The 144,179-nt window shown below is 45.5% G+C and overlaps 2 protein-coding genes and 1 long non-coding RNA gene across 8 annotated transcripts in view; 1 reads left to right on the forward strand and 2 right to left on the reverse strand.

Annotated features, from left to right (window-relative positions):
• Nucleotides 1-11,936: 11,936 nt before the first annotated feature.
• Kcnk9 (potassium two pore domain channel subfamily K member 9) lies at nucleotides 11,937-56,213 on the reverse strand. Of its 3 annotated transcripts, XR_004946741.1 has the most exons (4): nucleotides 54,299-56,213; nucleotides 21,241-22,155; nucleotides 14,502-16,054; nucleotides 11,937-14,195 (listed from the first exon to the last, which is right to left on the reverse strand). XR_004946741.1 is itself a non-coding variant. In XM_036207661.1 (3 exons), exons 1-2 carry the CDS (start codon nucleotides 55,443-55,445, stop codon nucleotides 21,281-21,283), a joined length of 2,022 nt encoding a protein of 673 aa, XP_036063554.1. In that variant the 5' UTR covers nucleotides 55,446-56,213; the 3' UTR covers nucleotides 16,074-21,113; nucleotides 21,241-21,280. The 3 variants fall into 3 exon arrangements, 2 of the variants coding, with proteins under 2 accessions (XP_036063554.1, XP_036063553.1); XM_036207661.1 differs by lacking the exons at nucleotides 11,937-14,195; nucleotides 14,502-16,054 and adding an exon at nucleotides 16,074-21,113; XM_036207660.1 differs by lacking the exons at nucleotides 11,937-14,195; nucleotides 14,502-16,054 and having other exon boundaries at nucleotides 16,074-22,155; nucleotides 54,299-56,212.
• Nucleotides 56,214-57,110: 897 nt separating this feature from the next.
• Nucleotides 57,111-59,242, forward strand: LOC118597346. The gene is made up of 2 exons (XR_004946807.1): nucleotides 57,111-57,537; nucleotides 58,453-59,242. It is a non-coding gene; the product is annotated as an uncharacterized LOC118597346 (long non-coding RNA).
• A 45,609-nt stretch (nucleotides 59,243-104,851) lies between these two features.
• Nucleotides 104,852-144,179, reverse strand: part of Trappc9 (trafficking protein particle complex 9) — a 468,984-nt gene continuing 429,656 nt past the window's right edge. For all 4 annotated transcript variants that reach the window (XM_036207929.1, XM_036207927.1, XM_036207928.1 and 1 more), the window contains 2 exons: nucleotides 105,859-106,082; nucleotides 104,852-105,397 (listed from right to left, as the gene is read on the reverse strand). In XM_036207929.1, coding sequence (XP_036063822.1) covers nucleotides 105,230-105,397; nucleotides 105,859-106,082 — 392 coding nt within the window. In that variant the 3' untranslated portion in view covers nucleotides 104,852-105,229. The remainder of the gene's footprint in view (nucleotides 105,398-105,858; nucleotides 106,083-144,179) is intronic.

Consider the following 144,179-nt stretch of genomic DNA (forward strand, 5'->3'; position numbering starts at 1 on the left):
ATGCCCTTAATATCTATGAAAGAAAATGAAGATACAAAATAAAATCTAAATGTCCAGCTGACTGCTGGATTCAGAAAATAATAGTTAATACTGCATTAATGTTTCACTTTTCTAATATGATGGGATATCCTATTTTACTGAATAATTCCAAGAGAGTAAGTAGCATTTACAATTACTGTATAATACTCCTTTATTATAATATATTAGAATGTCTGATTTAGTATATGATTGATGTGTATATGCATACAGACAGGAATGCTGTTCATCCTTAAAACCCTACCACTTGCAACAGTGCAGACAAGATCCTAGAGATCATCACACTGAGTGACGTAGAATCTTAGAAGCTTAAGCATGCATGTGGGTGTAAAGAAAACATTCTAACTCATCAAAACAAGGGAAAACTGGGAGATGAGGGGTCAGTTACACAAAGTAAGTTCTAGAGACCTGGGCTTTGGCATGAGGATTCTCATAAACATTGTGTTGTATCCTTGGAATCTGTTAAGAGATGGCCAAGTTTCAAGTATAATAAAGGAAGTGTTTGAGATGACAAATGTGTTAATTAGCTTCATTATGGCAATATATGTTTATAAAGCCATGTGGTGTGTGTGTGTGTGTGTGTGTGTGTGTGTGTGTGTATGTGTGTGTGTGTGTGTGTGTGTGCATGTGCACGCCTGTATGTCAAGTACACCTCAATAAAACTGGGCCCAAGTTAGCATGCAGCCATTGTTGTGTCTGTTTGGGAAGCCATGTTTTGGTACCACTTTTTGAAAACTTACCAAGGTTTTGTTACGGGCCCTTTAGGGTCTGTGATGCTTTCCAGATGTGTCTAGCAGAGCCAGCTAAACCATGGCTGGAGATCAGCAGGCTCTTTGAACCCAGGCATTTATCTGCTCAAAGAGGTAAGCACAAAGTGGCAGTATATGCTACCGAGTCCACTTATAATTTCCAACTCTGTAGTTGGCATTTGGGGTTCTGTCTTGGAGTTACTTCTTACTAGTGGCACCAATGCCTAGATGCCAACACTAGTGGCACCAATGCCTAGATGCCAACACTAGTGGTCACTGTAAACAGGTGGATGATTGGTGAAGGTCTCATCTGTTGGTTAACAGATAGTTTGGCTCTGTAGTCTTTCTGTGTGTCACTTTTGGATTTTGTGAGTAATTTTGTGCTAACCAGGATAGTGAGCAACCTCTGTGCTGTGTGGACCACTGGGTGTTTCCATTTGCCCTTGAATCATGGTTAGCATTGTAAACTGAAGCCTTTGCTTTCTTCCTATCAACAGCCATGCCTGCAATTCAGAAAATCCTTTAACTCTGATTATGTAAGTGGGCAATGTTCTATGTCCAGATGGGATTAATAAATTAGATTACAGTGCCTCTTGAAGTCTATGAGCTCTCCTCTAATTGGCTTATAGAGATAAAGAAGCACTCATATGAATAGACTATCCCTCAAGTTTTCCAAGAAAATCAGAAAATTTAAATGTAATACTTTTAATGTACTCAATACAAAATACAGAGGCCAACTGAAAGAAAATGAAGAGACAACTGGCAGCCTGGAGAGTCCTGTAAACCACAATGTCCAACAAGGGAACCCATGCCCCAAGTCAGTGAAGCCTCTGCAATGAAGAGGTAAGCCAGTTAAAACTAGGCCAAGGACTTAGAAAGTTCTTCCAGCTGTTGTCCACATTGTCCACATGGCCAATAAACACAACAAAAGATGATCCAAAAAGTCAGTCATCAAAGACATACAGAATCAGCATCACATGGAAGTAACAGGGTGTCCACCAGGACCTGATACAGATGATAAGGGGAAAATGTGAGATGATGTACAGCCATGTTGGAAGGGAGGTTAATGACTTCTCAAAATCTTAATCTGAGTAATTTATGACTCAGCAGGTTCTCCCGGTGCTGCCTGACAGAAAGGAAAATGCATTTATATGAACATTTTACACACTGATGTTTGTGGTGGTTTTGTTCATAATTAACTACAAAGGAGACATGACCTGGGTGTTTGCAGTGGAATGCTGTCAATCAGTCATGATACCAGCTCCAGTACACAGATGAACCCTAAAGGATTCTGAGGCCTAGATGGATGGATGGCTCAGTAATTAAGAGCAATGGCTGCTCTTCCAAAGGACCTGGGTTTGATTCCCAACACCCACGTGGTGGCTCGCACCCACCTGTGACTCCAGTTCCAGGGCATCAGACAGCCTCCTCTGGCTTCTGAAGGTACTATATAAACATGTGCATAGATATGCATGCAAGAAAAAAACCATACACATAAAATCTTTTTTTAAAAGACTTATTTATATATTATGTATACAGAAGAGGGTGCCAGATCTCATTACAGATGGTTGTGAGCCACCATGTGGTTGCTGGGAATTGAACTCAGGACCTCTGGAAGAGCAGTCAGTGCTCTTAACCTCTGAGCCATCTCTCCAGCCCCATAAAATCTTTAAAAAGGGGAGGGGAATTGGAATCAGATATATATATAAGGCACAAGTCTGTTATATGAAATGTCCAGAAGAAAAAGGTCAATAGAATCAGAAAGGAGATTAGGAGTTGCAGGTGGGTGTGGCATTTCCTTAAGGTGACAAAATGTTACAAAGTTAGATTGCAGCCATGTTATATTACTCTATGATTACACTAATTAGACACTTTACACCTAAAAGAGTCACTTTTTTAGTGTTATATTCCAAAAGTTTTAAAAGTTAATTCAAATAGATTCATGTTTATGTAAATACTTCCCATTCAAACTCAAAGTTTGTCTTAATAAGAATAAACTTTATATTCTGACTTATCAATATTAGGTAAAATTAAATTGTATATTTTTAATCTACTTGGAGTATGTTCTTCTCAAACCAATACAGGTCTGTTGATCAAAGGCTTGACATCCCTATGTCTATGGAAAACATAAATGTGTTTTGTGCTTGGTTGGATTATTAGTTAGACATGGTCTTACATAGTCCAAGTTATACCCAAACTCATTGTACAGCCAAGGATGACCCCAAATTCCTAATCCTTTTGTTTTTAATCCCCAAGTGTTGGGATTACAGGTGTGTTTCACCACACTTGCCTCAAATCTGTATTTGAACTCAAACCATTACAATGATAAAACAGCATTTTGACATGGCTTTGTAATTTGTCGGTTTGATGGTAAGTTCCGAGCTTTTTTGGTAACTGAAAACATTGGGCTAAAAAGTAAACTAGTAAAGTAATGGATGCTCATTAGGATGGCTGCACGATTCCTAGAGAAAACAGGAATCTTCAAATATAATGTTGTTTAGCATAACTTTTAACCTGGGCTTTTGCTTAAAACATTTAGAGATCCACTCTTTCTGTAGTATATAAAATCATTTTGGGAACCTTGAGGGTGTAAGAGACATTTCTGGTCCAAGTCTGGAGTGTGAGCATTGACCTGGCTGGGTAGAAAGGTTGGATGGTGGATAGTCCCAATGACCCAGCACACAGACATGGGCTGCAGACATGCATATTCTCAGGAAAGAGTGATTTTGTCCTGGAACAGCGGTGCTTGGATTATTTTGTTGTTGTTGTTGTTCCTTATAACTCTTTACAACCCTCAAGTTTTTCCATTTTCATGTGTCTATGTGTGGTTTGCACACATTTTGCATGTGTAGAGGCCAGGAGTTGATGTCAGGAGCCAACCTCAATCTCAATCCCTCTTCCTCCTTGTTTACTGAGGCAGGGTCTCTCAAAGCCAGAGCTAGCCAGCTTATCCAGGAGATGACTTGCCTGTTTTCCAAGGCTGGAATTACAGATGAACTGATACATCCACTCTGCCCCTGAACTCGCCAAGGATGACATGGATTCTAGGAATCCAAATTCAGGTCCTCAGGCTTGCAAGAAAGCCATCTCCACAGTATCTATATTTTTGAAAGTGATTTAAAATAAGTATTTATTGTTTTATGTGTGCATGTGTCTCAGTGTATGTATGTGCAGGTGCCCATTGAGCACTGAAAAAGGACATCAGATCCCCTGGACCTGGAGTTTTCAGGCAATTGTGAACCTCTTGGTGTCAGTGCTGGCAACTGACCCTGGGTCCTCTGCAAGATTAGTAAGTACTCATAACCCCTGAATTTTTTCTCCAGCCCCATTCTTCACATTCTTAATAACTCATTTATTAAAAGTTCAACCTGTTATTATTATTATTATTATTATTATTATTATTATTAATATTGTTATTATTATTATTATTATTATTATTATTTCATATATTACATCCCAACTGAAGTTTCTTCTCCCTTGCCTCCTCCCAATCTCTTGCCCCCCATCTCCCCTCTCCCTCAGATCCATGCCCCCTCTGTCTTCCCTCAGAAAAAAGCAGGTTTCCCAGGCACATTAACCAAACATGGCATAATATGTTACAATAAGACCAGGTACACACCATCACATCAAGGCTGGACAAAGCAACCCAGTAGGAGGAAAAGGAACTATAAGTAGACAAGAGTCAGCAACTACCCCTGCTCTTACAAGAACATTAAGCTACTCAGCCATAACATAGATGCAGGGGCCCTAAGTCAGACCATTACAGGCTCCCTGATCTTTGTGAGCCCTCATGAGTCCTGGTCAATTGATTCTGTGGACCACGTTCTCTTGGTGTCCCTGACCCCTCTAGTTCCTCTGACCGTTCCTCCCCCTCCTCTGTAGGACTCCCCAAGCTCCACCTAATGTTTGACTGTGGGACTCTGCATCTGCTCCAATCAGTTGCTGGACGCAGTCTCTCTGCTCTCTTTGATGAGGATTCTGCTAGGCTCTGGTCCCAGAACACACTGCTGGCAGGATAAACTGTAGGTCCAAGGCTTTATGGCTGGGTTGATGTCCCAATCCCTCCACTTGAAGCATTGCATGGCTACAGAAGATGGCTGGTTCAGGCTCTGTGTCCCCCGTTACTAAGAGTCTTGCTAGGGTTTCTCTCCTAGATCCCATGAAGTTTATTTTGCACTAGGTTTCCACCTCACCCTCCCAAAGCCCCCCAATTCTAGTCATTTCTTCAAGTATTTTCTCCCTCTCCCTACCCTAGTTGATCCCTCTTGTTTCCAACCCCAAACTTGTACAGCCACTTTGGAAATTAATATGGCAGTTTCTATTGGTAATCCATATACCTTAAGACCCAGCTATACCGCTCTTGGCCATATACCCAAAGGATGCTCCATCCCATCACAAGGATACTGCTCAACTATGTTCATAGCAGCTTTATTTGTAACAGCTAGAAACTGGAAACAACCCAGATGTCCCTCAACCAAAGAATGGATAAAGAAAGTGTGGTACTTTTACATAGTAGGGACTATTGTTCAATTGTAACAATGGCATCATGAAATTTGTGGGAAAATGGATGGAACTTGAAAAAAAATCATCCTAAGTGAGAGGTCCCAGACCCAGAAAGATAAATACGGTATGGACTCATTTATAAGTGGATACTAGGTATAAAGTAAAAGATAATCATGCTACGATCCACAGACCCAGAGAGGCTAAGTAACAAGAAGGGCTTAATGGGGGGGGGGGGAGGTTGGTGGTTCAAGGATCTCCCTGGGAAGGGGAAATAGAACGGATTTCCTTGTGATTCTTTAGGAAAATTTCTGACTTGTGGCTGACGAGGCAAATAAAATGTCTTTTTGTACCTGTGGATATTGCCAAGCCAACAGGACTGGCCTTTCTCTGGAATATGTGTAACATTGTATTGGACATAATTTATTAAAAGCAGAGTGTTGTTTGGAACATTCCCCCAAACATTTGAAACATTCCCCCAAAGCTGATATATTAGAGATACAATCCCCAGTGTTGCTGGAAGATAGTGGAAACTTTAGCAGGTGCATGTACTCAGAAGAGACAAGTCACTGGATGTGTGCCTTGGAGGGGTCTTTGATCTCTTCCTTTCTCTCTTATGCTTCTTGGCCACCATGAGAGGAGCAGATGCTCCAACCGCACATTCCTACCACACCATCCTACCTCACTACCATCCAGACACAGGGAAGCCAGTGAGTGGCCTTGGGCTGGACCCTCTGAACCCAGGGGTCAGAACGGACTTCCTCTCCTTTTGTCTGACTTTCTCGGGGACTCTGTCACAGCGATGGCAAGCTGGCAGTGGGAGGTGGTCAGAGAGACTGCTTCAGAGGAAAACTTGGGGCAAGAGTCTTGGGTGTTCCCTTGTGAACTGGATTCTGATTTCATGGAATGACTTAGAAAGTCTGTCAGCACTGATAGCAATGCTGGTGTGCAGAGGTGTAAGCCAACCCCCTGTCTGTCCTCAAATCCATTTGAAGTCCATCTGCACGTCCATCTTCTGTATAGGAGAAGACAAGTGTCACCTATGGATGCTGCCTGGATAAAGCTGGCTGCTCATTTGGGGGATGGGGAAGTCTAAGTGACTCCTACAAAAAAAAAAAAAAAAAAGCTACAAGTAAACCAAATATTTAAATGTAAACACATAAAATGAGTATAAAACATGGTATTCACATTCCTTTTTACTTTTAAAATTAGCCAAAAGGGTCAAATTTTAATGACTGGGGCATTTTGGTAGGGGCAGAAAATCCCTCATCTGGCAGTGAAGAAACTGACTTCCACCTTCTGCCGACATCCTGTTAAGTGTCTGACCCATTATATCTGTAGCCTAAGGATGTGTTTGTCCTATGGCCAATGCTTACTTTTACTTTACTTTTAACTGGATACTATTTGTTTCTGCTCAAGGTTTTGAGTGTTTCAGTCAGATTTGTCTCCTTTGTTGACTAGCGTGTGGATTTCCCCGTTGGTCGCATATGCACCAGATCCAAGTGTCAGCTCTGTGTGTTCAGAGAGAGGGCACTTTATGAACACATTACAGAATTATGTAGCAAAGCTCTGTGGGGATTCTTTTCTAATGGTAGAATTACAGGCAATTTTATTCACATGACTGCAGACAGGGCTGTGACCACAAACGACAGACAGGTGTAAGTGGAGTGTTCAAATTTGGGCTCACTTTGGGTCAAATGAATCCAGCAGGAAGTTACTGTGTTTTCATTCCTTAATGTGACGTCGATGCACACTCGGAGGTCATCTTTAATGTGTTAGCCAATGCAACTGAGGAACACACCTGCTCTTGGCAGCAAATTTATAGCATTCCCTTCTCACTCAAGCCCAGGCAGAGGGGTGCACATCAGTAGATCACTGAGTTCTATCGGTAGTGTAGAATCTGGCTTCCATATTCTTTTAGGTGCCCTGCAAATCATAGACCTTTAATAACATTTCCTCAAGTTGAATTTTTAAAACATGACATAGAATGAGCCTACCTTAGTAGATACTCAATAAATACATGATCCTCTGTAAAAAGGACAGGGCAAGACCTGAGCACACCCATAAAATCTAATATGTTTTGTATTAGTTAATATTCTGGACTGTCTGGGGTTCAGCATTGGGTCACACATTTGACTCTGCTCTGAATGGCCCCATATGGTATTTTTCAACTGATCTACACTGTAAACCAAGGGCTGCTGCATGTATCCAGACCTGTTGTGCCCTGCATGGATGAGCTAGACCAAGGTAGCGCCAAGAGTTTGAAATAGAATAGTCATTCACCAAGCTATGTTTCTATGGCCAAGGGTGTGTCTCTGAAAATAAAATGCCTTTGTCTTCCACAGGTACCATCTGCTCACCAGACCCCATGCTTAGCAAGCACAATCTATCTATCATGCCTACAAAGAAATTTCTTTATGTTATGGGCCAGCCTGGGCACAAGTCACATATTTACAAGCCCAAACTAAGTCTGGCCAGTCAGGTTCTCCCTAGGAATTTGCAAATGAGATCCAATGATTATTAATTACAGGAGTCTAAAGTGAAAGATCAGACAAATACGGGCATGGGGCCCCCATTTGTGGGCAGCCCTGGCTTAATGTAGGAAACTTGGGCTGTGAATCTGGTTTGTGTGAACTGGCCACCTGCAGGCTTGGTTCCTGGACTACTGAATCACTCAGTGATGATCAAGTTTAGATTACATAACACTTCCTGCTTCCTGTCCCCAAGATTCTGCCTAGCTGGAAGGGCATCTAGAATGAGTAGCTGTGTCCTTGGACTTCAGGGGGTGGAGATGCCATGATGTGAAAATGAGCAACTACAGGAAGTGAATCCTACATAATGTGAGCTGAGCTTTGGGGAACAACCAGTAACATGAGTATTGTCTTCTCCTAGTGATGGGGTGATCTCATGGCTTTGTAACTCAGAGACATGTTCCAGAATGTTCCTAGCTGAATTCTTGATAACTAGAAGAGCAAAGATCCCTTACAAAGAAAACTAGGATCTAGGAAGATGAGTCAGGGGGTAAAGTGCTTTCTACACAGCATGATAACCTTGACGTGATATGTGTTCCTGTTGTTGGGGGGGGGGGGTGTAGACTTGGAAGTAAGTGTCACTCACATTTTAAATGAAGAGGGGTATACTTGTCAAAGATTGTACTAAAAAAGAAGCCTAAAATAGGGTGGGCCATTCCAGGATGGTGCTGGACTATGCTAAATAACCAGATCTAGGAATTCATTATGTAGGGGACATCTCTGTGAAGATCCCTGCTTCATCCAGAGATATTGGAAAAATCAGATGTTGAACTGACCTCCCTGAGCAGCCCATGCCCTCAGGAACAAACATGGATTGCTTGTGACCCTCCAAAACCCCCAAAGGCAGAGTAGTGTGAAGGCATCATGTTCTTTTGCTGAGTGTCTCCTTTAGTAGCAAGGTCACCTTGCTTCAGGACCTAGGCTCAACAGCCTCCAGCTTAAAACCTTCTTGTCCATATAACAAAGGAAAGTTCTGGAAGGTTTTGTGCTGCTAGTTAATACTCCATCCAGGACATAACCAAGTCACTTCACTCAAGGCTCATTGGCCAGAATGAATCATGTGACTGTCCCCACTGAAGGGACCAGGAAGTACTGCTCCCTGCCCCTCGCTAGTAGATTTGGGGTTTGATCAATGCCAACTGATCTGGGGAGAATGGATCCATTGACTAATTGTGTCTGAAGTGTTGAGCTTAGAAGGCTCAGTTTCTTCTGGATAATGAACTCTTTGAGAAATCCTGCAGTGCAGCGGAAGGGGACCTAGGACATAGTGAATGATATGTGTGGCCTTTTGGTTACATGTGCATCTTTCACTGTGGTGGGGCTGAGATGTGCAGCTCCTAGGTAAGTCCATGGAAAGCACTATCAGAGAGTCACATTCTTGTGCAGAAAGCACCTGCCCACAACCTGGCACAAGGTCCTTGTCTATATGATCATTGAGGAGACCTACATGTGTCATTACTGACCCTGTCTCTCTGTCTGTCTCTTTCTGTCTCTCTTTGTCTCTGTCTCTCTTTGTCTCTGTCTCTGTCTCTCTCTCTCTCTCTCTCTCTCTCTCTCTCTCTCTCTCTCTCTCTCCCCCTTCTTTCTCTCTCTCTGAAATCAGGTCTTTTTCCCAGGACAGAGCTGGTAAGACAGTGTGCTCTGACATTGACGCTCATAGGGAGCTGAGTTCCCACTGTTCCCCAACTGAAGGAAACTGAAAGATGTCATGATATCCATGATGCCTATCACTCCTAACTGTCCAGAAACTGAAGGGAGCCGATGGGTCTAGGTCTTCCTTCAAGCCCCCCCCCCCCCAATCATGGCTGCCTATGGCCACGAGGTTAATTACTCAGCTCGAGCTCCTTACTGGGGTACTTTACCTCAGCTTCCTATCTACAAACCATTGTATCTCTGAGTATTTAGGTTTTTATTTGATGAAATTATCTTTGTGGTTGTATTTACGTCATCATCTTGCTAAAACCCTCCCCTCTTTTTTTTGATTATGGAATTTCTATTTGTACAGAGGTGACCAAAAGTGACCAAAAGCTAGGATGCCACATGGCCTTCATGCAGTGGCATGCTTCTGTGAATTCCAGAGCCACCTTGTCACCTTAATCTCTCACCCCACAGTCTATAAAAGTGCTCTCTCCTCTTCAGAAACCACCCCCCAAAGTGAGTGGTGGGTATATCTGGGAAGGTTGTCTACTGGGTGTGGTTCTCTGGCTGGCCTCAGACCATCACAAACATCCCTCGCAAGCAATCCTGGCGAAACCATAAACCTCCATAGCCTTGACCGTGCAGTCTCACATGCAGTTTCTAGGCCACCCTAGAAACAGTATGGTGGGGTGTCAGACGCTGAACACCGCTCCCCCCCCCCCCGCCCCCGTTCCTTGGGTAGTTGTTGCCTTGCTTGCTAACCTTGATCAGGTGTCCTCCCTATGCTGATTCCCTGCCTCCTAAAACAGCTTACCGAGATTCCTCGTTTGTGAATCCTGCATTTGGTGTAAATGGCTAGGATGCAAGAATGTAAAACATCTGTAGGGAACTTCTGCCCTCCGGGGTTCTCCCACTGTGCTGAAGGCCTGTATTTAAGGCCTCCTCCCTCCTTCAATAAAAGGCATTTGGCATTCAGCATTCTACTGAGATGAATGACCCACTGTCTTATTTCTGCTTTAATTCTCAGCCCCTCACTCAGACATGGTGAATGGGTGGTAGCGTGGGGCGCTACAGGGGGAGATGGGGTGCAAGGATTTCTGCTGCTTCTGTCACCATGGGAGACGGAGGTAGTTGGTGGTGGACAGGTACAGGGTTAGGGGGTGGAGATCTGATGAAAGAAGAACCAACAGAATATTCTGGGGGCTCAGATTTGGAATGGGAAAGGTAAGCCTTGAGTCCTCAAGTTCATCCACAGGAGATGACCGCTTGTGTAGGGGAAGAATTCATTTGTGTGCAAATGAGGCTTGAAGTGCAGATTGGAAACCAGGTGGGAATGTGACAAAGGCTGTGGATGGTGTCAGCTGGAGTCCTTAGGTATGAGTGAAAGAAATGAAAACAGAGGTGAGCTGGCTGGATTCACAGCCCCCACAATCCCTGAGTGCCTGTAAGGTCCAAGAGCTGGGTGCTTAGCAGCCCAGGTGGCTACTACCAATGAGTGGAGGAAACCTGGACCCCCAAATGTGAACATAGGAGTCTTTGCACAATGAGGGAAATGGGAGCATGAATGATGTACCATCAGGGTGCCCACCTGTAGTCCACTGTTTGAGGGAGGAAGACCAGAGAGAACACAGTGTAAACATGCCAGATACTTTAATTAAAAAAAAAAAAAATAGAAAAGTGCAATAGTTTACAAGTCTACAACAGCAGATGAATGATTTCCCTGCAAAGACATGTGAGATATATACAGCTTGCTTACTACATTTATTACAAGAGAAAAAAAGAAAAAAGGTACACATTTTACATGAGCTAGATGGCTACTAAGATGTGTAAACATTGGTAACACAGGTGTGTCTTCATTTTTCAGGTAAGCTACATAACAAATACATCTGATATTCACTTGGGGTAGGGTTCTAAGGCCTTTTGTGAAGGTGCTCTCTCTCTCCTGAAGGCTGAGCGGCCAGAGAAGGTGAACACGGGGCACACACAGGAGCGCAGATGACTCTGTAGTTGGGCAGGGATCGCTGGTCTTGCCTCTTCAGGTGCAGGGTTCCGCCAAAGGCCTGGTACCTGTGCTGGACCTGTCATGCAAATCCACCCACCAACCCTAGGACAGAAAGGGAGATTCCCACCTGGGCTCAGGATACACAGTGCCACCCTCCTGGAATGGGAGAAGGGCTAGAGAGTACTTCAACCTCATCTCCTGTGGAACTCTGAAGGTTCTCATTGCCCTTCCCATGGGGGCATTCTAGCCAGTCTTTGGCAGCTTCACCTTCAAGCCCTCACCTCACAAAAACAATAATGTGCCCCTCCCCCAAAAAACAAAACATTAGATATTCGTGTATTCTCTCTCTCTCTCTCTCTCTCTCTCTCTCTCTCTCTCTCTCTCTCTCTCTCTCACATACACACACACACACACACACACACACACACACACACACACACACAAGATTACATGAAGGCCCACATCCCCATGTCCCCACCTTCCCACTCCCCAATTCCCCCACCCCCATGAACCCTGTGAGTACATGCCATTTATTTTGACAGAGATGCATTTGACACTAATTCAAGCTTCATGTCTAGACCTGGGGTCACAAATGACAGGTGTTTTTGTTTTTTGCTTGTGGGCTGGTTTTGTTTTGCTGTCATGAGGTACACAGATATACACTGGGCTGAGGTCAAGACAGTACAGCTATGAGGGGAATGTTCTACTATTTCTTAACCTGCTAGGAATAGGCTAGAGCATCTTCTTCCCCTGTTTATCAGCTGTAGGGTAGAAACTCAGTTCATTGTCTTTGACATCCTCTGTTCCTTGTCTTCTGTGTGTAATTGTAAACCTTTCTATCAATGTATGGGAAAATAACAAAATATCCCAGATTTCTCCCAATGGGACTGACCTGACTTCTTATGCAAATTTTGCCCAGCAGGATTCAGGGGGTCTGTCCTCAGCACAGTGTCTGTTCGGTGGAGGTTTCTGATAAGGCAGAAGATTGGCTAAGATGACCTCAGAAGGGCCTTCCCAACCCAAAACCAGCTGTCAAGATGCTATTTGTGGCCTGAATAAACAAATGTGTAATTAGCCCTTTTCTGGAATATGGTCTTCTCGGAGGAGCCATCAAATTACAGAGAAATCTTGTTAATTGTGGGTTCTGCTTCCCTGGGTTCCCACTCATCACATTTTCCCCATTTCATTTGAGTTTTATTTTTTTCTACCCAACTTCTAAAGTGCCAGCTTGAAAAAAACAAAAAAAAACCAAAAAACAAAAACCAATTGTCAAGGCATGCTCTAGCTCCTCGCTCTGCTCCCTAAACCTGCAGCAAGAGAGCACACATCTTGGAGGCGTGTGGTCCACTGAACTCAGCCTCATGGGGCCAGGGAGGGCCTTGCCCATGGAGCTCTCCAGGGTGACTCTTAATGTAGCACAGTTGCTCCACCTCATCTGTGAATGACAGTGGGACCACTAAGTGAACATCAGCCACTACTGCACATCAATGTCCCCACCGCTGCAATTCACATCGGGAACTGTGCCATCCTCTCTAGGCGAAGAAAGGCAAGGAGCCTTTAGGAGTAGGAGGGCTTTGATTGCCTGATGAATGCCCCGCCCACAGCCATGCCTTTGTTCAAGGGAACTAAAGGAGAGCACTGCATGGGTGATGAGCTTGATGCAGGCCAGTTCTTCAGGGAAAAGTCCACAGTACAGCTCAACCTGGCAAAGGATAAGTCCCCAAGAGAGGGTAACTGGCCCATTCTTGGGAATCTTGTGCTAGCTTGTAAGGACTTGACCTAGTCTCTCCTCTGACCTCTTCTACCAAATGCCAGCAAAGAACTAGGGTGTACTGACATGAGTTTCATCTCCTGTGTACCAGTGTGTGTCCAAGAGATGTCCTGGCCATTCCATCTTCTTTGAGGAGGATAAGAAATTACTTGCCAAGGCCCTGTGACCCAACTCTATATAAGGAAGGGAAGTCAGGGCTGGCACTTAGGAAGATGCCCAGGGTCCCCTCTACCCACTGCTCAGCAAGCTGCAAAAGGCAAGCCAACACTGTTTCCAGAGCCAAAGCTATGCCTGAAGTTTACAAGATCCTCCCCCACCCCACCTCACACTCCAAATCGAGCATGCTCTCTGGATATCAAGTCTCCCCAGAACTGGATGGGAGCCTCCAAAGAGGTCAGGACCCAGGAGCGAATGGGAAACTATAAAGGCAAATGTACTGAGTAATTCAAGCTCCTTCCTCTTCTCCCACCTCCCTCCAGACCATAAGCTCTCTCCCAACCTAGCCCTCCATGTCAGTTGTCATCATAATGTAGGTACAGTGAGAAGAAGATCAAGCCCACCCCCCACTGTCCACCTTTCTGTCCCCACACAATTTCAGACAAGACCAAGGTACCCTTTGAGGCAGATTTCCAGCCCCATGTTCTTAGAAGATCAGTTATACCAGCATCTGCATGATGAGGCTCCACCTACCCCCCCACCCCCATCCTTCCAGAACCATCCTTGGCTGGGATGACTGGATTGACCGTTTCTATGCTCAAAGTCATTCTCAGGTCTACCTCTCAGGAAGAGTCACCTGACAGGGTCACACAGTGTTACTGGATAGGGTCCAGCAGGAGCCCTTTGTCCTTTGCAGGTGGCAGCCACTTTCTGCCATGTGCATGGGCCTGCTGGCCACCCTTCATGCCAGAGAACTCAATACCGTTGGTCCAGGGTATATCCTCTAGGGTCCATTGGTATGAAGATGATGCCTGAAGACAAATGTCTACAAGGTTAATAATGACAATTACAGGCTTAAACAGCACATGGTTCCCATCTTAGCATTCATTACTAATGTAGGAAAAGGAGGTACACCCCTGGCACCAGGTACATTCCTGGAAGTTTCTCCCCTCCATTGGGAATCCATGCAAAGCCTCCTCCCCAGGGTGAGCCTCACCCATGTGGTTTCCTCAGAGGTAACACCCCCTCCCTCCCTTTTCTAAGTTGTGCCCTCGTATGATTTTCTGTGTTCAAGGCCTCCACTCCTCCCCCCCCCCCCGACCCACACACTTCAGTACCAGCCCTCTGGGATCCGCAGACACCTTTTCTTGGAGATCCAGTCTTGCAGCTTTTCTGAGCCTTGTCAGTCACCTGCTGAACAGAAGAGCTCTGACTGCCCTCCTGCCCAACAACCACACCCCTGCCAGCAGCAGAGCATGGGCGAACAACAGGGCATGATGTTTTATGTGTACAGCGCTGCACCAGAATGGGTCTGGAGTTATACTTTGGATGACCCCACAACATCCAGTTGACCTGAAGGGAGGCGAGCTGGGCCAAGGGCACATACTTGCCCGAGAGCAAAGCAGGTGCTCAGGAAACATTCACAGGTAGTTCTCACAAGCACCCTGTGCAGTGGGAACTGCTTAGAACCTCCAATGTGAGAGTGTGAAAACTGAGGCAGGGAGGGATAAATCCACCACCCACCTGTGAATGACAGAGGTTGGTCCCGGGTGTGTAAAATGCCAGCCCCAAGCAGCTTTCACCACACCATGCTGCTCTGGGGATGGGAGAGGGAACAAGAAGTGGATTTTCTTGTCTCTCCCAGAGCCCCAGAGGTCCAGGGTCTTGTGTCAATGTGCATGATCTCCCAAACCACCCTACCTCCATCGAGAAATTGACACTGCCCCCACCAGATTCCCTTGTGATGTTCCCATCACCAGACCCACCTACCACAGGGAGAAACATCCCAGCATGCTTTTATAATCTGAAGATGTACCCAACCTCTGGTGCTGTGGGCCCATTTGTGAATGACGCACTCAACCCCCGAGGCACATGCAATTGAATAGCGAGCAATGCAATGCAAACCAGGATTTGGGTTGTTTCCAGGGGTTTGCATTGGAATACCCCACATCTACTTCAGCCAGATAACTCATGCTCCGACTTGCTTTATAGTCTTGGGCCTTCCTCCCTTCTGTGAGTGCTTTCTAACTCTTTGCTCCTAAGGCTGACCCATGGGAAATTTGCTTCTCAGTGTGTTCACCCATGAGGAGCAAACATAGAGGAACACAGAGAAGAGTTAAGTCTACAGGGGAGCAAAAAGGGCAGGAAGGACTTTGAAGGGAGGACCAATGTGTTCCATCTCTACCTCCATGCTGCAGAGCAACAGGGAGACCCTCCGGGAGGGTAAGCAAAGGTCACACAGCCATAGCAGGTACATCTCACAGGTCGGAAGGGCAAGGACTGTGCTCTAGAACATGCCAGAGCAAACATCTCCAAGACAGAGACAACAAATGTAGCCCTTCATGGCTAGGGCAGTGACATGACAATAAATCACACTTCTATGGTATCGAATGAGGAGAGAGTGTGGTGGTCATCGCCACTCATGAGGTTGCTGCTAGGAGCCAAGGAGGCCCAACAGATTTGCAGGCAAGGAACCCTACAAGGACCATGGCTCTGTGCCTTCTGTCTAGGTAGAGCTGGGCCATTCCCACAGGTCTTTAAGGGAAAGGGTGCTGACACTCGCCCCTCGTGGAAGAGGTCCCCGGGAGAGGTCAGAAATCCGAAGCCTGCTGGGCTTCACAGTGAAACCCAGCATCCGTGGACGCCTCTCTTGAAGATGCAGTTAGGTCGCCTAACAGAGGAAAACAATATTTAATATGACTTATTTATTCACAACAAAAGCAGCCGCCACAGAGGTCCCCAGAGAGACAAACATCCAATGCATAAATCAGGGCTAAACAACATCAACTACATCATTTTCTTGTCAACAGTTCTTCAACTCGAGGCAACGAGCAGACGACAGCAGATCATGGGCATTCTACAAGACTACGGGCCTGGGGTCCTCCAAACTATCAATTATCAAGAGACACAAACACAGTGAGGGAAGTGCCCTCAATTGGGGGGTTGGGGAACAACAAGACAAGCAGGTGTGGGGTGTGATCTTGGAAGGCGTCTTAGATTCACAAACAAGCTCAATACGACACTTTGGGGAACACTTGGGGAATTCTTTATACAGATTGTATTATTATATTAGATGTTCTTATACTAAGTTTCTTAGGTTTGACAATGGTACTACTATGTAAGAGAATGCACTTGTCATGGGAGATATACAATGTTGTCTTTGGCTGAACCACCTAAAAGCTGTAGACATCACAACACCTTATCTTCCAACCATCTCAGTGTTGAGGCGGGTGTTGAGGCTGGGGTTCTGGGTGAGAGGTATCAGGAAACCCATAGTGCTGGCCTATCAACTTTTCTGTCAGCCTTGGATTTTTTTCAAAGTTGGTGTCAAGGGAATCGTGATCATAGACTTCTGTGTTCCTGAAGCAGCAAACTCTACCAACGTGTGGTCAAGATGGGATGACAGAAAGTCAATACAAGCCCAGCACTGTGTAGGGAACCCATGATGCGTGACACCGTGGTCCACATAAGGACCAATGCTCTATGCCAGCACTTGGGTCTCTTCGCCTTCCCAGCTCTCCATCTCCTGTCACAATTTTGGCTGGGATTTTTTGTGGCCTAATCTTCAAAGGTGACCAGATCATCCAAGCCAAAGGTCCTTGTGGTCAAGCTCATCTTGTGCTAAGTGCCCCTAGATTTCCCACCATCACTTCACCATCATCTTAAGTAGAAAGCTACAGAGACTCGAGGAGCAGAATGACTTCCAAGAGCCCAGTGAGGCAAGACAGAAGAACCATTCCCTGCCCTACCACCTACCTACCCTACTGTTCCTCACCTAGGATGCCTCCTGGGTCCTGAAAAGACCTTGAAGCTGGAGAGAAATGCATCTTGGATGTGTGGGAAAGTCATAACCACTTTCAGAACTGAGCCACAATTAACAGATTCCAGCAAGCTTGGAGCTGGCAGAATGGACATATTCCAGCATCCACCTCAGATCTCAGATCTCTGTGGACACTCTCAATGATTCTCCGACTTAGGGTTCATTATTTTAGAAAGAATGTGTGGAAGTGAGACTGGCAGCCCCCATGATAGGTCCTCATTTTCTGATCTCTTTCTTTCTCTCAGAGAGCACAGACAAGGGAGATCTCTGAGGAACCCTGATCCCTCCAGATTCCAGCTGGAATAGATTGGCACTAGAACTCAAAAGTCCATACAGCTTTCATATCTGGATGAAAATGATAAAAATGACTTATCTCAGCTTATCTACTTACTCTCCAGATGTCTCCTCAATCAGGTGCACAGAGAACATACAGGTGCGCCCATTTACTATGGCCATGCTGAGTGCCACCACCCCTGTCAATCAATCACCCGCCATGACTCTCACAACTTTTCCAAGAGAGTGACCGATGGCATTTGGAGCATGCTTGGAGACTGCCGACTTGGCCTTCAGACTGAATGGGGCAACCAGAAAGCACAGAGCTGATTCCAGTTTGGGGCCTAACAGAGAATCTCAAAACCCAGAGAGGGAGGTTCCCTCTGATGTTCAAAGTCTAACAGGCTAAAGGGTGAGACAACACTTTCTTCCTGGGATGGGTACCTTTAAGGGTCAAAATGGAATGAACACTAGAAATCAGCAAGCCCAGAGCTCTGGGTTACTCCATAGCATTGTCTACTTCTTCCTGTCCTTGATGAAGTAAAGATGGAGATCACTTAGTGAAGAGTTCAAGTGAGTCAGATATCTTATTAAGTATATACAAGGCAAATTGACTTCCAGGAACTGGACAGCAAGCCAGCCTCCGGTTCCTGAAGCTGAGTCCCTTATGCAAATAACCTGGCACGAGGTCATCTCCCTTGCTGTTGAAGGGGTTTGGTTAACTGGAGGGAAGGGTACAACAATCACTTGGCTGAAAGAAGTTGCCAAGTGCATGAGAGAGGGAGAGAGGCCTTGGCCAGAGACACGATACAGTCTAGCAATGGGGGATCTTTGGAATGCTGTTCAAAACAGCCACAAAGCAGCTAGGACAACAGCAAAAGGAATCGTGAAGACCTGTATTCTGGACACATGACCTCAGATATGTTGACCCTCCTGAACCTCAGTCTCCTCTTCTGAAAATGGGGGAGTCAGTGGAGCTCCCTGCCTGGCCCCCCTGCTTGAAGGCCCTTGGCCTCTATTGGTGGGCTCTTCATGGAAGTGGCCCACTCCCATCTTGTAAAGAGGAAAGTCCTTCAGAGCTTGACTTCTCCATGCTCTCACCCCAAGGGAGGACATCACTGGATGTGCCCAGAGAATAGTCTCACCAGGTTCCATGCTAAGGAACAAATGGGTCATTCGAGAAGATCCACTCACAGGGAAATAGGCCAAGACTCATTCCCTCCCTCCATGCTCTTATGTTGAGCTTGGAAGAGACAACCTGGTGCCCTTTCTTCCAAAGCTAAACTGGCAATACAAAGCTGAAGACATGGGTGTAGGAGGGAGGTGTTACAAGAACGAGTTCACTCTACAACTCTTTACCTTGCAGAAAATAGGGGAGGGTCAGCCTTATGAGAATATAGAAGGTGTTGTCTATATTTCTCTAGGAAGAGGGGATCTCCCTGCCATTAAATCTTTTCCATACAATGGTCACTGTGTGACCACTTTGCACAGATACATGAATGGGAAGCCAGCTCTACAGATAGGCTGAGCCTATGTCCCTCTGACTTGACTCCTGGGCTTAGTGATTAGCCCTATGGAGACACAGAGCAGGGTCCCTCCTCCACTGGAGGGCTGAGTCAGGACACCTTGGTGTCAGGGAGTCCACCTTCTGGACCCTTCTGGGTAGGGACTGAGAGTAGATCCTTGGTTTTCTCAGTGCCTCAGCGCCATATACAGATCAGAGTCGATCACACATATCCCCCATTTGAGGGAAAATCTTACAACAGTTTTCAGGGGGTTCCTACATGTGTTCCAGGAAGCCTCCTCCGAGGCATAAAGTACTCTGCGTATAGGCATCAGGATTGTCACGTCTGTGACCCAAAAGAGCCAACAATCTCTACAGAGCAAAAACATTCAAGAAGATTGATTGCTTCTATTCTCTGGACAGACTTGAGAACCCTGTGCAGGGCATTCCATACAACAAAATCTCAAACAAGTGAACTGATAAAGACCTTGAAGTTTGTATATGTCAACTTTGGCCAAGAGAGTCTAAGGTTCACAAACTCCTTTTGAAGTTCCCGTGTCCTAGACGAAGGGGGATATTTCAACACGGGGTGTAGCATTAAGTGCATGCATTGACTTTCCAGAGGAGTCCTGGATGCTCCTGGTTTCAGCCCAATGGCACACATGCTTGGGACTGGTGGCATTTGGATGCTGTGTCCTTTAAGAAATCTTGAAGATCAGTAAGTGCGTTCCTTGTGCATGCGTAGTGTAGCCAAAGCCCATTTCCATCCAAAAGCCAGGAACTTCCAGTGTACGAAGAAGGAGTGGGAGGGTGAGTGGATGGGTGACTTTTAGAGATGACAGGGATGGCAATGAGAGAAATTAGAGTCCCTCAGTGAGTGTAGAGGCCGAGCTGCCCTCGGACTCCTGCGATTGAAAGGGCCTACATGTGCCATATGCTCTAGCCTGAACTATCCCCTAAGGGGCCATCCTTTATTGAGAGTGGGAAAGAATTTCTCCACTACCTAGACAAAAGCATCCCCTGAGATTGACAATTCCCCAGTAGGCCAAGATACAGCCTCTAAACACTTCCTGAGACCAACGTGTAAAGAGAACTTCTCCCTATTTACAGACCAAATGCATCTAGAGAATCTTTCCTGAAATATATATCTCTCTCTATATATATTTTAACAAGGAATGCCCTGTTACTTTCTCATTAGGAAGAGAAACCACATCATCATTCTGATACCCATTCTCATTCAAGCATTCCAAAAACTAGGACTCTTATCCATGCATGTAGAGGCTTCAGAGTCATCATCTTCATTAGGAAGAGGGAACTAATAAAATAGATACTCTTGGGTCCCAACAATCTTCCTATTTACCCTGACAACTCCAGCTGCAGGGAAAACTGTTGGAACTGGAAATGCTGAACTTAAAAATGCCTTGAGTAAGTTGACACTGGTGGCTTTTGACTATTCCTTTGTAACCTTAGCTTCCTTGCGTCGGGGATGCAGACCAGTTCCACAAAGTGCGTGCTTCTTAAGATTTCATTTTAAACTGGTAAGCTGTCCTGATCTGTGGTCTTTCCCACCTCCACCCTGAAGAGTAGTGAATAAGATTCAGAAGCTAGCCACTTGAAACTATGGCCATATGATACGTCTTGGGTCAAAAGTGCTTTTATGGGATGTGCTCAATTTGGCAAGGTGATCAACCTTGCAGGGTTTAGTTTGTTGGGAAGCAGCCTCCAGGAGACTGTTAATAAAATTGTATGAGTGAGAAGGGAAGTGAGTACCTGAAACTTTCCACCTTGTCGTACAACACACCTGCACACAGAAGCACACACACTCATTTTGCACATGCATACATACAGCCACCCAGTCCTTGGGGGGAGGGGGGGAAGAGAGGAGTTAAGGTCGGAGACATCACTACAGGTAGGCAGTCAAAGGCTTCGGGTTGGGCATCCTCTCAGCTCTGTCTTGGTGCTCTTGTTCTCATACCTGTCCTAGGAAAGCCACCCCAGAGAGAGGAGGCAGGGTAGGGAGAAATGTAAGGCATATCTCTGCTGGGGAGAAAGGAAGGAATCCATGCTTCGTGCTCAGGTGCCAGTTTCAGAGAGGATTGGGCCTCTATTTTCCCTTTGGACAGCTCTGCCTGGCTGGAAAGGTGGGAAAGAAATGAAACCAGGAAAAGAGGGAAGAAAGGAATGATGATGACCGTAATCAGAAAAAAGGAGAGTAATAATAAATAAGGGGGGAAAGAGGAGTTGGGCCAATGGAACTTACATCTGCATGACAAATGACTCCGTCTACTTCCCTCCCACACTTAGATGGACTTGCGACGGAGGACCAGCCTGTGGTGCTGATGCCTGCAGGTGTGGAACCCAGGAGGGATGATGGTGCCGAACGGGGTCCGGAAGAAGGTGTTCCTCAGGGTGTTTGGGGAGAGCTCTTGAACCCTGCAGGAGACGGAGTGGACAGTAGCCCGGACATTCCTGTGAACCACAGCACCAGAAGGAGCCACAGTAACAACCTCGGGAACATCATCATCATCATCATCTTGGGCGGCGGCGGCACCACGCGGGTAGCAGAGAAAGCACAGGGTCCTGCCGTGTTTCCTCAGGAAGGCCACAGGTTGGAGCCTAAAGCGGCCACGTGGCACATGCATCATCAAGTTGCTTGGGTTTCCAGCAAGTATCTGCGCAACTTCGCCCTCCAGCATCTCCTCATCGGTATTCATGGTCAGGAATCGCAGGACCACGAGATTGAGAAAGGCACCGATGACGGTCAGCCCCACCAGGATATACATGAAGCTGAAGGCCACGTAGAATGGCTTCTTCTGCAGGGCACCTTTGGACTGCAGGGCCACAAAGTCGCCGAATCCTATAGTAGTCAGCGTAATGAAACAGTAGTAGTAGGCGTGGAAGAAGCTCCAATCCTCACACTGGGAGAAGGCAGCTGCCCCAAGACACAGGGTGCCCATGCAGGAGAAGAAGCCGACGGTCACCATATTTTCCATAGAAACATCAGTGTTGCGCATGCCACAGCACTTCTTGAAACGCCTCAGCAGGCGGCGCACGACGGTGTTCATGCGCTCACCCAGGCTCTGGAACATGACCAGCGTCAGAGGGATGCCCAACACAGCGTAGAACATACAGAAGGCCTTGCCAGCATCAGTACCAGGTGCAGCGTGTCCATATCCTAAGGGAAGGAAAAGAAGAGTTCGGACAGTCGTTAGGAAAGGTTCTGTGAGGTTCGGGAGTAAAGATGGAAACGTCAGGCATTTGTAACAGCAAGGAGATTAGAGCATAGAAAGACAAAGAACCAGTTCAAAAGTCTCATGAGCACTAGCATCAGAGGGATGGTGAGGGGAGGGGGGATGTCAATTCAAAGGGATTCAATTACGTGTCTCTAATCTCAGAATGTAAAATCAAAAAATTGGACAAAACCCAAAACTTTTTGTTTTGTTTTGTGACAGACAGTGTCTCGCATAGTTCAGGCTAACCTCAAACTCATTACATAGATGAGGCTGTCCCTGAACTCCTGATCCCCCTACCTCCACCTTTCCAAGTGCTGAGATTGCAGATATGTGCCCTCAAGACTTTGGAGTAGCACCTTGATGCTACAAGTAGAAGATTCCATCCAATGAAACTTTGTGTTTGATTAAAAAAATCTCCCTAAGCTATGAGGTGCTTGTATTTGCACTAGAGTTGTTTCCCTAAAACAGTGCATTATGTAGATACAAATATCCCCAAATCCAAAAAGATCTCCCAAGCCCCAAGCACAAAAAGGGATAGGAGTATTTTGGATAAGGGATGCTTATTAGCCTTAACTATCTTACCACCTAGGAGGCAAAGAAGTTTGGAAAGTATCCCTTGTGAAGGTTTGATATCAGGGAGGCTGAGGCATGCCAATGTTCTTAGAGTAACACAGCATATTTACTACAAAGAAAATTACCTAAGTACAAAAACTCAAGAGAGAATATGGAACATCCCTACCACGGATCTACATAAAGAGTAACTACTATAAGACAGCCACCATGTGCCAGCAGGAGGCTGACTCCTCAGGTGCCTAACTGTATAATGACCCGAATCAAATGAGGGAATGACTTCAAGCCCACAAACAAGACAGCCAGGAAGTGACTTAGCAGGTTAAGTAACCCTGTGTTGAGAGAATGAGGCTAAAAGCAAGTGTTTAAATAAGTCATGACAGAGTTGGAAGACTTTGCTTTTCTTCCGTCTGCTCAGTAATATGCCCTCATGCCTAGGCAGTGCCTCCAGAGGTAGAAGGTTGGTCTGGTAATAGAATGTAACCTTGTATCAAAAGTAACCTTGATGGAGAAGGAACACACAGCCCTCAAAGGCCTCAGTGGCTGTTGGTTCTAGTTCAAGTTCTTAAATGAAGATTGCCCAGAAGGAGGGGGGGAAAGGTCCATCATGGACAGTGTTTGGACTGACAATTTGAAGGCTAGAAGTCATCTTCAAAGCCTGCCCCATCAAGGAAGGTGACAGATATGTTTCCTCAAGTCACATGCTCATGGTCACTTCACCACCTGTATGTTATACCCCAGAGAGTCTCTGTCAACTGATATGCAGGATGATGACATTTCTAGGTGGATTGTTGGGCAGATCTTCTGAGACCAGAAACATAATAGGAATCTACCAAATGTAAGTCTCCCTCCTGCTCTGTTCCACCTTCATTCATCTGCTATCCTTTTTGGTCTCTCCAGAAGACCTAGCCTCATTCTCTCTGGTACCCCAACCCTTCTACCCCAGCTATCACTGAACTATGTTGCCTCAGATACCCCTCATCCATTACAAAGGAGAATAAATGGCATGACACAAAGTTGGAACCAGGCCAGAGAGGTTAAGGGTGGGGAGACAAAAAGGCAGAGAAGGACTGCAATGTATATTTTGATAGAACTCAACCAGTGTGAAGAATGAAGAGAGAAAAAGATTGAAAGAAGCAAGATACAAAGCCTCAGGGACAAGAGGATATCAAAAAGACATTCTAAAAAAAATGAGGGAAATAATGGCCCAAATCAACCACATTCCACAAAAGACAAATTGACAAATTCAATCATCTCTGTAAACTCTTAAGTAGAATAAATGTAAAGAAAACCACACATCAGCTTGTTGTGGGATGTTCTGTATGTCAAATGTGTTGCTCTGATTGGTTAAAATAAATGAAGTGCTGATTGGCCAGTAGCCAGGCAGAAAGGATAGGGTAGGCAGGACAAAGAGTAGGAGAATTCTGGGAAGTGAAGGCTGGGGCAGGGAGACACCACCAGCCGCCACCATGACAAGAAAAATGTAAGGTACTGGTAAGCCACAAGCCACGTGGCAAAGTGTAGGTTAATAGAAATGGGCTAAATATAAGAGTAAGAGCTAGACAATAATAGTCCTGAGCTAATGGCCAAGCAGTTTAAATAATATAAATGTCTGTGTGTTTATTTTATAAGTGGGTTGTTGGACTAACAGAGCTTGGCAGGGGCTGGAGAGAAGGTCTCCAACTACATCAGCTAAGTGATAAGAAAGCTAAAGAGAGGCCTGCTGGAAGGCAGACAGAAAAAAAACCAACACAAGTACTACGGAGACAACACCTCTTAGACTGCTGACTTCCAATCATAAGCAATGGAGTCCAAGAAGCAATTGGAGCCAGGCCAGTACAGAGTCAAGGGGAAAACACTAATCCAGAATTCCACACCCAAGGGAGACAACCTTCACTTTCAGCTTTTCAAAGGTGGAGAATTCAACACCATCACATCTGCACAGCACACTTGTTGGAAGAGGAGGCTCTGCCCAAAAGAAGACACCAGATGGAAATGTGGGTCTTCAGGGGGAAAAAAATGAATCGTACAGTGGTAAATATCATACACCCAGGTGGGACTCTCACTTCTTCTCCATGGAGCTCACCTGCACAGCAGATAGCAAAGCCAGAAGGGGTGGAATAACAGGGGGGTGCTGGGAACACAGTAAGCACTTACCAGTTCTCCATGTGTTGTATTTAATAGAGGAAATGAACATAGCATCATATGGGTCAAAAGCTGTAGGCTAGGTCTTACTCCCCCTATCTGTCATTCATGTTCAAAGAGTGCTTCCAAAGCCTCCAACAGAAGCCATTTTTTTTTCTGATTTTTTTTTTTTTAATTTAGACAAGATCTCACTCTCTAGTGCAGCCTGCCCTGAAACTCACTACATAGCCTTGTGTTGAATTCACAGAAATCCCCCTATCACAGCCTCCCCAGTGTTTGGATGACAGGCATGAGCTACCACTCGGGGCTTTCAGAGGTCATCTTTGAATTCTCACTACGACGCAGTCTTGGCTAGGAGTCAAGACAGGCACTTGAAGCAGGCCCATTGGACTCAAGCCCAGATTGCCACCTCAGAGACAACAGTCACTGCCCTCCATCCCCCAGCCTCATCCTTCTGTTTATCATGTTTACTGTCACTCTGCCCAGGGCCTGGTGCCAGGTGAGGGTGCCATACTGCCTGCCTCCTCCAGCTGCCTAGCATGGAGAAGGTGGTGTTGGGGAATTTGTTACTGGAGAGGAATGAAATATTTATGAATGACGGACAGGGTTTTTAAATCACTGTAGGGATTAAAAGCACAGATCCCAATGAAGGATGACTCAGGGTGGCTTTGAAAAGAAACATGCTGGGGGAGGGAGCTAGCTAACCTCAGCCCCTTGTGCTTCTGGGATGGTTCCCACTTCCGCCCACAAAGCAGCTAGCCTCCCATTCATCCTCCCACGAGCTCCCGAAATTCTCTAGCCCTTACTTCCCTCTTCTGGAAAGACTGCATGAAGAGATGCAGTCTCTTTAAGTCACATGGCATTTTAGAGTTTGTCCTCTGGAAGAGGGAGGTACCAGCGTTTGTGGTTACCACATGCTAAGCCACTGCTTTTTCACAGGGCTCTCTGTGTTCTGCAGAAGGAAACCTGGCAGATTGTTTTATACAACGAAAAAGCGCACGCCCTTCCATGGGCTTCTCTGTTGCCCCAGAGGAACGTGGCTTCCTGTTCAGTTTCCTTTAACTTTGTATCTTAAAGGAGCAAATGAACCCCAAATACATTTTGTACCATCTAAGTGTACAAAGCATAGATTTCTTCTGGAAAGTAGGCAAAAGAAAGGACTGAGGTGGCTTCCATCCATGAAAGGGCCACAAAACCCTGTCTCATAGGGCAATGTGGTGCCACAGAGGCACCTGTTAATGCCTAGATTGTGATGTGAACTCCAAGTTAGACATGAAGCTGCCTGGGATGGGACACACTCCAGCCCCCTCCACCGCCCCCCGCAAGTATCTCAGGTTTAGATTCACAGTTTCTCCGTGCTTTTAAGAAAGGCTGGGGCTCCCTATCCTTCTCCACACAAGCTTGCTTTTAGAAGCAGCTCTGAAAATGCTGTCTACAAAGAGCCCACGGGGTGGCAGGATGGTGGAAGCCTTGGCCTGCACTCTCACTCAGCCTATCACCAGAGGTGCAAGGGTGCCCTCTGGTGGGAGATCTGTCAATGCAAAACTTGAATGCAAACACAGGTCCCACCTGCCTAGGTTCCCTCCTGGGATAGGTCCAAGAATCACAGGGGAAACTCGCTAAACTTTTTCACTGGCAAAACTTATGTTACATGGTGGATTTTTCTCTCAGAAAGTACCATCAATCAACAGCATTTTGGCATAGATAAACTATAATAATAATGACCAGTGTTTGCTGAGAGCTTAGCTAAAACCTTTTTATATTCAATAACTTACCTTCTGGGGAAAAGAGGGTGCAAATGAGCCCCAAATACATTTTTAATCTTTCCAGGTAATCAATATTCTCCCCAGTATGGATGAGGCGGTGCCCATGATCTTGGGCTCTTAGCATGGTGATTTTCTAAGTTCCCATGTCAGACTGATCTGGGCCTTGATCCTAAGCCCCTGCTGTCAGCCACAACACCCACAGTGCAAATGAGGTGTCCACCTCGTCCCCTTGGTCAGAAAATGGAAATCCGGGTCCTCCCATTGCATCTGTACAAAACCTTCTTCACTTCCTGCCATTCCTTCCTGTACTCTCCACCATCCAAAAATCTCTACACGAAAATGTGGAGAGATAAATCAAAGACTCCTAAGGAAAAAAGGATAGAAATCTGGCTGGTGTTTGAGAAGTCCGTGATAGAATAAGAAAAATCAGTGCTAGCTGGCAGCCCTTCAGCCTTAGGTTGGCATGGTCCAGCAGGAGGAAATTTCCCTCCCTAGGCTAATAGTGTCAGGCTCAAATGGCTTCGGGTCCATCATAGTGAAGCAAGACTTCTAGGTGATCAGAGTAAGAGAAGCCCTGACCTTAACACACTGAAAGTCTGATCCATTTGAGGGACAGCTTTCACCTTCCACATGATCTCTGACCTCTGACCTCTCTACAGCAGTCCATTCTAGAAGCTAGCCTGTATTATTCACACTGATTGCTGTTCTGTTGATGTGTCCCTCTCCCTGGAGCCACAGAGCACTGGATTTCCAAACCTCTGAATGGGGACTTAAGTTCACTGTCTTACTGTGCGTTGGCTTATGATGCAATGTCCCTTTGCAGGCTGTGGTGAGGCAGGGGGTTGGATGGATTCCAAAGGGCCAACAAGGGCCCCAAACACAAGCATCTACCTATTTAAGCTTCTTGGCTGAAGCTTCACAGTGAGAAAACCATGCTCAAATGGAGCACTGTCCTTGATAGCCTTCCTAAAAAAGCAAAGATGACAGTTGCTGGGATGGACACTTGCGCATCTGTCACAGCCAATTCTCATCAACCAGCATTGTGAGACATCACAAGCAAAGGGTAGAGGCAGGCATCGCCGGGGGGTGGGGACAGGATAGCCATAATTACTGCAAGATAACAATTAAAGATGGATGGCCCTGGTCCTAGGGGTCCTCCTCCATATCTCAGCTGTATGGCCTGGGCAAGTCACCTAACCATGCAAGGATGGAGATGCCAAAACCCAAACAAGAAAAGAATTGAAACTACCCCCACCCATCCAATCCTGGCTATGTCCTAGACTTCCAGCCAATTCTTTTTAGTTTCTTCTCTGATTTTTAGATTTCCTCCTTTGAAAGTTGCTGGCTATAGGAACAATGGTTTCTCAATGGAGAAATTCACATAATAGGAAGAAACAACAGAAAACAGAAGAGAGATGAAAATTCAGGAACATCTACTCTCCATCTTTCCACTCAGACCTGGGAACCTTTCTTTCTGTTTCCCAAATCCTATTCCTAAATGCATTTTCCACAGCTGAGAGAAAGCTGCACATAAGCAATTATAAGAAAATGCCAACACTAGTCTATTGCCAATAGCATTCTTCATAAGCATCATTTTTAATTCATCAACTCCAAGTAGAGGTGCCACAACTTCTTCACCTAAATAGACTAAATGGGGAATGTGTTGGACTCTAATTTGCTTCTGTTGCTAACAGCCATTTGTATTTTAGCCAAAAGCACACTGTTCCTGGCCTGGGAGGTTTTATACCAAAAGCAAAATGAAAAACCAAATCAGAGCCAGCAATTGGGCTAGACCAGATTCTAACAGCAGTGGGGTCTGCTCTCCAGTGGACATGACCACTTTACTTCCTAGAGGAAGAAGTACTTGGGGGGGGGGTGTCAAGTATTTGTCCAGTTCCAATAAATTATAAGCAGTGACAGTAAGAGGGCCACCCCGAGTTCTCTGATCCAAAAGCCACAGCTCTTCTCAGGATGGTATGTACGTGAGTGGATAAATGCAACCAGGACCAGAATCTGCAGGTGTGCAACATGTTTCCTGGGGAAAGAATGGAAAAAAGAACAGAGCCTCGGGGACACGCAGTGCTCTGCATTAAAAGACTTAGTGTTTGTTCCATAGGAGGTTTAGGAGAAGAGTGAAAATGGCAGAAACATATCTAAAGACATAATGACCAAAACCATTCAAACCTTGATGAAAATGTTAGTCCGAACATCTGAGAAGCTTAACAAATGCCAAAAAAAAGGATAAACTGCAAGAGATTCGTGCTCGGATACATCACGTTTAAACTACTGTAAGTGCAAGGTGATGGTGCAATGTTAAAAACAAGCAAGAAAAAAAGCAATTCATTGTTAGAGTGATTCCACAATAAGGTCCATGAGTGACTTCTCATCCCAAACTGGAGTCCAGAAGGCAATGGGATGACATGGTTAATGTACTGAAAGAAAGTGATGACCAAGAATATTACACCCACTTAAATTATCCTGTAATTCAGGGAAATTAAGATGTTTTCAGACAGTGAATTGACATGGTTAAAGGTATAAACTAAAGTGGGAGTCAATAAAAAATTCTATACCCAGCTAAACTATCCCCCTTTAAAAAAAAAAAACAACAAAGAAATTAAGATATTCCTGTGTAAATAGATAACAAAAGAAAAACTGAAAGTATTCATTGCTAACAGTTTGCACTGCCATGAATATTTTTAAAGTTCTTCTGATTGAAATGAAAGAACTATAGTCAGTAACCCAAATTCATAAAAAGAATTAAAGAGTGGCAATCAAGGTAACTACATATGTAAATATACAAGAGCATCAGATCCTTTTATTCATAATCTGTCTCCTTCTATATAAAAGGCAACTACTTAACTTATAAAGTAGTAATTACAGAGCAGTGTTGGAGGCAGCACTTAGTCATAAAGCAATGATAAAGAAGTGCCTCAATATTTCACTTGTACAACAATAATGAGAAAAGGAATGGATGTATGTTTTTAAAAAACTTTTGTAAACCACCGAAGTTGTAAGATAATATCAACTCCAACTAGATTTTTTAAAGATGCCCATTGTTATTTCCAGAGCTGTTACTAAGGAACTAATTCAAAGCATAAAAGAAACAACATAAAAATTGAAATGACACACTAGGAAATATCTACTTATCACAAAAGAAACCAGTAATGGAGAAATAAAGGAACAAAAGAACACAGAACACAAGTAGCACACTGGCAGATTTAACACCTTCCAGATTGGTAAGTACATTAAGTGTAAATTAACCACACACTCCAATCAGCAGTTGGAAGTTGGCAGATAGACAAAAACAAAACAAAAGCTATGAACCAAGACTGTGCTGCCATCTATAAAAGATACACGTTAGATTCAAAGACAGGAGCAAACTTAAATAAAAGGATGGACATAAGGTATGCCATGCAAACTGGCCAAAAAAGCTGGCATGCCTGCACTAACACCAGATGAAATTGGGTCCAAAAACTACATGTCACTAGAGAACCAAAAAAAAAAAAAAAAAAAGCTTTGAAGTAAAAGAATTGGTGTATCAAGAAGGTGCCACAAACATAAATGTGCATATGTCCCAAACAGAATGCCCTGGTGCAATGGCTACCTAGACCTTGTCCCAGTCTCAGCCAGCAACCACACCACTGAGACTACCCTTCCTACTCTCTTTTGAAGTGATCTGGGTGTCTATAAGTTTTAATTCCCTCTCCAGGGTCCTGCATAAGACATGGACCTAGCAGGTGCTTCTCGTGCTGGACAGGAGCCATAGAAGGCTCAACCCTGGATCTCTACCCATTTGTCATAACTAGAACAATTCCTAGTGACCAACGAACTTGATTTTTCTCCCCCTTATTCTCCAAGGCCCAGAATGAGGAGGTGTGCTATTTCCAGCCACAGGTGGGATGAGATCTGCATCACAGAGCAGTCACCCTCAAGTGGCCCCTGGATCTTCTCCCTTCTCTAGGGTGGCCATGGGACTCCTCTGGTCCAAGGTATAGCAGCAAGCCTGGTTCCATTGCTGTCTCCTTCAGGACCACGGTTGGCCAAACCCGTACATCCATTCTTCTATAGCATCATCTGCTATCTGGATACCTTCTCTGCACCTCAGCCTTGAAGCTCCTGTTGCACTTCTATCCTCTCTGGAGCAGGCTACAAGAGAAACTTGCCATTGCAGCAGAAAGGAAAAAAGTCAAACCCAGAATTGCCATGAAACCCAGCTACCCCACTCCTAGGAACATAACCCAAAGAGGCAGAGAGCAGGAATCTGGGTAATCAGTGTACATGCATGTACACAGTAGCATTCCTGCTGAGAGCTGGAAACTCCCAACCTCCTCATAACCAGAATCATACAAACAAAACATGGCATATTTCAATGGACTATCATCTTGATATAAAACAAAAAGAGGAGCTAATGCTCACTACATGTGTGAATCCCCAAAATACTCCATTAAATGAAGAGGCCAGACCCCAAAGGCCAACTATCATAGGATACCATTGGTAAGACCCAGCCCTACATAGACAGAAAGTGAATTCATGGTTGTGGGGGTAAGGAAAGAGACAATGGAATGGGGTGACCAGTAATGGGGGTGAGACATTGCTTTAGGTGATGAAATGCAGAGAACTAGACAGAAATAATGGCCGCTCAATGCTGAAACCTAAATACCACTGAACTGAATGCTTTCCAATGGTATGTATTTTTTGCTTTAATTCAAACAGGAACATGGAGTTGCTTGGCTTCATTTCTGAAATGCATTGTTCCCAGAGGTTTTCATTCTAGATCTCCCATCTCTAGGCCCATGTTGTCTCCTCAGCTTCTTATCACGTCACCAGGATTTTGTGTTCTGTAGAATGCAAGTGCCCTACACTAATGAAGAGGTTGTCTTCAAATAAACCTAAATGTGAGTCAAAGATATTGAAAGTCAAAAGTGCATTGAATATACCTGCTGAGCCCTAACACAGCAGCACAGCACACCAGTGTCCTTGGTCTCCTTTTATTGCCATATGTCTTGGGGGAAATGCAGCATCTCACACTGTCTAGACTACAGACAGAATACCACCCAACAGAGCACTAGCCCAGAGGTCATAATTTCCCATTATGCTCACATGGAAATAGGGAGCTGTAGAATCTTCCACTGTCTAGACTATAGACACAATACCACCCTGCAGAGCACTAGCCCAGGGATCAGAATTTCCCATTATGCTCACATGGAAATAGGGAGCTGCAGCATCTTCTCCTGTCTAGACTACAGACACAATACCACCCTGCAGAGCATTAGCCCAGGGATCAGAATTTCTCCTCGTGTTCACGTGGAAATAGGGAGCTGCAGCATCTTCCACTGTCTAGACGACAGACACAATACCACCCTGCAGAGCACTAGCCCAAGGATCATAATTCCCCCTTATGTTCACAAGGAAATAGGGGGCTGTAGAATCTTCCACTGTCTAGACTGTAGACACAATACCACCCTGCAGAGCGCTAGCCCAGGGATCAGAATTCCTCTTCATGCTCACATGAGAAGAGGGAGCTGCAGCATCTTCCACTGTCTAGATTACAGACACAATACCACCCTGCAGAGCACTAGCCCCAGAGAAAATAAAAACTCAGAATTTGAATTTTTGCCAATCATATATTGCCTTTTATCTATGATAGAATTGAGCCATAATAATCTAGGCCTGTCTGTATGGCTAAGGAAGAATAGGGGAATGCATATGTGTAAAGGGAGGCTCTCCCCTGTCTGTCCTTGGCCTGCTGATGCCTCATACTGAGACCCCATCCCAGCATCATGGAAGGAAATTCTACTAATGCTATCTGCCTTAATGTTCTTCCAGGATGGGAGCCTCATACTGAGGGCTGAGGGACAACTAAATGGTATCTATCTTCCAATTGGAGTTGTATGGTACTTACAGGTCTTTTGTGGGTTCCTAAGTATACAAAGCACTGGTATTGTCAAATGCTACTGACTACTAGGGGCCAGGAGCTCTAGCCTACATGTGGCAAGGTCTGAGCCCTGTGCAAACCTCAGTGCTCACCTGGGGCACTCTCATAGTCTGATGCTGCCAAGCTTTGGCAGAGCCTGGTCTGGGCTCCTACTCTAGATTCATGTTAGCATCAGAATTTAATGTGTCAGGATGGAGCTGCAGATGAAGCCAGATGCCCACATATGTGTGCACTGTGAGGATGGCTTACTGCTATAGCTCATGAAGTTTGTAGGTTCCCCATTTGTTAACTCTATAAAAGCATTCTTTAGCTACTCACAGGATATCCATGTGATGGGATGCAGAAGTAATGGCCCCAATGTCTATCATGAACCATACCCAACACACACCAGCTACTAACGGCTCTATCAGTGGAGTAAAACTACCAGCCCTGTGGTTTCCAAGGGTGAAGGGGTCACTCTCTTAAAATGTATTATATCTCAAGTGTACAACTGGGAATGGTAAATATCATGAACATATTTTGTGTCCATTTTCATTTATCATAACATAATGAAAAGAAAACAGGAGATGTTTTGTTTCCTTGTGCTCTACCCTGCTTTGAGTCTAAGGAAGACTGAAGGTTCCCTCCCTCATCTCAAAGCCTAGACTAGTCTTGACTTACTCACTATATATATTCTCTTGTTTAATCAACACTCAAAACTCAGATCCGAAGACTTATGAAGACATACTTTCAAAACCTATAAACCACTCTGCAAACACAAGGGAGCATTATCAGCTCAAGGAAAATCCATCTTCTACAGCACACAGAGGCCTATGCTCAGTTGATACCCCACTGTGCCAGCCAGATCCACCCTCCGATAACAGACTCCTGATTGTCTGGTACCTGTCTGCTCTGTGCTGTGCGAGAACTCCCTATTGCTCTGTGTTATGCAAGGACTTGCCTAATGCCCAGGTCCTAGACCCTCAGAGCAGAGAGGGAAAAACTGAGGCTTCAAGTATCAACCATGGTTAGTGGAGGCCCAGAGTTGGTAAGACAATGACATAGAGGCCACATGACAAGCTAGATAGAGGCCTAGATGTGCTTAACCCAGTATCCCCCAAACAATTAATTCCCTTGGAAAACAGAGTTCAAGTTTCCTACCCTATGGGAGGTGAATATGCTATCACTGAAGAAAATGAAACCACTAGAAGGTTAGGAGGAAGCTCAGAGTAGCTGAGACGGACTCAGATTTTTCTGCATATACAGCAGGGGAGGATGGGAATGTTTCTAATATTTACATGAACAGCATAAGTCACCAGAACCTTGATGCCCAGGGCCCATAGCACTGAGCTTCCCTCTCTGCAGTGGTCAAGGAACAGAACTTATAGAAAAGAAGCAGCCTCATAGTACATCCATATCCTGACTGGAGGCCGGGCCATCAACTGTGTCCGATAGACACATATGTCCAATAGACAGACAGGCAGACATTCTCCTATCCCTTGACCTGACACTGTCTAGTTGCTGCACATTCCTCATCCCCCTTTTCATCAACTGTCTTGTCCCATACCCCTCAATAAGCCTCAGATCCCTGGCTTTCTGGGCAGTCCCTCTAAGACCACAGAGCCCTTCCCCTCTCAGGCCTTACTCCAAAGCTCTTCCCTCAGCTAGAGTGACAGAAGGACAGAAAGACTTCTGGGTGGCTCTCAAACTGAAACTTGGTCTTCTCCAAGAGTCTTTTGTTGAGGTGTCTGTTTGATCCCCTGCCACCCCCATCTCTTGTCAGAGCACCATGCTCAAACCTTTCCAAGCATCTAGGGATCCTATAAGATTCATACAGTTGACTGTAAGTGCCAAATTCATTGTCAGTGGTGGTCTCTAGTAGAGAAAGCAGATTACCAGTGCAACTTATTTACCATCTATTGTGCGGCTCAGTACAACGGGAAACACAAATTACAGTATTGGGGGCAAAAGAGTAGATAGATGATGGATGAAATGATGGTTGCTTGGAAATGATGGGTGGGCCAGTGGATGGAGAAATGGGTGAACGGATGATGGGTACAAGGTGAATTGATGATTGATGGGTGATGCATGGAATATGGATGGAGATAAAAATGGGTAGGGGGATTGGTGAATAGTTGAAAGTTTGATGGAAGATGGAGAGTGGATAGACTAATAGATGAATGGATACATGGATGGATGAGCGATGGATGGACAGATAGCTGTATGGAATAGAAAGGCAAAAGCATGAGTGGGTGGACTGATGGGTAGTTGAGGGCTATACAGAGAATAGATGGATGAATAGTGGACAGAAAGATGGATGAGTAGATGATGGATGGATGGATGGATGGATGGATGAGTGATGAATGGAAAAATGAATGATGGGTGAGCAAATAATGGAAGGATGGGTGGTGTATAGTATGTGGATAGAAGATGCATAGGTGCACAGATGCATGGGATCATGATGGAAAATGGATAGATGGACAATGGACAGACAAATAGATAGGTAGTGGATAATGAAGAGATGAATGGATTTGTTCATGGAATGTGATGAAAGATAGATTGGTGGATAGATAATGAAAGGTTAAAAACAGACAGATGGGCGGATGGATATATAGAATATGGATGGGCAGATAGGTGGATAGATAAATAAATGGTTAGCTAACTAGTTCAAATAGGCAAGTGGATGGGTGGGAGAAAATAAGTAAACAAAGAGATGGGGTGGGACAAAGGCTTACTGAAAAAGGACAGGTCAATGGGCTACCTGTAGGTAGGAGAGCTGGGAATAGCCTAACATGTCAGAATCCAAGTTTCCTGCTCTCCATTCTCTCTCAGATACTGCTGCTGGGCAATCTGACAGTGGTAAGGGGTTGGGGTTAAACTCATATAGCCTCTGGCTCTCAGGCTGTATAACAGTTCATCTCCTTCCCTGCACAGTCCCTGGCTTGGCATTCACTAGGCGTCCAGGATAGGCGTGCAGGGCTCCACCACTGCTGGTAGTCACGAGGAGCGAAGAAAGCACAGCACCCCTTCCCTGACTCGCTCCCAAAATAGCCTCTCACCGCCCAGACACAAGGCTGGCTGGCTCTCCCCCATTCAAACCTGACTCGACAGATTTCCCAGGCCCTGAGCTGGGCTGGGGGACAGCTGAGGCATAAGATTCTGTGACTCCCCACAGGTCCAGGGAAGAGAATACTGGGAGAATGCCACTGCCTTTGGAGGGGCAGAAGGAGCTGAGAGGTGCCTAGCCCTGTGTTGGGGACTTTCTGATCATCGGTATTTGAGAAACCTTCCCTGTGACAAACACCCATATCTCTTGTAAGTAAGCTGAGTCTCAGAGAGGTATCTGAATTAGGTTGAACACACTTGAATTCAAGTAAATGCAACCATCCCCAACAGCATACTGTGCACCTGGAGAGCCATCCCAAAGCTCTCCCAATGAGAGTAGCCAGCCTCGGTCACCAAGGAGGGCTTCCCTGAAGAAAGGACAGCATAAAGTTGGAATCAGAGCTCTGCTTCACCTTCAGTCCCCCAGGATCCTCTGGGCCATACTTCTCATGAGCATAGCAAGGGAGGTCGGAGATGACCTCGACCTCGGAGGTGGGGAATTAGCTTCACCTAGAGCCTACGACTAAGCTGAGTAGATAAGTCAAATAGGAGATGGCCAGGGTCTACATTTGGAGCCTAGCAATAGCCACTTGCCAGCCCTCCCTGATGCCCCTGAACTAACCCCCTACTCTCAGCTGTCCAGCACCTCCATATCTGGCCTTTGTTATGTTACTCTCTCTCTGCTAAAGGGCCCTTCCCCCCTCTCTTCTGGGGCATCCACCACTCCCTTGCCATCTGTAGACAGGACCAGCCAGCAGCAGTCAGCTGAGTGAGCAGCTAGGAGTGCTGATTCTTGGCTGAGGACACCTCCTTCAGGAAGGCATCCCCTCATTTCATCACCCCCTGGTCATGGGGATTCTTCTGGACCACTAGCAGGTACATACTGGTCAGACTGGATGCTAACTGCCTGTCCTCCACATCAAGAAGTAGTATCTGTGGAGCAAAACCATTCCAAACTCTCTAGTTCATCATTGGACAAACAGTGAAACTAACAGGCAGCCCAGACAGAACTAAAAAATCACACTCTAACATGATCTCAAAATAGACTCCAGCTCACAATCCCCATGGCAACGCCCTGGGTCTGAGGACTGTCTCTATGGAAGAAAGACAGAAGGGTGTGGGACAGGGGTGGCCCAGACTCTGGACACTCCATGTAAAGTACCACTGTCCGCAGCTGGCACATGGACAGAGGGGCTTGTAGGGTCTCAAGCTCCACTAGATCTCCAGGAAAAGGGGCAAGAGTGGAGACAAAGCTTGGTGAGTCCAGCGATTGGGGAGTCTCCCACAATGTAAGGGGCATGACACTGGCAGGGGGTTGGGTTCTGTAGCATCTGGACCCTCCTTGTCCCATCCTCATCCTTCTCAGCTTTGGGGTATCTACATGATGTGATTAACCAATCCCAGGTGGAACCCACTCACTACTAGCTAAGTCTTGCCTGTTCAGACTAGGGTGGAGCCCAAGAGGTCACGGTCAGCAAGTCTTCCAAGCACTTGGCTTTGAAGACATAATTGTCCACAGGTTCAAAATATCACCTGACAGAGAGAGAACAGCCTTGTTCTTGCTTATATATAGTCTTGGGAGGTGAGATGTCAACTCTGACTTTGTATCTTGGAAGAAGACCTGCTCTTGGCCTTGGCCTTCCAGCCTCCAGAATTGTGGGACATAAACTGCTGTTATTTATAAGCTTGTAACTATAGCTTGAACTAAGTCCCTACCCCATGTTGCCTTGCCAAGTTGACCCCTGCTTGGAAGCATGTGTACCTCTCATGCCCATTTGCTGGCCTGTCTCATAACCACCCTATGATGTCACCACTGTATTGAAGAAGTGAGTGTCATCATTTGCTAACACCAGACACTCCCAGGCACAGACCCTACCTCACTGGTCTCTTCGTTTGAGCCACCTGGTCCCACAACTACAGGGACCTGGGAGCTGTGCTTGTGACTGGCAGGACCTGGCAGCTTCCCTTCTGGCTGGCAGTACCTCCACCTAAACCAGCCAAGAACGACTCAGGCTCAGCCTTGGCCAGCAGTGGTGGGAAGCAGGAGCCTGAAGTTGCAATGTCTAAGTCCTGAGGGTGACAGAGGAATGTAGCCTAGCTGTAGTCCAGAGCCTCTGCCAGACCCTGTCTCTACAGCACCCTGTCTGGTCTCCTGTCCCATTTTCCACTACCCTAACCTAGAAGATAGCAGCTCTCAGGGCCTGCAAATTCTGCACCACACCTTCCAGGGACCATAAGGGACAGTCCTGAGGCTGGAAGAGGGGCGGCATGAGAAAGCATCCATCTCCCCAAACACACGTATGGCATTCGTGTCTGTTTCTTGCCTCTCGGAGCAGCAGCATGTACCATGACAGGCAATGATGGGAACGACAATGAGCCATTCGCTGTCTGTCTACCTGACTGTGACCCAGAGACCAGCCAAGTGCCTCATCCACACTGGCTCATCAGATCTTCCCGGAGCCTCTGGGAAGCATCCATTTCTACCCACTTTACAGCTGAAAACACTGGGTGGGGACAGGAGGGGGCGGGAGGAAAGGAGGAGGTGTGACAGGTGGTCTGGACCTGGCATAAGTTTGGACCTGGCCCTGTAGATTTCCTGAAGGTTTGTTTGGGAGCTAAGCCAGGGCTGCGGGTGGAAGAAGTTCACCCCAAGCAGGGGCTGCAAGTGATATACAGCCACTGACTGCCTTCTGCCCTTTGAACCAGAACCCTAGAAGCTGGTGAGGGTCAGCCTCACTAAGGACTCTGAAGAGTTAACCCTCTATGGTGGTGAGGTCCCCAAAAACCTAGAGTGCTGCCTTACCCTTCTAGATTCCTTCTGCTTGGCAGCGATGTCCTGGAGCTCAAAGAGAAAAGAGTAAAGCCAGCAGACACCTTGGGTTCTACTGAGAGCCAGAGGGGCACAAGGTGAACCTGGGCCTCCTGGGAAACAGACAGCCTCCTGCTAGACCACCCACTACTTCTTGCAAACACCTGCTGTTCAGATTCGTGGGCTGCTGATTTTCAAGGATTTGCTTTTCTGAAAGACCCAGAGAATATTCTAGAACAGTTAAATATAGCTCTCGTGAAAGCTGTCCCATTTACATGCCTATGTTCATTCAACAAACATTCTCTGGGGGCCTGCTTAGTGCTAGACACTGGTGGGTGGACAACCCAGCCACTGGCAGGTAATAACATGGTCCCTGGCCAGAGGTGCTGGGGGCAGGGGACAAAGTCTGGCTTGGGAAAAGCTGATGTGACACAGGTTGACAGGTGCTTAGCTGGCAGGAGCCCTGGGGCTGCAGAGACACCCAAGAGAAGCATCTAACTGCAAAAGAAAGATGTACAGGGGAGGGGTGCTGAACGGTGAGGGTGTCCACTATAGCCTGTGACTCAGTCTGCATGGGACAGGGGTAGAGTGACAGTCAGGACTACATGTCAGCAAGAAGCTGAACTTCAAAGGTCAGGGTAAGCATCCATGTGGGTCATAAGGAGCCGTTGATGGCTCTCAAGCAGGGTAGTGACTTGATGTGTATCAATGCCAGCCTTGAGGCACCACAAATGCCTGCAATAAATGCAGGCCAGGTGTGGAACACTGTCAGAACACAGTGTTGCATAATCCCTGTGGCCCTCCTCCCCCACCAGCCCTTTAAACAAATGCTTAGATCATCCCCAAAGGAAGCCAAAAACCAGACAGGGGCCTTGCATATGCCCAGAATGGATCTAGGCAGAGCTGGAGAGCAAAAACCCAGAGATGAAAAAAGAAATCATTCCCAATGACTGAGTCTCCTGGGTGCAAGAGAAGGGAGGGCTTCAGCCAGGAACAGCAGAGGCCAAAGGAGAGCCCAGCAGCTTCCTTCTGATGTATGGAGAGGGCAGGGTTCTAGCATTGATGGCAAATGCCACCTGTAGGAAGGAGAAAGCATTGGGGAAATGGGGTGCTTAGAATCCTGCTTTATAAGGAAATACTGCTGGGCTCAGGGCAGATGCTTAAGAGGATAGGAACAGTAATATCCTGTTGGCTTTTGAGTCCTCTCCTGAGAGATGGGGTCCAGAGCAGATGCCCACAGAACAGAAGAAAAAGAAATCAGCCAGAGAGAGGCTCACCCACCTTCTCTACTCTCAGGTACTCCCTGCCATCAAATTCCTCCAGCTCACCCTCCTCCCCTCTGCTCTAAGAAGTCCTCCCCAATGCCAGCTTCCTCTTGCTCACACCCCCTCCCCTCTACCCTAAGGGGTTCTCCCCTGCCAGCACCTGTTTGGGCTCCATCATCTATTCTCACTTTTATGGGGTCCCTGGGGATATCCTGAGATAACCGAACAGCAGCTGGTAGCTTCTGTCTTTGGGAGCAGGCCCTAGGGCTCCATCATCAGGCTTAAGAGCCAATTCTGTGTCCAGACTTGCTTCACACTCATAAGCCTAAAGCCTAAAAAGAGAAAGCAGATGCAGCCATGTGACCACTTCTAACCTATGAGATAGAGAAAAAGAATGTTGGGTGGGGCTTCTGGGGAAGTGTTAGGGTAATCTTGGCTAGAATAACCCTTCTGACTAAATAGTAGTAGTAGTAGTAGTAGTAATAATAATAATAATAATAATAATAATAATAATAATGCCATCCTTCCTGCCTAGAACACAGGAACAAGAAAGAAAAATCAAAGGAGCTTAAGCCCAAAATAATCCTGAGCAGTGGGCCCTGGAGACCAAGTATCATCATCACTCACCTGGGTACTCCAAGGCCTCGGCAGCCTCTGCATAGCCAGGGCTCAGTGTTGTCCTCCTCTCCTCCGTGTTCTGAATATGAATGCAATGTCATTCAGTAAAGCCCCAAGACTACATACCTGTGCAGCTCAGTGACATTTGTTCTCAGTTATGGCACCTAGAGTATTTGTTCCCCTTTTGTCCCTTCTATCCAAGAAAATATGGACTTCTATCCCATCCCTACAGAGGCGAGTGTACATAGATCCCCAGAGTTTCACACTGGCTTTTCACCTATATTTGTATCTTTGGTTACAAGCCATGTCAAAAATCTTCCTAGAAGAAAAAAGTGTAAAAATAAGCTAAAAACATTAACATTTATATAACAAATGCTAATGAAAGAAAGCTGGCTCCAAATCATAAGGATGGAAAGACAAAATGCATCATACAATAAAGAAGCTTGTTATATCTTCCAAGAAAAAAAAAATAGCAAACATGAACCTGTATGAACCATATAGCTTCAAAGTACATAAAGCGAAGGAGACGATGATAAATCTCAGAAGCAAGGCACCAAATAAGACTCCAGTGGATCATCCTCAGGAGCCAAGCAGACTCTTAACAGCAATAATCAGTACAAAGCAAGGAACACACACTGAAGAATCCAGGGAGCCAAGTGGCTGGGGTATGTGAGTGATGAGACCTACATGTGGTGGTGCTGGGACGGTGGTAAGCTGGACAGAGCACTTGTGCCAGTTAGGCACACAAGTCAACAACATAATGACAGCCTGAGACACTGTGTGCTAAGCTCACTGTGTACAAGGCTCCACAAAACCAGTAATCATTATTTCCCAACCCTTGAGAAAGAAAACATACATGAGCTTGAGTTACTAGAATTGTATAGAACTTTACATACAACAGAGAAATAAATGTTCTTTTCATAGCTGTAGGACTCAGTAAAAGGTAAATCCTTTAGCAACAAAAACTCAAAAAAATAAATAAAATAGAGAAACTGAATGTTTTGAAATGTGCTTATAGACTGTAACACCCAGTACATGTTAGCTGTCTTAAGTGTTTAGAATGCAATGAAAAAAAAATCTAACTGTCCTAAAAACCTTGTCAGCCATTTTTGTAATTATTATTCTCCACATTTTATAGATGGTAAAGTGCAAAGCACAAAGAGGTAAAATCACATGCCCAAGGTTGCTTAACAAAAGATAGTCAATGATAATCAGCTCCAAAGCTCATGATTCTAATCTCTCTACTAACAAGCTTTTATGTGCATATACATTGTATGACTTTAGAACTCACACACTTAACTCTTGAATTAAAAAAATAAACTCATAAATTATTTATAGATAATAATGACAATAAAAAGCTCACTTAAAAATCATTTGCAGATCATTGATTGTAAGGAAAATAAACTCACTTGCAAATTATTTACAAATAATTGGCCATAGGATGCAGCCAAAGTGGCAAACAGAGGACAACACATAGCCTTTAGTATTTTAAGGGAAAGGAAAAAGCATACTGACTGTCAGCACATGAAGTTGGGGGGGAGTTAAAGTAAAACAAGTGTTTATAAATAGAAAAGAAAATATCAAGGTATCCTACACTAATAAATCAATAAATGTTCTTAACCAATGTTCCATGTTTTCAAACAATGTAAGAGCCAAATAAAACACATATGTCAGTCAGAGTGTGTGAGTGGGGGTAAGCTATGAGCTAAGATAGCTAAGCTGAAAGATATGAGCTAAAGCTTTGCAGGCATCTGTCTATCCAGGCTTCCTAATTTAGAATGATAGCCACTGCTCCCTTAATTCACTGTTTCTTGGGTTCTATGCTATAAGCAGCTATGTACAATTGTTGGATAATGCTAGCAGCACACATGAATAATACCAAGAAGGTGAATGTGAAGAGGTGAGATTGCTTTGTATATTCTGTAAGCCTTCTCTACCATCACTTACACTTCTCCTTCCCAATGATAAGAGTCATTTTGTAAAACAATACACACTAGCTTCCACTTCTTTTGTGTTTAGGTTCCCTGGCCTGAACATCATCCCCAACCAACACCACACTAACCTTCTCAGCTGCTAGAATTAATCATCACCCAGATGACATTAAAAAAAAAAAAAAAAAAAGCTTACCTCCAGGACCTCCCAGTATGGATACCTCTTTAAATCAGCCTCCCAAGCCCCATTGCCTCTTTACAGCTTGGGACTCCTGGCTCTGCTTAGCCTTCCCTGTCCTGCATCAGCAGCCATCCTACCCCACTCAGAATCAACTCAGTTTGGGAGGAAGATTTCCTGGGTGCATCATGGACAGACTGGATGCAGAAATGAATGAGAAGAGCATGGTGGACAGAGTGATTGAATGGTGATGAGCAAATGAACACATGGAGGGCTAAATGATACAGTAGTGACTGTCAGGTGAGTGACAGGTGTCTGAAAGCATGATACAATGGCAAATGAAGGAAGGAATGCCATGGGAGAACTTGGTGATTTAGGGGCAGATGAGGAAATGGATGATGGGTGTAGAGCAGACCTTGAATACAAGGGAGAATTGGGGAACACATAGCAGGTGCTTGAGTAACAGAATGACACAAAGGCAGGCAGGGGAATGAGTGAAAGCTGCAAAGAGGCCTTGTGATGCAATGGTGGGTGCAAGTGAGGAATGAGTAACATAATAGTACATGGGGGATAAAGATGAGCTAGTAAAAAGGGAGCGTGACACAAAGGTGGGCAGGAGAATAAATGGCAGGATTGTGGAGGAATAAGAAAAACACCAGATAGGAGGATTGGTGATACATTTATGGAGGAAGGAGGGGTAAAGTGAAAGGTAGGAGAATAAATGTGTTTACAGTCACAATGGCAGATGTGGAAATGAAGGCAATGGAGATAGTGACAGACACAATGTCAGATGTTGGAAATAATGGCAGGTGACAAGTATGCTGATCAATGCACTAGTAGAATGAAGAATGAATGACAGGTGCACTGACAGCCCAGTGATATATTGGCAGAGGAGAAATGAATGTCAAGTGCACAGAAAACTGAGTGATATGGTGTAAAGGATGAATGAATGGCAGGAAGACATAGTAGTGCCCTGATAGGTGGGGAGTGATTGTGTTATGCAATGCCAGAGAACAGAATGAGCCACAGATTTAGGGACTGAGCAAAACAAGGCATCAGGGTGAGAAAATGAAGGGCGTATAAAGAATTGAGTGACGCTGGGCCCAGTGAGGAAATGAATAACACGTGCATGGAGAAATGAGTGTGACAAGGTCAGAGAAGAGAATAAATGACAAGTATGTGCATGGCGTAAGGATACTGTGACTGGAATTGTGAATGGTGGTGCATAGCAGACTGATCTAAGGGCAGAGGAAGGACCAAATTACGGGTGCAGAGAGGACCAGGTGAGGCAATGGCAGATGGAGGAGTGAGAAAATGGCAGAAGGTTGGAGACACAAGGAGCAATGGGAAAACTGTGATGATTGCATGGAAGATTTAGTGACACCTTCACCAAATGGAGAAAAGAGTGGTGGGTAAGTGGATGGCTGAAAGATGCAATAGCTGATGGGTGATGAATTATGGTTTCATGGAGAACCATGTAACAAGAAAGTACATGAGAAGATGAAAGGCAGGTGCATGGAGAACTGAGTGACATAATGGTGCATAGGTGAATGGATGACTGGAGTGTGCAGGATGGAGTGTCATGATGGTGCATAAGTGAATGAACGACAGGAGCATGGAGGATGGAGTGAAATCACTGGTTCTTAGAATGAATGGCAGGTGCACGGAGTGAAATCACTGGTTCTTAGAATGAATTACAGGAGCATGGAGTGAAATCATTGGTTCTTAGAATGAATTACAGGAGCATGGAGTGAAATCATTGGTTCTTAGAATGAATGACAGGAGCATGGCGTGAAATCATTGGTTCTTAGAATGAATGACAGGAGGATGGAGTGAAATCACTGGTTCTTAGGATGAATGGCAGGTGCACGGAGAACTGAGAGACATGATGGTGCACAGGGAAATGAACGACAGGTGTATGGTGGAAGGAGTGGCAGGGGCTTGGGGAACTGATGTAATACTGTATAGGATAAGAGCTGGCAGGTGCAGGAGTGATGAAGTAGTATCATGGTACATGGAGAATGAATGACAGTGGCCTGGGGGGGTGACTGATGTCATGGTGTAGAGGATAATTAATGTATATGGAGGACTCAGTGATGTTGTGGTGTATGGGGGATTTAATTATGGGTACATTTAGGAATGAGTGATATCCTTGTATAGGGGAATGGATGACAGACACAGTGAGGATTGAGTGATGTAATAGTTTTGGTGAAATGAGCAACAGGGATTTGGAGCACTGGGTGATAGCATGGTACACAGGGGAATGGATGACAGATGTGTGTAGGGCTAAGTGATGTCATGGCTCTTAGAGGAATGAGTGACAGGGACATGGAGCACTGGGTAATGAAGGACTGCATGATGTAATGGTACACAGAAGAATGAATGACAGCTGCAAGGTGATCTGAGTGATTAATGGTGTAGAAGGGAATGAATGGCATATGCATTGAGGAATGAGTGATGTACTTCTGGGAACTGATGATGGGTACATGTAGGATTAAAAGATGTAATGGGGCATAGAGGAATGAATGGCAAGTGCATAGAAGAATGAATGGCGGGTGCATGAGGAGTGAATGATGCAATAACAGATAGTAGAAGAATGATAGGATGTAGGTGGATGACCTAAAAGAAGCTATGATGGGTGCAGAAATAAATGGCAGGCAGCTGGACAACTGAATAACACTGTGGTGGATAGAGGAAATACTGGAAGGTTTGAGGAACAAAATGGCAGGAGGGGAATGAATAACAGATGCATGAAAGCTCAGCGGCATGGTGGTGGAAATGGGACAAGTGACAGTTATAGGAAGAACCGGATGGTAGCATTGTGTATGGAGAGAGAAAGACAGGTGTGGGGATGAACGACCTGAACACGGGCAGATAGAAAATGAATGACCAGTCCTTGAAGAAAGGAGCAACACCATGGCAGGAGGGAAAAAAATGACTGACAGGCAGGGCAGGAACTGAACAATTCATGTCAGATGAGGAATGAGTGGTGGGTTGAGAGACAGAGAGAGTGGTCCAGTGGAAGGCAGTGGAGTGAAGGGGGAGAGCATGGAGGTTGGAGGGATTTAGTGTCCCATGGAAAATGAAGGACCAGTGCATGGAAGACTGTGTGATCCAGAGGTGGGCTGGAAAAAGTGAACGAGAGGGTGTTGGAGAACTGAGAGTTACAGTGGCAGGTAGGGGTTGAGTGACAGGTGCCTGGAAGATCAAGTGATACAATCAAAGACAGGTGCGGAGGGGGGATGGATGAGCAGTGTATGTGTGGCTGAGAGAAGGGAAGCAAGGAAATGGGCAAAAGGTATGAAGAACTGAGTTCCAGTGGGAGATGGGAGAATGGAAGGTGCCTGGACATGTGAGTGATGATGTGTCTCAGGGAAACTATATGAGATCACAGGGAAATTAAGGCAATGGTAGAGACGGGGAGTGGCAGGCATGTGGAGGACTTTATTATACAGATACAGGCTGGGGAGTGAATGACAGGTGAGTGGAGAGCCAACAATGAGATGGCAGCTAGATGTTTAAGTGACAGTTGTGGGGGGAGACCATGTGAAACAACTATGTGAGGAGAAAATAGTTGAAGAGAGAACAGGAGGGAGGGAGGTGAGTGAAAAGTGGGTAGAGATAAAGAAGTGGATGGTAAGGGCATGGAGCACTAAATGAAGTAATAGTGAATGGTGTGGGAATGGAGGACCAAATGATACTTGGATGGGAAAGCAAGATCTACGGAGGACCATGTGACACAATGGCAATCTAGAAAAATGGATAATAGGCATCCAATAACTTTGTGATAGACACAGTGTCAGGGGCAAGGATGAATGACAGAGGAATGGAGTCCCAAGTGATGCAGTGGTAGCTAGGTGAAAGAATTCTATGTGTGTAGACAACCCAGATGGCACGATGGTTGATGAGTGAACCGGCAAGTATGCAGCGGGCTGAGCAATGCCGGGATGGCAATTGATGACAGGTTATGCAGAGCCAAGTGATACCCCATGTCAGAGAGAGGAATTTCATGGAAGAATGGGTGGTATGAGAATAGGTGTGACAGGAAGAGGTGCTTGTGGAGCAGTGAATGAAGCAGTGGCTGATGGGAAGTGAAGGGCAGGTGTGTGTAGAAACTAGTGATGGTATGTTAGGTGGGGGAAATGAATGACAGGTTCACAGAGGATGAGTGACACAGTGTCAGACACTGAACAAAAAGTTCAGCAACTGCAGTGTGCATCAATAGAAGTTGACAGGCAGGTGTTTGCAGGGCTGAGTGGTGCAATGTTGGGTGATGGAATAAATTGTCCAAGTGCATAAAGGACTGGAGGATGACTGGCTAATGGTGAATGAATGGGTGGATTATGGTGTTGGGTGAGGCCATGAATGGCTAGCCCACCCAAGATGTAGTGTTAAAATGGTGGGTGGCAGATTGGTTGAGTGGCTGTGTGGTTACAGAGTGGACAAACTCACAAGCTTATAGGCATGGGTGGATAGAGATGAACTCTCTTGCTCCCAAGGCTACCCATCCTCTGGCATGGGTGGATAGAGGTGAACCCTCTTGCTTCCAAGGCTACCCATCCTCTGGCATGGGTGGATAGAGGTGAACCCTCTTGCTTCCAAGGCTACCTACCCATCCTCTGGCATGGGTGGATAGAGATGAACCCTCTTGCTCCCAAGGCTACCTACGAATTCTCTGGCATGGGTGGAGAGAGGTAAACCCTCTTGCTGCCAAGGCTACCCATCCTCTGGCATGGGTGGAGAGAGGTAAACCCTCTTGCTCCCAAGGCTACCCATCCTCTGGCATGGGTGGAGAGAGGTGAACCCTCTTGCTCCCAAGGCTACTTACCCATCCGCTGGCATGGGTGGATAGAGATGAACCTTCTTGCTCCCAAGGCTACCTACCCATCCTCTGGCATGGGTGGATAGAGGTGAACCCTCTTGCTTCCAAGGCTACCTACCCATCCTCTGGCATGGGTGGATAGAGATGAACCCTCTTGCTCCCAAGGCTACCTACCCATCCTCTGGCATGGGTGGATAGAGGTGAACCCTCTTGCTTCCAAGGCTACCTACCCATCCTCTGGCATGGGTGGACAGAGGTGAACCCTTTTGCTCCCGAGGCTACCCATCCTCTGGCATGGGTGGACAAAAGTAAACCCTCTTGCTCCCAAGGCACTCCATTCTCTGGCATGGGTGGATAGAGGTGAACCCTCTTGCTTCCAAGGCTACCCATCTTCTGGCATGGGTGGATAGAAGTGAACCCTCTTGCTCCCAAGGCTACCTACACATCCTCTGGCATGGGTGGAGAGAGGTGAACCCTCTTGCTTCCAAGGCTACCCATCTTCTGGCATGGGTGGATAGAAGTGAACCCTCTTGCTCCCAAGGCTACCTACACATCCTCTGGCATGGGTGGAGAGAGGTGAACCCTCTTGCTCCCAAGGCTACCCATCCTCTGGCATGGGTGGAGAGAGGTAAACCCTCTTGCTCCCAAGGCTACCTACCCATCCTCTGGCATGGGTGGATAGAGGTGAACCCTCTTGCTCCCAAGGCTACCTACCCATCCTCTGGCATGGGTGGATAGAGGTGAACCCTCTTGCTCCCAAGGCTACCTACCCATCCTCTGGCATGGGTGGATAGAGGTGAACCCTCTTGCTCCCAAGGCTACCCATCGTCTGCCATGGGTGGAGAGAGGTGAACCCTCTTGCTCCCAAGGCTACCTACCCATCCTCTGGCATGGGTGGATAGAGATCAACCCTCTTGCTCCCAAGGCTACCTACCCATCCTCTGGCATGGGTGGAGAGAGGTGAACCCTCTTGCTCCCAAGGCTACCTACCCATCCTCTGGCATGGGTGGATAGAAGTGAACTCTCTTGCTCCCAAGGCTACCTACCCATCCTCTGGCATGGGTGGATAGAAGTCAACCCTCTTGCTCCCAAGGCTACCTACCCATCCTCTGGCATGGGTGGACAGAGGTGAACCCTTTTGCTCCCAAGGCTACCCATCCTCTGGCATGGGTGGACAAAAGTAAACCCTCTTGCTCCCAAGGCACTCTATTCTCTGGCATGGGTGGATAGAGGTGAACCCTCTTGCTTCCAAGGCTACCTACCCATCCTCTGGCATGGGTGGAGAGAGGTGAACCCTCTTGCTCCCAAGGCTACCTACCCATCCTCTGGCATGGGTGGATAAAAGTGAACCCTCTTGCTCCCAAGGCTACCTACCCATCCTCTGGCATGGGTGGACAGAGGTGAACCCTTTTGCTCCCAAGGCTACCTACCCATCCTCTGGCATGGGTGGAGACAGGTGAACCCTCTTGCTCCCAAGGCTACCCATTCTCTGGCATGGGTGGAGAGAGGTAAACCCTCTTGTTCCCAAGCCTACCCATCCTCTGGCATGGGTGGACAAAAGTAAACCCTCTTGCTCCCAAGGCTACCTACCCATCCTCTGGCATGGGTGGACAGAGGTGAACCCTTTTGCTCCCAAGGCTACCCATCCTCTGGCATGGGTGGACAAAAGTAAACCCTCTTGCTCCCAAGGCACTCCATTCTCTGGCATGGGTGGAGAGAGGTGAACCCTCTTGCTTCCAAGGCTACCCATCCTCTGGCATGGGTGGATAGAAGTGAACCCTCTTGCTCCCAAGGCTACCTACCCATCCTCTGGCATGGGTGGATAGAGGTGAACCTTCTTGCTCCCAAGGCTACCCATCCACTGGCATTGGTGGTAGAGGTGAACCCTCTTGCTCCCAAGGCTACCCATCCTCTGGCATAGGTGGAGAGAGGTGAACCCTCTCGCTCCCAAGGATACCTACCCATCCTCTGGCATGAGTGGAGAGAGGTGAACCCTCTTGCTCCCAAGGCTACCTACCCATCCTCTGGCATGGGTGGACAAAAGTAAACCCTCTTGCTCCCAAGGCACTCCATTCTCTGGCATGGGTGGAGAGATGTGAACCCTCTTGCTCCCAAGGCTACCTATCCTCTGGCATGGGTGGATAGAGGTGAACCCTCTTGCTCCCAAGGCTACCCATCCACTGGCATTGGTGGATAGAGGTGAACCCTATTGCTCCCAAGGCTACCCATCCTCTAGTCCTGGCTGAGCAGGATCCCCAAATGTGAGTGAATGTGAGGCAGGCACACAGACCTACTGTGACCCCTGTGGTGACTTCCAGCTAGAGCCTGCAGTAGGAGACCCTGTTTCCATATGCTCTTTGATGCACTCTACCTTGGTATGCATTGCTTTCTCTGCCTCAGTTTCCTCATCGGTCAAGCAGGACAGGTTCCCACAAGTTCATGGGTGAAAAGAGAGAGAAGGGAGAGAAAGAGAGGGAGAAGGAGAGGGGGGAGGGAGGGAGAGAGAGAGTGTTTGTCTGTGTGTGTGTGTGTGTGTGTGTGTGTGTGTGTGTGTGTGTGTGTGTTTAAGCTCCGTGATTCCTCAGGCATCAGCCTTTCTGACCCATTGGTCCTGTTTCAGCTTTGCAGTCCTTTGTGAGATGCCTGCTCTATGGCATGTACTGTGCTGGACACTGTAGGTTCAGGGAACAAAGACATTTCAGACCTGAGGCAGAATGATCAGAATCCACAAAGCTGAGATTGACTGGAGGGGAGGAGGGTAAGGGTGTGGCTTGGAGGACTCTGGGAGGCAGGTGGTTTGTATACTGGGTAAGGATGCTCTGTGTGTGGGGGGAGGGGAGGTAAGAGTGTAAGTTTGTGTGTGTGTGTGTGTGTGTGTGTGTGTGTGTGTGTGTGTGTGTGTGTTTAGCCTGGTGGATGGCACAGGACAGATAAAGATTCTCACTGGGTTTAGCTGTACCTGTGCTCCACATTGGACTACAGCCAACTACTTGGGTTACCAGCACCTCTGCCAAGGCCAGACCTTATCTTGGCATCTAGACTGTCCCTAGAGTATGAAAGCAGGCAGCACAAGCAAGGCAGGGCAGGTGCTTGACAAGAATGTGAATCACGTCCCACCACCTAAACCTGTGATGAATTCTGTCTATTTTGTGAAGTCTGATTCTACCTTGGAAAGGAAAGAGTTTGATATCTGTCTGGAACAGTCTGGCAGCAACCTCAGCTTCAGATGGGCCCAAAGAACCAGGAAGTGTGTACTTCTCCCCTGTCCCCCAAAACTGTAGCTAGAGAAGAAAACCCACAAGCCAACCCTTCTTCCCGCATGGCAAACCAGCCTTTAAATTGTCATCCATAGTTCTGCAGGTGGCTTCTGGTGGCTTCCTTTTTCATGATCCCGAAGGTAGGCAACCTAGATCACAGATGTTAGACTGAAAAACCCAAGCGTGGTGGAAATCCCATCTCTGGTACATTGTACAAAGAGGTTGACTGTGGGGTAGTTTTAGCTTGAACCTATCACTGTGGGAGGTAATAAGTTTATACCAGCCATATATTATGCAAGCTCCAAGACCTCAACCCCAAGCAGAGATGATTCTCACAGACCTCCTATGCCTATGCAGACCCTGCCCCCTCAGCACCATCTACTTCTCCCACTTGCATCAATGGGTCTGGGAGGGGATGCTTCAGCTGCACAGCCAATCAGGTCAAGTGGGCTAAGAGCAAGGGTGTCTCACCCAAGTTGAAAACCACACAGTAAAGACTCCTTAAGGACAGCGACAAGTGGCAGCAACCTGGAAGCCCCTGGAAAAAATGGGCACCAGGACTAGACCTGATTAAGAAGGCAATTGTTATGCTCAGGACTCCCCAGAGAGCTAGGGCCAGAGTCCATGTCATAGCCTCCGAAGTCTTGCGCGAAGGCCTAGCCACAGCTTCGAAATGAAGTAGTAATTACGTACATTTTGAAAATCCATTTCCCAGAGGAAGCTGATAACTCCGTCTAAGAAGCAACGTTCACTAGCCAGCTTCAGGGCTCCTGCCACAACCAGTGTCAAGTTGGCACACATGCACACCAGAAATCACCCGAACTTAGGTGAAAAAGAAAAGCTATGACAATGAGTCTCATTTTTGCCAACGTCATTGCCCAATAGAAGATGAAGATGATTCCTTTGAGGGCGTGGCTCGGGGCCTGGCTTTTATTCTGGGCCTAACAGCACTTTCATTTGCATTTGAATTTAAAAAGAAAAGAAAACACACAAAAGTAACCATAAAGGTGTTTTGTCTCCTACAGATGTGAGGGCTTCTGTGGACGACTTCTCAGACCAGGCAGCAAGAGGCTCAGTCAGTCAAAAGCAAGAGCATAGATTCAGCACCTACTAAGCGCTGCAGTGTGCAGGGCTGGGGTAGGGATCCTGCATGCCCACAGCTGACGAAGAAAGGCCACTTGCCAATGGTTATCATATAATAGCCCTCCTCCAGGTGGAGAAACTGAGGCTGGAGGTCAGAAAATGGCACCACTGTAGTCTTCCTGTATGGCAGGCTCCGGATTTCACTCTTTCGACTTAAGCACAGCTGCCTTAGGACATGTGTATGTGTGTGCATGTATGCAGGTGTGTATAAATGCATGCAAGTAAGTGTGTATATGCATGTGGATGTGTGTGCATATGAGTGTGTATGTCTGGATGTGTATCTGTCTGCATGCATGTGACTGCATGTGTGTGTATGTACATGCAAGTATGTGTATGTGTACATGCAAGTATGGGTACATGTGTATGTATGTGTACATGGGCATATGCATGTGTGCATGTGAGTGAATGTGTATGTATGTGCATGCCTATGTGTACATGTATGTGAGAGTATTGTGTTTGTGTGTGTGTGTCAGTACATGTATGTAAGTGTATTGTGCACGCATATGAATATGCATGAGAGTGTGGATGTATGTATGCGCATTTATGTGTGTTTGCATGCATGCATTTGAGTATGCATGAGTGTGGATGTTTGTGTACATGTGCATGTGTATGCACATGAGAGCATGTGTGTGTATGTGTGTGTGTGTGTGTGTGTGTGTGTGTGTGTGTGTGTTTCCAATGTTTTCTTCAAATGAGTAGAAAACCCAATAAAGGAAACGAGAAAAACCAATGTATTTCCTCTTTCTCAAGTGGCCCTGTCTTGATGAGAGCCCCCTTGCCTGGGGGGCTAAGACAGCAGTTACTTTTAGCTCCTCTTCCCTTGGAGTTTCAAATATTAGAAGCTTCTGTCCTGAACTGCCAATCATATCAATAAAGGAGGCATACCCCAATGAGAGCTTCCTCAACCTCAATTACTTTTTAAAGGAATGCTGCAACATGACTGTGCTTGCTTTTAACCCCAGCCTTCTCCCTGTGTCACCCACATCAACAGTTTTCTGCGCTGGTCTTACTACAGGGAACCAGCCTGAAAAACAAATCCCCCTGTTTCAGAGCTGGATCACAAAAGGCACTTTCAGGGGACCATGGCATTTCTCCCCTCCGTCTATGTCACAGGTATATTCTTGCCTTCCAGCAAAGATACCTGCCACCAGAACCAATGACTTGCACATCTGTATATCACCACCACAGTTCAAAGACAGAAATGACGCAGTGACCTGCTGGTCTCTTCTCCAACCTGGGGGGGAGGGGCGGGCTTTGAAGCCAGCAGGGGCAAAACTGGTTATGTGGACCACAGAAGGGTGACTTCTTTCCCCCAAACATAAAAACCTGCACCAATTTAGCACATATTTTTAAAATGCAACTCTTAAAAAGTCCTTTCAAGCAAGAAGGAAAGAGTCTGTCCCAGGTTGGTGTTTCCTGTTGCATATGGCACCTTGAAATCCTGAGTCTCCCCCCCCCTTCCAGCAATGCAGAGCTTTTCAGGAAAAAAAAAAAAAAAAAAAAAAAAAAGGTATCATAGGAAAATTAGAGGAAGGTCCAGAAAAGGAAGATGGATTCTCATAAGGGGCAAAAGAGACCACCTTTGAGTCAACATTCTGGTCCCCATAGGTCTAAGGAGATGGCCCTAGGCAATCTGCCATGACATGGCAAATAGCCAGCCAGAGACACCATTTTGCCTCCTACCCAGAAGGGCATCTACCCCACCTCCTGGGATGAAGTGCAGCACTCAGATTTCCACAGGTCTTCATGTGCTAATTTAGAGGTGTCTCCCAACCCCAGCCTCAGTGAGGTACAGCCATAGGGAGTCACTAGAGACTGCTCTGTGGACAGTGACCTGAGTGTGGGAACCTATAAGCAACCCCATCTGTACCAGACTCTTTCCTAGAGTGAAACTCGCCCAGTTTTCAAACAACACCCAGACTCTTTCGATCCACACCTATTGCTGCCCTATCCAACCCACCAGGACTGCATTGCAGGTCACCTGCTGCCAACCCCAACCCAACCAAGGAAGAGCAAACTCTTCTTCTGGGACCTAACACACTCCACAACTCAAAGGAAAGATAATGGGTGCTGAAATCCTGGCTCCCCAAAGGCCCCCAGATGAGGAAGGATCAGTAACCCATACCACCTATAGCCCCCTTAAGCAGCCCTTGTCACCAAGCCATCTTTGTCCCAAATTCCCCAAGAGGTAGTAAGTGTAAGGCTTGGAACCCACTTAGGGAAGTGCAGCCTGCACAGGGGTGTTGTGGTGGGTGGGTGTCGGTTGTGGGATTATTCTTAGCGCACCACTCTTGGCAAAAGTGGCACCTCCACCCTCAAGACAACAGCATTCTGTCTCTGGGGGTTTATAAGCCTGGCCCAGACACCAGAGCGGTGTGGGGCACCAGATAGGATCCCCTGGAGGAGTGAGATCTTCCCCTGAGGGGTGAGATCCAGAAACACGGGGCTGTCTTGAACCCGGGAGCCCCTCCCCACCCACCCAGCCTTGCACATCGTGTACTACTTCCTGGGGACTCCTCCCGTGTCTCCCACGAGCCCAGTGGCGGCGCACCCACCATTTACCTATGGTTGTGATGACGGTGATGGCAAAGTAGAAGGAACCCGCGAATTTCCACTGGACACCAGAGCGGTGGGGCTCAGACTGCAGGATGACCAGCTCCAGCTGATGGTAGTCGTCGGAGCTGATGTTGTACTTGCCTCTGATGCGGACTTCTTCGGCCTTAAGTTTCTCCTCCTCGCGCATCTCGTGGTCGGACTCGAGGGCGTCGAACACCGCGGCACCCACCAGCAGGTAGGTGAAGGTACAGGCGATCAGGGACATGGTACGCACGTTCTGCCGCTTCATGGCTGCGAGGAAGGAGCTGCTGAGGATGAAAGAAACCAAAGGACCGCTCTTATCCCAATGCAGCGCCGCGCGGACGAAGTCTGCTCTGCGATCCAGTCGAAGTTGTAAGCGGTGGTAACAGCAGAGCCCGCAGCTGATGGTGGAAATGTTGGCCTCATCTTCGGGGTCTTCACTGTCCCGAACTTCAACACCTTCAAGCGGAGGAGCGTTCTCGGGTTCCGCGGGCTCCCCGGTCTCAATGACCACACAGGACTCACCGGACTCTGCAGGTTTCGCGGGCTTAGCGGACGCCCCGGGCTCGGCAGGCTCGGCGGACTCTGCGGGCGCAGCGGGTTCCGCGGGCTCCGCGGGCTCAGCGGGCGCAGTGGGTTCCGCGGGCTCAGCGGGCTCAGCGGGCGCAGCGGGCTCAGCGGGCGCAGCGGGCTCAGCGGGTTCCGCGGGCGCAGCGGGTTCCGCGGGCTCTGAGGGTTCCGCAGGTGCAGCGGGTTCCGCGGGCTCAGCGGGTTCCGCGGGCTCAGAGGGTTCCGCGGGCGCAGAGGGTTCCGCGGGCGCAGCGGGTTCCGCGGGCGCAGCGGGTTCCGCGGGCGCAGCGGGTTCCGCGGGCACAACGGGCTCTGCGGGCTCTACGGGCGCACCCAGGGCAGTCGATTCCGCGAACTCAACGGGGTCCGCGGGCGTGGTGATCACTACCGGGATAGGCATGAGGGTAGGCAGGTTTATGGCATCACTAGAGCGTGGAGGCCAGCGATCCTGGACCCGGTACACCCTACGCCAGGCCTGGGTCAGGCGGCTTGCCCCAGTGCGGATAGTCGTGCGTATGAATGACCCACGCTCGTTCCGCGCGGGCTGCGTGGTCCTCGGCATCTGGCCCCTCGAGCCCGTGGGCCGGGCTGGGGCAGGATCAGGATCAGGAGCCGGGACAGAGGGCGACCCGGGGAGAGGTTCCCCATCCCTCTGGATGCGTTCCCCGGCTAGCGGGGCCCAGCTAATCGCCTCCAGGGTGGCGGTTGCCCCGCGGGGACCAACTTCTTCCTCTAGCTTTCCTCACCCCCTTGGGTTGGGGGAACAGAAAAGTTTGCTAAGTGAAGGTGTCTCTAGAATCCCCTGCAAGCAGGGAGAGAGTCTATCTAGCAGGTGCAACGGGCAAGGCAGCCCGATGCCCCAAGGTCCGAAAGCCCTGTGCCCACCTGGGCGCGCGGGGCACGCGGGGTGCCCGCCGCGCGACAGCCGATCTGCGAAGTTTGTTTCACTCAGCTTCCGAAGCTCAGGAACAGGGCGAAGTCCAAGACAGGAGCTGCGACGGAGCTACCTCGGGGGCGACGAGGGAACTGCGCGGCCGGCCAGCCAGCTCCTCCCGGGGCGGCCAGCGAGGTGGCGGCGGCCGGGCGGGAGTGGTCCCGCGGGCCTGGAGGAACTGAAGGGTAGGGATAGGGACGGGCAAAGGCGCCTCAGCCGCGGGAAGATCCCGAGACTCTGGCGTCCAGGAGTCCAGAGAGGCAGCCGCCGCTCTGGTCTGCCTGAGGCGCTGTGCGTGCGCGCCGGAGGGAGCCCGAGTGTATGTATTCGCGGGTGTGCGTGCGCGCGTGTTTGCGTTTGACGGCCCCGCTCCGGCGGGAGGGACGGGGGCGGACGTGGGGGGGGGAAGGGGGGGAGCAGGCTACTCCAAGGACCGGCTTCCCTCCCTCCTCTCCTCCTCTCTTCTCATCTCTTCTCTGCCTTCCTCTCTCCCTCCCCCCCTCCCTCCCTCCTGCAGCCTCCGGGTCGCGCCACCTCCCGCCTGGTCCCCAGCCAGCTGGAGAGGCGGCGGTGGCATCTTCTGCAGCAGACTTAGTGCTGCGCACGCACAGAGCTTGCTTTGGAGCCCTGGAGAGGTGGCTAGAGGGGGAGGGAGAGGGGTAAAACTGGGTGCCGCCTGGGTGCGGGTGCAGGAGCCCAGCCGGTAGTGGGTTTTTGGCTAGGATGGGTGGATACACATGAATGCTTGGGTCCCTTCTAGCACTGCTCCCCTAAGAGCGCACCACAGCCTTGGCAAAGTGGAGAGTTTTGAGAAACCCCCGCAGCTGAAGATGAGAAACGAATTCGGCCAGTGGAGGCGAATTAGAGTCAGAACGGAGAAAAGGGGAGCGTGGGGAATAGAAGGGGAAGGGGCTATGAGCACTTGGGAGTACAGCAGCAGTTGCCTCGCGCTCCCCCTTAACATACTCGCGCGCACGCGCGCGCACGAGCACACACACACACACACACACACACACACACACACACACACACTTCCAGCTGCAGCAGCCACCTGGCACAGCGGCACCCTACTGGCTGGGGCACTGCCTCCTAGAGTGTTGGCGTTTTGATAGCCTCCTCAATCCCGATGGTGGGATGGTGGATGCGTCTCCGGTGGTCCTGCACCTGCTGACCCCAACTACTTTTCTCTAGAGTTCTGGTGAATAGTGCAGACCGCCTCTCTCTCTCTCTCTCTCTCTCTCTCTCTCTCTCTCTCTCTCTCTCTCTCTCTCTCTCACACACACACACACACACACACACACACACACACACACACCCCTCAAGAAGGGAAGGACGGGAATTCGCATTCACCCTCTCCCTCAGTACCCTACCCGCCTCTTCTCTAATCTTTTCTTGTTTTGGTGGCAGAGGATAGGAGTGCAGAGAGCGTCCCTCCAGCGAACCGCCACGAAGTTCACCCACTAAGTTCAGGCTTGGGGATGGGACAGGAGCATCTTGCCAAGGAGCAGCTGGTCTTAGCATACAGGGAAGAAGGCCAGATTTCTCTCTTTAGGCCTTCGGATCCCCCACCCATCCATCTCTCTTTAGGTCGCCCAGAGAGAGGTTTCCTCGCTCCCCAAACACCCCTAGAGCAGTGTTGCTGCGAACCAGGACTTATAAACCAAAGTCTTGAGACCCCGGGACTTGCTTTCCTTCGCTAGATTATCTTCTCTGTCTCTAGGTAAGGAAGAGATGAATATGGAGGGATCTGGTGATTCCCCCCCGTCTGACCCCCTCCCCCGTGCACAATAGCAAAGAGGAGCTAGAAGCTGACCACGGAGATAGGAGCAGCCTGTAAATCAGACCCAGCTTTTGAGTTAGAAAATACAAAGTCCTATGTTCTTCAGTCTCCCGGACTATACCCCGGCCTCTGTCTACCCAGACTCAGCCCTGTGGGTTTGGGGCTTCATGTAGGCTCCCAGGCAAAAAGCTTTTTTTTTTTTCAAAGGCTTGTGGGTGCACTACAGGGCAGGGGCATCCGCTGTGCGCTATGTCTGGACAGTCGTGTCTCGGTGGGGTCTTCGGGTACCCGAATGGGAAGCCCCACCAGAGCAAGTGCGCTCCCCAAAATTCATTTTAGACTCCAAGAACCAAGACCCCCCACCCCCAACCCCTCCCCGTGCTTGGCAAGTGAGCCTGGCTGTGGGGTGAGTCACCACAAGCGAGCGACAAGGATTCCCAGCAACTGGTAATTAATTGAGCCGTGGCTCAGCCCACACGGAACCCCAATCAGGCCTCCCGCAGCTCTGGCAGTGGTGGCACCCTGAGTCACGGCCGTCGGGCCTCCAAGGGGTCCTAAAGGGCTTGTGTACCTTTCGGGTACACCAGGGGGCGCTGGACTCCGACCCACAGCTCTGCCCACTTTTGAGCCAACCAGACTGCAGCAAAGTCCAAGCTGTCCCCAAAGGCCAGTGTAGGAGCGGGGAGGGGGGGAGGAGGCGGGTATAGGCTGAGCTCAGAGGACAGGATCCCAGGCTTTGCGCCGAGACACTTGTATTCGGTTTCCAGTTACACGCGGTCCTTCGGGGGCGGCGGGGGGCGGGGAGAAAGGAAAGGAACTCCAGGTTGAAATTATCCCAAACCCCTTGTTTTATAGGTGAAGAAAGGGGCCTCCTGTCCAAGACACAGAATTACTCCCATCTAGAACCAACTGTCTCCAGACTTCTTTCCAGCTTCCCACCAGGCCCCCAGATGGTTTTGCAGTCCTAAATTCCCGGTCCACACCCCACTACTCAGTCCTCGAAGGTCCTTTGACTGCCGGTGGAACTGGAGCTCCTTGGAGGACAGCCTGGGTCCTGACTATCCTGCCCGAATCCCTAGGACCCATTCTCAAGAAAGATGCTCAGCTACCACTGCAGGTTGATGCCCAGACAGCACTAGAATGGTGGCAGCACCTCTCTCTCTCTCTGCCCCAGGGGTGGTTCTGAGAGTCCCAACTCCCATGGTTGGGCGCTGAGCCCAGGGATATTTTTTTTTCAATGCTAGAAAAAAAAAAAATCTTTAATGGTAAAATGTCATTATCATTTGGATAATTGCCAAGGAAGCTCAGAAATTCTCCCTGTCATTGTCTGGCATGGGTTCACCTGTCCACCTTTGAGTCAGTGACAGCTCTCCTCCCTGGGTAGGGCTGCAGGTTGATAAGTGTAACCCTGAGGCATCTTGACTAGACTTGGCCATGACTAAGAGGCTCAGGGAAGAGCAGAGACGGAGGGAGGAGAAGGCGTTGAGGATGTCAATACAGGGCACAGCTGTGGCCGATGAGTGGGCACACAGCTTCTCTGTGCCCCTTCAGAAGTCAGTCCTTAGACCTCCTTGCACCTTGGGTCTTTCTTTAATAAAAGCAGATGCATCTTATTAGCTAATAAAACACAGCGTGGTTTTTATAACTCTGCCGCCTACTTGTTTGTTCTGTTCTGTACACACAGTGGGCGTGTCTGCAGCCCTTTCCCAGAGACAGGCCAGTGGGACAGCATCTCCTGGACCCACCATGAAGAAGGAAGGGGGAATGCAACCCCCAGGCCAGGACTTTGTCTGTGTGTCTGGCTACAGGGGCTGCAGCTGGAGAAAGGGAGGGAGGTACAGTACTCTGTTCCAAGTATCCCAGGCTGATGCCACTGTTAGCCCAGGGCAGTTTCTTTTTGCTGGAAGGAAAACAGAGCTGTCAATGGCTCCCCGAACATTCTGAGTCAAAGTCCTTGGGGAGTGCCAAACGCTTCACCACAATCGAGTCTCCATCTTTGAATGCAGGCAGATGGTATAGAACCATCACCACTTTCCACGGGCCAGGGTGAGTTCTCTCACAGCCCCCACTTGAAGGAAGAGCAGCGTGAAGTCTTCCCACCATGGAACCCTTTGATGGTTAATATTGACTGTCTGCTTCATAGACTCTAGACTGGACTAACCTTTGGGCACACCTGTGAGGGGTTACCTAGGTTACATTAATTGATGTAGGAAGACTCGCCTTCACTGTGAGCAGCAGCACTCTTTGGGCAGAATTCCTGGGCTGACTAGAAGGGAAAGAATGAACTGAGCATTAACATTCATCCCTGCTTCCTGACTGTGGATGTAATATGACCAGCTACCTCAAGCTCCTACCACTATGCTGTCCTTGTGATGATAGCTTTCTACCCCAGGACTGTGAGCCAAAATAAGCCTTTCCCTCCTCAAGTTGCCTTTTTTTTTTTTCCTTCCTCAGAGTAGTTTATGCTACCAACAGGAAAAGGAACTAATATAAGCCCGCAGAAGAGGACTCCCCTTCCAGCCTTTGGCAGGCTCCAAAGCCATGTAATTTGTACAGCTGGCAGTCTGTCTTTACTTCAGCCTTCCAGCAGCGTCAGGTTCCAGAGAAAAGCACATCTAGTGTGGGGCAAGAAACTTACCCAGTATTTCCAAGACTCTTCTTGGTATATGAGCAAGTATGTTCTGTAGCCACACTGCTTCACCAACACTGGGTTAAACGGCAGCGCACGCGTCTTCTTAAAGGCTTTGGTCTACTAACAAGGATCACCACCCCCACAGAGTAGTACTATGATTAGAGTTTTCCAAATTCACTCAGTGATATGACTGCCTATGGGTGAAAGAACACCAGGTCTTTCTTAGAAACCCATTTTGGAAGCCACTGCCCCAAGCTAAAGAGCTGGGTGCAGGGAAGTTGGCAGCTTGGGTTCTGGGGACCTCGTGTTAGACTTAGCATCTTTGTTGATTTCAACCAGGATCTGTGGCACAGTCTGGAGCACCTATCGAGCACCAGGGGTCTGGCAGCTTCCCTCTGCCTGGGTTCCCACCTGCAGCTCAGCTGAACACATCTGTCTTTTTGTCAGGAGGTCAGCGCTCTTTTTTGACCAGACTGACCTTGCACGTCCATGCTGAAAATCCGTCAGTAGGGCAGATGCCCTATTTTCAACATTCCTACCCTCAAACCCAGGCTCCTGCAGCTCCTTTTATTGGAATTGCTGTTGTTTGCCTGCTAAAAATCCTCTCTGGTGCTACAACTGGTGCCTCTAAGGATTTTCTCTGTTCCCCAGGTTGGAGTGTCATGTCTAAGGGGGACCCACTCATTGTTATAGTTGGAGAAGTCTGAATGAAGACCCTGGAAAGTCACTCTTCTTGTTCCTGGATAGTAAGGAGCCAAGGTATCTGAAATTAACACAATGGTAGGGACTGCAGGCTATGGCAGGTTGGGCTATATACCCCTTCCCCTTTTTTTAAAGCAGGCACGAGCCACAAGATGATATGATGGCATAAAGATTGATAAGGAAGATGGGAACTTCCAGACCCTGGTACCCAACAGGTGCCCCAACTGTTTTGTGGTTCCTGGGTTAAATCCAAAAGATGCTGAAATGAGTCCTCGGAGTCTGGTGCCAACAATGTGAACACCAGAAGTAACAAAGAAAGGAAGATGGTTTAGAACTTCTGAGACACAAGCTGGTGATGGAAGGACACAGAGACCGGGTCTTACAGAGGCTCAGGAAACATAATCTTTGACTTGTCAGGCTCCTGGCTTTCAAGGAGTGACAGGGGGAATTGGACCCTAAACAGGTTGCCAAGTCCTGGTGGTCTCACTGGGGATTTCCAAGCTTCAAACTTGTCAGTACATTGTCTTGATATCACAGAATGGCAGAGGATATCCATATATCCATTGCAGAAATAAAATTCTTTGGGGGTGGATGTGGTCTGCTCCTAGGTTAGAAGATTTTTAATGGTAGAAATATCATTCATGATAAATGGGATCTTCTTGGAGTCAAAGTCACCTGGCAAATGAGAGAAATAACCAAAGGCAAAGCCAGCTCAGGGCTCTCCTCCACAAAACTCTCTGCCATGAACCCAGCATGCCTTGATGCATCATGCAGCCCCATATCCTTCCCCACTAGAGAAAACCAAGTCAATAGAATTCAAATTTCCTAGGGTGGCCTGATCCTCTGCTCGTCTCCCACCTGGCCCACAATAAAGCTGTGTTGCATTCCCCCATAGAGCCCAGGTCCCTTGTAGGATCAGTCAGAGGCTGGCTGACAGCTCCCAGGGGACTGGTGCAGACAATAAACCAGTGACCATCATCAAGGTCTCATTAACAGACTGGAGAGGCAAGATCAGTACCCCTGGAAGCTGTTCTAAAGCCTGGCCAATAGAATGAAGGGCAATAGGTGTCCAAGCTGACACTGACAGGTCTGTGCCTATTGAGCAGCTGAGAATATCCCTGACCCCAGCCTCCATTTCTGAATGCCCAACGTTGGGACAGGACAAAGGTTAAGGGGCACTTTCTGACCCCATTCATTAAATGGACACGGGAACAGTGGGGACATTGGTAGACAAAAAAATGGCACTGATGACTTCCCTCCATCACCTCCCCACTATCCAGGGTTGGTAGTAGTTAGACAGTCACTGTCAAGAGGTATTATTGGCCCATTCTTCTGCCTTGTTAATAAATAAAACTTAATAGGGCAAGTGAGGTGATTCAGTATATAAAGGTGCTTGGTTCCAAGCCTTTGATCTGAGTTCAATTCCCCAGAACCCACATGGTAGAAGAAGAGACCTGACTCTCACAAGTTATCCTTTGACATCTACATGAATGCACACAATGACATGTGCACACGCACACACGTAAAATAAAATGCATCTTTAATTTAAAAAATCTTCTGTTCTTAAAAATAAGCAAACAAATCAGGGAGCTAGTTAGCTCAATTGGTTGAGTGCTTGTCTAAAATGCACAAAGCTCTGGGTTTGGTCCTCAGCACCGCATAAATTGGGCATGGTGGTACACACCTGTAATCCCCGAACTCCGGAGAAAGATGCTGAAGAGTCAGAAGCTTAAGGTCATCTTTGTGTTAAAAGGTCATAGTGCGCTAAAAGCCAATATGATGAAACATGAGATCCTGTCTAAACAAACAAACACATCAATCTCACCAGCCATGATCCCTGCAAGCTACTCTAATGGCTGGCCTGATATTCACAGTGGTATCCTCAACTGGTCAACATGCAGAGAATAAGAAACTGTGGCATGTTCAACCCTCAATGAGCCATCTAGACCACACCTCTCCTCACACGGATCTTTTCAGAAGAGGGAGTAGAAAGACTGTAAGAACCAGAGGTGGTGGATGACGTCAAAGAAATAGTGTTTTCCAGATCCAACAAGGCAGATGCACATCACTCACAGAATCTCTGTGACAGCATGCACAAGACCTATGCATGCTCAAGCCAGACAAAATCCCAGCATGAGAAGCTATTAGCATTTGAGAGCTGCTGGAAGAGGAAAAGTCTGTTTTCTTTCATTGTGTGATCCCCTGGGAGGTCAACCACACTCTAGGACAGGCCCCACTACAAAAAGTAGTTGGCCAACAAAAAATGGACTTAATGGGTTTAAAAATAGTACTAAAAACAAGGAAGAAAAGAAATCAGAGTTGGAGAAATGGGGAGATGGAGGTGGGTCTGGGAGGAGTTGGGAGGAGTGAGTACAATAAAAACACACTATATGATCTTCTCGAGGGAAGTGGGTAGGCTAATTTCACCTCTCCCTCTGCTCCTCCAAACCCAATCTTGCAGGCTCATCCCCAGCTCTGTAGCAGACCATCTGCTGCAGCCTCCCTGCCCCCATCTGCAGTGGATCACACAGATCTTCCTCTACAAACTTCCCTCCTCTCCTTAATGCTTTATCCCAGCCCCCAACTCCAACAGGCACTCCTGCAAAGCTAATCCCCTCCCCTGTATCACCCCCATCTCCGTAACAGACCACCTGCTGCAGCCTCCCCCTCCTCTCTGCCTCCATCTCCAGGGGATCTCACAGACCTCCTCCAACCTTCCTCCCCAACCTTCCTGTTATCCCAGTCTCCAAGTCCAGCAGGATTTCTTCAGAAACTCTCCAGAGAAATATGACAGAGAATCATGTAGCCAGGGAAGCAAGTTTCACTCCTTCCTCTTCTCCTCCACATCCACCCCCACCCCCCAGGCTCATCCCCAGCTCTGGAGCAGAATACCTGTTGTGGCTTCTCCTCACTCTCTACCACCATTCCCAGAAAACTAAGAAGATCATGGTGGAACACTGTGCTCTCCTCCCTCCTGTGGATCCCCTTAACAAACTCTCCATTCCCATTCCTAAGTGTCAGCTTCCAATACCTAGATCACATTTGACCCAGGAGCCCCAGTGACTACATCTATCCGAATCGCGGAAAAATTCCCTACCAGGAAACACACAGCCACCATACTCTCCTAAAAATCCGAGAGGGCAACAGAAACCAAGGAACGAAACATCCACCCAACAAAGACAAGACCAAATATCAGCACTTAGAATTACAATCTTCCTAAAACCAGATGCCTAGATGACGGCATAAAAACACAATAACAACCAGGACACTATGTCTCTACCAGAGCCCAGCAACCCTACCACAGCAGGACCTGAGTCTATCATCACAAGACAGTGACCTTAAAATAGCCTTTGTGGATGTGGTAGAGGTCCTAAAGAGGAAGTGAATAAATCCCTTAAATCTATCAAGATAAACAGTGGAAGGGAATGAAGAAAATGGTTCAAGACCTGAAAAATGGAAATGGAATCAATAAAGAAAACCCAAACTGAGAGAAATCTGGAAATGTAAAATTTAGGAAACTCAGAGGCAAACTTCAAGAGCAGAATACAAGAGATGAAAGAAAGAATCTCAGGCATGGAAGACACCATAAAGGAAATGGCTACCTTGGTCAAAGAAAATGTTAAATCTAAAGAACTACCAGCATAAAACATCCAGGAAATCTGAGAGACTACAAAAAGACCAAATCTAAGGATAATAGGAATAGAGGAAGGAGAAGAGACCCAGGTCAAAGGCATAGGAAATATTTTCAACAAAGTCATAGAAAGAAATTTTCCTAACCTAAAGAAGGAGATATTTATCAAGGTATAAGGAGCTTAACACCAAATAGACTGGACCAGAAAAGAAAGTTCTCCCAGAAGATAATAATAAAAAATTAACATATAGAACAAAAAGATTAAAAGCTGCAAGGGGAAAAGACCAAGTAACATATGAAGACTGACCCATTAGAATTACACCCAACTTCTCAATGAAGACTCTAGAAGCCAGAAGACCCTAGAACAGATGTGCTACAGACTCTAAGGGACCACAAATGCCAGCCCAGACTACTATACCCAGCAAAATTTCAGTCACCATAAGTGGAGAAAACAAGATATTATGTGATAAAACCAAATTTAAGAAATAACTATGTACAAATCCAGCCCTACAGAAGGTACTAGAAGGAAAACTCCAACTAAAAGAGATTAACTATGCCCAAGAAAACACAAGGAATAAATGATCCCAGACCAGCAAATCAGAAGAAGGGAAACATACACACACCACCACCACCACCACCACCACCATCACAACAACAACAACAAAATAACAGGCATCAACAAACACTGCTCATTGACATTTCTTAACATCAAAGATAGTTATCACCTCGTGGTAAAAAGATGAAAAGGATAATCCAAGCAAATGGACTTAAGAAAGCACATATAGCCTTTTTTAATACATGACAAAATAGACTTCAAGTCAAAACTAATCATAAGAGATAGGGAAGAATACTACATACTCAAAGGAAAAATCCACCAAGAGGACATTGCAATTTTTAACATCTCTGCACCGAACACAAGGGCACCCAAGTTCATAAAAGAAATGCTACTATAGTTTAAATCACATACTGATAGTGGGAGTCTTCAATACACTATTCTCACCAATGGACAGGTTATCCAGACAAAAGCTAAACAGAGAGATTCTGGAGCTAACTGATTTTATAAGTGCAATGGATCCAACAGATATTTACAGAACATTCCACTCAAACACACACACACACACACACACACACACACACACACACACACACACACACACAAATGCCTTCTTCTCTACACTCCATTAAACTTTCTCTAAAACTGACCACATCATTGGACATAAGTCAAGTTTCAAGAGATACAAGAAAATAGAAATCACACCCTGTGTCCTGACTACCACAGATTAAAAATGGGTATCAATAAAAATAGAAACAACATAGAGCTTGCAAACTCACAGAAAATGAACAACTCTCTACTGATTGAAATGTGTCAAGACAAAAAATTAAGAAAGAAATCAAAGACTTTCCAGAATTAAATGAAAATGAATACACAATATATCCAAACTTACGAGATACAATGAAGTTCTAAGAAGCAAATTCATAGCACTAAGTATTTACATTAAAAAATTGGAGAGATCTCATATTAGTAACTTAACAGCACACCTGAAAGCTCTAGAACAAAAATAAAATCACACCCAAAGGAGTAAATGGCAAGAAATAATCAAACTCAGTGCTAAAATCAATAAAACAAAAACAAACAATACAAAGAATCAATGAAACAAAGTGTTGGTTCCTTGAGAAAAATCAATAAGATTGACAAACTCTTATCCAAATTAACTAATGTATGGAGAAAGTATATCAAAATTATCAAAATTAGAAACTAAAGGGGGGACATAACAGTAGAGACTGAGGAAATCCAGAGAAAAATAAGGACTTACTTTAAAATCCTGTATTCCACCAAATTGGGAAATCAGAAAGAAATGGATAATTTTCTTGATATATTCCACTTACCAAAGTTAAATTAAGATCAGATAGCAACTTAAACTATGAGGCCTAGTGAAACAGAACCCAACCAAAAAAGCCCAGACCCAGACGGTTTTAGCACAGAATTCTACAAGCCTTTCAAAGAAGAGTTAATGCCAATAATCCTCAAATCATCCTACAAAATAAAAACAGAAGAAACATTGCCCAGTTCATTTTACAAGACCATAGTTACCCTGACACTCAAACCACATAAAGACTTAACAAAGAAGAGAATTACTAATTTCCCTTATGAACATATATGCAAAAATCTCAATAAAAATAGTTGCAGATTGAATCCAAGAACATATCAAAAAAGGAAAGAGAGAAAGAAAGAAAGAAAGAAAGAAAGAAAGACAGAAAGAAAGAAAGAAAGAGAAAGAAAGAAAGAAAGAAGGAAAGAAAAAAACAAGGAAGGAAGGAAGAAAAATCATCTTCCATGATCAAGTAGGTTTCACCCTAGAGATGCAAGAAATCAGAGAAACAAGACCTTTCACAATAACCTCAAATAATACAAAATACCATTGGGCATTTTTAACCAAGAAAACGAAAGACTTGTATGATAAACAACTTCAAGTCACTGAAGAAAGAAATCGAAGAAGGTATCAGAAGATGGAAAGATGTGCCATGCTCATGGATCAATAGGATTAATATAGTAAAAATGGCCATCCTACCTAAAGCAATCTATAGATTCAAACCAATCCTTGTCAAAATTCCAACACACTTCTTCACAGATCTTGAAAGGACAATGTTTGGCTTCATTAGGAACTCAAAAACACCCAGGATAACTAAAGCAATCCTGAAAAATAAAAGAACTGCTAGAGATGCCACAATCCCCAATTTCAAAGCTATTGTGATTAAAAAAACAACAACATAGTATTGGCACAAAAACAGACATGTCAATCAACAGAATGAAATTGAAGACTCAGACATAAATCCACACACCTATGGACACATGATTTTGTATTTTTTTTAAAGCCATAAATACACATTGGGGAAAAAAGACAGCATCTTCACCAAATGGTGCTAGTCAAGCTGGATGTCAGCATCTAGAAAAATGCAAATAGATCCATACTAATCACTCTGCACAACACTCAAAAGACCTCAACATAAGGTGTTGTGGAATATTAATTGAAGATTAATATTTTTACACTTGTTCATGCTGTGTAACATTTGTTTAATGATGCAAAGATGTGTTACATTCTTTAATGTTGCGTTTGTCTAACTCTGTGAAGCTGCGTTACTTTGCCTGTCTAAAACACCTGATTGGTCTAACAAAGAGCTGAATGGCCAATAGCAAGGCAGGGGACAGGATAGGCAGAGCTGGCAGGCAGACAGAATAAATAGGAGGAGAAATCTGGGAAGAGAAGATGCCAGGGGCCAGCCACCCGGCTATGCATGGAAGAAGAAGGAAAGAAAAGATATACAGAAACAGAGAGGTAAAAGCCCAGAGACAAAAGTTAGATCGGATAATTTAGGAAAATCTGGCTAGAAATAAGCTAAGTTAAGGCTGGACTTTCATAAGTAAGAATAAATCTCCAAGTATTTATTTGGGAGCTGGGTGGCCGGCCCCCAAAGAGTTAGGAGTAAAACAACCAACTACATTTTGGGTTTTTGTGAGATTTTCTTGTTTTGGTTTTTTTGTTGTTGTTGTTGCTGTTGCTGTTATTGGTTCTTTCTTTCCTTTTTTAGGTGAAATTTTGCCCCCTCAGAGAGGCTGAATAGCAAATAGCTAACCTTCTGTCCTTGCTTGCATCTCCCAAAAAAAGGGGCATCCTTTTGCTCAGCCCCTACTTAAGAACCCTAGCTACATCATTATTTGTAATAGCCAGAAACTGGAAGCAACCTAGATACCCCTCAACCAAAGAATGGATAAAGAAAATGTGGTGCTGGGTGGTGGCCTTTAATCCCAGCACTCGGGAGGCAGAGGCAGGTGGATCTCTGTGAGTTTGAGGCCAGCCTGGGTTATAGAGTGAGTTTCAGGAAAGGCACCAAAGCTACACAGAGAAACCCTGTCATGGAAAAAACAAACAAACAAAAAACAAAGATCATGATGGGTAAATCTACAGAGACAACTGAACCAAGCTCATAGGAAGTCATGAACTTCAGACCGACAGCTGTGGAACCTGCATGGGTCCAGACCAGGCTCTCTGTATACAGGAGACAGTTGTGTAGCTGCGTCTGTTTGAGGGGCTCCTGGCCATGTGATCAGTATCTATCCCTGGTGCGTGAGCTGGCTTTCTGGATCCCATTACCTATGGTTGGACATCTTGCTCACTTTTGAGGCAGCAGGGAGGGGCTGGGTTCTGCCTCAACTGAATACATACCAAGTTTTGCTGTCCCCCCCATGGGAGGATTTACCTGTGGTGGTATTGTGTTCCCTGAAATATTGTGCACCCTAATAAACATACCTGGCGTCAGAGACAGAACAGCCACAATATTAAACATAGAGGATAGGCAGTGGTAGCACACGCCTTTAATCCTAGCATTCCAGAGGCAGAAATCCATCTGTTCAAGGATACAGCCAAACATGGTGACTCACGCCTTTAATCCCAGAAAGTGAGCCTTTAATCCCAGGGAGTAATGGTAGAAAACAGAAAGGTGTATAAGGCATGAGGACCAGACACTAGAAGCATTTGGCTGGTTAAGCATTCAGGCTTTTGAGCAGCACAGTTCAGCTGAGATTCATTCTGGATGAGGACTAAGTGGCTTCCAGTCTGAGGAAACAGGATCAGCAGAGGAACTGGCGAGGTGAGGTAGCTGTGACTTGTTCTGCTTCTCTGATCTTCCAACAGTCACCCCAATAACTGGCCTCAGGTTTGATTTTATTAATAAGACTCTTTAAGATTCATGCTACATTTACCCTTTTGTAGGAGGGGATGAGGGGTGGGCTGGGGGTGGAGATAGGGGGTTAGGTAGGGGGAGCGGGAGGAGGGATGAGAGGGGGATCTGTGGTTGGTATGTAAAATGAATTTAAAATTTTTTTAATTATAAAAGAAAGTAAGTAAATAAATAAATGAATGTGGAAATGATTTCTTTAAAAAAAGAACCCTAGCTACATGTAGTTCCCCCCTACCACTTCCTGTCAGCTAGTTGTTGACTCAGCTTCCTGACCCCAGGTTAGTTTTATTTAATCAAACAAATGTAACACATCTTTACATTGTTAACAAAAGCAGCAGAAAAAATGTAACACACCTTTACACAGTTAAAATAATATTCCACAACATTGGAGCTCCCAAAGACCAAAGAGTTAAAAAAATACAGGAAGTTTCGCTGAATGATATGAAAGTAGAAATGTAAACACTAGCCCAGCCATAAACCCTGTGATCTACAATGGTGTCCTGCCTGCAAGATATGCTAATACCATGGGGGCACAAAGTTTGTGGGAGTGACCAACCAGCATCTGATTTGAATGGAGGCCCACTACAAGAGATTGAGTCCATACCTGACACTGCTTGGGTAAGCAAGGTTGTCCAGAGACCTAGTGTAAATACTACTATTCCTATAAAGAAAAGAAAAAAACAACAACCTAGCAATAAAATGACTCTAGTGACATTCTCCTATACTCATAGATCAGTGCCTTGCTCAGCCATCATCAGAGAAGTTTCCTCTTGAAGCAGATGAGAACAAATAAAGAGAAACCTACAGCTAGATGTTGAGTACAGAGTGAGAGACCTTGAAACACTTAGCTCTAAAGAGGATGTCTCCATCAAACCCTCCCCTCGGGGCTCAGGGAATCCCTCAGAAAGTCAGCAGAAAGAGTGAAAGAGCCAAAACAACTCACATAGGAACTCAGAGGGTGAGGCAACGTGCACAAGGCCCACCCAGGTCTGCACCAGAGGGGGTCCTAGAGCTGAGAGAAACAGACACAAGCCCCCATCCCTAACCCACAAGCTCACTCCCATTGATAATCATTTGCAAATGAAAATTTAGTTTCCTCCAAGGGAGTCTCCTTGGGAAACAAACTAACTTAAGGGTAGACTGCATGCCCAACAGTAGATGGCCAACAGAAAATGAACTCAATGGCATCTTTGAAGGTTCTTTATCTCATAATGTCATGTCAGAGCTTTCCTTAACTAAAACAAAAAACAACAACAACAACAAAAACTTTTTTTAATTCTCATTTTACCCTACGGGTCCTTTGCATATATATTATGGCTCCAGTTAAGCATTTTTATGAGATTTCTAAGTGTGCAAATAAGTGGGTCTCTGTTTCTTGTGCCTTTTCTTGGGCTCTTTTCCTTCTGTTTATATTGTCCAATTTCAATGTGTTAGTTTTTTTAAAAAAACTTACTATATTTTATTTTATTTTTATCCCATAGAAGACATTTTGTTTTCTAATGAGAGAGAGAAAGGGGGTAGATCTAGATGGAAGGGGGAGGTGGGGAGGAGCTGGGAGGAGTAGAGGGAGAAGAAACTGTAACTGGGATATATTATGTGAGAAAAAAATCTATTATCATTTTTAAAAAATAAATTCTCAAAGAAACTAAAAATTATTTATTGAGAAGTTACTGAGACCCAAAGAAGACAACTCAATCAAATTTCCTGGTCTTTAAAACTTGGAGATGAAATAGGATCCCCTCAGTGAGCTAAGGCCACAAGCGGATACCATCTGGGAAGGGCCAGCAAGAGTTAGTGACAGACTTAGGAATTTTTCCCTGGCCAGAAGATCCTAGCCTGTCCCCCAAAGCACCTCCCAAGATGATTGGCTTCCCACCATTAGAATCATTGTGTTCCCCAGATGGAGCTTCAGAGCCCACTGAGACTGTGGAACAACCATGGCTTTTATGTCAGGCCTCGGCCACTGTCCCCAAGCTGTCACCAACTCCTCATATGACTTGGTAAGAGAGGGTCCTCCTTTCTCACTTTCTCTATGGCAAATCAACAGGGATGGGCTAGTCCTTTCGGGAAGGAAGGGGAAGTAAATTTGGAGGCTTCCTGGGGGAGGCTCTAGTCCCGGCAGCACTTGGTCAAGGTAGAAATCCCATCCTGTCTTTTGTTTACTTGGTTTTTCTTTTGTCAAGTTGACACAGAGCCATCAGAGAAGAGAGAAATTCAGCTGAGAATGATGGCAAGCCTGTGAGGCATTGTCTTGATTGGTTATTTATGTGGGAGGGCCCAGCTCATTGTGGGTGATACCACCCCCAGGCAGGTGAGCCTGAGCTGAATAAGAAAACAAAGGGAGAAATCTAGTAAAAAGCATTCCTCTATGGCCTCTGTATGGGTTCCTGCCTCCAGATTCCTGCCTTGAGTTCCTGCCGTGGCTTCCTGTGATGATGGACTGAAACCTGTAAGCCAAATGAACCCTTTCCTCCACAAATAGTGTTTTTAAATATTTTCCTTTTCAGAGGTCAGGTTCTCTCCTCTGCCATTTTCACTTTTGAGTGGCAAAAGGTATTTTTGCCAATGCAGCTGAGATGGCAGCAACTTTCAGCATGACCCAGCATCCCTGAACTCACTCCTGTATGGACATTGTCAACTCCTAAGCAAAACAAAGAGGAGCAAAGGCTCCAGAGGGCTCCAAAGGCCCCTCTACCTCTGATTCTTGGTCACTTCTTCCAGGAAGCCTCCCTGGGCCCCCAAGCTGGTTCTGAGACACTCCAAGTGTCCCAGTTTCAAACAGCTTCTGCCTTCAGTATGGCAGTCACATCCCTCTGCATTTCCAAAGGACAGGGAGGACGTGTATACCATCCACCTATGTCCCCATCCCCGGTACAATGTCCAGGCTAGATCAATTAGAATTGCACCCCAGTGGCCTCTAGGAGTCCAGGCACCATGTCTGCTCTACTTTCTCCATCTTTGAGCTGCTCTCTGCCCCAGATGTTACCCATGGGTCATACAAGGTGAAAAGTCATACAATCACAGAGTCAGGAGTTGGAGGCACAAAGAATCACACAGGGGCAGCCAGACTGCAGCTTAGGCTGTTGCAGAGAGCTCCTCAGCATCGACAATGTTAGCCTGTGGTACCCCCGGATGCAGGGTGGGTGAATGCCCAGCTCCCAGGGTTGCTGTAAGCAAAGCCTGATGAGGTGTCTGTTAATGGCAAGAACTTGCCCGAGCTTTGCCTCTCTTCTCATCTGGCCAGAGGCAAATGGCCAGTGGGTCTTCCCTTTTTGACAAACAAGAGCAATATGGCACACAGAAGCCCAGATCTGCCCAAGGTCAAATGCAACTGTCCCAAGGTGTCCTGAAGTCCCTTGGGGTAACCAAGTAGTTAAGCAACCCATTTTCCCCAGTACCTATAGGAGGGGACTTACAACCCAGCAGTAAAGTCAGCAAAATCTCTGCCTTTATGGGAAAGGTGTTCTTGTGGCACAATGGACAGTAATTGAGCTTTCCAACTGGGTAATTCCTAAGAAGGTGGAGGAAGATGGAGTTTGTGTGTGGCATGTATTTGTGACCAGGGGGCTAGTGGAAGGATTCCCCTGAGAAGGTACTTGAATTGAAATCTGAGTAACATCTGTAGACCAAGAGGAACAGCATCTACCAGAAGGGGATAAGCCATTGCAAATACTCTGAGCAGGCACCCAGCATGCTTACAAGAGAAGCAAGAAGCAGGGTCAGGATGTGGGCCTCCTGGGAAAGTGGTAAAAGAAAAGGTCAGAGTGGCCTGTTTTGCTCTCTGAGGGGACAAGAGGCAAGACTAGATAACACAGTTCCCAGTTAGCATAGAAAGGAGCCTGGATTTATCTACACACATCAGTATCCACAAATGCTGTACATGGTGGAGGAGGCACTAAGGTATGGGCTCTTCTCTGGTGACTATGGCATCTCTGCACCCACATTCCCTAGTCTTGGCAACACGGGGCTGCTGTGGATATCGCTCTGTGTAAATAAAGTTCTGATTGGCCAGTGGCCAGGCAGGAAGTATAGGCGGGACAAGAGAGAAGAGAATTCTGGGAAGTAGAAGGCTGGGGAGAGACACCGCCAGCCGCCGCCATGAGAAGCAACATGTAAAGACACTGGTAAGCCACGAGCCATGTGGCAAAGTATAGATTAACAGAAATGGGTTAATTTAAGATAGAAAAAGTAGATAACAAACAGCCTGCCACGGCCATACAGTTTATAAGCAATATAAGTTTCTGTGTGCTTTCTTGGTTAGGTCTGAGCAACCATGGGACTGGCGGGTAAGAGAGATTTGGCCTGACTGGGCCAGGCAGGAAAACTCTAACTACAAATGGCGTCCAACGTGTTAGCAAGAGTTTCCACCTAGAACCTGAGAAAAAAGATTCTAAATGGAGCTAAAAACAGCTTCCTAGTTGTCTTTCTCAAGTTAGTGGCAGCCTGCCGGTTTGAGCTACTATGGCGGGTTCCTGGCAGGTTCCTGGTATGTGTGTCTGACCTGCAGTGTGGCGGGAATGAAGAATCTACAAGGGGCACTTTACTCTGCTGTGTGGTAGATTTAGCCTTTGCTAGTTAAAAACAACAACAACAAAAGGTTTCTGGGCTATGAACTGCTTTGATAGAACTGCTTCTGATAGTTGATGGTATACATGGCTCCAGACCCAGAGCTGGCAGTAAACTGTACCACCGCCATGTTGGGAAGCTAAGGTGGGCGGAGCCAGCAGCCACAGCGGCATTTCAATCTTACAAAGATGGATATTACACAGAGAATCTGGTTTGTCTTGTCTTTGGGATTTTTAACCACAAAAAAAGATCTGATCATAAAAACTGTTGAGTTAAACAAATATGTAAATTTTAAAGGTAACTTGACTTCAAAATTTGGATATAAGAATATGTTGCTTTGGAAAAGAGTCTCTGCTTTTGTTTCCACAGAAAGCCAGTGGCTATGGATTTGTTCCAGATTAAGATATATCAGGTTTGATCAGCCAAGACCACCTGAAAGGTTTCCGATGACACAGTGGCCCAGATGATCCGACATCCAGAATGGTTTCAAGGCAACTGGCTCAGAGGTTCACCCTAATGGACTACTCTATAATCCTAAAATTTTCTTTGTATCCCCATAAGATACAGCGCCCCCCTCCAGCAGGAAGTAGTAAGAGAAACTACACCCACATTCCCAAAATTATCAAGCTGGCTTTGGAGATGGAATTGGCTCACTCCTTCTCTAAACCCAGACATATTGCTAAAAGAAAAGGTTAAGAGATTCTTGTGTCCCAAATCAAAAGAGCCCTCTGGTGTGGGACAGAGAAAAACCAATATTTTTCTTTAAATCAGTTTGATTATAAATGAGATCTCTTTCTAAAGAAGAAAAGGGGATATGATATAGATATAATAGGATGAAAGGGTAGATTAGGGAACTTACTTCTAAAGAGCAACAACTTGTTTAAAATGTTTTACATTGGTTTAGATTTTAGTCTATTGATACAAACTTAGTTAATTTTGTTATATTGTGTGTATATTTCTACTCTTGTTTAAGGTATTATGTTTATATAGCTCATTTAAAATTGTAATGGATAATTAAAAATAGATTGATAATTAGTCATCTATGATAATCATACTCGTAGCCATGTTAGTTAAGTCTTCTAGATGTACATAGAGATATTTCAGACAGATAGGTAATCTTCAAATACTTCAAAGACCTACAGAATATGGCATTTAAAATACTTTTAAAATTTAGACTTTCTGGACAGTGAGACATGTCTGCTCCTGGCAGCACTGATTTACTTCAGAGAGGAGGATGGGCATTGAAGACACTTCATATGGAGTTTATCTTCACCTTGGCAAAAATAGCCATTTGGACAAGAAACTATTCTTGCCTGGACTGCTCGATCAACTGGACATGCAGGACCCATAAAAAGGTGACCACTGGACTTTGCTTTCAAAATGGTCCTTCAGGTTCCTGCTTTGCAGAGGAAACTGCCAGACATTCTACAGGACACTGAGAGAAGTGACCGAGAGACTCTAGCCCTGTGGGCTGAAGACAAATGCCCCAACTTTACAAAGGAACATTAGGTGACTGTCCAGGCTGCAAGCTGTCTCTGTCTACTCTTGCAAGACTCCCGAAAAATGCTTGCATCCTTCTCCCGGTTCTCAGGTAATATTATATCCTTCTGAGGTCTTTGATGTGGTTGAAGACTAGATATAATTTCCTCAGTTATGATAAAAGGTACGTTAGATATAAAACCTTAGACTCATAAATATAAGATAGATAGGATATCTTCTTTAATATTGTAACTGTAATTCTTGCTTGATAATTGTTTTGTTATATGTAATTGTACTATGTAAAAGTTAAAACCTTCCTTAAAAAAAAAAAGAAAAGGGGAAGTGCTGTGGATATCGCTCTGTGTAAATAAAGTTCTGATTGGCCAGTGGCCAGGCAGGAAGTATAGGCAGGACAAGAGAGAAGAGAATTCTGGGAAGTAGAAGGCTGGGGAGAGACACCGCCAGCCGCCGCCATGAGAAGCAACATGTAAAGACACTGGTAAGCCACGAGCCATGTGGCAAAATATAGATTAACAGAAATGGGTTAATTTAAGATAGAAAAAGTAGATAACAAACAGCCTGCCACGGCCATACAGTTTATAAGCAATATAAGTTTCTGTGTGCTTTCTTGGTTGGGTCTGAGCAACCATGGGACTGGCGGGTAAGAGAGATTTGGCCTGACTGGGCCAGGCAGGAAAACTCTAACTACACGGGGCAGGCCAAGAGAGCTCTCTGGTGGTATTTCTGACTGAGGAGGACAAAAAGTCCTAGAAATTGGTGCCAGTTAAAGCAGCAATGGTTCTTCTAACTCTGAGGGCTCTAAACATCCTGGAGACAATGTGTCATACCTGGGGATCCCTGCCACCCTGACCTCCATGGTGCCAGTCACAGGGACCAGAGCCACTGGAGTTGCTGAAATCATAGCAGCTGCTTATGATGATGATGAACTTCCAGTACCTAGGTCAGGCCTGGTGGACACAAGATGACTCTCATAGGCACAGAGAGAGTCTAGGTCCCTCCTTCTCAACCACTTGGATCTTGAAATCTCTGGCCCCTTTAAAACATTTTTCAAATCACTAACCAGTCATGATCATCCTTGGAAGGCTGAGACAGGAGGATCAACAGTTTGAGACCAGCCTGGACTAAACAGGGAGGTTCTCATTCAAAAAATAATTCAATTACAAAATTAATGATTTTTTTTTTTTGTTTTTTAAGACAGGGTTTCTCTGTGTAGCATTTTGGAGACTGTCCTGGATCTCACTCTGTAGACCAGGCTGGCCTCAAACTCACAGAGATCCACCTGCCTCTGCCTCCCAAGTGCTGGGATTAATAGCATATGCCACCACTGCCCAGCCACAATTAATGATTTTTGCATAAAACCCCAAAAGGGAGATGATTATAAGGAGTTCTCCTGGGAAATCTGATGGCACCATCTCAGAAGTGGGGTCTCAACTATGGGAAACACCGAAGTTCACTCCCTGAAGTCAGCTGATGCCAAGGTCCCTTCAGTAGGAGTCTAGTTCAGAATCAATAGATGTGCAAAGGGTTCACTTGGGACAGGAGGAAGGAGGCACCTAGACTGACCTGCCAGCAACCCAACATGGGTCTCTCTCAGCTATGACTTCTTTCTCTCCAATAGCACCCTGGAAAGCTGGCCGGAAAAAGATTCACAACAAGGCTCAGGACCCAGAGCTGTGTAAGCTTCCATTTCCTCCCATCTTCTACTGAGGACAATATGGGCACCATGGTATAGTACCCGCATTACTGACCTCTTCCAACAACCTCTTTGTTTTCTCTCCCATGCATCCACCCTAGTACTTATTCATTTTCTTCTCAGCATCCTACCCCAAGGACATCTAGCAATCCAATCTGAGTTCTTGGATCCTGCAAAGAATGCGTACATTGTTGGATGGGCCCAGAGCCAGACAAGAAAGCAGAGATTTGCAAAAAAGAGAAGCCTGCATCCTTTCTGGTTCTCTGTCAACTAACAGGGTTAGATGATGCAACAGTAGCAAAAATTGCTTAGAAGTTCAAAATAAGTGGCTTAAAGGGGCAAAGACGCATTTCTTGTCTGTGTGTCAGAAGGTGGCTGTGCTCATGGAGACACCCCTAGCTCCATGCTAGGCTCTCCCTGGCCTTTGTGATCCCCAACAGGGAAAAGGCAAGTGACAGATCTGGCATTGTTTCTAGAAGTTTCCATCCCCAAACACCCAGAGGCTGCTCTGAATACATTCCATGGCTACAACATGTCACATGGCCAAGTCTGGGCTATACAGTGTGACCTTGGTGAAAGCATCCTGTCTTCTGGTCTCACATACCCCAGGAAGCCAAAAGGGACTACTGAGGATTCACATCATTGCATGTGACCTATATCCACACATGAGGCAAAGGCTCCAGAGAAGACCCAGGGACATGTGAAACAGATATAAAGACCAAGGAATGAAGAAGAATGAAGTGAGAAGCAGACCTTGGCACATGGAAGAATGCAACCAAGATGAATAAAAGTAGACTTGTCTCTAACTAGCAAAAGTGCCAAGGAAGGACTCTAGAAATAGAAGGGAGATTCTAATGATAGTCCTACAAATGTCAAAGCTCAGCAACCTTTGGGATGTGTGTGGGGACTGATGAATACAAAGCTTTCACCTGAGCAGAGAGAAGCAGAAGAAAATAGAATAGTTCTAGATCTGTCATCTTTGGGGACCAAGGAGAAATGATAAGGGAGAAATAGAACACCTTGCCTTATGAATAGCTGGAATTTTGCTCTTAAATAATAGTGAGAAGCTTGTGAGTTATATAAATGAAGAAGACTTGTGGTCCTTAATGTAATGGAAAGATCTAGAAGGGGCTTCCAAGTGAAAAGGGGTGGGGTGAAGGGGAGTGAAGACAAATAGATCAAGTTATAGAAAACAAGGAAAGAGAAAGAATGAGATGACATAATGTAAATGATCAGTGAGAGGGGAATATAGAAAGCCCTTTAAATAAAGTCATTAAGGAAGTCTAGCATGATGAACCACACTTGTAATCTCAGTACTTGGGGGAGCTGAGAAAGAAGGATGGTGAGCCCCAGTCTAGTCAGGGATCCAAGCAAAAATGTCTAAAAATGAGCCAATCAATAGGTTAGTGTAATAGTGGAAAGAACTGAGATCTTCCACTAAACAATAGACAGTGGACCTAGAGCAATGGTACAGTCAATGGAGTGCTTGCCTTGTAAACACAAGGACCCGAGTTCAACCTCCAGAATTCACATCTTAAAAAGCCAGGCATAGTGGAGAATGCTTATAATCCAAGAGCTGGGGAGGCAGAGGAAGGCAGATACTCAAGGCTCACTGACCAGCCAGCCTAGCGCTTTTGGTGAGCTCCAGGCCAGGGAGAGACCCTGTCTCAAAAACACTAGGTGGATGACTCCTAAGGAACAATGAAACTGACCTCTGTCCTTCACATATATGTGCACAACAGGCATGTGTACATGTATGTATACACAAAGAAAATAAATAAAAGACAGTGACTTTTATACTGATTATATGCAAAATGAACAAAAGAGTAAATGCATTTTATAGAAACAGTCAATGATTTCTTTAAAATATTTCCAATAAATGGACTGGGAATATTTTCAAGAATAGGGCAAATGCTGGGTGTGGTGGCACATGCTTTTAATTCTAACACTTAGGAGGCAGAGGCAGGTAAATCTCTTATGTATTGGAGGCCAGCTTGGTCTTCAGAGTGAGACAATGTCTTAAAAAAATTAATAAAGCAAGTGAAAGTAAGTAGGACTGGCAAATACTTACTTCCAAAAAATGTCAAGCACATTTAAATGTATGAATTAATTAGAATTTCTGCAATGAAGCGATACAGAGCCTATTCTTAAAAATAGAAGAACTAAATATTTTTTAAAAAGCTTAGGAAAGAAAAGACCACTTGATAAAAAATAAAATCAGATCCAGATAACTTCATATTTCCTTTGTCTGTGGGCACAAATAATTCGGCCTGATGACAGGGACAACAGGAGGACCAGAAGTTCAAGGTCATTGTAGACTACATACATAGTGAGGTTAAGGCTAACCTGGGCTGTACATAACCCTGCTACAACAAAACAAAAATAAAGGAATTATCAAATGAAAACAGTGTTCAACCACTAACAAATATCCAGAGTATATTGCTGGTTATTCATTGTATACTAGCTTGAACAAAAAAATGCCTTTAATAGTCATTTTTGAGTTGATTATGGGGGTTTGAATATAGACATTGTTTTAGAAGACTATAGATGTTGGTGTAATTTTCTCATGTACAATGCTATGGCAGTGATATGGGAAAGGACCTTCCTTTATTGGGGGGGGGGAGGACTTGAGCATTTAGATGTGAGTTGTCTTGAATCCTGCACCTCAGGAAGGCAAACGTGACTGAGTGTGCACAGTCCCTGGATGACCCTGGGGTGTGCATGGTATTCGTTATACTCATTTCCCTACTTTTCTGTACATTTAAAAACTTCAAGGCAAACAACAAAAGCCAAATGAATGACCTCAGAATCAGAAAATGTAAACAGTGAATATAAGGCTATGGGATACATAGTGGAGAATGTCACACTTCCAAAGTCCGCTGATGGGAACCAATATGCAATAAGACAAACAACTTTGCAAAACTCAGAAACACAAAAAAATCAAGGTTCTCAGAGGCTACATATTCTGACTGCACCCTGCACAAATAACAACAAATAACAAAAGGGAGACAAAACCTCAAATATTTACTTCAAATTTTTAACATCCCTACACTACCTTGCATCAAAGAGAAGGTCAAGAGAGAAAATACACACTTTTGAGGAAGCAAAGAGAAGAACTTATGTATTAAAATATAAGAAACAAAATTAACACTACTTAGATATAGCCTCAAATGCCTTCACTGAAAGAGGCTGAACATGACCTCCTTGTTACTGCTTGTCTCAAGAAATTAGGAGACGCAACAAGAGATAAGAAGGAGAGAATTCAGAAGGATAAGGACTGAATTTGATGGATGAAAGGAAATCAAGTTGGGCATGCAGTTAATTCCAGCACTCAGGAATCAGAAAGCTGGCTGATCTCTGTGAGTTCAAGGCCATCCTGGTCTACATAGAGAGTTCCATCACAACCATGGCTACATATGAGATCTTGTCTCATAAAAAGTTTAATAATAAAAAAGTAGAAAGAAGTAAGCACAAGAGCTGGTTCTTTGGAGTAGTTAATAAAATAGGAATAAAAAGCCCTTATGAGTCTAATTACAGAGAATGAAGAAAGAAGGAGAGTGAAATTAGACAGAATTGGAGTGAGAAACAGACCTGATCAACTTTACTTCAGAGACAAGGGAAATAAAAACAGTTATGAGAGAAGAAATTAGCAAGTGTATGATAGCACATTGGAAATCTCAAGGAAAGGGGCAATTTCTAAGTGAAAGTATATTGCCAAAATCAATCCAAAAATAAAAGGAAAATGTAATATACCAACTATCATGGACCATATCAGACTGTCATTGGAGACCAACCAGCAAAGGAACCAAAGTCAGGTAGATTCATACTTCAGTCTTACCTAATTCCTAAAGACCTGGTCACTTTCATGGTGTTTAGACTATTTTAACTTCTGTAATTCCCTATTCATTCTATATATCTAGAATAACTTTCATACAAATAAAGTAAAATAATGTGAATTGCAGACCAGGGTACTTATGAATGTAGGTGAAGAATCTGACATAAAATACCAGCATAAGGAATCCAGTGGCATAAAAAAGAATCGATTACCCTGTGTAAATTTATTCTGGGAATTCTGTGTGCAGTCAATGATTCTTGACCCTTGAGATATTTTGGACTTTTTATTTTTGAAAGAGAATCTCACTGTGAAGTACTATGGCCTGAAACTCATTATGTAGACCATGCTGGCTTCAAACTCACAGAAATCTGTCTGCCTCTGCCTCGTGAGTGCTGGGATTAAAGGTGTATGCCATCACACACAGTAGTTCCCCTTGAGATTTTTTTTTCTGGCTTTTATTAGCACATAGGACCTGTTAGACAGTGGTTACTGGATCATTGAAGATCTGAAATAAGTAGGACTGAACAGAGCTAAGACATCCTCTGAGGTTTAGTAGTCACAAGAGACCAAGGTTTTATATGGTAGTTTTACTGGGTTTATTTCCAAAGGACAGAATATAAAATAATGTTTTAGCATCTCTCAAGTTCAAACATCCTGTAAAACCAGTTGCTTTCTGAGTTGAAATCCATCAAAGGACAAAAGGCTTTGGAGAATTTTCCATTTTTTAGTCGCACACATTGCTGCCTTCTACTTTGGGTCACTGAATTCTCCCGGCAACAGAAAGGCAGCAGTTCACATTGAGTTATCCCAGGTGCCCACTGTGATGGCGAGAGCAGAGACTAGACTTGAGCCTGGCAAAGGTGGCTGCAAAGCCTACTCTTCCACGGATTCACAGGGAAGTCACGTGTGCCTCCTGGGGGACCACTCCTTCTCCAGTTCCTGTGCATTTAAACAAAGCCAAGGAAGATAAGGATGAGCAATAATAGATCAGAGCTCAGGAGATCTGGATTCTATTTCACAGTCGTCCACCAGTTTGGTGGGAGATGGGGAAGGGAATCGGGCTATGTCTTGACTTGCATGTTTCTACCACTTCTAGCAGTGGTTTCTCAATCTGTCAGTCGTGATCCCTTAGGGGTCGAACAACCCTTTCACAGGGGTCACCAAAGACCATCGGAATACAGATATTTACATTATGATTCATAACAGTAGCAAAATTACAGCTGTCAGGTAGCAACAAAAATAATTTTATGTGTGTGTGGGGGGGTGTCACCACAACAGGAGGAACTATTATCAAAAGGCATTAGGAAGGTTGAGAACCAGTATAGGGGTTCTTTGCACAAGGAGCAGCCGCAGATCTCTGTCCTTGGTACTGAAAGCGGACCCGCAGGTTACTGTCCATGGTGCTGACCGCGATGTCGCGGATCGCTGTCCGTGGTGCTGATGTCTCGCCAGCTTCACCCATTTTGGGGAGACATTTGCCTGGGTGGCTTCCAGAAGCAAGATGTAACTAATCAGTGGGTTTGAAATGGCAAAGTAAATTCTAAAGGTGAAAGGAGGAAGGGAGCATTCTTTAAGGGTTTCCTGAGTCTGTGCCAAAGGACTTCCTTCTCCTCAGAGTCACATCTGTAACAATGCTTGTCATCTGAATTGAGTAACTCAGTTTTCAGGCAAAGACATAGAATTAAGTTTCCACCCTGTGAGGGAAGTAATGAAACATCACCCAAGTCCCAAAACCACTGTTTCCTCCTCACAAACCCCATGTTTCCCTTGGTGTGCTAAATTTTGTGTTCATTATTCATTTATCTTTTCTTTCTCTTTTTTAGTTGTTTTCCCCTACATATCTCTTGTAAATGCATCAATTCACTTTTGGAATCCCAAGTGCTTGCAATTAAGCTGACTACACCTCCCTGTCCTCTTCTTTATGCCGTCAGCACCATGGTTTTGTCATGGAGCCAACTGGTGCATATCCACCACCGTATAATATTCTACCACATGGGCATGCTACCATGTATAGAACCACCTTACTCTCAGTATGGTGTAGTATGATGTCTTTTTGTGAGTAATTCTGCCGTGAACATTCTGTAACTTGTTTCACATGTGTTCTTCTCAAGTGTCTTTGTTTTTATGTCTTTAATTCTCCTCTTGTTCTATGATTTAAACAAACAAAAACCTTAACAAAAGCAACCCAAAGTAGAAAAGGTTTATTTTGCACCACAGTTCAAGGAACGGTTGAGTCCATCATAATGCAGAAGGCAGGCAGGACAACATGAACATGCCCAGTGATGCTGGATTTATTATCATGAAGCAGAGAGCAGTGGGAGAATGTAGGCTAGTGCTCAGTTCATCTTCTCTGCTTTATACCATTCAGGATCCCCTGACCAGATAATGGCCCTGCCTACAATTAAGATGGGTCTTCCCACAGCAATTAACATAATAAAGATAATCCTCACAGGCATGCTCAGAGGTCAAGTTAACACTAACTCGACCAAGTTTCATTAAGGTAGAGTCTCTGTTAATGCCCTCTGTCAGCTGTACTGGCAGTAGAATTCTTCTGCTGCCACTTCCTTTTCTTCCCTCCTCCCTACAGCAGACACCCCCAGTGATCCAAGTAGACCCCATCAGTAGCTGTACTCATGTGTTGTAAACATAATGACTGGTACCATTCCTAGGTTGAATAATCTTATAACTATACACCATGCCTTCAGTGTAGTTTGAGAGCATCCCCCATGGACCATGTGTTGGAATTATGTTACCAGTATGTCAGTGCTGAGGGTGTGGCACCTCCTGAAGGTGTTCAAGTCACAGCAGCATTTCTCTCAGAAGGAATTAATGCTGGCATTGCAAAGCTGGCTAATTCTCATAAGAGGAGTATCGTGGACAGAGTGAGCCTGGCTTTTCCCTGGTCTCTGGCTTACTGTCTCACGATGCCCTCTCCCTCTCATATGATGGCATCTGCCAGCTTGTGATGCCTTCATCAACACTGATCAGATATTGGTACCATGCTTCTTGACCTCCAAAATTGTGAGCTAAATAAACTTGTCTTTATAACATACCTAAGCTCAGGTATTTTGTTACAGAAAAAAAATCTGTCAGATCCTCCTCATATTACTCCAAAAGTATAACACTCCCTTTTGTGCTGCAGCAATGAAGAACAGTTGAGTATTTTTTATACAGTTGAGTCACTTTCATCTCTGCTTTTGTGCCATATTTAGCATATCTATTCTCTAGGCTAAGACTATAAAAATACCTACAAACATCTTCCAAATGTTTTACACTTTGCTTTTCACATTTAGGACTTCCCTAAAATAGAAGTTTCTAGTGTGGACAGCAGGTCAAAATTTAGGACTTCCCTAAAATAGAAGTTTCTAGTGTAGACGGTAGGTCCCAACAGTTCTCTTTCCCTACAGCCACTTGCTTGCTTGAGCAGTATTGTTCTGTATGGTCCAGAGAACGATCTGCAAAAGATGTTCTTTCAGTTTGAGTGTGTGAGTTCATTAAATACACAGCAAGTAAATATAACAGAATAAATAACAAGTAACAGCAAGAAGCAGCAGAAAGATGGTAAAACATCATCATACTGGGCACTTAACAACATCCAGCAGGGATGGCCAGACTGGTTCCATTGAGAGAGCAAAAGAAAGGTAACGCCATCCACCCAGGGCTCACAAACAGCCAGCAGACACCAACTAGGGAGGGCCAGTGGAGGCAGCAGTTGGAGTTCCCTGTTCAAAGAGTCACAGACAGAGCAGCTGAGGCTTCCACATAAAAGAAAAACATAGTAACAGGTAGGGATGATGTCATCAAATCAGGCACTCACATATTACAATCTACCAATATCATGTTCATTCCAATTATGTAAAGGAGAAGTCATCCTTTCCCCCCATCAGTATGGGCAGGCAGTGTTCTCAGTAACCAGGTGCACATATGGGCACAGGTCCACTGTGAGCTTGCAACACTACACTAATTGGTTTATTATAACAATACATTATATATATATATATATATATATATATATATATATATATATATATATATATATATATATATATATATATGCAGCAGTGTGTACATGTGTGTTCACATGCTTGCTTTATATGGAGACAAGAGGTCCATTCCATTGTCTTCCTCAATCACTCTCTACTTTATATTTTGAGCTAGTATCTCTCACTGAACCTAGACTTGTCTAGACTGGCCAGAAAGCCCCAAGGATCTCCCTGTTACCACTTCCCCAGTTCTAAGGGATCGAACCCAGGTCCTTAGGCTTGCCTGATGAACACTTTACTAATAGAACCTTCTCCTTAGCCCTATTCCAATGCATTTTTTAAAGAACTTTATCTTCTAGAATGTGTTGGCCATCACTAGGCCTCTCTGCATTTCTGTAGAAATTTTAGAAACAGCTTGTCAAGTTCCACCTGAAAATCATTAAGGTTTCTATTGACATAGCACTCAATCTATAGATCAGCTTAGCAAGAATTTGCATCTTTACGAGAAAGAGTCTCTCAGCCCATTTACTTAATGTACTTCAATAAAATGTTATAGCTTTCCCCCTAAAGCCTTACATATAAAAGAAAAGATTTATTCTGTGGTTCTGAATCAGTTTCCTGTTGGTGCTGCAACCAATGACCGCAGACTTGGCTTAGTTCAACACAAATTCATTATCTAATTGTTGTGGGGATCTGAAGATAGAATATCACTGAGCAAACACTGAGGTGCTGGCAGGAGTACATTCACTGCAGAGAATTCTATGGGAGAGATGTATCTATTTTCTGGCCTAGCTCAGCTTCTAGGATTTGAGGATCTTCTTGGCTCACAACCAATTCCTCCATCTTCAAGGCCAAGGCTATGGGTTAAATTGTCTTCATGTCACCCTCTCTGGTTCTTTGGCCTCTTTTTCCCTTTTAAGGCCCCTTCTAATTCCCTTGATCCTGTCTGGATAATTTATCTTAAGGTCCAGTGATTGTCAACTATAATTTTATGTACACTTATAAATTCTCCTTCCCCGTGTAATCTAATATATTCATGGGTTCTGGGAAATAGAGCTTAGCCATCTTTGGGAAGGCATTATTCTGTCAAATACAAGCTCATTTTTTAAAAAATGTAGGTCTATAGGTGTTCAGTCTTATAATTTTATTTTTGTGAAGTTCGTGTTGAGGTTTAAAAAAAACTCTGGATTTTGTAAATTGATTTTGTATTCTAATAAATATGAATGCTCTTATGGACTTTTGTGTGTTAATAATCTTAACACACAACTTTTGGAGCAGTTTCATTGCCTCTTTTGGACTTCAGACTTTTGTTATTTTCCATTCCTTAATAGAATGGATTGTGAATACAACAAGAAATAGGAGCAAAGGTGCTTTGGTCCTGATCTTAAAGACAGCACTTAGGGACTGCTGGAGGAAAAGGCTCAATGGTTAAGAGCACAAACTGCTCTTGCAGACAACCCAAGTTTGCTTCCTATCACCCATGTCAGGCAGCTCACAACTGCCTGTAACTCCAGCTTCAGAGGAATCTGATTCCATCTTCTGAACTCTGTGGGCATCTACACTTATGTGGCGCGCGCACACACACACACACACCCAAAAATAAATGCATGTTTTAAAGGAGAGAGAATGCTAAGACAGATATGCATTAGGCATTCTTGTTTATTTTAGTTTTATGTCTGTGATATAAGGGATTGAACATAGCAGGCCTCATGCATGCTGGGTAGGTACTTTACCACTGAGCTACACCCCATCCTTCTTTTTGCCTTTGTTTTGAGACAGGGTCTCACTAAGTTGTTCAAGGAAGACTTGAAGGCAACTCTGCAGCCTAGGCAGGCCTTAAGATTGCAACCCTCCCACCTCAGCCTCCCAAACAGATGGGCTGACAGGCCTGTACTGCCAGACCTGGCTCTGTGCACATATTTTTCATAGCTACTTTTGTACCAATTCAGAAATTATATTCCAGCCTCAGCTTAGAGGAACTCTTCTGAGCCTTGGGGCTTCTTCAGTCATGAGAGGATGTGAACTTGAACCAAAGGCTTTTCCTACCCCCATAACAGGAATTGTACAACATTGTTTCTCTACTTTGTTAACGTGGTAGATTAGTTAGCTAATTTTCTACCATTCAATCAATCTTGTATCCTCTGAATAAAGACACCTGGTCATGACAGGCTGTCTCTATTTGTCATCAAGGAACATTTGCTGACATCAAGCCCTAAAGTTTTGGTGTATAGCGATCCTGAACTTTCGTTTCACATGCTATCTTTGTTGGTTGGTTATTAACATATGTCCTTTATCTACATTGAGAAATATTTTATGTAACCATTATAATGACTGGCTCCTTTAACGTTTATTAGAATCCATGGTTAAAAACCACCCAGCACAGTAAGAAAGGCAGAGGGCTGCAGAACCCATGTAAACCCAGACATAGCATGAGCTTATGTAACCCCAGTGATCCTAAGGCAAGATGGGAAGTGGAGATTGGAGTGTACACATGCACACTCCATCCAGGGCTATAGTTGCTTTTTGAAAAGATTTTTTAAAATCTTGATTTGATTTCTGTAATAGCTTTATAGTTATTTACTCTTTCCATTTGTTACCATAAATTTTTTTCTTTTTTTTTTTTTTTTTGAGCTGAGGATCAAACCCAGGGCCTTGTGCTTGCTAGGCAAGCGCTCTACCACTGAGCTAAATCCCCAGCCCTGTTAGCATGATTTTTATTCTTATATTTTTCTAGAAAATTTTGTTTTCATTTCAGTTTCAAATGATCCTGAACAGTGTTTCCCAGCCTGCAGGTCTCAACCCCCTTGGAGGTTAAATGACCCTTTCACAGGGGTCGCCATTGGAAAACACAGCTATTTAATTACAGTTCATAACAGCAGCAAAGTTGCAGTTATGAAGCAGCAATGCAATTAATTTTATGGCTGGGGGGGTCACACAACAAGAGGGACTGTATTAAAGGGTCGCAGCATTAGGAAGGTTGGTTGAGAACCACTGATCTAGAATCAGGTTCTTTGTAATTTCCTCCCGTGTACAGAATTTCCTTAGATGGCTGTCTGTAAGGCCAGACATTCCCTCTTTATCTGGGAATCGTTTATTTGTGCCTTTTCTTTTTTATTAATCTAGTCAGAGGTGTCTTTATTTTATCAGCTTTCTCCAAGAACCAACCTTTGACTTTCTGCTGTTGTGGGTTTCTTTCCTATTTTATTAATTTGTGGGCTTATCTTTAATTACATCCTTCTATTTCCTTTAATCTCCCCTACCAGTGTTCTCTGCTCTTGCAGATGGTGATCAGCTCATTAACTTCCACACTTTCCTCTTTGGATTAAATGGAGTTAAGTCTATAAACGTCCCCATAAGATCTGAATTATCTGTATCATTTTCAACATTTCTTGTTTTCCATGGTTATTTGTTCTTTTTACTATAAGTTACCTAAAAGTGATTCTTAATGTCCAAAAATGAGATAGACTTATATATTTTTTTGATGATTGGCTTCTCATTTCAACATTGTTTTAAGAGGCTGTCCTGGCTGTTTTGTTTTGTTTTGTTTTGTTTTGTTTTCAATGTATCATGAGCTAGAGTAATCCGGGAAGAGGAACTTCAGGTGAAAAAAAAAATCCAGTTGTCTGTAGGTAAGTCTGTAGCTTGTTTTCTTGATTAATGATTGAGGTGGGAGGGCTCAGTTGGCTGTGGGTGGTGGCATCCCTGGGCAGGTGGTCCTGGATGGTATAAGAGTGAAGGGCGAGCAAGCCAGGAGAAGCAAGTCGGTCATCAGGATTCCTCCACAGTCTCTGCTTCTGTTCCTGCCCCGACTTCCCTTCATGATCGACAACTGTAAGTTGAAATAAACCCTTTCCTCTCCAAGTTGCTGTTGGCCAGGGTCTTTATCACAGCAATAGAGAGAAAACTAAGATATAACATGGTATCTACAGGATAAGTTTCCTTCAGCTACACAATGGGCCACACACCTAGTCATATGTGGGCTGGATACAAAGGTCTCTACAAACACAGAGTGAAATACTTTTCTAAGTGTTCACTAAGGCAAACACATCTATTGAAACTTTCAAATCATGTATATGTGATCTCTGTCTCTCTTACACACACACACACACACACACACACACACACACACACACACACACACACACTTTAAGACCATGTATTACTGTGTAATATAGGTTGGGCTTCAACTCACTGGCTAACCCCAGGTTGGCCTCAGCTGTACAGGACTATCCTCTAAGCTAAACAACCATCATGGTGGGGCAGTCAGCTGTGCCTACTTGCAAAAGATCATACCAGTTGGTCTTGTGAACTATTTATATCTCCTCATAGATGGGTGGGGAGGGTCACTGGACCCTCACCTGAGTATCGAACCACTTCCTACCACCTGTTGTTTACAATGCTGTCCTAACTACTTATGACCTCAGGGATTAACGTATATAGACAAGAGAAGACTGGGCTGGAGGCTGATGTCATGCTGCTGTAGGAAAGCCCTCTCATCCCTGCTGGGTAAAGGCTTTCTGGTGTGGTCTGTTGAGAAGGAGCATGCACATCCCTGTAAGTAATCCCTCACCTATACTCAGTAAGGAAGCCCATTAAACTCACTGGTTCCCTAAAGTGAAATTGTGCCTCAGATTGTTGTTGGGACCTTGAGAGAAGGGGAGACATTGTTAATGCCTTTCTGAGGAAGGAATTTTAGCAACATCCCCAAATTCACAGTCCTCCTGCTTCAATCTTCCAAGTACTGGGATTATCATCAGGTGGCAGCATACCTGACCAGGTCTTCTGTCTTCTTCATTGTGTTTGTGTTATTCATTCAATCACCGTCAAAGATGTGTGTAAACAATCTCACAGTAGCTGTGCATTTGCTCCTCCTTGGAGTTCTGACAGGTTATGCTTTAGTTTTTGAGGCAGGTTATTATTCTTATTATAGTTATTATGTATGCTTGTGTTCATATGTGTGCATGTAAAAGGCAGAGGGCAATGTCAAGTGTGGTCTTCAACCATCTCCCCCTTGTTTTTGAGACAAGGTCTTGGTCTTTCACTGAATCTAGAACTCATTGATTTGGCTAGACTTGTTGACCCCTGCCTCACCAGTCCTGAGACTGGATGTGCATACAGCTGAGCCTAGATCTTATGTGGGTGCTGGGTGTTACATTTAGGTTCTTTTGATTGTGCAGCAAGCGTTTTATTGACTGAACTACCTCCAAAGTCCTTAAAAGTATTTTATCTCTTTAAAATTTATTACATTTATCATGCATAGGTATAGATGTATGTACATGTGTGTCTGTGTGGCTCAGCCCACATGTGGAAGTTGGAGGACAGCTTACAGGAGTTGGTTCTCTCTCTCCACCATATGAATTCAAGGGATCTGATTTAGGTCATCTAGCTTGACAGCACGTGCCTTTACCTGCTCAGCAATCTTCCTAGCCATTTAATTTTTTTTTTTTTTTGCCGGAGCTGAGGATCGAACCCAGGGCCTTGTGCTTGCTAGGCAAGCACTCTACCACTGAGCTAAATCCCCAACCCCGTCATTTAAATTTTTAAAAAGAAAAAAATTTTAAATATTATTGGTTGTATGCAGATTCGGAGTGATTATAGTTTTTGGTGAGTTATCCCTTTTATCATCATGATGCTATTGTCTATTTCTAGATAAATTTATTTTGTCTTGGATTTTTACATTTTAATCGTGTTTCTTTCTCCCCCAACTCCTCCCAGACCCTTCCCATCTTCCTACCCACCCAACTTCATGTTTGTTTTTTCTCCTTCTATCTCTCTTTAAAAAAAATCAAAATCAAGAAACAAAAAATGGAAAAAAAAACCCAATAAGACAAAAAGATGTAAAAACAAAACAAAAGGAAACAAAAAGCCCACACCACAATCGAAACAAACCACACATGTCCAGGAGTAGCTGGTCAACATAAAATGGAGTCTGCCCTGGAATGTGTTTGAAATACCCAGTGACACTCCATTGAAGAAAACTGATTTTCCCTTTGAGAGCAGATCAATTGCAAATGGCTTCTCGTTTAGGGGTAGGACCTCAAGCCCACATTTCTTCTTCACAATCTCTTCATCCCCACTCCCATGTAGATAGATCCCCGAGCCTTGGGGGAAGAGGTTTGATGAAGACATCCAGTTTACAGCAAGGTGTTCCAAAGTCTCTCACTCTCTGCATATCACTCACTTGTGAGTCATTGTGCCAGTTCCCACCTATTGCAAGAAGCTTTTCTGCTGTGGTCTGAGTGAGAAACTGACCTGTGGGTCTAGCAATATTCCATCACGCCTCAGTTTATTGCTATGCTCCATTAGCAGAGTAACAGTAGTAGGTTTTCCCCTAGGCCCATGAGCTAGCTAGTCTCAAGTTATTGGCCATTTTAGCAGTATTGGGTATGGGTTCCAGTTCACGGAGAGGACCTTAAACCTATCCACAAAGTGGTTGGTTATTCTCTTAATTGCATCATTGTTGCACCAGCCTATTTTGTGGACAGGCCACTGGTACCTAGTAAGGACCTGGGTGAATGAAGGGGGACGATCTCCTGAGGAAGGAGAAATAGAAGCTAGCGTTACAAAGAAATAAAGGGGACACAAGATTAGGATTAAATGAGGGGTGTGGAGAGGGCAGGGTAATAGAGGATGTGGGGAGCAATAATACTAAAGGCTTTTTGAAAAGCCATATGGAAACCTACTACTGTAGAAACTTCCTAAAATATATACACATATCAAAGGACCTTAAATGGAGCCACCATATCATAGTGGGGACAATGCCCCCAATTAGACAGCCTATGCCACCAAGTAAACCCTCCAGTGCCAGGAATGGGTTACATTTTGTTGAGTCATTGGACAAAGAGGTCCCATAGGCACACCCAAACATCACAGGCTATTGCCAAGGCTATTGGTCATTCTCTATAACATAATGGTAAGGCCCTCATGCTGAAGACACGGCTTTCTTACGCCACTGAACATGGAGAAACAGAGCTGATGCCCAGTTGGAAGCTTTGCCTCACTGACTAGCATTCACAGTTATACTGGAAGGTGCTCTGCATGCTGCTGGGAGAGAAAAGTGAGCATCAGTGTTCTGAAATTCTTTTATTAGGTTTCTGGCACATCTTATCCTGCTCCCATCTTCTGTAGTCTTATCTGTTGATGTCTATTGTAAACATCACACTCCAGATCTTGCAGAATTAGCCTATTCTCTCATCTGGAATAATTAATATTTATTTCTTATAAGTACTGACTTAATTTGTTTCTACAATTGATTTTATAGCCGCTTTCTAGCAATGTGGCTGAAGGTGCCTCATTCTTTTGTCAACTAAAATATGGGAATAAGAAATAATCCACATTAAGAATACTCCTATAGTTGGGAAAAAAGCAGACAAAAAGCATCATATTTTAGCCATATACATATACAAGAATTGTTGTGTAGATTTTATGTGTCACATGGAACATACTGGTTATATAAGATCTTGGAATAACGCCTGACATATCATGGTACATTTATGTAAGTATTAGGATTTTATGCCTTTATAGTTGTGGTCTGTATTCTACAATTTCTAATTCTTTGTTTCTTATTTCTTTTTCATCATGTGATACTGAGGTTAGAGTCCAGGATTTTGTACACAGTAGTGATCACTCTCCCACTAAGTCCCTAAGCCCTTCTTTTTGAAATAATACATTTTTTATTAATGCTTTGAGAATTTCATGTGATATTTTTTGATCCTATTCACCCCCACTCCTCCCCTCAATTCATTTTTTTTGAGATTATAATATAATTGCAAGATTTCTCCCTTCCCTTTCTTCCCTCTGAACCTTCCCATAAACCCTTCCTCGCTCTCTTTCAAATTCATGGCCTCAAGGGTCTAGGGAAAAACCAAATGATGTTCTGCTGAAGAAACACAGCAATAAAATGACTCTTCATGACATTCTGCTGTACTTAAAGATCAGTGTCTTAAAGTTCATCCATCATCAGAAAAGCTTCCTTCAGCAGTCAATGGGAACAAACCCAGAACCCCTGAACTGGACAATGTGCAGAGTGAGTGACCTTGGGATAATCCATCCCAAATGGTATGTCTTCATCAAGGTCCTCCCCATTGGGGCTCGGGATCTATGCAGAAGAGGAGGCTGAAGGAGTCTAAGAGCCGGAAATGACTGGGGAGTCTAAGGAAGCAGTGTCTTCCAAACACTACAGGACCAGCACCCATATGAACCCACAGAGACTGTCGGCAGCATACACATGGCCTGTACAGGTTCAAGCCAGATGAGTTCTCAGTACTGAGAGGAGGAAGTGTACACAATCGTTCATCCTTACCCAAGAATCTATTTCTAATTGACAACTGCGTATAAAGGAAAAAATAATTTTCTCTAATGGAGTTTCATGGGGTATATAAACCACACTTAAAAGTGGTCCCCATGCTCAATAGTAGATGGCCAACACAAAATGAATTCAATAGTGCTTTTATAGTTTTTTTGTTTGTTTTTTTGGTTATTTTGTTTTGTTTTGGTTTTTTGTCTCATAATGCCTTGTTTGGGCTTTTTTTTTTTTTTTTTTTTTTTTTTTTGTCTCACTGGTCCTTTGCTTGTGTGTTACATTGACGCTGGGCTCCACAACTCTGTATTTTGATCAGCTGTGGTTTTCTGTAGTGGACTCCATTTGTTGTAAAGAGACTCCATTTGTTTCTTTGCAGATGAGGGGTGAAGACTGGGTATAAGGTTAAACATTTAGAATGTAGTTATGGATTATGCTGGTTTAGTAAAGCAATGGTTGTAGTTTCTTCTCCTAGATTCATGATTTGACTAGCATTGAATAATTAGCTGGGTTGCCAATAAAAGGCATTTCCATGTTGTTGAGTAGCAGATTCCACCTTCCTTCTGTATTTACCTCCTTTCTCCTCCCTAAAGAGCCCCCTTTTCCCTGATCAGATTGCATGTACCTTACTATTGCCCCTCTCTATTGTTCCCTGAACTCCTGATCCTGACAACAGTCTCACTTTCCTTTCCCGGTTTTTGCAGTTACCCCAGGCTCAGTATTCAGGCTCACACCTGAAGTTTTGGAGATAAAGGCTTCCTGTGAGAGACAATGTACCATTTGTCCTTCTGCGTCTGGGTTGCCTTCCTCAATATCATAGTTCCATCCATTTACCTACAGAGTTCATGATTTCATTTTTCTTTACAGCATTCCATAATGCACATGCACTACACTTCACTATCCATCTGTCAGCAGATGAAGGGTGTTTGGGTTATTTCCATTACCTAACACTTGGGACCAGAACAGCAATGAACATTGAGCAAGAATCTTTGGAGTAGGATGTCAAGTCCTTTGGCCATATGCCGAAGAGTGGTATCATATAGTAGACTTATTTTTAGCTTCTTGAGAAGTCTTAACACTGATTTCCAGGGTGGTTCCACCAGTTTACAATCCCATCAACAGTGAGTCACAGGGGTTCCCTTCTCTCTGAACCCCCTCCAGCATTGTTGTCCTATCATTTTTTGGTCTTTGCTATTGTGACTGAAGTAAGGCACCATCTCAAAAGTCATTTTTTATTTACATTTCTCTAATTGCAAGGGACAATGAACCTTTTTTTTTTTTTTTGAGATATTTATTATCCATTTTTTTCTTTTGAAAACTCCCTGTTCCTGTCCCAGGCCTATTTTTCAAATGGGTCATTTTTTCCTCTTTGTTTTTGAATTCTTTGTATATTCTGGATAATAATCCTCTGTCAGATATATGGCTGGCAAAGATTCCCTACCATTTGGTGGGCTTCTCTTCATGGTTAATTGTTTCTTTTTCTTTACAGAAGTTTTTTGGTTTTATGAAGTCCTACCTGTTAATTGTTGGGCAATTATTAAAAAGTCCTATTAAAAAGTCCTTTCTGCCAGGCGGTGGTGGTGCATGCCTTTAATCCCAGCACTTGGGAGGCAGAGGCAGGTGGATCTCTGTGAGATTGAGGCCAGCATGGTCTACAAAGCGAATTCCAGGAAAGGTGCAAAACTACACAGAGAAACTCTGTCTTGCAAAAACAAAAAACAAAAACAAAAACAAAAAGTCCTTTCCTATACCTATATCATGTGGTTACTGCCTATGTTTTCTTCTGGCAATTCCATTGTTTTAGTTTTCATGTTTAAGTCTTCAGTCCATTTGGAGTTAGTTTTTGTGCAAGGTGATAAACATTGATCTGACCCCATTCTTCTGCATGTGGACATCCAGTTTGCTCAGCACCATTTGTTAAAAGTGCTTTCCTTTCTTTAGTGTGTGTTTTTGGAATCTTTGTCAAGTACTAAGTGGCTGAAGTTACAAGTACTCATGTTTCAGTCTTCTGTTTTGTTCTACATGTCTTTTCTTGTGACTCTATCATATTGTTTTCTATTGCTATGGCTCTGCAATATATCTTAAGATCCACCATAGTAATCCTTCTGGCCTTGTTTTTGCTCAGGATTGTGGCTTTCTGGGATCTTTTGTGATGCCGTATTAATTTAAGAATAGTTTTTTTTTGTCTATTTCTGTGAAGAATGAGACATTGTGATTGCATTCAATCTGTAAATAGGTTTTGGTTAAATGGTCATTTTCACAATATTAATCCTACCAATCCATGAGCACTGGATCTCGTTCCATTAGTTAGTATTTTTCTCTCTCTCCACAGAAGTTTAGAGTTTTCATTGTAAAAGTCCTGCACTTCCTTGGTTATATTTATTCTTAGATAGTTTATTTTCTTTGAGGCTATTGTGAATGGGAGTGTGGTTAATGATCTCATTCTCTGTATGCTTGTAGTCAACACCCAGAAAAGCTATTGATTTATGCAAGTTGTTTCTTTATCCTACCATAGTGTTGAATTTGTTTATCATTTCTAGGTACTCTTATGGTAGACTTTTTGGGATTTCTAATGTATAATATCACATCATCTGCAAACAGGGAGAGTTCGACTTCTTTCTCTATTTGTGTCCTTTCATTTCTTTCTCTTGCCCTGTTGCTCCAGCTAGTACTTTCAACACAGTATTGGAAAGGAGAGTGGATAGTAGACAACCCTGTCTCATTCCTGACTTCAGTGAGATCGCTTCAAGCTTTTCTCTGTTTAGGATGATGTTGGCTGTGGTTTTCTTGTATACAGCTTTTATTGTGTTGAGCTCTGTTCTCACTAGCCCCACATTCTCTATGACTTCTATCATGAAGGTGTGTTGGATTTTTGTCAAAGGATTTCTCTGTATCTACTGAGATGTGATTTTTGCTTTAAATCCATGTAAATGGTTTATTACAGTTAATATCTTGCATGTCTTGCACCATCTCTGAATTTGAGAAATAAAGTCAACTTGGTCATGCTGTTTAATCTTTTTAATATATAGTAGCATTTGAGTCTATTTGGCCTATTTGAGTACATTGGCCTATAGTTTCCTTTCCTTGTTTCATCTTTACCTGGTTTAGGCATTAGAGTGATAATACTGGCTTTGTGGAAGACATTTGAGAGTGCTTCTGTTTCTATCCTTTGAATAGTTTAAGTGGGATAACTGCAGTTCTTCTTTGAGTGTCTGGTCAAATTCTCCTGTGAATCATCTGGTCTTTGAGTTTTTTTTGTCTGGAAGGCTTTTTATTACTATTTAGATCTCCTCATTTGTTGTGGGTCTGTTTAGGTTGTTGGTCTCTGCTTGGTTTAATTTTTGGCTGAATCTAGAAATTTATCACTTTCCTTTAAGTTTACAGCTTTATGGAATCAGGGTTTTAAAACATTCCCTTATAATTTTCTAAATTTCTTTAGTGCCCATTGTAATTTTCCCTGCTCATTTCTGATTTGTTAATTTGGATCCTGTCTTTCTTTCTGCTAGTTGGGCTAAAGGTCTGTCTTCAATCTTGTTTATCTTCTCAAAGAACTAGTTCTTATATTAGTTTGTTGTTTATTTTGTTCCTAGTCCATTGATTTCTATGCTGATTTTTACTCTTTCTGCTGTCTGGGTTTCAGTTTGGTTGTTCGCTCCTGCTTTTTGTTTTTGTTTTGTTTTCAACTTTTTGGTTGCATCATTAAGCCAAGTGTTTGTGCTTTTTCTGATTTGTTTGTTTGTTTTGTTTTGTTTTTTGAGACAGGGTTTCTGTGTGTAGCCCTGGCTGTCCTGGAACTCACACTATAGACCAGGCTGGCCTCAAACTCAGATTGCCCTGCCTCTACCTCCCGAGTGCTGGGATTAATGGCATGCACTACCACCAGAAGCCTTCTGATTTTTTTTTTTTTTTTTTGATGTTAGGCCCTTAGCACTGTACATTTCTCTCATAGGACTACTTTCAATGTGTCCCAGAGGTTCTGTTGTGTCCTCTTTTTATTTTTTATTTAGTTGCAGGATTTTTAAATTTTTCTTTCTTGATTTCTCTTTAACTCATTCATCAGCAATGAGCTGTTTAATCTCCATGGGTTTTTGTATTTGATGGAGATTTATTTGCTGTCAGCTTCAAGTTTTACTGCATTAGGGTCAGATAGGATACAAGGATAGGTTTTGATCTTCTTAAATTTGTAAAAATCTGTTTGGAGTCCCATTGTGTGGTCTATTGTAAAGGTGTTTCTGTGTTCCTCGGTAAAATATGAATCCTTTGGTGTTTTGGTAGAATATTTTGTAGATATCTATTGAATCCATTTGATGTATGATGTCAATTAATTCTGAATTTTCTGTTTACTTTTTGTCTATGTGACTTGTCAATTAGAGAAAGTGGGGTATTGAAATCACCTACTATTAATGGATAGATGTTAATCTGTGTCTTTAAATTCAATAGTAGATTTTTTTTTTTACAATGAAATTAGGTGTACATGTTTAGGATAGTAATGTCTTCTTGGTTAACTGTTCCCTTGATTAAGTGAAATGTCCCCCTAAATCTTCTGATTAGTTTTAATTTGAAGCCTATTTTGTCAGATATTAGGTTAGTGATGCCTGCTTGCTGCCCAGTCCCATTTGATTGGAGCACTTTGATTATCCTTTTAGTCTAATGTGGTATACCTGTCTTTAAAACTCAGATGTGTTTCTTGTAGGAAACAGATAGATGGATTTTTTGATCCTTTCAGTCAGTCTGTGCCTTTTGATTGGAGAATTGAGGCCATTGATATTCGAAGTTATTATTGAAATGTGTGTGTTAATTGTGGTCATAGCGTTGTTGATTTTTGGTGGTGGTATTTGTGTTCTCAGTGGTATTTTGTGTTTTAAACAATTATGGCTTCATATTTCTTCCCATACTATCTCTGCTATACTCATTATTCTGTTCATCTCAAATTAATGCTTCCAGTATTGTCTTTAGGTTTGGTCTGTATAATTTTTTAAGACTGTTCATATTATGGAAAGCTTTCCTTTCTCCTTCAATCATGGCAATAATTTTGCTGAGTGTATTAGTCTGGGTTAGCCATCATAGTCTTTTAGGACTTGGAATGCATCTCTCCCAGACTCTTCTGGCTTTCAAAGTTTCCACTGAGTTATCAGCTATTATTGATGAGATTTATTATATGTGAGTTACTTTCTCTCTCTCTCTCTGTCTCTCTCTCAGCTTCCAATATATTTCTTTGTTTTGTACACTTCATATTCTATCTGTTATATGACATGGGGATTTTCTTTTCTGGTCTATTTGGTGTTCTGTGTGCTTCTTGTATTTGTGTGGATGTGTCTATCCTTAGTTTGGGAAATTTTTTTTCTGTGCTTTTATTGAAGATCTGATATATAGCCTTGACTTAGGATTATTCTATAGATATAATTTGAAGTTATATTGTGGGCATTTGTAAACCATTTTATGAATATACCAAAACATTAACTGTACACTTAAAACAGTAATGTTTTTAGTGTTGTAGTCCCAAGCTATTTTTTAAAAATTAATTTAAAAACTCTTTAAATAGGCTTACATTTAAGTAAATACTATACTACCCATTGACACTCTAATTTTACCTTTTTAAAATTTGCTTGTTTATTTCAACCAACACTCAATTTACAGATTTATCTTAGTAAAAATAAATTTTATATTCTGATTTACCAGCATTAAGTAAAATAACACTTCTCTTTCTTTTTCTTTTTTTAAAATGTTCTTGGTACTCAGACTTCCTGCATCTTCCTCCAGGGTCTAGCCCCATGACTCTCTCTGACCTCACTGACATACTATATTCTTCCTAATCCAATGCAGGTATGATGATCAAAGAAATTAGCATTCCTTTATCTATGAAAAACATAACTGTTGTGTTAGGCATGGTCTCACATAGCCCAGGTTAGCCCCAGAGTCATTGTGTAGCCAACAATGACCCTGAACTCCTGACCTTCTTGCTTCTACCCCACAAGTGTTGGAATTACAAGTGTGTGTCACCACACTTGGCTCAAATCTGTGTTTGAATCAAACCATTACAATTACAAAGTTGCATTTTGACATTGCTTTGTAGTTTGATGGCTCTCTAGGTATCTGAAAACATTGGGCTGAAAATAAAACTGAAAAGTAAACTGAATAAATTAGTAGATACTCATTGGGTCTGGATGATTCTTAAATAAAATAGAAACATTCAAACACAACATTACTCAGTATAACTTTTGCCTTAGGCTTCTGCTTCTCAAGACACTCAAAGATCTACTCTTTCTGTGGTATATGAAATCATTTTGGGCCCCTTGAGTCTATAAGAGACACATGTGTTTATTGGTTAAAGCCTGGAGTGTGGGGGTGGAATCTGGATGGGTGAAAAGGTTAGATATGGCAAGAGAGGGTCCTGTGGGTTAGGGGGTAGGTAAGGTTGGAGGCCATGGAGGAAACATCCTGGTTGAAGCCCAGACTCCTTTGAAGGGCAGGCACTGGCAGATTGGGGAGAAGGTGTGGATGGGTTGGTCAGGGAAACTCACCAGACCCTGGAGGAGGACATGGGAAGTCTGGGTAGGTGGGGTGGTTAGAAGCTGTACAGAGAGACCTGTGAGTAGTTGCAGGTAGGTGGTGGGTATACTGGTGGAAAACTGTGGCACAAGTGGAAGTGGCCAGACTAGAGTTGGGCACTGGTTGTGGGGTGCAAGGTAGATCTGGTGGATTGCAGAAAAGGTGTGGTGTGTGTGATCAGGGAGAGCCACCGGGTTAGACACTGGAGGAGGACATAGGAAGTCTGGGTACTGAGTGGGCAATTTTTTTTCCTTTTTTAAAAAAAAATTCCCTTTCATACTTTCTTTAGGGCTGATTGATTAGTTTCCCTCATTCCAATTTGGGGCAGAAGCGTTGCTAATTTAAAAGTTGCCTGCACTATTGTTCATTTTCTTATGGGTGTGCCACAGATGGAAACTTGCATAGGTAGAGTACCATCCCCAAGTCTAAAGCCCATCATCATCTTCACCACCTTCCTGAGCTAGTGATAGGAAACCAGAGCACTTGGCAGTTCCCTAATTGCACTCATTCCCTAAACATTTATGTGCCTGTTCACTATATTTGCGAACCCCACCATGCTTTCAATCCATCCCCCTGTTATAGTTACTGTTCAGACAGTAAGTACTTACCCAGGCCTTCTCACTTACGTCCTATCTTATTCTTCCTTCTGCATACCTCTGCTATCCATCTAGTATCCACTTTCTTCCCCCTGCCTGTAGGCTAGTCTTCTTAGTTCCCTTTAATGAAATTTTGTCAGCAGAAAACTCTTGGTTTATGTACCAATGCCATTGTTTCACACATGGAAGAGTACTGTTATCACTCAAGATTGAAGCTATTCCACTGACTTTTAAGATGCCATTGTGGCTGGCAGGAAGTCATCAGTTCCCTATGTCTCTGAACATCATAGTCTTGTCTTTCTAGCTTCTTTTCGGGTCACCCCTTCCCATACAGTCTTCTGAAACTACACGACAGCCAACCAAATGGGTCACTCTTCCACTTAGAATTCATTGGGCTTCTTGAGTCTCTGAGAAGCCCTCAGGTGTTATTTCTTCCACAGCTTTCCCTCTATCCTCTTGACCTTCCCTCCCAGAACTCTTAGGCACACAGAGATGAGTTTCTTCCCATGTCCTTCACACTTTGATATTTTCTGCTCTGTGTGGGATGCTTTTGTTAAATAACATTTTCAGTTCCAAACTCCAATTTTCTAGCTCCTTCTTGAGCTGGGTTTAATCTGCAATTCAGCTTAGTTGTTAAATGTTTCATCTCAGCTCTCATTTCCAGTTATGCAGGTTCCATTTGCTTCTTTTATGAGCTATATTTTTGCCCACATTAATATTCTTTTTCACTTCCCAAACTTACCACACCCTTTTATAGTCTTTGGGTAGTATATCTCACCATCTGATTCTTCCTTGAGCTGGCATCTTCTGATTCTGTTTTCTATGGATCTTTCATTTTAATAAAGTGTTTCTTGGTATAGTTCATGACTTTTTAAAATTGAATTATCCATTTCACATATGGAAATCCTTGTGTCTTTGGAATGGAAGTGGAGCCCCCAAGAAAATATTTGTTTGTCTTTAAGGTGTCTGGTACATATGAGTGACAGGGGCTAGCTCTCTCAAGCCACTCTGAAATGAGTGAATAACTTGGGGCTTAAGGAAGGCATTTAGGGAACAAAGCTCAGGGCTTTGGGTTCATAGGAGAGAGAGTTGAAGCCAGAGGGTGTGAGGATGGGCTGGGTTTATTTCCACTGGTAAGGAAAGCGAGAGGACAATGCTTGTAATCATCTGGCTCCCCAGCTAGTGAAAGGAGCTTCTGAACAGCACCCTGTGAGGTAGCCCTGGGTTTGTCTCCTTCGCCAGTTTTATAGAAATGTGAAATAGATGCTTCTTTTCCTTCCCACCCCACTGAGAAAAAAGCCAACCTCAGGCAGGGCACAGCTTTCCTTTCTGGATTTTGTCCCCGACGAGTATTGGGCCATGGATTATTATTACTTTCTCTCTTTATGTATATGAGTGTGTGGTGTGCTCACATGTGTGTGTGTGCATGTTTCTGTGTAAGTGTGTGCGTGTGTGTATGTAAAGGCCAAGCAATCTTTTTTTTTTTTTTTTTAATGTGATCTACCTTATTATCAAGGCAGGGTCTCTCAACTGAACCCAGAGCTCACCAATATTACTAGTTTTTCTAGCCAGCTGACTCCAAGGATCCCTGCCTCTGCCTTCTATGCCAGAATTAGATGGGTCCCTACATCTACCTGGCAATTGCATGGGGAGTTCTGGGGATCCAAACCCTGATCCTCATGCTTGCTGCTTTTGTGGCAAGAGCTTTAATCACTGAACCATACACCCATCCCTGAACCTAGTATTCTTAACCTCATAACAGCTTGCTGATGTCTGCTTGTGGTGTGTAGCTATGGTTGTTCCTAGCCAATTTCAAGAGAAGGCTTCATTTGGGCTACTCATCCACTTTGTTGGTAACCTCTTTTGATGGGTACGGAGCATTTGTCTTAATCATCTAAGACACTTTTTGATGGCCCCAGGGCTGGATGACCATGCACTTCTCATGTCTGCTTATAGGGACCAAGGGCTGCCTTTTGGGATGTCATGACGGCAGTTGTCTTCTGGGCTTGTGAGTTCCTCAGCACTATGCAATGCTTGGATCTTCTGAAACTATCTCAGGCCAGGTCCAGCCTGTGCTCCAATCCCATCAGGGATAGCTCACCACCTTCCTTATGCTGCCCCTTTCCGATTGGAGCATCTGTGTCACCAAGTCAAGGTTTGTGCTGCACGTTGGCTAACAAATGAGCCCACGTGAAGGTCTGATAAAGCCCAGCAAGGACAAATGGTAAGTGTCTCTGGAGGAGGTGGAATTTCAGGCATGACAGGACATGTAGATGGGACTGAAAAGAAAAGCAATAATGGAGGGAAGGAGAGGGAACCCATGTGCACCGAAACCTTGTTAGCAACATCAAGGAGATGAGGGCAAAGAGGCCATTCATGTAAAAGTGCCCATGACATTAGCATTTTCATCCCTACTCAGAAAGTCAAGACTCAACTGAGGTAACAACCCCTCTAGAGTCACAGAGTTGACAACTGGCTGAGCTGGAATTCAGCCTCTTGGACATCTTCTGGATCCTGGTTCTTCCTAGTGTTTTGAGTGTGGCAGGTATTTATTACCCAGAGAGGAACAGACAACATGAGAGCAAGCAACCCATTCAGCCATGTTGCTGAGTGGGCGTGGCCTGGGAAGCACCTGCTGAGTGCACACTGGGATGGAGTAGACAATGTAGGTCAGGAGCCAAGAGGGCCTCTCCTGGCCCTGTATCAATTCCCACCTACTAACACAGCTAGAAGCCCCAGCTACATGTGTTGCAGCAAGGGGCACCCATCCTAAAGCAGTTCTCTGGCTCCTTGTCTGCTTACAAGAAGGCTCCAAGTATCCTTAGCATTCCATGTCTCCTTGTCTTGACTTTAATCACCTCCCCTCCCAAGACAGACAGTAGAAGCCTGGGCAGCACAGCCAATTCTGTGGTTGGTTTTGCAAGATGCAAGGGTTATTTCTATATCTCTCCTGTCTTGCCCTTTGGGTTGCCTCTCTTCTGAGAATGTGTATTTGGAATGACTGGGGCCAATTTCTAACGTTTCTACTCAAAATCAAGCTGAGCTGCATCCACATCAGCCTTCCCAGAACTGCTGTGCTAGCTGTGTCTGTCTGTGTTGCATTGATCATCACCATGTGCTCTTCAGAAGAAAGTGTAATGTCACCATAGCTCCTCATGGCCTCCATCCTCATGCTGACACCAAGCATAGATTCATTTGCAACTTGGCATGATGTAGGTAGGTGTGTACCCACACCTAAGGTAGATGTGTACCCTTCCATTTTTCAAACATGTTTCTGCAGGCATATTTTCATGGACAGAGCATCCACACATTGCAAGGAGCTGTTGATGTGAGTGGTGTTGGCTGTGTCCCCAACTCTGCAAGCTGCAGAGGATATTTAACAGTATATTTCAGGGACATAGCTGGATTAACAGAAAGGGCTATCCCATTAGAAGCAGCTGGGACTGCTCCTGCTTTGAACTCCTGGAGAAGAGCACAAAAGGACTTCTCCTGGGTCCCCATTTGGCCAGCATAGGCAAACCTTCTGGGCTTATTTCCCCTGAATGTACTTGAGACTGATGGGAAGACTGTGGCTGGTGGGATACTACATGTTCCTGGCCCAGCATATTGTAATGCTCCCTCCTTACCTAGGTGCTATCAGGAGGCTATGGGTAGGCAATCTCTGGGTATAGGGCTGAGAGCTAGAGTTCCAGGTGATCGGGAAGCTCCCCTAGACCATAGGGCTCCTGAGGCCCATATAACAGTCTCACAGAAGTCTAGGGCATCCATTCTGATGGGTTGAGTTGTCTCTGGCAGGCCCCTTCCATTTTTGGTTCCAGAATTCTTTAGAACTTTATATGCACTCAAGCTGCCTAAGGCTGGTATCTGCTGGGCCCTGAGGCCTGGTTATCCCCTGGGAACTAAGGGACAGCAGTTGTTCAGGTGGGCTCAGAACAGCTCTGGGGGTAACTTGGGAGTTTGCACATGTATATCTCCTGCTCATTGCTCCTTGGGTGGACAGTATTGGGTTATTTCTAGAAGAGTTCAACCCTAGCTGTCCACCACGGTAGCATCTCAGCCCAGTCACTCCCTGCTATGACTCCATTCTAGCCTCCCACATCCGAGCATGTCCCCTCATCTCCCAGACAAACTGTGTTCCGGTGCCTGCTTTAGAGTTCGCTTATGTGACAAAATGAAGACTCAGACTCAAGGTCCTCTGAGGAGAAGAAGACAAGGGCTTCTCTGGAGGCTCACACAGCAGTGCTCCACATGCTCTAGGCATACCACTGGGCAACTCAGGGTGACAAGAATCTAACAGAGCCATAGGTGGCTTGAGTACCTGCTCTGAGGGGAAGCAAGCAGGGTCCCTGGAGCCTCAAGTGTGGAGGAGGAGACCTGGTATCCCTGGCTATCTCAGAGACAGATGCAGCCTACCCTGCCAGCCATAGGACCCATGAGCCAGATGCCTCACCTGGCAGGGTGTGGCTGGGTAGGTTTGGTCTTAATGATATCTCCATCTCCCACTAGCCCACAATCTGCAAGTGACATGATGTGAGGTAAGCAAGACATGCCTTTATTGGAGAACATGGCAACATAGATACACAGATCTCAAGCCCAGAACACACGGGCAGGGAACATCCTGAAACCTGGTCACCCACACTGTCCCCTCCCTTGCTTGGGTTGTCTGTGGTATTCGTAGGGGTGAGCCAGACCTAAGGGAGACTGAAGGGGTGACTTGGCATTTCTTCTTACAGCCACAGGGGGATGGCAGACCAGGAAGGACCTTCCACAGTGCTGGCCATAGAGCAGGGCCACCCAGACTGGCACTGGGGGTGAGGTCACTCAGCATAATAGGCCAGAAAAGGAGCAGACGGCACATGAGGTTGACTTCTGGGAGGGAGGAGGAGAGCCGGATATGGTGCCTGAGGGGTCAGGCCTGTGCCTCCAGGGCCCGCACATGCACGCTGGGTAGACAGAACCAGGATGGTGGCAGCTCCTTGCTCTTGCAGTCCTCATGGAAACGGATGTGGAGGAAAAAGTCGCCTGTGTAGAGGAAGAGGAGGGCCCCGAGGCAGGCCGACTGGCCTGAGGGCTGCACCTGGAGTGGGAAAGGAGGAGGCATCATACTGGATGGGTAGCTCCAACCCCAAAGCTGCTGGGAGAGCCTCGAACCTTCCTGGCTTCGGGGTGATGTGAGAGGGGTGGGACACACTGGCTCTGGCCCCATCTGAAGCTTTTGGGCTGTGCTTCCTTGGATGCGAGGCTACATGTATCTGAGAAGCCACTGCCATCTTTGAAAGGAACTAGCACTCTTTCCTCTCCCTGAACTGTTTGGGTTTAGTGAGAGAGGGAGTACAGGAAGGAGTATGCGTGCTGATGGAGGACAAGTGTCGGAACCAAGTTCTAGGGCCCGCTGATGCCTCTGGGGCCGGGTCTGCAGAGAGGAGCTGTGGGTACACGCAGGGAGGAGCACCACCGTTGACCTCAGCCCTGGTTGCAGACCTCTACAGCCTGCCACAGTGGGTTGGCCATGGAGACTGCACCCGAGCTCACACTCACCGTGTCAAGGTAGAAGGTGCTGGAACCCACAAAGGAGATGACATCATGCAGATCATAGTTGTGCACGCCGTTCTGGTGGTCTTGGAAGGGGACCACGGTGAGGGCGAAGGGCCCCACGCTATGAGGACTCCGGTTAGTCAGCCGCACCTCCAAGTGCACGGGGTCACCAACCTGGCAGGCCGCTGCCACCTCACAGTCACATGGCTGCCCATCCACCAGCACGTCTGCAAGAGATGGAAAGCTATCAGAGGTAGCCGGTCCATCACCCGACTTCTTGCTCTGGGTCAAAGCACTGGGGACACATGGGAGTGACCGGACCCTGTTTTCCTGAAATGGTCTGGTAGAGGCAGGCACAGCAGGAGGCGAGCTGCCACCCAGAGAGGCTGTCCACTTGGGAGGAGCCCAGATCTATAGAGTTCCTCTTGGACTTCCGGCCACAATCACTTTTTCCTTGGCTGGTGAAGACCTTAGAAACCGCAGGGGCAGGTCCACGGACTCGGCCCTGCCACACACACTTTTGGATGCCCACAGTGCCTGAGATCAGGGCCAGGTCTCATCAGACGGAGGGTCTTGGGAGAATGACTTGTACAGAGTCCCCCAAGGAAGAGGGTTTAGGGACAAAGACACACTGCGGCTGCCACACGCTCTCAAACTTTCCCAGGTGCAGACAGACCCATTTCCTGCCTGCCCCGTTATTGCTATACTCCCTGGACTCACGCCTATTCTCCATCTCAGGTGAGCTGGAGCTATGGAAACCCCTCAGCAGCCTCATTCATCCCAACACTGAAGGCCAGGCATAGCGATGAGGAGCATGAATGTCAACAAACCCTACCGGAGGGTAAGTTTATAATGGAGCAAGGAATACGGTGAGATCAGCCTAGAGTGGGGCCATGGAGACTCCACCCGATGGCGCGCTCAAGAGGGCTCATTGCAGGCATGGGGAAGTGGGAAGGGACACTTCTTTTCATCTACATTCTCCAGGGTAGTATTTGTCTCTACGAACCTGGTTTAGCTGCATCTTTCATTTTTGAATGCAAAAGACCATCTGGCCTGAGTCAGGATAGGTGTCATCTCCTTTGTGGTGGTCCAGAGTCCCTGGCCACTAGTCTGTCTGTGGTACTCTGACACACTGCAAGTAGTATGAGGATGGGCTGCTGCTCCTACTAGCTGCCCGGCTCACTTGAGCCCACAGTGAGGATCCGAGGGACCTGAATGTGCCTGTTCCTGTCTGGGAGGACTGTCACTATCTTGCTGAGCCCCCGTTCTCTTCCGTGCAGTGGAGCAGATGCCAACACTAATTGCTATGATGAGAACATACAAAGTCATGCTGCGTGACGCTGTGTATGCAGGCTCCAGAGCTGCCCCTCTGGAAGGACTTGGTGGCGGGGTGGCCCCATCCCAGCTTCCATCATAGCACCTGCTAAGTCTGTAGGGCAGCTCAGTGACTTCCGCCTCCAGCCTGAGTTTCTCCATGTGGCACGGGGCCCCATGCAGAAAGGCACCTAACAGTCCTCCACCTCCTCTCTCTGTTCCACAAGGACCAGGTTGTCATAACTATTTCCTGAGCAGTAAGCCCAACCAGGTGCAGTTGGAGCTGCTTGAATAAAATGGGGAGAGCAGTTTGTGGCAGTGGCTGGTTCCATAAAGGGAGAAATTATAAGCAAATCAGTGAAGGGTGGCTGGCTCATTACAGCTCTTCGGTTGTTTTTTTTGTTTTTTTTTTTTCCTCTGCAGAGGACTGTGTGGGCTGTCAGGGCAGCCAGGACAAGGCTGTGGCCCATCTTCCAGCCTTTCCTGCCTGTCCTTTAACCTTTTCCAGCCCAGACTCTGCATAGCCCATGGCAGGCCAGCTGGGATCCTGGCCTCACCTCTACCCTATCATGTCAGGAGAAACCTTGGACACTCCCTGCCTTCTTCCTGTCCTAAAGGCTGGCATGAGTGTTCCTGCTTCCTGGGGAGAAGAATGAGGGAGGGGTTCTCCCAAGTTGTGACTAGCAGCTTCCTTCCAGGATCCTAGCACACCCACACACAGAAGGTAGGAGGCTCCCCAGAAGGACTGCCTGCTCTAGCCTGGCTTGGAGTAACTGACCATCCCATCTACTCAGGCCTATTCTGCATGCTGGGGAGCCCTCAGGACCAGGCACCGTATGGTTCACACCTCCTGCCAAGTGTGTGACAAGCACCTGCAACCATCTTCCTGCCTCCACCATAGTCCTCAGAGTCCTTATACTATGGTACCCAGGAACAAGGAATGCCGCATCTTCTTGGATACTGATTGGGGGAAAAGCGACCTTCCATGATAGGCCTGTAGAAGAGAAGAGGTCCTGCACCCTGGCACTCATGTTAGGAAATGTGACAAAGATGAATGCAGTGGCCGTGCTGGTGACAGCTTAAGACCTGCAGCTCTGTCAGCACTAATCCCCAACTCAGCCACAGTGGCATCTGTCTGGCTTCCCTGGCTAGGCCCATCCTGCCCAAGCCTGGCAGAGCCAAGAAGCAGGGCACCTTTTGTGCCCAATCCCCACTGAACCAGGCTGTGGGGAGAAGTGAAGACCCAAGAGAAGCCAGCTGTGTCTCATAAATGTATGATCTGGCCTTGCCAAGAAAGAGCTGGGGACCCACAATGCAGAACTTGACAGACACCAGGATGTGCTTGGCTCTGCTGTGAGGGAGGTAAGGTAGTTTAGGATTCTCCCCAGGGCTCACTGTACCTGGAGCCCCCCCAATACCTCCTTTGTCCCATCCACACTTTCAGGCCAGGCTCCAGGGGAATTGAGCGGATGATCTGGGAGGCCACATGATCCAAGCTTGTGGCTGGAGCAAGCAGGGGCCAAGTAAGCCAGACTAGAATCCCTGGTGAGGGAAGGTGGGTCCAACACACCAACCTCCTGAATCACTCCGTGGGCAGTGAGGAGGACAGGGAAGGGCAGGGGCAAAGTATGTAGGGGCTCCTCAAGGCAGAGCTACACACTTGTTCCCCGCCAGGGGCTCAAACACCTGCAGACCTAGGACTGCATGGTGGTTAAAAATGACCTGTGGTTTCCTGCCCAACTAGCCAGCCCCCCCCCCTCCAAGTTCATCTGCCTTTAGCATGGAGCTCCCACAGCCAGGATTGGAAGGATTACTTTTCATCCATGAGTATAGATCTAGGGAGCCCATCAGCCCTGCCTCACACATACCTCCCCTCTTTTGCCTCCGGTGCCCTGGAGAACAGCGAACTGCTAAATATAGTTCAGGAGCAAAATTCAACTTTGGGATAAAGAGCATGTCTTCAGGAACCAGGCAGGGAAAAGCAGGGACAGCTGGGGGGGTGGGGGTTGGTGCTGCAGTCTATTTCAGAGGGGATGGACCTAAACTGGACAGCTAGGGTTGGTCTGGGAGGGACTCGGCCTTGGAAGGGGTCAAGGATCAGCAGCAATCCATCGATGAGGTAAAAGACAGGAAATAAACAAGCCTGTGAGTTGACATTAGAGCTCACTGGGGTGCCCCACTCCTCAACATCACCCAGTAACTGTCCTCTGAGGGAAACAGTAGCAGATTTACCATGAAATCCCCTTTCTAATCATTCAGGACAAACAGCTCCAGCTTCTCCAAGGCCAATGGAGCTGATGGCTAAGTGCCTAGTCAACCAAATGCTGATAAGACTCAGGTAGCTGATGCTTCCACTTTGTCTGCTAAGGAGCTCACTCAGTACCAGAAACACTGGTGCCCAGTAACTGTAATTTGGTTCTCATAAACTCCACCCCCGCCCATAGTCCACACACACAGACTTGCCCCCTGCACACTCCTGGGCATGCACTCCTCCACTGCTCATTTGCCAATTCCATTGGCCTGGGTGGTGTTTTAGGCAGAGTGAGGGTCTGACTCAGAGGCTATGGTACTGCTGGTCCTTGGGAAAGCGATGTCATACATCGCCATTCCTACATCCATACACTCTGGGGCTCCTTGCTACTGGGGAGGTCGCCTCCGTCAGAGTGCTGAAGTCTAAGACAGGCTCAGAGGTGGAGGGGTGGTAAGGAGGACAGGAGAATCCAGGAAGTTGGCTCCAAATTCACAAAGCATACGCTTGCAGTGATCTGAGACCAGACAGTGGCTTTTTGTCCCTGAGTCCCTGCCAGGACCTGTGCTCTGTGGAGTTGGTACTACACACTCCATCCACCAAATGGCATGTGTTTTTAATAATTATTGAGGTAGCTCATTAGTTCATAAACCAGAATACTGCTCCTTGGCGTGGAGGTTGCTCAAGACCCACATGTGTAATTACCCTCAAGTTGAGAACAGCTCCTGAGGAGCCACTGCCTCTCCTGGGGGAAATAATTTACTTTTACAACTTTTCATTAAAGATTAAAGAGAATTAAATTAAAATTAAGGCGAACTGGAGTTCAAGAAGAGGGTTATGTGTGTGCAGTCCTCTTTGAGAGGCTCTCCAGCCTCATCCTGGCCTATGAATTCCGGAGAGTGCAGGCTGAGCTCTTCCATGTAAAGCCTCTGGCCACCCACAACCCTGTGACCATACTGACTGGGGACTGTGCTCATTGGGTCCACTGACTCCAACAATACTACAAATACCCATCACCAAGGGTTGCTGTGGGATAATGCTTTTCTACACTGGTTTAATAAAATGCTGATTGGCCAGTAGCCAGGCAGGAAGTATAGGCAGGATAAGCAGACAAGGAGAATTCTGGGAAGAGGAAGGTTGAGTCAGTAGACCCTGCCAGCTGCTGCCGCCGCTGCCATGAGAAGCAAGATGTAAAAGTACTGGTAAGCCACAAGCAACATGGTAAAGAATAGATTTATTTTGGCTCCCTGTGTCCACCTGACTTCATCCTACCCATTATATATATGTATATATATTCTCCAACCTTCAGGCCAAACCTGTCTCATACATTCTGGGCTCTGTCCCAGCCTGTTGTGCCCATATCAAATACAGGCCTACCAAAAGTCCACATGCCTAGGTCCACTCACTAAAATAAAATATGAACGATCAAGACCGTATCCCTCCACAAACACAGGGGGTGGGGTCATCCTGGGCAACAGCTAGGCTGCTCCTGGTTCTAGCAGATCAATATGCCATCTAAAATGAGCCCAGTCCAGGAGAAAGGTCACAGTGGTTAATGCAGTCAGCTGACCTGGCTTGTGTCTGAAACCTCTGGCCCCGTTCTGTCAGGCATAGTCTGGAAAGTTAAGGGCATTGCTCCACCACAACAGGCTCAGAGGCCAGCTCTGAAGAAAACGCCTCTTTCCACGTCTCTAAAAGCTAGAGATACCCAGAGGCCAAGCCTACAGAACCTGGGATTGAATTTAACCTTGACCTGTAAGCAAATCTGACTTTTCAGAAGCTGTATAAACCTTGAGCAGCTCCAAGACTCACCTCTAACACTGCTTAGAGCCATGGGAAGGAAGCCAGATTGGGGACCTCAGCTTTGTGGTATTCCCAGTTAGGGGGACCTATACAGTTTCTTTTTACCTAATTACCTTCACTGCAACAACAGAACAAAAGTTTGGATGATGTCTTTCCTCCCTCTACAAACTCAAAGAACACTAGACTACAGATCACCAAGCTAATTACTATCCATCTATCCCCTCATGCACCCCTGAAATATAGTCCAGATAGTCTTGAACTTGAAATCTTCCTGTGTCAGCTTTCCACTGAGAGCCAGGGATGTACAACAACATCTGGCCATCATCCACTCATCTACCCATCAACTATTCTTCCATCTATCATCTAGCTAGCTAGCCAGTATCCATCCATCCATTCATCATCCACCTACAAATCACCAATCCATCAACCTACCATCTATCCACCTTCCATCATTCATTATCCCATCTTCTATCAACCATCTATAACTTAGTCATCATTCATCCACCTATCATTCATCTATTTTCTAACTCATCTATTATTCCATCTATCCATCCACCTACCCATTATCAATCATCATTTAGCCATCTGTCCTCTATCCTTCCAGTAGCCTTGTTTGCATGTCCCCGTTTTGCCAGTTTGTCTTTTTCTTTTCTCAGGATGGAAAGCTTCTAGAACCTGCAGAACTCTTTTATCCTCTTAGTTATGGATCTACAAATATCACTATCACAAGCCTTTCTCATGCCTAAGTTTCTCCATGATCCCCAAGGGAGTTGGTGGTACTTTTACTTGCTTGCCACATTAAGCCTGCCATTGACCATTGTTAACTATCTGTCCTTTATGAGTCAGGAATCTTCACCAGGACTGAGGGTTGCTGTGAAGATGTGCTGAGGCTTGCATCCCCAGCATGTGGTTATCAAGATTGGGCCTCAAGGCTACTTCTTTTTGTCTTTCTACATTTGGAAGGGAACAAGTGCTTAGATCTCAGGGTTGGGAGTAGCTACAGGGATCATGTTACACTGGACTTGTCACCTGCAGCCAGGGCAAACATTATGGAGAAAGATGGACATGCCTGTAGAGAAAATGGAATTGGAATTAGCTGATATTGGTGTGAGATGGTTCATGGGGGTATGTATGTGCACACACACACACACACACACACACACACACACACACACACACAGGGTTTATCTCACTGTTTTCATAGTCTGGTCCCTGGGGCTATTCTCAATGTTACACAGCTTCACTCTTACAACTGACCCTCCTATGTGCTGGACAGTGGATTCAACACAAAACCAACCCTGCTTCATGTTCACTGGATTCTTGCAGCAAAGCTCAAGTCCCAGGGGCAGCACCTGAGAACTTTTGCCCATTCTGGCCAACCTGGTTTGGCTCTTTTATCCATCATTCTCAGCCAGTCCCAGCTTTGCCTCTTTCCACCCACTCTTGGAACCCTACCAAGCTCATGGACAAGACAACACTGCCATTTCCACCATACTCAGTTCCTCGGCCCTTGCCTCTGAGGTCTGGAAATGGACCACCAGTTCTTTCCAGGACCTTCATTCTAGGACCCAGCTTTTAACAGAGCCCTAGCTCTCCACACTGAGGCTCAGTTCTCCACATGGAGGCCCAGTTCTTCACACAAACCCCATTCAGCCACCTACCTGGCACCCCCATAGAAGGAGCAGCCTAACTAGACCACCTCTACCCATCCGCTGTTCCTTTCCCTATCAAGAGGACCCATATAATGGAGGCCAATATCCCAACTATGCATATGCTACCAAATAAAAAGTCCCAGTACCAGGAATGGGTAACATCTTTTTGAGTTGTTGGCCAGCCCGCCCCCAAATTATAGGCTATTGCCAATGCTATTGGTTACCCTCTACAACTTGACATCAAGATCCTATTGCTGAAGACACCACATAGTTGAGTCATAGAACATGGAGAAATCTAGCTGGCACTTGCCTGGAAGCTTAACTCCTACTGGTCAGAATTCACAATGCTTGAAGGTACTATACACACTGCTGGAGGAGAAAAATAATAATCTCATCTGCGAGCCTGAATAACAATCTGCCCACAGGGTAAGACCATCTATACAATGGTGGCACAAATATTAACGGAATAACCAACCAGTTTTTAAATTGGATTTAAGGCTTGTTGCTTGAGATGGAACCCATACCCGATACTGTCAATGAGGCCAAGGCCTTGAGGCGAAATAGATCATGGGACATAGGAGAGAAAGAACCATTACTATTATTCTGTTAAAAGAAGACAGCAATAAAAGAACAACTGATGACTTGTTGCTATACCCACAGATCAGCGCATTGCTCAACACTCATCCCAGAAGATTCTCTTTGCAGCAGGTGACAATAAACACAGAAAGCCACCAACTGGTCAATGTAAAGAGCATGAGCAACTTTGGAATGCTCAGTCCTAAATGGGAGGTCTATATCAAACCCTTTCCCTCCAAGCTTAGATATCATTGCAGAAGAAGGGACAGAGAGACTGGAGGAGCCAGTGGTGGCCAATGATCTAAAGGAAAGTGGTTTCCACACCCAACAGGGCAGAAGTACACATGAACTCAGAGACTGTGACACCACACAAGCCAGACAAAATCCCAGGCACAGGAGGGCAAGTGGGCATAAAGTCCCACCCCTAGCCAAGAAGCTTTTTATAAATGATAGCTGCTGGAAGAGGAAAACATCAGTTCTCTTCAGCGAGTGACACTGGATGTATCAACCATACTCCATGCTCATAGGTGGTTGGTCAAGACCAAATTGGACTCCATTTTTTTTTTTTTTAAGAGAAAGAACATGAAGTTGGGTAGGTGGAGAGGTGGGGGAGGATCTGGGAGGAGTTGACTGCGGGAAAAGGATATGATCAAAATACACTGTATGCAATTCTCAAAGGATAAATACAAATGTTATTTTGTAAAAAGTGGCCCAGTGACAGAGGGGCTCCTCTATGCCTCTCCCTGCTCATTCCAGCTGCTCCAGGAGAGCTGGGTGGTGGTCTCCATGCACTGTACCATCCTTGTCTTCCCTGCCACCTGGGGTGCTGCCTTCTTCCTCATAGTGGAGCATGTCCTGGTTCTGCTTACAAACCTCTGGTGGCTTTCCAGTATGTGGAGAGGGAAACCCAGGCCTTTGCAGCCTCCATAGATGCCACTCTACCCTTGGCTCCTCCCACAACCCATGGGCAACATGTGTCTCAGCACTGAGCTTATTCCAACCTCAGTGCCTTTGGAATGTGCTGTCACTCCTCAAATACGGTGCCCAGACTGTCCTACAGATTCACTGATCATTTGCTCCTCACTCAGACTCCCTTTACAGACAAGTATGGCTGGGCACCCTACCCTGGGTGACATGATGCTGTTTCTCATCTTTGTAGCACTAAGTGAACAATCTTTGCAGACAACCCAAGTCTCTGTGTTCTACCTGCTTCTCCAGCTGAAGCTAGCTTGAAGCTCCAAGAAGACATTCACCTTGCCAACACTTTGGTCTTGAATTTCTGGTCTTCAGATTGGGAGAGCAGACACTTCTGTGTGTAAGCCAACAAACTGATGACATTTGCCATGGCAGCCTCAGGACACAGACACATTAGTTCCCTGAAAATGTGACCGAGGCACTCTGCCATGCAGGGGGGTGGCTGATGGGCTGCAGCAGGCTGATCAGTGGAGGGAAGAAGACCCCACTTTGCGTGCTGCCTGAGACCTGGCTGAAGGGTACCTCAGAGGTACTTCTAAGACAGCACAGGAGCCCGAGAGAGCTTTGCTTTGAGAACCAAGAACAGCTTGCCATCTGCATGTTATAGCTGCTATGCAAATGAGAGTTCTGGAAAACAGTCTGTTCTTTTCAATAATTTAATCATCTCCAGAGTCACCTTCTGCCCCGGCAAAGCACAAGTGCTCGGGAAAGGGATGGCTGAGACCCTGTGGAGGGACCTCTAGCTTCTCTTTATACCCCTACAGCTCCAGGCTCCAGAGATGGGGTGATCGCAGCCATGTGCAGCACCTACACATGCAGAAGGAGTGAGGAGGCATGGAGGGCATTGTTAGAGGCAGGCAGGGCTAGTACCTCCCGCATTCCTGAAAGCAGAGTATGCATCTCAGGCATGGGACTGGCTGCAAACTCTTCCATTCTGCCACTAAGTGGGGGAGAGGATGATCTTCCCTAGGGCCTGCAAGTGGCCCTGATATGTACTAGATACAACACAGGCTTCTAAACATCCCCTTTCTGCATTCCTAATAAACCATAAGCTAAGCTATCCAGAGGAAAGAAATCGGGAAACTGATGAACCCACAGGGCAGGGCTGAGACTCGAATGAAGTGCTGAGTGTAGGGAAAGCTACATTAATAATTCTTCATTATCACATCTTTGTCTTTGGAAAGAAGGGAAAAGATACTGGACTTATGTAAGGAAGTAAAACACCTTTATGGTGTCACAGAGACCTGGGCTTCTCTTCTGTGAGAGAGCACTTGGGGTTTCTCCATCCATTTTTTTAAAAGTTTTATTCATTTATGTATTTTTTTTTTTAGGTATGAGTGCTCTGTCTGCATGCATGCCAGAGAGAGCTTCAGATCCCATTACAGATGGTTGTGAGCCACCAGGTGGTTGCTGGGAATTGAACTCAGGACCTTTGGAAGAGCAGTCAGTGCTTTTAACCTCTGAGCCATCTCTCCAGCCCCTCCATCCGTTCTTTAATTCACTCACTCACTCACTCACTCAAAATGCAGCAATGCTCACTGAACAGCTATCACATACCAGACACAGAAGTCCCTCAGTATTAAGAAAATGAAGTCGTTGGCTCTCACGAGTTTACTTCTGATGGAAGACATCAGCAAATAAGGGGACAGACACATGAATGTACATATGCTCACATGCATGTGTGTGTACGCATACATGGTAGACGGTAACCAGTCCAGTGAAGGTTAGAAGTGAGAGGCTATTCTTAGAGGGCGTTAGGAAAGGTCTTGGTGAGGAGGTGGCAATGGAGTGAACCTAGGACAGAGCAGGAAGTGGGGGCACAGCGTCAGTTACAAAGCGCCAGCAACTCAGACTGGTCTAGGTGAGCTGGAAATCCTGAGCTTGAGTGGAAGGAGACCCAGACTCCCTCCAGTTGCTGACAGCGATGGGGGGTCCAGGGGCATGGATTGAGGGCATAGGGGAGGGGAGAGTGGCTTGGGAAGGAACGAAGGCTCTTCTGGCTATCTAGGCATCCCCAAACCCAGTCACAGCCACGAGCAGAAGGAACTGATGAGTCATTCTTAGACATGCAATGGCTAATGGAGTCACCTAACAATGTGACAGAGTTTGGCTTGCTTTCCTTGTAAGGCTTTGGGTAACCCATCCAATTCCTGTGGCTCAAGACACCAGTAGCATAGATGGAGGAAATGAAAGGGGAAAAAAAAAAAAACCCCAGATCTCCAGGTTCTGTTCCAGGTTGGTCCCCACATAAAGGAGAACTGAAATGATGCAGGTCTGTGTAAGGGGGACCAGTGGAGAACTCGGGCAGGGGTAGCACAGGCTCGGGTGGGGCAGAAGATTCCAGATAGAGGAGAGATGAGCCAAGATAGTGCAGTGGTAGAAAAGAGGGTTAGAACAATACAAAGTGGCCTTTCTGGCTCGGTTCAGGTTTCCGGTGGGAACCAGGGAAACGATAAACATGCCTGATGGTCACTTCAACAAAGAAGAAACGCAAGCAACCAGTAAGCATGGGGCAAAATGCCAAGCCTGTCCAGTCATCGAAGAACACACACGGAAAGGCCTCAGAGCCATCCTTTATGGCCAAGGAGATGGGCACAGAGCTTTAAGGGACATAAAAACTATCGCTGGCAAGAGTCAAGGGGACGCAAGTTTTCACACACGGCTGCTGGGAGACTAAGGGTTGGGAGATTCATGGGGGCTGGTCTCCAAATAAGCAGAGCCGCAAATGGCCTTTGACTTGGCAATTTCACTCCTGGAAAGTTAGTAACGTGGGCTGCCTCTAGTTATAACATGGAGAGTCTAGAAACTACCCCCACAGTACAGAGCACTGCAGGGTGGGCTGAATAAACCATGGAGCATTGGCGCAGCAAAATACTACATAGCCATTACAGACCCTGACTTAGATATGCCCTCAGCATGTAGGCACATGATGACATACGGCGAGTTAGCATAGTGACAGGACAGTATTTGCCTTAAGATACCTGTCCAGTAGAGAGGCTATAGCCACATACCTACTCCTTAATAGCCACTGCCTTGGACAATGGGGATTGCTAAAGATTCTACTTCTTCATTTTGTGACAATTGGGTGGTTTTTTTTTCCCTATAACAAGCAGAGGTTAATTTGACAGCAGGGGTTAGCTCCCTCTAATCTGTGCTATTAATAGTAAATATTCACTAATATCTACAGGTGGATGGGACTACGTCTTCCAGGTTCATCTGCTGAAACTGTAACCCTGAGTATCTAAGAAGAGGCAGTACCTAGTGTGAGGCTTTCAAATGTATCTTTACAAGCCTGAGGACCAAGTTCTAATTCCCAGAACTCACATAAAGCCTGATGCTGTGGCACATACATTTGTACAACCCTAGCCCTCCAGAGAGGAGATGGGAGGTGGAGACAGGAGAAAGCCTGGAAGCCAGCTAGCCTGGTGTGTGTGGCAGAAAACAAGAGACCTTGTTCCAAATAAAGCAGATGAAAGAACAGATCCCTAGGCTGTCTGTCCTCTGAACTCACCAGGTACACTGGGCACATGTGTGCCCAGTTAACTACTCCCCCCCCATCTCCCCCCACCACATATAAAGGCAGGAAGGGGGTAGATTTTTTAAAAAGACACCAGTCATTATAGCACAATAAGACCCTGAGCAGGCAGATCATGTGCGACCTGCTGCCCTTCTGAGAGGAGGAGAACAGAATACACACACGAGAGAGAGAGAGAGAGAGAGAGAGAGAGAGAGAGAGAGAGAGAGAGAGAGAGAGAACGAGAACACACACCATGTGAGGACACCTTCACCTTCACCATAACGTCCGGTCTCCAGCACTGAGAGAGAATAGAGGTCTGTGCAGTTGCCTGAGCAGATAGATTATATTCTATAATATACTTGCATGTATTAATTTCAAAAATAAAAATTAAGCTAGTTACAATTAAATAATGTGATAAATACCCAAAAGCTCAAAGTTAAAGAAAAAGATACTGTCATACCTTTGGGGGAAGGGGTAAGGACAAATATTTAAAGTATCTTCTATAGTTTAAGGAGAGGATGAGATACTTTCATAATGTTATTTTGCTAGTGAAAGTATTAATTTTTAAAAAATAAATATACAAAATACATTAATCCAGCATATATACTGGAAGAGTGTCTCTAGTAGCAGGCAGAGCAGTGGGCATGGGGACTCCAGTGGGAACCTTGACAGCTCCACAGTCCCCTGGACAGAGAGGGGAGCCATTTGCAGCAAGTTCCTCATGCTACTAGACACCTGCAGACGTCCAGACCCAGGCCCCATGCCTTTCGGCCATGGCCTGCAGCCTTATTGCTGAGCCTCTGCAGCATCCTATAGGCTGGGAGATTCTCCTCCTGGCAGAGATTGGGACAGCTGCCCAGGGTGGGTGAGCAGGAAGATGACTCAGCTAACGGTGACAGCCCTTTAGAGGAAACTTAATTATTCTGTAGCCTGGCCCAGAGGGAGGGAAAGGTGCGTGGCTAATAGCGATCGATTCGTCCTGCCAATCTCCTAGGCTATTTATAGCCTGCTTATAAAGTCACTTGGGATCCGGATGGAAAGGTATAGTTTATCAAGCCAAATAGTGCATGTGAGTGTGGATGTGAGTGGATGGATACTAGTGAGTGCCACCTGTGTGCCCTTGTGCCAGACGAGCACACCAAAGACAGGCTGGCACGTGGGCATGAGAGCCATGACAGAAAAGAAGAGGCCCCAGCAGGGCACTGGGGGTTGGTGCTGTGGGAGAGGCTGTCCCACTCCTTCACGGGCCTAGCACTGCCCACCTCACAGAACAGGAAACAGAAGCCCAGAGCTCAGTGACCAGCTGCAGGTGCCCATCCAGCTGGGCACTGGGGGTATGCCCACCATTCCTTGCCTCAGAAGAAGAAAAGGGTGTTTTTTTGTTGTTTTTTTTTTTCCAGAGCAACCTCTACGCCCTTCAGGGTCTAAGGGGGCAGACCAGTCCCTGCCTTGGACAAGACACAGCACTAGGAATGTGCGAGCATGGGGACATCATTGTAGCTTCGGTTTTCAGGAACTCAGAGGGAGGTTTGGTATGAGGAAAGACAAGACAGCCTGGGCCAGGTTGTTACTGAGCTGACACCTCAGATCCCTGTCACTCCCCTTTCTTGACGGCTGCCTCCTGAGCCCCACACTCAGGATACTGTCCACACTCTGTCATAGGCCCCCAGGTCTCTAAACATGACCATCCCTACCACCCTGCCTAGTATCTCTTGCCTGTGTCCCCGATGACATCCAGAGTCTCCAGAGCCAAAGGGGAGCCTCGGTGTATCTGCATGTTTCTGCTGAGCAGCCTTATGGCTCAGAGGCTCAAGTCACTATACCATGTCTTGGCCCAAAGCCAGATCTCTCCAGCATTGCCCCTCTTCCTAAAAGCAGGTGATTTATCAAACTCTATGCAATGAGGATCAGAGACCTACATGAGCAGATAGCCCAAAGTACTGAGGGAGGTGATGGAGCAAGCCCTTCCTTGTGGGTAGACCTCAGAGTTCACCGTAACGTCCAGGTCCCTAGACAGAGCTATATGATGACAGCAGCTGTCTCTTGCCATTGTGGCCACTCCCACCTCTGAGATGTCTTATTTCTACTCTCTTTAATACTTCATCCCCGATAGAATTCACAGCTCAGGAAAGGAGCAGTCTCCCATGGGTGAGCACAGATAACACTGGGGAGCTGACTCAGCTCCTGGCCCACACCCAGAACATCGCAGAGAACACCCAGACGGCAATGTCTGAAAGTCACAGAACAGCAAATGGGGTTCCCTCACAGCAATGCTTGGTGACAAGGCAGGTGAAGGTTGCCAGGAGGGACCATGGAATGCTGCCTGAGAATGTCCAATGCCTATTTGGGCCCAGGAGGCACATCAAGGTCACAGGATAGGGCATGTAGAATGGGGCCTGATTCAATTCAAACACACAGACCTTTACACACACACACACACACACACACACACACACACACACACACACACACACACACATCGAGAAAGCAAGAGAATGAGAGAAGGAGGGAGGGAGGGAGGGAAGGAGGGAGAGGGAAAAAGGGAAGGAGGGAGAAAAAGAGAGGGAGAGAGGGACAGAGACAGAGAGACAGGTGGACCACAAGGCCAAGCCTCAAGAGAGATGGATGGGTGGGAGGATCTCAGGCTCTTCCTGTCTTTATTGGAGGAAGTCTAAAGGTGACCCGAGGTCCCTGCAAGAGCTTGCCTTGGCTCGTGGCTCTCAGAACAGCAAACAAAACTAGAAATTTGGTAGCTGGGGCTCCAGAACTAGAAAGCCATTATTCATTTCCTTTGACTCTCCTATTCCTGTAAATGTTTTATCTTTTCATTAGCTGATAAGTTTTGCTTTTCTCAGAATCTCTCAGAAGAGGATCTGTCAGCCCGGGTTGGACAGGACTAGAAGTTAATAGCCATTCTTCCAGGTCACTATGAAGTCGAGGGACCAGGGCCACTTCATGAGGGAGGGATGCAGACTGACTTGGGACATGGTGTAAACCTAGGCTTCCCAAGGGCCAGCCACAAGTGTGTCCCCAGTGCAGATACAGGCTGGCCAGGGCTCAAGACCTGCATGCCGGGTCATACCTCCTTCCTTATATCTCTTCCTTCTTCACCCATATCCCTGCAGCACTGGGTTCTTTAGAGGCCTGCCTGACCGTTGGCCAGACAACCATTCTCTCCCATGGCTTCCTGTCCTCCTGTCCTGGCACTTAGGCTGTAATGGTCCCTGCTCTTGTGATGTCTCCTCCATTTACATTCAGCTCTGCCCTTCTTGCTGAAAGCACCTCAGTACATGCATGGGACCGGAAAGGTGGCTCCCTTCACATTTAGTCCTGGGTTCTAGTCAGCCAGCCCTGAAACTTCATCCCAAGGATGAGAAGATAAAGATGGGTAGGCTCAGCAGGATCCACATAATCCTCTTCAGGGAAAGGGCTGCTGGGGGTGGGGTGGGGTGGTGTCTCTCTACTCCAGGCCTCTTTGGATCAGATAAACTCATCTGATAAACCCAAGGACCTGAGGTCCAGGTGGACAGATCTGTCCTCTGTGACCCAAGGAGAAGGTGACCAGACCTAAAAAGGACAGAAGACAAAGGAGAGAGGCTCCCTTCCTGCACAGGCGTCTGAGGTAGGTTTCTACACAGCAGCTGATCCAAGAAACCACCACTTGGCTACCAAATCTCCAGCCAGCTCAGCACAGAGGCTCTGTAGCCCCCAATTATAGCTGTGTCCTGCTCCTGGCCATCACAGGGTCTTCTGAGGGCTTAGAAGCTGCAGGTTCCATCACCTGCTTGTGTATGCATGCATGCACTCACACACAGAAAAATCTGGGTTTCAAGAGCTTGGCTTCAATGGGCTCTCTGGACAATCAAAATAACTATAAATTTTATTAGGGAAACCACTCTAAACAAAGCTCCTCGCAGGAATCCAGTGACAAGAGGACTGTTTCTCCTCAGCTGCCGATTGATAGAGATGGGTTGTGCCTTTAACCCACTGGCTCCTGTAAGACAGCTTTGTCTCTCTGTGATCTTCATGGAGCCTCCCTTCCACCTGGTCCCTGGCCTAGCCCAGAATGCAGCCTTTCCACTCTGGGCTGATTTCTGACATCCATGACCTTCCTCAGCCTCCTGATTACCTTTCAAGCTTCATTTACAGCGGCCGTCCCTGGAGAGTGCTCTTTTCCTAAGGCATGGTCACATTCAACACAGTCTGCTCTTCCATAACTGCTCATTCAGCATTTAACACAGTTACACATCTGACTGCCACATATCCCCTTCAACAGGAACACAAGTCCCTTAGAGGTGACATGAGCAGGGGCTGGCAGATGCCAGGTGCTTTATTTTTCTTAAGTTTACTCAAGACATCTGTTTGAATTCCTTAGTTCTAGATCCAAACAGGCCCCAGTGGGAACAGTGTGAACATTGACCTACTTTGTCATCCTACGTACGGCACTGTAGAAAGTTTCCTCAATGAGCAAAGGAATGAGTGAATGGTTTTTTTCCCCAACAAGAAGGATTTCGTAGATGGATACTCAGCCTGGCCATGATACTTTTCATATTATGTACCGTCGTATGATATTTTGTTTGTGTTCTGACAAATAAAGCTTGCCTGGAGATCAGCAGGTAGAGCTAGCCACTAGTTAACCATAGAGGCTAGGCAGTGGTGGCACACACCTTAATCCCAGCACTTGGGAGGAAAAAGCAGGAAATCAGGAGTTCAAAGTCACCCTAGGCTACATGGGATTGAAGTGGTCTAAGAGCCAGGCAGTGGTGGTGCATGCCTTTCATCCCAGCACTAGGGAGGTGGAGACAGGAATATAAGGCCAGTGGAAACAGGACCTCACCCCACCCCCATTCGGTCTGAGGATTCATAGAGGTAAGAAGTCTCTGGTGTAGTGGCTGCTTCTCTGGTCTTCATTTTTCACTCTCGATTTTTGACTCGGGTTTTTACTGTTAAGACTAATTAGGATCACGCTTCAATGTACATATTGTAAAACAAAACCAGAGCAGAGCCACCACCATGCTTCTAGCCAAGATGGAGAAACAGGCCATACTTGCTCTCCTCTGGAACAAACAAAACACAGGCCCAGAACAGATGAAATATACGTGTGAAATATGGTTCCCATGACTCTGACCATTAGGCAGAAAAGAACAATGAGAGACAGGACATAAATAGATGAGGTGTGTTTCCCATTCCACAGGCTCAGAGAACAGTGAGGCTACACACAGGGTGTGTGTGTGGGGGAGCAGGAACAAATGGGACAGATTAGGGGTTGGGGAGCAGGAAGGAACCATCTGTCTGAAAGTAGTCAAGGATGCAGGCAAGAGGATTATAGGGAAGAGGGCTAAGGGTGCACGGACTGAGGTGCAGCATTTGCTCCTAGAACTCAGGTAGTGACGCAGCAGCTTGACAAAGTACTGGATAGCAGGCTTGGAGAGCTCTTATGTTCAGAGCTGAGCAAGTGGTCCTCAAGTATGTGCTACCCTGATCTTGCTTTAAGAAAACATCTTAAAGCAGTATCTGAAAGGATTTAATTATTTCTAAGTAACCTACTGTGTCTTGGGGCCATGATGCTGTCCTCACCCACAGCCAGCAAAGGAAGGGTTAGAACTATCCTATGGTAATATTTTTAGAGTGTATGTGTACTTATATGATGCTACTTCAAGACAGACTGTGGTAAGTTATGGGCTGTATTCTAATTTACAAAGTGTTCCCTAGAAATAACAAAATAATTACCACTATTAAGTCAACAAAGGAGACTGTCTTTGTTCACAGGTGACATTTCTAATGGCTAATTTGGGGTGTCAACTTGACTGGAGTCAACTAAAACACAAGCTGGAGACTGCTGTGAGTGATTTTCTTCATAGGTTGATTTGAAGTAGGAAGACCCAGCTTAAATGTGGGCAGCACCTCTGGTGGCAGCTCCATAAAGGGACATGGAAGAAGGAAACTAGGCTTTTTGCCTGCTTGCCCTTACTCTCGATGGCAAGCCCATCTACGCTGTTGCTGCTGCATTCCTTTGCCTATATTAGAGCCAACTTCTTTGGGATTTTGAAGACCAGCAGCTCCCCAGGACTCCAGCACCAGACTGGGACTACTCAGACATCCTGCCTCAGGGACAGAACAACTAATGGATTCTCCATCATTCTGACACGGGGCAGCCATTACTGGACTACCCAGATTGCATCCCATAAGCCAGTCTAATAAATCTGTCATTCTATCAGTTCTGTTCCTTTAGAGAACCCTGACAGACACAACATGATTGTCTATTTAGGAAATCTAAAAGAATCAATCCCTTCAACTCCCCTCTCAGCCTCTCCCCTCAAAACAAACAAACAAAAAACTCAACTCCCCTGGGACCTATCAACCACAGTTGAAACTCTCCAAGATATATGGTTAATGCATAAAAGTTAGACTTGCCTATAGACCAGCAATGAGCACGTAGAGATTGAAATCAGAAACACAGCAACATTAAAATCCTCACTAAAGTGAGATGTTGGACCCTGACTCTAACAGGATGTACAGGATTGACATCATAAGGAAACCTACAAAACTCTGCTGAAAGAAATCAAAAGAGAGCAAAGTAAACAGAGAGACATCCCATGCTGGTAGATAGGGAGGCTTGGGGTGGTCAACATGTTGATTCTTTCCAACTGGATCTATAGAGTCAATGCAACCACAAAGAAAATCACAGCAGGTTCTGATGTGGACATTGAGATGCTGGCTCTAAGGTATACAGGAAGAAGAAAGGGACCTCAGAATAGCTCCCCCATTGCAGAAGAAGAACAAAGCCAGAGAGCTGGTGCTATCCAAAGTTCAAGACCTGCTATGTAGCACTACAGCAACCACGTCAATGTGAAAGAATGCAGACAAATATCAATGGAACAGAGCAGGGAGCTCAGAAACACACTAATGCATATATGGAATTGGCCTCTGGCAAAGAGAAAAGGCAATGAAATAAAATCAAAACAATAGTAGCCTTTTCAACAAGTGCTGTGAGAACACATATACACATACAAAGAAAGTGATTTATATGCAGACTTAGATACCTCACAAAGTTGCCTTCAAAACAGATCACTAACCTACATGTAAAATGACAAACTATTTAACACCCATAAGATAACACAGGAGAAAATTCTAGACAGCAGAGCTATGCTGCAAATGACACTTGAGCAACAGTTGTGTCACAGTAGTATCTAAGACCTGAGCCTTAAATGAACTGTTAAGGTGAATATTTTTTAATAAAGATGAAAGCTTATACTGTCTGGACATTGCGGGAGACAAGCCACAGGCTGGACACGAAGAATTTCCAAAGACTCATCAAGTCAAGGATGCTGTTCAAAATAGACAAGGAGCTCTAAAAACTCAATAATAAAGCCAATGACTTGACATAAGAAACAGGCCATAGAATAGACCTGGGAAGACACCCCCACCAAAGTAGAGAAGGCAGCATGAGAAGCTGCTCAGTGTCACATGTCACTATGGAGTTGAAAACTTAAACAGCAATGAGCTACCATCACACATTTGCTACTAAGACAAAGATCTCATGCACTAATGCTACCAAATATGGCAAGGATCTCCAAGAGCAGGAGATAGCTCAACTGTTACTAGTGGGGATATGACATGGTTCAGCCACTGTAGAGGTAAAAAAAAAAACAAAAAAAAACTGAAGATACTCCTATCATAGGATCTGGACAGCATGTTCCTTGTTGTTGCCCAAATGACCTGTCCATGTAGAAACCTCCACAGGGATGTTATAGTTGGGGTTTTGATTTGGCTCTGGTTTGACCCCATGTGTGGTGTGTGTGGCTCCCAGCAGGTGGTGCTATTGGGAGATGGTGGAAACTCTAGAAGGTGAGGCCAGTTGTAGGATGCAGGTCACTAGGAACACACACTGGAAGGCTATTTTGTTCCTGGCCCCTTCTCCTCTCTGCTTCCTGCTTGCCATGAGGTGGGTGGCTCTTGTCCACCAAATCTTTCCACCATGGAGGCTTGGCCTTGATTCAGGCTAAAAAGAAGTAGAGCCAGCTAACCATGGACTCAAAACTATAATCCAATATAAGCTTTTCCTTCTTGATGTTTTCAGGCACTTTGTCAGGGCAGCAGATAGCTAACCACTACAGTAACTTAATCTACAACTGCTAAAACAGAAAGACAACTACAATGTCCTCCAGTAGGTGAACAGGTAGATGGGGCACTATTCAGCACCCAATGGAAATGAGCTATTGAAGAACAAGGGCATGTTTGTGGGGGGGGGGGGACCTTAGATATCACTAGATGAAATGAACCATTCTAAAAGGCTAAATGGCATCCTATAATGGGTAAGACCAGAGAGTTAGAAAGGAAAGATGAGCAGGCAGAGCACACAAGGACTTGGGGGCAACCAGACTATTCCGTTGTAAGACTCTGTGGTAGATTTGTCGTAAGGCTCTGTGGTAGATTTGTGTCATAATACAGTTGAGCAAAGACAGGGAACATACAACACTGAGAGTGAGCTCTTGTGCAAAGAGTGAGCAGAGGGTGAAGCTGCTGTCCCAGCATGGGCTCTCTGGCTGTGACAGATACTCCATTCATTCTAGGGCTGGATGCTGGGAACCAAAGACACTCTGTGTATTGGGCGCGGGGATGACCAGACCTCTTTACTTTTGGCTCAGTTTTTATGTGATCTTTAAAAATAGCATCTATTAAAAATAAGGGACCTATAAAAGTCATCAATGAATTGATTCAAAAGAGGGTAGGAAGAGAGAGGAGTAGAACAAAGAGCAATGGGAACTAATAGAAATGGAGGACATCAGCTTAAGCATACTAATCATCCCATTAAGTGGACTCAATAAAAGCCAGGCATTGCCAGGATGGGAAAAAGGCAAGCATTTACAAAAGATAACCTTAAGTATCCAGAAGTGAACAGGACAGGATTGAAAGTAGAGAAAAAGGTATATCACTTTACGCAGAGAAAGCCACAGTGCTTCAGTAATATCAGAGTGACGGTAAGTTATAAAAGTCACCTTCTAAGTAAAAAGGGCCAGTCCAGGCAGAGGGCAGAAGAATCGTAAAGTATGTGCCCAACTACTGAGCCCTAAGATTCATGACAGAAGTGAATGCAAACAGACAAATCCACAATGGCTGTCGGATATTTCAACTCTTTCTCGTTGAACAATACAAAAAAGAAACAGGAAAACCAGCCACAGCACAGAAGGCTGGAGAGGTACTAACGAACAAATGACCTAATTACTGTTTGCAGAACTGCCGCCCCAACAGTGGTAGAATATACATCCTTTAAAAGTACACATTGAATATTCATCAATACGGACCATTTCCCTAGCTTGAAAAGAACTGAAGTCACAAAGTATGTTCTCTGGTCGTGATGAAATGAAATCAGGCATCTATCTGGACCATCTCCGAATATTTAGAAACTGAACAAGACATTTCCAAATAACTCCCGGATCAAAGAAGAAATTGAATTGGAAGTTAGAAATTATTTTGAAGTGAAAATAAAAGCACAATATATAAAGGTCTATGAGGCATCAATCACTCAGGCACTACCAACAGGGACATTTGTGGTACTAAATTCCATTAGAGGAAGCAGTACTCAAACATATGATTTCTGCTTCTGCTTTAAGAAACTAGGAGAAGAATTGAAATTTAAAGGAAAGCAGGGGAGTAAATAATGAACAGCAAAGTGGAAATCAATGAAATAGAAAACAGAAAATCAATTGAGAAAAATCAATGCAATCCAAGCTGGTTCTTCAAGCAGCTCAATAGAATTAACAAGCCTCGAGCCAAAGTGAGCAGAAATGCTGAGAGGAGACATGGATTATCAATACCGGAATGAATACAGTAACACCACTACAGATTCTATAATATCAAAGAAGAAAAAAAAAGAAGAGAATGTCATGAAAAGCTTTATTTCATTGGATTTGGCAACTTAGAACAGAATGCATTCTTTGAAAGACACATTACCAAAGTTGACCAGAGTAGAAATGGATGACTAGGCTATTCTTTATTAAATGTTCTTAAAGAAACCAAATATGTTGACAGCCTTTGCACAAAGACACATGAGGTCCAGATTTACAACTGGAAAATTCTACTAAGGGCTTAATAAAGAAATACACTGATTTTTCATAAGCTCGTCTAGAGAAAAGAATGAAGAAATATTCTCATATGCACTCTGAGTCCAACTTTATCTTGATGCTAAAATTAGGTAAAATAAAACTACAGATATTCCTTGCAGATACATAGATATAAACATTCTTTCCTCTATTCCTGTTTCATGAACCACAGATGCTGCTTTCAGGAATGCAAGGCTGGTTTAGCATCTGAAAAATCATTTGATGTAATCCCCATGTTCAAAAATTAAAAAAGAGAAATCTTACCATTATCAGAATCCAGGCAGAGAAGGCCTTTGGCATAGATGGATACTCATTCCTCACTAAAGCCCCACACACCAGGAGTCCAAGAGAATGGCTGAGACTAGGAAATGCATAGCAATGAAAACTTCCCAGCACCACACACCAGGCTGAAAGACTCAATGCCTCCTGGGACTGGCGAGGAAAGGCCTGACCCTCATCATTGCTATTCAACTCAGCACTGGGGAGTCTTCGGGAAGGAATGGACAAACACAATGCAGCAGACCGGAAAAGAAGTGGAATTGTCTTTATCCTCAACTGACATGCTTATCGACTTGTGAGAAAATCCAATGGAATCTAGGAAAGCGGCTACTAGAACTAAGTGGACTGAGGAGGGTTTAGGGTACATGATCGACTGTGGATGTCTGCTTTGTTTTTATGTGCTGGCAACAAACATTTGCAAATTACAACTGAAGATGCCATTCTCACTCACAGTAAGACCAGGAAGTAGCTAGGAGTAAGTCTGGCGGATGTGCAAAAGTGGCTTGCTGTACAGAAATCCCCAAGACACTCCCTAGAGGACTTAGAAATGGCTGATGTCAGTAGAGAAATACACACCTTGCCTGTGATTAGGAAGAGTGTAAATTGAACTATTTATTCAACATAAATAGTTTATGATTAAACTCTGATTAAAATCCCAACAAGCTTGCTTTAAAAACGGAAAGTAACTAATTAAGAGATTCATATGAAAACACAAAAGGCCCAGCGCAGCCAAAATGCCATCAGAAATCAAGAGTTTCCACACAGCTATGGTAATGAAGACCTGGTAGTGTTAGCCTCCAGACAGAGAGATGAATGAAAGAGAATGAACTGTTCAGAAATAGACCTGTGAGTGGTTCTTGACCAAAGCACAAAGGCCATTCAGTCAAGGCAAAGACTGTCTTCCACAGTTGATGTTATAAATACTGAATGCAGACATGTTGAAGTTAACTTCATTCCACACTCTGTACCACATACAAAAGGTAACTCAAAATGACCCAAACAGATCGTCCCACTCTGCAGCAGCAGTTCTTAACCTTCCTAATGCTGTGACCCTTAAAAACAGTTCCTCATGGTATGGTGACCCCCCACCATAATATTTTCATTGCTACTCTATAACTGTAATTTTGGTACTCTTATGAATCAGAAATCTGTGTTTTCTGATGGTAGTAGGTGACCCCTGTGAAAGGGTCATCCAACCTCAGAGGGGTCATGACACACAGGTTGAGAACTACTGCTTTAAAGCTTCTGGAAGGAGGCAAGTAGGAACCTTTATGATCTTAGGCTAAGCAAGACTTCTTAGCTACTGACTCCAGAGGCAACATTCCTCAGGCTGGAGATGTGGCTCAGTTCATGAGGTGTTTGCCATGCAAGCATGAGACCAGGGTTTGATCCCTAACAAACTGTGTTAATGTCTTTTTCCAAAATCCCTCTTGCCTTCAAAGACACAGAACTTTTGCCAAACCATACAGCCATGTTGTTCACACATCTTAAGATCATTTAAGACTATGTACTTAACCTGTTGTCCTATTACAGCTATGTGAATAACACACCTTAAGATCATTTAACTCTATGTACTTGAACCTGTTGTCCTACTATGTGTTTCTGCTGCTAAGTTTAACCTGCCATTAAGAGAATAATGTAAGCAATTTCACTATGCTTTGGATTTCCCATGTAACCTGCTTTTGCCATCTAAGTTCATGCATAGTTTTAATCTTAAACAATGCACTCTACTATGCCTCTGACCCAGAATAACCTATGTATGTGATGTGGTAATCATTTGTTGAAAACAGTCAGCAGGCTGAAAGAAACCTTAAACAATAAATAGCCCATAAGTGTTGGAAGCAACATGTGGATATAGGTTAATAGCATCTGTGGTTTGGAGTGCTATTCTGGGTCAACTGGGGTCAGTAAGTTCTTCTCTTGGAACACTATTAAAGAGTTCTGTAGAATAGCGTCCCTCATTCCTTTCTCAATTCGTGTGCTGTTGTGTTGTTTAATAAACACAGAGCAAATCCCTTTGTTAGGGACAGGTATCCCAGCCCACAGGGGCAGATCAGATACACACGACAGGTCACAGGCCACAGAAGACAGGCAGATGGAAGACAGGCACAGGGGAGAAGTGGAGAGTTAAAATTTGGGTTTGCTTTTGATCCAAGTGGTCTTTTTCATTCTTCAGTGTGTTAGCAAACAAGCACCTGTGTGAAAAGTCCCAGTGTTGCATGTTTGTAGACCTAGCCCCGGGAGAGATGGAGAAAGGGCGGATCCCTGGGGCTCTCTGGCCAGCCCAGACTATTTGGAGAGCACCAATGACCTCATCGCAAACAAAACAAACCAAACCAATGTGGATAGCTCCTGAGGAATCTCCTCTCCTCTCCTCTCCTCTCCTCTCCTCTTCTCTTCTCTTCTCTTCTCTCTCTCTCTCTCTCTCTCTCTCTCTCTCTCTCTCTCTCTCTCACACACACACACACACACACACACACACACACACACACACACACACACACACAAAAAAAAAAAAAAAAAACAACCACACGAAAAAAGCACATTTCTTAAAACCAAGGCTTGGTAAACAGGACTTCAAAAATCTATACTCTGGTCTTATAAGACACGGTTAGAAGAACTAAACATAAATAAATGAATGAATAAATAAACAAATAAGTAAGTAAATAAATAAATAAAAGGTGTAGTAGCCCCAGAGGATGTATTTCAAAATCACAAGTTTGATGCAGGACTCATATTCAAGATATCTTTCTCAAGAGCTAACAACAAGCAAAGATCACAGTAAAATGATCGGCAAAGAGGAGTAGACTCCTTCCTGAAGAAGAAAACATGGCTGGAAAAACGGCCATCAGGTAAGATGCTTGACACCGTGTAGCTGCAGGAAATGCAAGCAAGAGCTACGGAGCATGCCCCTCACCACCTGCTGTAATTAGTAAATGGGAAAATGACCAAGGGTGGTAGAGGATGTAGAGGAGCTGGAATCCCCACATAAGGCTGGTAGGATGTGAAATGGTAGAGCCACAATGGAGAACAGTTTGGTACCTTATTCAAACATACATACATGGCTAGAATGCAACCCAGCAACTCCACTCCTAGATAGTTATTCCAAATAAGCAAAACCATACATCCATTGGAGATTTAAACAAATGGCCATGGACGCTTTATTTGCAATAGCCCAAAGCAGGGAGCAAGCCAAGTTTCCATCATGCGAGAGGGGAAGTACCATGATCTACAGGTACCATGGATTCATAGTAGTAAAAAGAATAACCTACTGATACACTCAAAACTATGAATGATTTTTTAAAATGACTAGTATAAAAGCATCCAGTGGGAACAAGGAATGCAGAGGGCCCGGCTCCACCTCCATAAACTCTAGAGTGAAACGTAGCCTATGCGACAGAAAGTGTGTCCTGGTGGCAGGGGAAGAAGGGGTGTCAGGCTGCAGATGCTATGAAGGACCAAGAGGAAACCTGGGTCCTAGGGTGCTCCTGGTCCCTGACTCTGGTGAGGGATTCATCACTTGACATACTTTTGTGGGAGCTTATCAAGCTCTACACTTCAAACACATCTAGCCTGTTATCAGTTAGAGCCCAACTTCTTAATTTTTTTTTTTTTTTTTTAGCATTTACTTACTTTGTATTATATGTGTGTGAGTGTTTTCCTGCATGTATGTATGTGTACCATGTGCATGCCTGGTGCCTATGAAGGCCAAGAAGAGGTTGTCAGATACCTTGTAACTAGATTATAAGAGGCCATGAATGCTGGACTAAACCAGTATCAAGAAGAACAGACAGTATTCTTAACTGCTGAGCCACCTCTCCAGCCCCTTAGGCCCCAGCTTCTGAGGCTATGGGTTGGAACCTGATATGGGGTCCTGTAAATGAATGTGGAGGTTGTGAAATTTTTTTAAAAAAAAGCAGAAGATTTCTGCTTGATAGCCAAAAATGTATTCAACATCAAATGTGCAGTGAATCTGAGGTGTTTCTGGCTATGCTGTGCTGTACATCCAGACCTCACCACAGCCTTGCCTCTAAACACGTAGACATGTTCACTTCATGTGGGGCATGCTCCCACACCACACAAGGCCAGCAAATGGAACTTGAAACACCCTGACTCAGAGTAGCATTTACAGTATGCAATGAGCTCCAGTATGTTCACAGTATCTATCAAGTTTTCTGCTCTTATAGAAACAGAATGATTTAATTATAGAAAAAATAGAGATTGTCTATATCCCTCCCAGCATTCATTGGCATGTATCAAGTTTGTATGTTTGGGGATTGTAGTATGTTAGATGTTTGATTTTAAAAATTGTTAGTTGAGTTGCTAAGTTGAGTTTCAGAGAAAAGAAAACTACAGGTCAAAATCCTTGATGAACATAGATGCAAAAATCTTCAATAAAATGCTAGCAAACTGAATATAGGCATTTATCAAAGAAATCATTCACTATGCTCAAGTTGGCTTTATCCCAGAGATGTGTGGATGGGTCAACATACACAAGTCAATAAATATAATCAAGTAAATTAATGTACATAAAGACAAAAATCACATGATCATCTCAGTAGATGCAGAAATCAAGCCTTTGACAAAAATCCAGTGTGCCTTCATGATACAAGTCCTAGAGACTAGGTCTGGAGGGAACATACTTCAATCTAATAGAGGCTATATATAAGTAAAATAAAGGAAGCCAGTATGGAAAAATGTCAAAAACCTAAAACTAAATATACCATATGACAAACCCATAGACAACATCATCCTAAATGAAGAAGTAATCCCACTGAAATTAGGAATGAGCCAGAGCTGCTCACTGTCCCCACACCCTTTAATGTACTGTCCAAAGCACTTGCTGGTACAATAAGGCAAGAGAAGGAAAGCAAAGGGAAACAAGTAGGAAAAAAAAGTCAAACGAATTCTATTTGCAGATGATATGTTACACATGAGATCCCCCAAATTCCACCTGAAACATGTAGAAACAATCAACAATGTCAGCAAAGTGGCAGGATACAACATCAACTTACAAAATCTTACATTTTTTAAAGTTAAGAAAAAAGTTTACAAAAGTCAGCAGCCTTTTTATACACCACCAACAAACATGTTGAGAAGGAGATCATGGATACATTTCAATTTACAGTAGTTCCAAAGACAACAGATTATCTTAGAAATAAACATTACTAAGGAGGTGAAGGACATCTACAATAAAACTTCAAATCTCTGAAGAAATGGATTGAGAAAGACACTAGAAAACAGAAAGACATCCCATGTTCATGGATTGGTATAGTTAATATTGCGAAAGTAAGCCTTCTACCAAAAGGAATTTAGACATGCAATCTCAATCCATATCTCCACAATGCTCTTCACAAAAGATAGAAAAAAACCTATAAAATTCATATGGAACCACAAAATATCCTGGATAATGAAAGCAACCCCAAGGAAAAGGAATATGCTGGAAGGATTACCATGCCAGATTTTAAAGATATATTACAGAGCCACAGCAATAAATAATAAAAAACAAAAGTATGGCACAGTCACAAAAACAGGCATGTAAGTCAATGGAACAAAGTAGAAGAGCCATGTGATAGTTGACAAAGATGTCAAAAACATACACTGGAGAAACAAGGAAGTATCTTCAACAAATGGTGCTGAAAAACAACCTGTCAACATGCAGAAGGATGACCTTAGATCCATATCTATCACCCTGAACAAAAATGAACTCTGAGTGAGCCAAAGGCCTCAATGCAAAACCTGAAATGATGAAAACATAGGCAGCATCCTATAAGACACAGGTGTGGGTAAGGACTTTCTGATAAGACTCCATTTGCCCAGATATGAAGGCCAACAATTGACAAGTTCATAAAACTAAATAGTTTCTGAACAGCTAAGGAAACAATCAGCTGGAAGAAGAAGTCCACAGAATGGAGGAGAGCCTTTGCCAGCTATACAACTGACAGAGGATTAATATCCAGAATATATAAAGAACTAAAAAAAAATGAAGAGACTCATTCAAAAACTAGGCTATATATCTGAACAGAGAGTTCTCAAAAGAAAAAATAAAAATGGCTAGAAAATAGTTCAAAAAGTATTCAACATCCTTATCAATTAGGGAAACTCAGACTCAAACAGCTTGGAGATTTCATCTCATCCTAGGCAGAATGGCGAAGATCAACAAAACAGCCAACAGCAAACACTGGGGAAAGAGGGCTTGGGGAAAAGGAAGCCCCCATCTACTGTTGGTGGGATTGCAAACTGGTACAGTCACTCTGAAAACCAGTGGGAGAACGCTTGAAAAGCTGAACATAAACCTGCCACATGCAGCAAGACCACTCCCTGGCATATGCCTAAAGGACTTGACATCCTACTCCACGGATACTTGCTCAGCCACGTTCATTGCTGACCTATTCATAATAGGTAGGAAGTGGAAACAGCCTAAAGTTCTTTAAACTGCTGAAGAGGTAATGAACATGTGGCACATACTATTCATACATACTAATAGTGCAATACTATTCAGCTGTCAAGAAAAGAGAAATCATGAAATTTACAGATAAATGAATGGAGCTAGAAAATATTATATTGAGTTGGGGTAGCCCAGACCCAGATAAACAAATACCACATGCTCTCTTTGGTCTGTTTCCTAGTGTCGAATTTTTAGACTTGAGTATATAACTTGGACTAACCACAGAAACCAAGAAAGGAAAAAGGGATCATGACTTTTGGAAGCTCTATAAAGAAGGATAATAGCAGGATACAGATGATAGGGAGAGGAAAATGGGGGCACCTTAATTACAGAGGAGGGAGAGATAACACAAAGGATGCTTGAAAAGCCATAAGGAATCTTATTATTTTATATTTACCAAAAATTACAAATAATGCCTGTGTGTGTGTGTGTGTGTGTGTGTGTGTGTGTGTGTGTGTGTGTAGGAGAGGGAGAGGGAGAGAGAGAGAGAGAGAAAGAGAGAGGGAGGGAGGGAGAGAGGGAGGGAGGGAGGGAGGGACGGAGACGGAGACGGAGACGGAGACGGAGACGGAGACGAGTTTATCAGGAAAAAGAGGTTATGAGTGGAAAAAGTTTAAGACACCTTGACCATGACACAGCCCTACAAAGTGCCAGAACACCATTTCTGCCTGGACTACAGGCTCACAAAGCTGGGCTTGTCCTCTGAAAGAGCACCAGCTGACAGGTGTGAGTGAGCATGAGAACCTAGTGTGGCCAAGGCCTGGGCTACTCACTGTCTGGTTTGAATTTGAGGAGGAAACATGGTTGAGAGGTAAGGGAACTGTTGTGTCTCTCGTGCAAGGAGAAGACAGGACAGATCTGTGCACAGTGGCAATCCTTTCAGCCTTGCTGCAGCCCTGGGCATTGTGGAGGCTGCTACGCTTATTTTCTGAAAGTCTTTCTGCAGGGCAGAGCTGGGGGAGCAAGGGCCCAGGCCTGCCTGCCTATCTCCCTCCTCCTTGCTGTGGTGACCTTGAAGAGGCACTTTCAAACCTCAGAATGGAAGAGGGTCCCGCTCAAGCTTTAAATGTAAATAGGTCAAACTAAGGACATGGATATCACTCAGGTTTTTTTTTTTTTTTTTTTTTTTTTTTTTTTTTTTTTTTTTTTTTTTTTTTTTTTTTTAATAAGTCTCGGTCAGATTCATTGTTATAAAATCAATGGCTAACCTTGGCTCTAATTTTGTTTTTCTTTTCAAGTTGACTATGTTTCTTCGGCGGCTCTCTCCACTGGGTTAGGTCCTACATGTTAATGTACTCGTGGCCAGTTTCTGCCCAGGGACTGGGGGATGCCACCCCTATCTCAGGCACCACAGGAAACCTTTGATTTCCTCCCTGGACAGCTGGAGGCTAGTTCCAGGAAGCACAGAGGTTGAAAATCTTGATTTGGGCACTGTCGGGACCAAACCAGTGGGGGTGTAAGGGCTTTGGAAGGCCGAAGGCACTTGGGGGCCAAGATGAGACACCAGTCCTCACCCTCCTGGTAAATATACCACCAGCCAACTGTTCCTGGGGCCACCTTGCAGCCACCTGCAATAGCACTGAGGTTGCCGAATTTCAATCTAGGCTGTGGCCAGGCAAGCTGCTTACTTCTCTGCACTTGTGCCCCACTGGTACCCAGATGACAAGACCCAGAGCAGAGATGAACAATGTGGTCAGCACACACAGCAGCCTTCCCAGCCCCCTGCTGCCTGCCGCCCCATTTCAGTCCCTCCCTAGTGGCTGGTTTATACATGAGCACACGCTGGAGGAGCGAGGCTGGTGGGGTGATTCTAAAATTTAACTTGCTTTCCTTTTCCCACAGGGAGAAGGAGTGGGAACGGCTTTCTAAAAATAGACTGGCCTGTCAAAACTGTTAAGGATCAGGCAGGGCGGAGAAGCTGCTGGGGAGAGAGCACTGGGGAGAGAGCTAGCTCCATGTGGGACCTTCCCCAGGCCGTGGCCGTAGGGCTCATGCCCCTGGCACAGCCAGATAGGACAGACTGCTGTCCTGTGGGCATGGCAGCCAGCCGGGTGATGCTGTCAGAGCCTGGCACGAGACCCACCAATGCCTCCTGATCACGGCAGAAGGATAGAACGGCTGGTCTGCGCACCACGCTACCCCGGACGTGCTTCCTTCTCATAACCACTTGCAGATGAAGACGTCACCGTAGTTCCACCATCAGGTGACATAGAGGGCCTCAGAGATGAGTCTCCCTGGGCATCCAGCTGGACCTCAGGCAAGTGGGGCTGCAAGCCTAGATTCCCCCAAGGATGTTACCTGAGCTCCACTGGTACTGTTGGTGTGTGTCACCATGGCTCCCAGGCCCCTCCGGAAGAGCCTGGGGGTTATGCTAGACTAGGACTCTCCTCAAAGTCTGTTGTCCTCTTCGGGTAAAGCAGACTCTTCAGGATGGAAGAAGAGAAGTGGGGGTGTGGCAGGCCAAGGAGAAGAGGGAGGTTTCCAAGGCAGGGCTGCTGGAGAAGCCCCCAGCACACCCAAATCAACCCATCGGAACCCACAAGTTACACTAATGGCCAAAGCTAGTTTGCCTTCCAGGGGTCAGAACCCAGCAAGAGGCTCCATGAAGATATTTTACAGATGACATTAGGTCCATGCACCTTGGTGGTTTTTTTTGTTTGTTTGTTTTTTTGTTTTAATTCCAGACCCAGGCTGGAGAGATGGCTCAGCAGCTAAAGTCCTGGCTAGGCAAGTGTAAGGAACTGAGTTTGGGTCCATGACACCCACATAAAAGCTGGGTGCGACCTGCCTGTAACTCCAGCTCTAAAGGGATGGAGACAGGTGGATCCTTGAGCTTCCTGGCCACCCAGTGTAGTAGAAATGGTGAGCTCCAGGTTCAATGAGAGGCCTGTCTCAGACAACAGGCTGGAGAGCAATAGAGGACACTTGGCATCAACAGCTGGCTTCCACGTGTGCACCCACAGCTGAATATACAAGCAACGTGTGCGCCGCACACACATGGAAAGAGAAGTAAAAGCTCAAACATTAAGCACTCAGTCGGTCTTCTCCAGGAACACTGGTTGCATAAGATGTAAACAAACTGCGGAGTGAAGAAGACACAGTAAAAAAACTCAGCACACAGGCCGACCTGCAGATCACCAGAGCATGCAAAAGCTGCCAGCAATACCACCTTGGGTCTTTTGCAGGGGCGAGGGAGCGGGGACTTCATGGGTCTCTTCCAAATGAATCAGTAGCCATCCCTTCCATTCCCATAGGGTATCCAAATAAGAATGTGGCCTCCCGTCTAGCGGGAGGTGTGACCCACATCTGCTCAAATAGTACAGGACAGGAAGTGGGGAGGGACTCTGCTCTCCGGTCTCAAAGCCTGTCCCGAGGCCTGAGATGCCTTTGAGGAACTGTGAGCTATGGGTGAGACAGCAGGGGCGGGGCCACAGTGTTGGCCAAGCCCACCGGTGCCACTGCTCATCACAGTGGCCTCCCACACCTATCCTCATAAGTGTGAGTGATCCAGCCACAGCATGCCCAGGTTATTCCACTTTCCAACAGGGAAGGAAGTCCTTGAGGTCCCCCACTTCAGACTCATCAACCTCTGAAAGTTAGCCATATGCCTTTGTGGCTGGGAATCTCATGTCTAGTTCGGGGCTGGAGTCAGAGGTTTGGCAGAACACACAGCCACTGATCTCCCCACCGGCAGGGATTAGGGCTGAGGACTCAGACCCTTTTTATTTTTGAGCCATCTATGGCTTTGGTTACTGGTTCCTTCATCTCTCAGGCTAGGGTGAAGGATAAGGACACCTGAGATTCTGGAAGCAGCCAGGCGCTGAGAGTCCCTGTCACCGAAAGAGTAGAAACAGCCACCATCCTGAGCTGACGCCTGTCAACCAGCACTGTGTTAACCATCCTCCTTTTGAAACCAGTAATCAGATTAGGGCAGGCTTGCCGGCTGCTGCCTTCTTCCCACTACTCCCCACCTGTGGGGAGGGCATTCGGAGTGGGTTCACCCTTCTCTGTAATGGAGTTATTTGGGGGGCCTCACTGGGCTGGAGAACATTATTATCACGTGTCACTGTCCAACTGGGACAGCAGGTGTCTGCTGATGCATCTGTGGAAAATGCCGGAGGCACAGTCTCTGCATCAGGACACACGCATGGGCAAGGACACTGGGGGGAAATTGAATCTTATCGCTAATTAATGGCGTTAATGCCCGTTATTAGGCCTCAAAAACAGTCTATTTTCTGAAAGATAAGCTTAGCCCTGTTTGAACAGGAACTTGAACGCTCTGCTAATGCTGGTGCCAACCGGCTCATCTCCGCTAATCAGATTCAGAAGTTCTGAGCCTATCGATCGCCTACAGTTCTCACAAACCGATTGGAGACTGTGAAGGTACTTTGTCTTCCAGCAAGGCATGCCAAGGTGGGGGTAGGGGAGCCTGTGGCCCCACTGTGTTCTCTGCCAATACCCCTGGGTTGGATCCACAAAGAAGCCTGGACAGAGCCCCAGGCGTCTCTGTGCTGTTCTAGCTTTGGCCAAAGAGATGTAGCTTAGGGATGGTCTGCAAGGTGAGTGCGTGGGGTTGATCTAAAAGCCACTGCCCTTGATCTCAGTGCCAGGGGCTGCTCCCCTCTCCTCCTTCTCTTTTCCAAAGCACTCCATGTCTGGAGAGAGCTCCCAGGCCTCAGAAGCTCCAGGGGCCACGCAGCTCCTGATTGAAGGGGCTAGTACAAGGCTTAGGCAAAGGCAGAGGGTCCAGTCAGATTCTGAGTCATTAACTACCTAGAGATAACCAGTCAGGCCATCTTGGAGCCTAGAGGAAGCCCTACCTATTCTGTGAATCACCTGTCATCAGCGACCCCTCCTCTCCCTCCCTAAGATGCAAGGAGCAACCCTATAAACCCAAGGTAAAAACCTCACTGGGAGTAAAAAGTCAAGAACTAGCATTTATCCAGCACCTTTTACATGCCAGGGACTCTCATACTCCAGCCAACTAAGTCTTTTCAACTCCCTAGACAGCAAGGAGGTATATACAGGGACAATGGCAGGTTCAGAAGTTGACGCTGCTCAGAAGACTCTTTCTACTTTACCTCAGACTCAGAGAAATAAGCACCTGGACCCATTCTCCCCCCAGGCTATGGTAGGTTAAGAGAAGGCCTTGGATGTCTGGGTCAGTGCTGATATAAATATATATCTTCCTTTGTAAGGTCTGCAGTCTACCCTGACCCAAATCACCCAGCTATCACCTTTCCAGGAAGAAGTAGGGGGACAGTGCTGAGAAGCCACCCGAGGTCTGCAGGCAGCTCTGTGCTTGCCATAGATACAGAGACCTCCAAACAGTGCCTACCAAGTAGGGAGTCTGGTCAGATGATCTCCAGGGAGCCTCTAGCCCCAGCAGCCTGGCCTCCGATGCTCCAAACATAGCCTTTCCCAGGAGCCCCAGGTGGCTTAATTGCTAGGCAACTCAGCTGATTGGATCTGTAATCAAAGCTGGCCAGGGAGAGCTACTGGGGGTGGCAGGAGAAGTAGGTTCATCAGGAAGTGGGTATTTTGATGAGCGCTTAAGCCCAACATTCTGCATCAGAAGGCACCCAGTGATCTGGAAAGCCATCCACAAACCAACCTGGCACCCTAAGGTCCACAACTGAAGTGCTATAGAAGACGGTCAGGGGTGTCAGGGGGCTCTCCTTGGGCCCAGAAGATGCTGGGGTGGGGGCACAGACCTTACTAGACTGAGATGGAGCCTCAAAATAGCACAGAGCGAACTGGGATCCCAGGACCCGGGGTCATTGGCCACTGTGAATAGTCACTGAGTGAGCACAGTGTGGAGAAGGCGGCCAAGTTCAAACTGCTGTCATTAAGAACCTGGCACCCTCATGGAGAGCATGAAATGGGCTCAGAAGAGAGGGGTGAGGAGGAGGAGGAGGGAATAGGAAGAGGAGAAAGGAGGAATGGGGACAAGGAGAGAGAAAGAGGAGAGTGAGGAAGAGGAAAGAGAAGAAAGGGAGTAGAGGAGGAGGAAATGGAGGAAGGAGAAGAGAATAGAAGGTGGAAGTGAGGAAGAAGTGGGGAGGAGGAGGAGGAGGAGGAGGTGATAGCAGTGGTTTCGTACAAGGCACTCTCTGTGTTATGTAATCTAGTCCTAAAACCTGAACGTATCTGAGCAGAGCCCTGTTCTGCAGTGATTGCGGGGCCCTGGGCCATTCATTGAGTGATGCTGGGTTCAAGATCTAGACCCATGGAGGAGGGGAGCAGCCCCACAGTCATCCAGTGGGCTACTGGCTCTCCCCTGGGCCACTGGTTCTGCAAACTGTGCTCGTGAGCAGCGGGACAGTAGTGAAGTAGTAACCTCCCCTCCCCCAACCCCCACAGCAGCACTTTCCAACCAGCAACCATTCCTGAACTGTATCTCTGTATTAGGCTTGCCTGCTATGGACATTTCATTGAAATGCAGTCATAAATATGTGGCCTTGTCTAGCCTGCTTCTTCCACATGACATGTTTTCAAGGGTCCTCGGTGTCACAGCACATGTTACTGCTAACAATATCCCAGGACTTGGGTCTGACACCTTTCCCTTATCTATTCATCAGCCTGAAGAGATGTGTGCCCTGTCCACTTCTGAGCTGTTATGATTAGAGCTGCTACCAGCATCCCAGTACGTGCTTCTGTGGAAGCCTGTCTTCATTCCTCCATAATTGAGCAGCGGGCCTGCTGAGTCCCTATGGTGGCATCGTGAGGAGTTTCTGCAGGGCTCCCAGCTTGTTTCCCCACCAGCATCGGTGAGGACATCATGACTTCCTCAGCAGCACTTGCTCATGTCTGTCTCCTGGATGCTAGCCATCTCAGCTGCTGAAAGCTTTGAGCTGGCTATGGTTGCTGTTTGAGATTCCCAAACGCCTAATGAATCATGTTAGCTCCCTGGCCATTTGTAGCCCTCTTGGGAGAAATCTCTACTCAGGCACATTCTTACATTGGCCATTTGTCTTTTCTCCTCCTGATGGGTAAGATCTATCTGTCTGTCTGTCTGTCATCTATCTTCCTGTCATCTATCTTGTAAATATCATGTTTTAAAACTATCTATTATTATTGGGAGGAGGTGTTGTGTTGTTATGACGCAGAGATGGAGGTCAAAGAACAATTCACTGGGTCGGTTCTCGCTTTCTACCTTTACATGGGATCAAGTTTGGGTCATCAGGCCTGTGCAGCAAGTAGTTTTGCTTTGTTTTGATTTTGTTTTTAGCAGCTAAGCAATCTCTCTCACCTCACCCCTTGAAAACAGATTTTTATCAGTGTATGATTTGCTTGGGCTATCTTTCACTTTCTTGATGGCGCCCTTCAGGGAGAAATGTGGACATGATGCAGCATCTTTTCTACAAAAGGTCAAAGGAGACCAGGAAAATGGCATTCTAAACATTAAGTGAAAGTACCTCCTGAGCTACAATTCCTGAAATCAAAACGTATGCTCAGGTTTCAGGTTTTTCTACAATCTATGCCACTCTATTTGACCAGTTACATTACAATGTGAGGCTGAACTCTGACCAATCAGAGCGAGACACAGGTTTCCCTTGCTTTAGGGATAAAAACTCAGCAGACTTCCCATCCCTTGTGTGCTTGCTCAACTAAACTGCCATGCCTGGACACCCTTCTGCAGGAGTAAAAACTTGCTGCCTTAATGAAATACATTTGGTTGTGTGGTAATTTTGTCAGAATCCTAGACCCATTTCTAACACCTGGTGCCCAGTGAGGGGCATTATCCATGACCAGGGGTCTTAGTAAGCTGTGTCCAACCTGAGAAGTGCACACTATTGCCTTGTTGCAGTGGCTCTTGGTGTGGAAACACTTCCTCTATGGAAGTTAGATATCAAAAATAGAACAACAACTTGGGGATAAGGGCCTTAAGTGAGTACTGTGGTGTCCAGATAATTTTATGCACAAATCAAGGTAGGAAAAAAAAATGATACTGCCTTGGTGGTCAGGACATCCTGGAACCTATGTAAGTATGGTTGAGAGAAGTATTCCAATGTGAAGTGAATGTAACCTCCTGATCCACAATTACTGTCTTCCACAAGGGACATGGCTAGAAACAGAGCGAGGTCTGGGCAGAGTGCAAGAAACCCCCAAGTGGAATCCAGCTGTTCTCAGACAGCATCAAGTGGTCTGCATGGACTCTGCTTGACAGCAACCTAGTCTGGAGCTTATACAGCTCCACCAATAGCTATAAAGGATCTCTGTGATGCTTTCTAAGTGTTTTCATGATCGGAGTGACGGGCATTGAAATTGAAACATCACAGATAGCGGAGGGATGAGAAACCAGCCTTCCACTGAAGATTAGAGGCCAGTAAGAATACCATCCCCTACTCGTACCTGCCCCACATAGTCTTCTGGGGCACATGCTCAAGTACTGGGGAGATAAACCCCAAACAAAAGAGAAAAGCAACAGCAGATGAGTGAATGCTGTTGTGTTAAGTAGACCCAGAAGTCCATTCTTAAACCTCTCACTTTTGGCTAAAATTTGGGTCCAGTGAAGACTGGTGTGTTGGATTCTCATAGAACATATTAAGTATAAAAAGCCCCATGGATCAGGAAGACAGATTGTGTGCTTTGCTGGGAAAATAACCTAAGAGAGAGAGAAAGAGAGAGAGAGAAAGAGAGAGAGAGAGAGAGAGAGAGAGAGAAGAAGAAGAAGAAGAAGAAGAAGAAGAAGAAGAAGAAGAAGAAGAAGAAGAAGAAGAAGAAGAAGAAGAATCCACCTCCTCAATGGGATCCTCTTGGTGCAGGAATCCCCATTACCTGAGCCTCTATCCCTAGCCTGGGTCTCAATCCCTTTCCCCATCCTTTGGAGATCTCCCTTCCTTCTCCCCTCTCTGGGAAGCTCCTTTTACCCCCCACTTCTCAGATTAGGAAAGGAAATTGAACAAGGTCAGAAGGACATTCCCAAAAGAGGAGTCCCTTCAAGGGCATTTCCATTCAGGGAGGTTGCTCTAGGTCAGGAAGGAGTAGGATTTGTCAACATCCATCCCCTTTGGCCCAGTTCAGAGGTCCAAAATTTAAAAAGGCAACTGAGGCCTCTGAGAGAAGACCCATAAGAGGTGGCTTAGCAGGTACATCAATTCCTTGGACCTAACTCTGTACCTGGCCTGAGCTGATACCTAAATTGAGTATGTTCTTCTCTGATGAAGAGAGGAGGAGAATGAGAGACAGCATGGCTGCCTGGGAAAGAAAACACTAACCTGGACCAAGTGTAATAGCAAATGAGCAATTCCCTAAGCCACAACCCACATGAGACAATGAGGTTAATTGGCGTCTTGTGAGGGAATCTCTGAGACTTCACCATAGAAGGAGTGAGAGAATCGGTACCTGGTCCTGGAATATGAACAAAGTCCTTTTTTACAGCAGTGAAAAAAGAAAGGCCTATACA

The sequence above is a fragment of the Onychomys torridus genome, chromosome 16 (assembly GCF_903995425.1).
Source record: "Onychomys torridus chromosome 16, mOncTor1.1, whole genome shotgun sequence".
NCBI classification, from domain to species: Eukaryota; Metazoa; Chordata; class Mammalia; order Rodentia; family Cricetidae; genus Onychomys; species Onychomys torridus.

Coding starts and splice junctions, on each gene's coding strand:
- Kcnk9 (XM_036207661.1), bottom strand. CDS start 55,445: ATGCCGAGGACCACGCAGCCCGCGCGGAACGAGCGTGGGTCATTCATA. Junction 22,156..54,298: donor CACCGTCATCACAACCATAG/GTAAATGGTGGG, acceptor TCCTTCCCTTAG/GATATGGACACGCTGCACCT.